The sequence below is a fragment of the Biomphalaria glabrata genome, chromosome 5 (assembly GCF_947242115.1).
Source record: "Biomphalaria glabrata chromosome 5, xgBioGlab47.1, whole genome shotgun sequence".
Classification (NCBI taxonomy): domain Eukaryota; kingdom Metazoa; phylum Mollusca; class Gastropoda; family Planorbidae; genus Biomphalaria; species Biomphalaria glabrata.
In genome coordinates this window covers 53,182,407-53,326,585 of record NC_074715.1, presented here as the reverse complement: position 1 = coordinate 53,326,585, position 144,179 = coordinate 53,182,407, and the positions used below count along the sequence as shown (strand labels likewise).

General features: G+C 38.0%; 5 protein-coding genes across 10 annotated transcripts in view; 3 read left to right on the top strand and 2 right to left on the bottom strand.

The window, feature by feature from the left end:
• The window catches only part of LOC106058078 (multiple epidermal growth factor-like domains protein 11), a 122,823-nt gene extending 45,576 nt beyond the window's left edge, over window positions 1-77,247 (bottom strand). For all 4 annotated transcript variants that reach the window (XM_056028992.1, XM_056028993.1, XM_056028990.1 and 1 more), the window contains exon 1: window positions 77,044-77,247. The gene's annotated coding sequence lies outside the window, so the exon portion shown is untranslated. The remainder of the gene's footprint in view (window positions 1-77,043) is intronic.
• Window positions 6,119-31,697, top strand: LOC106079288 (neurensin-1-like). Its single transcript, XM_056028997.1, has 4 exons — window positions 6,119-6,524; window positions 28,176-28,321; window positions 28,851-29,032; window positions 31,080-31,697. Exons 2-4 carry the CDS (start codon window positions 28,216-28,218, stop codon window positions 31,506-31,508), a joined length of 717 nt encoding a protein of 238 aa, XP_055884972.1. The 5' UTR covers window positions 6,119-6,524; window positions 28,176-28,215; the 3' UTR covers window positions 31,509-31,697.
• LOC129926253 (protein eva-1-like) lies at window positions 39,722-50,109 on the top strand. 2 transcript variants are annotated; one of them, XM_056029000.1, is made up of 5 exons: window positions 39,722-40,171; window positions 41,257-41,437; window positions 44,862-44,971; window positions 46,975-47,116; window positions 47,772-50,109. In XM_056029000.1, exons 1-5 carry the CDS (start codon window positions 40,084-40,086, stop codon window positions 47,881-47,883), a joined length of 633 nt encoding a protein of 210 aa, XP_055884975.1. In that variant the 5' UTR covers window positions 39,722-40,083; the 3' UTR covers window positions 47,884-50,109. The 2 variants fall into 2 exon arrangements, with proteins under 2 accessions (XP_055884975.1, XP_055884973.1); XM_056028998.1 differs by having other exon boundaries at window positions 39,727-40,171; window positions 46,972-47,116.
• Window positions 77,248-86,528: 9,281 nt separating the features above from the next.
• Window positions 86,529-92,886, top strand: LOC106051814 (D-galactoside-specific lectin-like). The gene is made up of 5 exons (XM_056028250.1): window positions 86,529-86,809; window positions 87,241-87,343; window positions 88,503-88,674; window positions 89,815-89,924; window positions 92,024-92,886. Exons 2-5 carry the CDS (start codon window positions 87,253-87,255, stop codon window positions 92,080-92,082), a joined length of 432 nt encoding a protein of 143 aa, XP_055884225.1. The 5' UTR covers window positions 86,529-86,809; window positions 87,241-87,252; the 3' UTR covers window positions 92,083-92,886.
• Window positions 92,887-99,059: 6,173 nt separating this feature from the next.
• Window positions 99,060-143,857, bottom strand: LOC106051815 (amiloride-sensitive sodium channel subunit beta-like). Of its 2 annotated transcripts, none has more exons than XM_056031214.1 (16): window positions 143,736-143,857; window positions 127,498-127,709; window positions 122,918-123,032; window positions 121,803-121,897; window positions 119,433-119,514; window positions 118,120-118,220; window positions 117,172-117,249; window positions 116,339-116,436; window positions 113,164-113,327; window positions 111,582-111,668; window positions 108,908-109,034; window positions 105,673-105,748; window positions 103,050-103,107; window positions 102,025-102,101; window positions 100,491-100,566; window positions 99,060-99,412 (listed from the first exon to the last, which is right to left on the bottom strand). In XM_056031214.1, exons 2-16 carry the CDS (start codon window positions 127,665-127,667, stop codon window positions 99,281-99,283), a joined length of 1,536 nt encoding a protein of 511 aa, XP_055887189.1. In that variant the 5' UTR covers window positions 127,668-127,709; window positions 143,736-143,857; the 3' UTR covers window positions 99,060-99,280. The 2 variants fall into 2 exon arrangements, with proteins under 2 accessions (XP_055887189.1, XP_055887188.1); XM_056031213.1 differs by lacking the exon at window positions 143,736-143,857 and adding an exon at window positions 143,430-143,654.
• Between the last annotated feature and the right edge of the window lie 322 nt (window positions 143,858-144,179).

Genomic DNA, 144,179 nt, shown 5'->3' with positions numbered 1-144,179 from the left:
ATATTTGGATGGCTGCCTGGTCGTGCGGTTTGCGCGCTGGACTGTCGTTCGGATTTATCGACGGTCGAGGGTTCAAACCCTGCCCGCTCCTATCCCCCGTCGTCCTGCGGGAGGTTTGGACTAGGAAGTAACTATCTTTAACTCTGAAGGAACATCCGAAACATGTAAAACATTTTACACTTTTATATTTGTGTCACGTCATGAGAATGTGCTATTTCCTTAATTCTTTCTCTCCTAACTGACGATACCAACGTTAATTCCACCAGAATGTGGTAAATAATTACGGAGATTAAGAGTTAAAACCTTTTTTCTGTTGTTTCTCTTAGTTTCATACGTTGCACGCTGTTACAGCTTTCCTATTATATAACTCTATCTACTTATAACTCGATAGAAACTACCCTAGGTCTCGATACGTCTCTAGGTGTCCCTGGTTCAGCCGTAGTTAACGAAATAAAACAATGAAACCACTAGATCAAACACATAAACTTTAATCAGCTTTACTGCATATCACACACGCTGGTCTCTGTCTGACAACAAAACGCACTTCCAGTCATTCGCGCAGGTTGTAAAAATAGATTATACATACATACATACATTCATCCGTGACATCTCGCCCCACCTAAAATTATAATCAATTTCAATACAAAATCAATACATAAAAAAACACGATTATAAAACAAGTATAAAACATTAAAACACAATACAACAAAAATGTTAATTCGATAGACACACAAAGGCAAGATACCCAAGGATGCCTAAGGATGCGCACATTTTGAGATTTTTAAGAACTAGGGAGTTTAATGTGGAAAAGGCTCCAGAGATGTTATTTCATTCTCTAGCCTGGCGTAAACTGCACAACATTGACCGAAATCTTAGAAGGCTACAAGCTTCCTGAAGTGCTAGAGAGATATTATCCAGGAGGCTGGCACTACTGTGACAAAGATGGTCGCCCATTGTATATCATTAAACTTGGGCAGATGGATGTGAAAGGGCTCATGAGATCTGTTGGGGAAGAAGCTATTCTTAGACATGTTTTGTCTATTAATGAAGAAGGCCTACGAAGAGCGGAAGAAGCCACTCAAAAGAAGGGGGGGGGATATCCAGTTAGTGCCTGCACCTTCATTGTTGACTTAGAAGGGCTTAGTATGAGGCAGTTGTGGCGCCCAAGTATTCGTGCTCTACTGAGCATCATTGAGACAGTTCAGGCTAACTATCCAGAGACTATGGGCAGACTTCTCATTGTTCGTGCTTCGAGGGTGTTTCCTGTGTTGTGGACACTTGTCAGTCCATTCATAGATGAAAACACACTTCCGGTCATTCGCGCAGATTGTAAAAATAGATTATACATACACACACACATTCATCCGTGACACACGCCAACTTTTAAATGAAGTCAACTAAATGTTTCTTCTCACATTCAAATAATGTATTTATTACTTGTAATTGAACCTACATTTTTGCTTTCGTGACCAAGTGCATTTCATTGAGATTTACAAATGAACAAAAAAAAATTTCTTCAACGGTTATAGGAAAATAACGTTCTCATTTTACAGATTTTGCTATTCGATAGTTTTCAATCTAATTCGGAAGGTAGGCTGCCTGGTCGTGCGATATGTGCACTGGACTGTCATTCGACGGCCATGGGTTCATACCCTGCCCGCTGCCATCCCTCAATAGTCTTACGGGAGGTTTAGACTAGGAAGTAGATTATCTTTTTAGAACATCCTAAACCTTTTACAAACATAAACACTGACTGAAAACCATAAAATAGAAAAACAATTGAAATGATCATAAACACAATTATGTCCTTGGCGGCATGTTCATATTTTTACGTATTTCTGAATCTTCTGGCTAAATGTGTTAGTAAGCACACAAATAAAAACACTGCAAAGAAATTGAAGACTCAACTTTCAGCTTTATATAACTTTATTGAATAATAACTATAACAATTCGTCACTGTAACATGTAGCGTATACGTCTTACATCGACTGTATTGACTGTAACGGCTCAAGTCCACTCTCTTCTACTGTCTCGCACAGTAGACAACAGTAACGACGACTGTACTGACTCTTTTCACATCCATTCTCTGGTTTATATACAGTCCCTAATCGCTTGTCCATTGTTGCAAAAACACTGCTAGTATCCTCTGGAACAACACGTGAGGAAACATCACATCCTGTCGTTTATACATGTCGATTCCAGAGAACACCTGCTGCAGTGTCATCTCGCCGAGGTCACACGTAGTGACCTCTAACTGTCACTGTTCATTTGTAACACTGCTCCCTCCGTAGATCAGTTCGTCCCCTGGAACAACACGTGAGGCCACGTCACATCCTGTCTTTGTTTACACACATAGATTCCAGAGAACACTCGGTGCTGTGTCATCTCGCCGGGGTCACACATAGTGACCTCTACCTGTCACTGTTCATTCGTAACAACATATTAAAAAATGTTAATCATATTAAAATAATTAAATGAACAGAAATCATCATAAAATTAACACCAATATATTGGCCCCTCCCTTGTTCTATTATGTCAAAGCATCAGTACACAAAGAGGCGGTGATTTGTTTATCTGAAGTACAAGATCATTGATAGATAACACATTACGCATTATCAATAAATCTGGTTTAAGTTCAATCGTGGAGGGGGGGGGGCGCTCTTAAGGTCACGTGACGTCTTCCATGTTGCAAGCTCTATTCTAGAAGAGTCTTTAGAGTGCCCGCATATGTGCCGATGACACTGAGGAGTCAGGTGGGCTATCTAGTTAAAAGAAACAGCAACAAAAATTTGGTAATTGTTATATACATAAGTTGGTCATCTGCCTACAACAAGAACAGCATTAAACAATACTAGTCGACCGGCGGCGTAGCATACGCCGCTATTTTGCAGGGACGGCCATATGCCACAGCAACCTATCCGACAGCAGTGGGCATCCACACTTTCATAGGACCGGCACTAATTCTAAGTAATTAATTCAATACTTCCGTATGACAGAGTTTTCTACGCGGCTTATCCCATTGCAGCAGTGAACTATAAATTAATTCTTTGAACTGCTCACACTATCTTATCTTATCTTATATGATACAGACGTTACTTAAAAAAAATGATTACGTCCTACGTGTCATGCATTTAGTCATGCATATTAATTAACCAATGACCTAAATTCTGCCAAGTCACTGGTTTTCCTGGCTAGCTCAGGCAACCCATTCCATGCTCTAACAGCGCTAGGGAAGACGGAGCATTTGTATAAATTTGTCCTAGCATATGGGACGAGGAATGTACTTTTATCTTTGTGCCTTTCTCAGTGTTTTATTAAATTTTGTTATAATCATTTATAACACATGTTTTAACACATTTATATTCTTGGCGGCATCTTCATATATACTGTTTATCATATTAAAATAATTAAATGAACAAAAACATCATAAAATTAACACAAATCTTATCTTATATAATACAGACGTTACTTCAAAAAAGAAGATGATTACGTCCTACGCGTCATGCATTTAGTCATGCATATTAACCAATGACTTAAATTCTGCCAAGTCACTGGTTTTCCTGGCTAGCTCAGGCAACCCATTCCATGCTCTAATAGCACTAGGGAAGAAGGAGTATTTGTACAAATTTGTCCTAGCATATGGGACGAGGAATATATGGGTTCTCCTTCTACATGATCAGCAGCATTGGTCATATAAAACACAATGTAGCCGTTTTTATGACGCAAATCGTGTATTTCTCTTGGTAGCAATTCTTTGCATATTTGTTTATAACAAAGCATTTCTCTGTGCATTTGTTTTTTTTTTAAGAGAACAAAAATAAAATGTTCTTACAAAGCCAACAATGATCCAGATTATTCTAGTCTAGATTATATTATTACACAACTATTAATATTATGGTCTAGCTCTATTTCTTGATCTGCTATATTTACAATAAATAGATCTAGAGATAGAATAGTCTAGTTTTTATTTAAATTGAATATTAATTTTGAAATATTGTTAAATAATGTAGTTAGTATGAAAATTGTTTATAACTTGAATATTTACAAAAGCAGCTCTGGTCTAAGTAAAACTTCAAAGCATGAGAAATATTTTTGTTTATGAATAAATGTGTATATTTTTCACTTCCGTTTTAGACAAGTTTTTGTTGGTGAGCTTTCTAGACTTAGAAATATATAGGTTAGTCATGAACTAATTTATTTCAAACTGTTTTACGTATTGTTTTACTTTAAATAATGTGATGTTACTCTTACTGGACTTTAAATAGTTTCTGGTAGTGACTCCCGCCGGAGTGCCTAAGAGGTTACGAGAGTATTGTCATTGCATTGTGCGGGGATGAAAAAGAGCTCCCGCAGCGATCTTTCAACGTCCATGCGCCGTCCCGCAAGAGACCGTTGCGTAAATGGCGTGTCCCGCACGGTTAGCCTGGTAGGTTAAAGAAACATGGGGTCCCAGTGGTGCGGCCTTCAGCCGCGTCTCTAGCCCGCGAGTCCGGAGTGTCCGTGTCGACTGGAAGTGAACGCAAAATTGAACTCTAAGTTTAACCCCGAGTCTCACTCAGACAGGGTGGCGGGAAGGAGAAACTCGCCGCTCACTTCAGGCCAGTAGAAGGGAGCTCTTGTTCGCTTTTGCTGGCCTTAGAGTTCCAAGTGCGATACACAACTCTACAAGACAATTTCAGATGGTAGTGACAATTGAGAAACTGTAACGAAGTCCGTGATGCATAGAGAAATTTTATTTGAGATGTTTCAGGATTGGTGATTTTAGCAACCTAGCTCTCTCAGGGCGGGATATGGCAGGGGCCAGGTTCAAACAAGAGAAGTTTTCGAGAACACATCTCACGACCACATGGTCATTCATGCATACATTGAAGACGCAATGACCAGCAGTATAGCTAACGTCAAGTTGCATTAGTTCAATATATAATACTAGCCGGATTTGAGCCGCGGCTTTCAGGCCTTAGTTTAGGTATTGCTTCACTTGCAAAGTCGTTTCAGTTTTATGTCCTTCTTCAGCGCCTGTCTTCAATAAGGGCCTTCTTTTTGGGTGTCAGAGGCGTGTCCCGAAGCCTTTGTGAGAGCTCTGCAACTGCCTCTTTCCTCTATGCCACTGGCGGATCCAGGGGGGGGGGCGCCGGCAGGGGCGATCTCAAAAAGGGGGGAGCGGACGAAATATAGTAAAGAAATCACTATTTGTATACGAATTTATTAGTTATGTTTAAAATATATACTAATTATTTATATTTCGACCAATTTTTAGATTATAAAATCTATGAATATCAAGGTCGTCGCAGTTGGGTTAGCGTGCTCATCGGTAGACTTTGAAATCGAAGACAGTACCTATATATCTCCCGAGATTCATATAATGTATATGAACCAAGATTAATTAATCTTTTTCGTAAATCTTTCATGTCCAGTAATAATCCATAGTGATTGTACTGTAGCAGCTAAAAAGTTGCTAAAACAAAAACAAGAGGCAAGAGTTACGGTTTCTAAGGTCTAACAGAGTTTAACTCAGGGGTTCTCAACCTGTGGATCGCGACCCCCATTGGGGGTCGATTGACGATTTGCCAGGGGTCGCCTAAAACCATCGAAAATAGGGATTGTTATTGTCTACTCTTCTGTTGCTGTATGTGTGTGTTGGGGGGGGGGGGTCGCGGCAGAGTGAGGAAATATAAAAAGGGGTTTCCCGAGTTTAAATGGTTGAGAACCGCTGCTAACTGAATGAAAGTAGGGGCGTATTTAAAAGAAAGCCTGGCTTCCCATGTCAAGTCTTTCCTTCCCGCATCTCTCAAGTCTAATACTCGTGTATGTGACCTTGTCGGGCGTAGATTACAGGTTTTAGCACATAACATGATATTTAAGCTGGTAGTATCGATAAGTAAATGTTGTAGCAAAGGAGAAAAATACAGTAATCGCTTTTTCATTTAATTCAGTTCCAGCCGCAGTATCGATTCTAGAATAAAGTGTGGTTGAATAATTTAGTCAATTTTCTCACTTTAGTGATTCCTCGTCAGATAACTCTCTCCTTTTTTTTTTTCTCTCTCTCTCTCTCATCATTTTCTCTTCACTTCTCTCGCGCACGTGCCAGAGTCAGATGAGTGAGAGGGCCCTCTCTTTCGTGTCACGAGTCACGTTCAGGCAGATGGTTGTCAATACGATTTCTATGATTTGCACTCGTCCGGGCAAATACATTCTCTGGCTCCAATTCTAAACCCACCGCCAGCGCAAATCAGCGATGTCTGCCAAGGGGGGATTATTCCGTCAATGTGTAATTTTGTTATGACTTCATTGTGAAATCTAGGTCGTGTGTTTGTACGGGTGCCTGCCTGCCCTTGGATTGAGCGTGTGTAGTCCTTGTGACGCTGACTGCAATATCGCCTACCGGGTCACTTGTCGTCTGCTAAGGCGCGTGGGAGGAACCAGCTGGACAGACCGATACAAGGTCACTACTCGGACATTTATACTGGAAACCAAGCTATGATGGATTATAATCAACACATATTGATCTAATTAGCCATGACACGGTATGTAAATAAATGAAATAGACTATATCTACATATTTACATCTTTTCATAGCAAACTATTATTAATCGAGATCATAGACTTGTATATTATATGTAGACTGGAAACCGGAAATAAATTCTTATCCGCGATTGATCGATTCACAGACCTATCTATATATAGATTTTTATGTACGTAAACTCTTTGTTTCAGGCTCTAAGGGAAGTCGCCCCAATCAATCTTTTCTGTCTTAGAAAAGTAATGATCTTTAGTTTTCAAAGTTTAGAAATAATGCAAAATCATTTCTCGGATTTTCACGCAAATATATGAAATACAGCAATTTCTTGTTTGTTTCCATTGAGATGTTTCAAAAATACTAGATCAAAATAATTCATGTTGATTTAAATCATCTTATGTACATTGAACTAGATTGATTAACTATATCTTTCTAGATTATGTATCTAAAAATTGCAAAATAATAATTATGAGACGAGAATAGGCTACTCTTATTTGAATGATGAGATTCTATCAAAGGCTGGAGTTAGAAAGTTTTTAAATCCATCAGATTTCTTCAAGTTATACTTCACCGTGGATCTTGTCAATATGCTTGTCTTGTACACAAACAAATATGCTGCCCACTTCAGACCAACCAAACCAACAGTCTATAAAGGATTTGTATGATGTAACTGTAAATGAATTCTATACTTTTATGGGTTGCTCATGTATATGTCTATCGTTCGAGCGCCTTCTGTTTCCAAGTATTGGTGTAGGTCAGCGGTTCTCAACCTTTTAGGCTCGGCGACCCCTTTTTACAATCCCCCACTCTGCCGCGACCCCTCCCCCCCCCACGCACATACACACAGCAACAGAAGAATAGACAATAACAATCCATTTTTTCGATGGTCTTAGCCGACCCCTGGCAAATAGTCTATCGACCCCCAAGGGGGTCGCGACCCACAGGTTGAGAACCCCTGGTGTAGGTCATCACTTTACAAATGTTTATGGGCACGAAGCTTTATGACTAAAAAAAAAGATTTCTTCAGATCATGCCCATTTTAAAAGTATCTAATTTTGAAACGGAGAATCGTCCAGATAAATTAAGTAAAGTTCGTTTTTTTTTTGTATGAATAAGCTTTACCAGCCTCAGCAACATCTTTCCATTGACGAGAGAATGGTACAAAACCAGCCTCAGCAACATCTTTCCATTGACGAGAGAATGGTACAAAACCAGCCTCAGCAACATCTTTCCATTGACGAGAGAATGGTACAAAACCAGCCTCAGCAACATCTTTCCATTGACGAGAGAATGGTACAAAACCAGCCTCAGCAACATCTTTCCATTGATGAGAGAATGGTACAAAAACAAAGGGGGATGTGGTTTTCGGCAGTACATACGTGACAAACCAACCAAATGGGGGATGAAAACATGGGCCCTAGCTGACTCTCTTACAAGTTATACTTATGACTTTGAGATCTATGTTGGCAAAGACAACAGTCCATCTTCTCGTTTTGGTATGGCTTATGATGTTGTTATGCGTTTATCTAAAAGTATTATAAACCAGGGATTTGCTATATTTTTTTGATAATTTTTTACACTAGGTATCAACTTTTAAAAGATCTATTGTTAAAAGGTATATGTGCTTGTGGCACAATATAAAAAAAAAATAGAAAAGGATTCCCTAATGCTGCAAAAGATGTATAAAACATTTGAGAAGAATTCTAATAGAGGAGATATGCGATGGGTTAGGGATGATGAGATTTTGACTTCTCAATAGTGATGTATTTGAAATTAAATTGCTACTGTTACTTTGGAGCCCTGAGTTGTGAGGTTCCTTAATGTTCGTTGTGTCGTGTGGTGCAGTTTGAAGAGAGCCTGAATAGTAGTAGAGATCGTAACAATATTATAATGAGCCATAATCTTCAAATACAAAAACACAATTTAATAAAATACTCAGAAAGACACAACGATAAAGGCACATTCCTCGTCCCATATACTAGGACAAATTTGTACAAATGCTCCTTCTTCTTTATTTCTATTAGAACATGGAATGTGGTGCCTGAGCTAGCCAGGAAAACCAGTAACTTGGCAGAATTTAAGTCATTGGTTAACATGCATGACTAAATGCATGGCGCGTAGGACGTAATCATCTTCTTTTTTGAAGTAACGTCTGTATTATATAAGAAGAAGAAGATAAGAATGACGATATAAATCAATTAAGTGAATATATCCACAATGTTAATGTTGCAATAGAATCCGAAAGTACAACTAATTCCACAAAAGATTCTTGTCTCCCTGTCTACTAATAGATTTGTATTTATATAAAATTTTAGAAGAACAGGTAATCGAAAAAAAAAAAGCGCTTGTGTCTTCATTAACAATATGAGTTATGTTTGGCTTTCCTAGTAGGAACCTGAAGGATCTTTAAATAATCCCGCCAGTTGTTTTTTTTTTGCTTATAGTCACAAAAGAACTAACATTGTTGGTGGCAACAAACGTAGTCTCTTTGTATATAGTATAGACAGTGATAAAACAACAGGTGACGTAAAACTATTAAGAATCCAATTCAATAAAAAATTTACGTAGATGCCTGTTTACACTTTCTTAATACGGAACTCGTAAATAAATCCTAAAACCGTCTTTTTAAATAAATTAAACGTGATTTTTATTGACAATATGCACAGCTTTTAAGACCAAATTAGATACATTTAAAAATTTAATAAAATAACATAATATCGAAAGATTTATAGAGCATACACATGCATAGTATTAACTTAAATGTACTAGGACCGGGGTCGGCAACCTGCGGCTCGCGAGCCACATGCGGCTCTTTAGACTGGAAGCTGCGGCTCTTTAGTTCCTTACGCAAATTTTATTTTTATCGAAAAAAAAATCGTTCTTTATCTATCAACAATGAATTGGCACCGATTACATTTCTCAGCCACTTGTACTCGCTTTCCACCCCTCCCCTCCCCCGTGACACGCGTCGTCACTGTCGTCCTTCCGTTGGAAGCTCTCTATATTACGTTTTACTTGGCTTTCGACACAAGACTATTTGGCGTCTACTCCACGTGCTTTGGCTGTGAAGTGGAGTTTGTTGTTTCAAGTAAAAGAGTTAGAACTGAGTTATCTTCAAGGTCATATATTTGAAAACAATTTTGTCTGGTTTATTTTTAGAACAATAACTGGTAGCAAGGTCGTAGATTAAATTTATTACAAGTTAGTTTAAAATTAGGACAAGGTTGTGGAATTTCCATACGCTTCAACAATAGCTTAGAATTAGATAGTTCGATAAAGAAGAAAAGGGGAAGATAACTTTGGTAAATATATTGATATTAAAATTGTTTTGTTCATTTACCGCAATCATGGCATCTACAAAAAGAAAGAGAAGAACTACTGAAGAAGAGAATCGAGAATTTAATCTGGATTGGACAGAGTCTTTCGCTTTCATCTGCAACTCAGATGGCCTTCCGATTTGCCTCATTTGCCATGAAAAACTCGCACACAATAAGAAATCAAATTTAGAGAGACACTTCACTAAAAAACATACTCAGTTTGCTAGTAAATATCCAGCAGGCGAAGAACGAAAAAAAGCTGTTGACGAGCTCCAAAAACATAGACAGCAATCAAGTTTCATGTTAAGTAACTGGACTCAATCTACAAGTAATGTTAATCTGGCAAGCTTTGCGGTATCACTTGAAATTGCAAAAAAAGGCAAACCATTCACAGATGGTGAGTATGTCAAAGATTGCTTCATACAAGCATCTGAAGAACTGTTTCGTGATTTCAAAAACAAACCAGAAATATTGAAAAGAATCAAAGATTTGCCACTATCCGCTAAAACAGTACAAGATAGAATAGCTAAAATGTCTTCAAATGTAACACATATGCAGGTGGAAGATATTCAACTTTCTTCTGCCTTATCACTTGCCATAGATGAGTCTTGCGACATAAAAGACACCGCACAAGTTGCCCTTTTTGTTAGGTATATGTCTTCCCAAGGTCCAAAAGAAGAACTTCTAGGATTATTACCGCTCTCGGGACAAACTAGAGGGGAAGATATAGCAAATGCCGTGCAAACATGCCTTAAAGACAATAAGATTGATTTAAATAAAATTGTTTCAATTGCAACTGATGGAGCCAGCAGTATGACAGGAAAAAATAAAGGAGCTACTACGATTCTTCGGAGCAAAATAAACCATGAAATTCTTACGTTTCACTGCATTATACACCAAGAAGCGCTTTGTGCCCAAACATTTCCAGCCGAAGTTGTTGAGGTCATGAATTTGGTAATCAAGATTGTTAACAGCATCTTGTCAAAAGCACTCTATCATCGTCAGTTTAAAGAATTCTTAAACGAAATGGAGACTCAGTATTCCGACCTTCTTCTTCACAATAAAGTGCGATGGCTTTCCAAAGGTAAAGTGTTGAAACGTTTTGCTGTGTGCTTGAATGAAATAAATACTTTCCTAAATGATAAAGGCATTAATCACCCTGAATTAGAGAACGACAAATGGTTGCAAACATTTTACTTTATGGTTGATATTACATAGAAATTAAATGAGCTGAATCTAAAACTGCAAGGAAAGGGAAACCCAGCCTATGTTTTGGTGGAAGAATTAGTTTGTTTTGAAGGAAAATTGACTGTTTTTGTAGAAGACATTCAGAGTAGTAAATTACTTCATTTTCCATTTCTAAAGCAATATCGCGATAAAACCAATGCAACTGTTGACACAAATTATTTCAGCACAGTTATTAAAAAAATTAAAGATGAATTTGCTGACAGATTTCAACAATTCAAAACAAACAAAACCACTCTAGCATTCATAGTTAATCCTCTCAACACAAATTGTAACGAGATCCACATTGAGCCATTTGAAATTGATGCTGGATCTCTAGAAATGCAGTTGATTGATTTGAAAGGTAAAGCTTTGTGGAGTGGAAAATTTACAGAAATGAAAAGCAAGTTGGAAGAGTTGGAGGTCCAGAAATGCATGTATGTAGCACAAAAAAAGTGGACAGCTTTAAAAGAAATGCCGAAAGTTGAGTCACTTATATTCGACACATGGAATAGTCTTCCAGATTGCTACAGTGAAGTGAAGAAGCTGGCATTTGGAGTGCTGACTATCTTTGGATCTACATATTCGTGCGAGCAAGCGTTCTCTTGCATGAATATAATTAAAAGCAAAGTAAGAAGCCAACTAACAAATGAAAATTTAGAGTCTTGTTTGAAACTAAAAACAACAAGTTATGAGCCAAATTTATCCAAACTCTCTAGAACCATGCAAAGCCAATTTTCCCATTGAATTTGTTCGCTCAAATGTATGTAATTGCTTTCCTATTTTAAATAAAATTTACATTGTTTAGTAAAGTTTAAGTTTTCTATTTGAATAACCATGCAAAGCCATCGCACCCATTGAATTTGTTCTTTCAAATGTATGTAATTGTGTTTTTTTTAATATTGTATTTGAAGTACAAGTTACATTGTTTAGTAAAGTTTAAGTTTTCTATTTGAATAACCATGCAAAGCCATCGCACCCATTGAATTTGTTCTTTCAAATGTATGTAATTGTGTTTTTTTTAATATTGTATTTGAAGTACAAGTTACATTGTTTAGTAAAGTTTAAGTTTTCTATTTGAATAACCATGCAAAGCCATCGCACCCATTGAATTTGTTCTTTCAAATGTATGTAATTGTGTTTTTTTTAATATTGTATTTGAAGTACAAGTTACATTGTTTAGTAAAGTTTAAGTTTTCTATTTGAATAACCATGCAAAGCCATCGCACCCATTGAATTTGTTCTTTCAAATGTATGTAATTGTGTTTTTTTTAATATTGTATTTGAAGTACAAGTTACATTGTTTAGTAAAGTTTAAGTTTTCTTTTTGAATAACCATGCAAAGCCATCGCACCCATTGAATTTGTTCTTTCAAATGTATGTAATTGTGTTTTTTTTAATATTGTATTTGAAGTACAAGTTACATTGTTTAGTAAAGTTTAAGTTTTCTTTTTGAATAACCATGCAAAGCCATCGCACCCATTGAATTTGTTCTTTCAAATGTATGTAATTGTGTTTTTTTTAATATTGTATTTGAAGTACAAGTTACATTGTTTAGTAAAGTTTAAGTTTTCTTTTTGAATAACCATGCAAAGCCATCGCACCCGTTGAATTTGTTCTTTCAAATGTATGTAATTGTGTTTTTTTTAATATTGTATTTGAAGTACAAGTTACATTGTTTAGTAAAGTTTAAGTTTTCTATTTGAATAACCATGCAAAGCCATCGCACCCGTTGAATTTGTTCTTTCAAATGTATGTAATTGTGTTTTTTTTAATATTGTATTTGAAGTACAAGTTACATTGTTTAGTAAAGTTTAAGTTTTCTATTTGAATAACCATGCAAAGCCATCGCACCCGTTGAATTTGTTCTTTCAAATGTATGTAATTGTGTTTTTTTTAATATTGTATTTGAAGTACAAGTTACATTGTTTAGTAAAGTTTAAGTTTTCTATTTGAATAACCATGCAAAGACATCGCACCCGTTGATTTATTTCGTTCGCTAAATTGTTTGTTATTGATGTACATGTTGGTGTTGTGAGTAAATGTTTGATTGTTAATTTTATATTTAAATAGTAAGTTATTACCCGATAAAGCAATATACATATATATATATAATGTGACAAACACAATTTTTATGTGAATAAATAACTACTTTTCTTATGAATGAAAAAATATATTTGTTTTTTTTTTTATTTTAAACAAATTTATGCGAGTACCATTTATAAATGGCAAGAAAAAAAAATGTGCGGCTCTTTAAAAGCTTTGAAAATTTGTAAATTTTAATTTTTGGCTCTTCAGACTCAAAAGGTTGCCGACCCCTGTACTAGGATACAGGTCTTAAATACCACTTGATGATGACTAAGTAATGTCCAGTAAAAAAAAAAATCGTCGTTCTGTCACTCGACTCGACTCTGACATATACTCTTATTTCTTTTGTGTTTCATTATTCAATTACCCTCCAACCTTTTTTAAACTATAAACTTGACTGTGATAATCTTACTCATAAATACATTAAAGGTGGATCACCTTATATACCACTCTACTGAATATTCAAAATAACTCTGAAGGCTCCTAATAGGGCTGGCAGAATGCTCTCAGATTGATATAGTCAGAGCATGAGTACATTTATGCATTACGACAAGCAGAATTAAACGTAACTAAAGACTCGATGGCAGCACTTAAAATATTGTAAGAAAACAATCAAATTGGTGTCAAGATCTGGTCATTTGTATCGGCCTCAAGTTCAATATCTTCGTTTTTCTATCAAACCCATAAGCCTAAGAACGATCGCGGTGGCTGAATGTTAAAGTGCTTGGCTACCTAACACAGGGAGCGCCCTTGAGTCCACCCTGCTCTGATGGGCTCCAGACAATTAGTAATAGGCGGTTGACCGTTGTGCTGGCCACATGACACCCTAGTCAACCGTGGGTCACAGAAACAGATGACCCTTTCATCATCTGCCCCATAGATCGCGGGTCCCTGAGAGGGAAACTTCAAGTTAATCCTATGTATAAATGATGGCTGTTAATACAAGCGTAGATCTAAGTGTGTGGAGACATCAACTTTACGTCTGCTCTCTTCCAACTAACCCTACAGTATGATCTGCATTAACCAAACATTGGCCTGGCTGTTTATTTTTTACCCTTCCACTCAATCGATATGAAACCAAAAGTGCAATGCTTCTTGAAATAAAAGGCGTAATCGATTCTCCCGTTTTCCATCCCTAATGTCAAGCCCTTATTGCGGTATCGTTCATTTAGTGGTATCGTCTTTTGTAGGGTATAGTCGTTACTATGGCATATTTTGTGGAATCGACATCCTCATTTTATTGGTTACTCTGATGTCGGTCCGAAACCCCCAGTTTCCCGCCTTCATTGACCGTAAAAAGCTATTAGCTTTATTTGTAGGCCAGAAATGGAGGTGTTTTTTTTTTGTGGAATTTGCGTGTAGCTTTATTGACCTTGACCTACATTTTTTAAAGCTGTGTCGATGACCTCGTAAAAAGATACACGAAAATTAAAAGCTAAATAAAATGCTAAATGTCGCTAATTAGATCATTAGCAACAAACTAACCTCATGTGGACAGCTATTAGGCATGTGATTTTAGATGAGGCCCCAAGCTAATTGAGCTATAGAGCCCTTTACAAGTACAGATATGCTAATACCATGCTAAATATAACTTTCAAATGACTAGAGGGTATGATATAAAATTAAGAAGTATACATAAAGTTGTTAGTGAAATAATACCACCAACAGGAGAAAGGGCAAAGACGAGCAACTGGTGCTGTCACGCTGTTTGGACAAGTGTCTTTTGCTTTCTCCAAACTCTTAAGTTTTTTTTTTTCCTTTACTCGTAATCCTTGTACGGGGCGAGAGCGACTTGTATTTTAGTTTTTAGTTTTTTGCTACGTCACAAAGTCCGGTGACATTTATTGGTCATTCTTTGTCATGAAGTTGGTTGAAACGGACGGTGTGTTGGACCGTAAAAGATTATTAGTCTGTGTAAATAAGTACTAGTTCCTAGGACTTATTATTCGGTAGGATTTTCTTGAGTTGAGGGGTCCCAAGCAGAGGATGCATATTCTATTATTGACCTAACGGTGATAAATAATATTTTAGTTTCATGTTCTTATTTGATTCGATAAAAATTTCTTTTAATAAACACTGATGCTTTGTTTGATTTTTAAATAGTTATTAGTGGTTACATCAGAAACAGGCACATGCATCCCATAACTGGAGGAACCAGCCATGACAGACTGGCTGGCTGCTTTAAAAAATCTCAAAATGTAATATCCCAACCTTTTCAGGGATTCGAACCCGAGATCCTTCGGTTCGGAAGCTAGTCGCTCTACCACTCAGCCACCATGCCCTACATGTGAAAGAAAGAAACGTCTTTGAAAAACAAAACAAAACTTTATCAGGAGTTATCTGCAATGTTATTTGTTACCTCCCCATGTCATACACGTTGAACATGTAGAACAGGGGAGGATGGGGTGTAAAGGTCAAAGTGCAGCGAGGTTCGACCTGTAAAGTGACGTCAGAGAAAAAAAAAAAAAGGAAGCTGATTTCTTAATATTGTAGCAACATTTTTTTTAATAACAAGATTAAAGACTAATTGAATCTAACAATGTTTATTTAGCGTCTTGCAAATCATCTTATCTTGTAGATTACAGACGTTACTTCAAAAGAGAATATAATTACGTCCCACGCATTTTATCTGTCAGTCAAGTCAGGCATGCTAATCAGGAACTTAAACTCTGCTAAGTCGTTGGCTTTCCTGGCTGATTCAGGCAACCCTGCCCATGCTTTAACGGCGCTAGGGAAGAAGAAGCTCTTGTACGATATGAAATCAGAAAGTCTCTCCCGTGACTTTGTCTCTTTCTGACTCTCTCTGTCTGTCTCTCTCTCTTTCTCTCTCTCCCTCTTTCTGTTTTCTCTCCCTCTTGCATACCCTGCGCACATATTAGCCAGACGGTGGCTAGACCTAACGTAACGGCTGTAATACATTTTTATTCATTCACTAGCATACCACTTTATTTTAAATCATAAAACTCATAAACACAGATGTACCCAACAATCACGATAGACAACTTTTCAAATATAAAACAACCTAATGCTTGGGGTTTGTCCTTCATCCTCAAACAACTGTACCCCGCAGTTGTATTCCTACAGAGTCATTTCCCTCCAAAATCTAAATGTTGTACCAGAGCTAAGTACAGACCAATCTAAATGTTGTACCAGAGCCAAGTACAGACCAATATAACTGGGGAATTTTATCGATACTTGATGCAATGTCGCTTGTTGCTTCCAGGCGCTAGTTCACCCAATTAATGAATCTATAGGCAGCTTTATAGATCTACTTTCATGTCAATAGTAGCATTTTTTTTTTTTACATTCAAGATCAATGTCTTGACGATTGGTAGCGATACATAATCTCACGGGCACTTGTATATTTTTTTTCTGCCTTCCTTTCTATGGCTTTTTTATTCATTGTATGCATTTCTATTTAACATAGCATCGCTAGGGTGTTGATGGGAATAAGCTTACACCATTTTGACTAAATGCTTGGCGCTTGAATTTTTGTAGGGACCTGTGATATTTTGTATTTAATTCAAGTGAAGAAAACCTATTATATCAATGTAAGAAAACCCTAGTTTTCAATTTGTGTATAATTTATTTAATAATAATTATTAAATTAATTAATTTAAAAAAGCGCTGTTTACATAATGTTGGTTCTAGTCGCTATGAGAAAAGTACAGACGAGACGAATTGTCATAGAAAGCCTGAATACTGACCTGTGACGTGACAACCTGTGGTCAGTGGAGACCAATATCTGTTGCTTTGTCACAGGTCTATACGATTCTGATAAAGCAGAACATCCTGCCAATATGTGTTCTATTAAATCACCCGCGTTTCCTCACAATAGGCATTTGTCAACTTCATCGAGTCTTAGGATATGTTTTTTTTAATCATTTTTTGGTCTTCATAAATCGATCCTGTATTGCCGTTACAAAGCCTTGTTTCAGGGTACAGAAACCATGCCATGCGATAGACCTTGGAATTTTTGGTGGAGTTCTATTTTTTTTTTCCATTGACGAATCTCTGCCCTGTATCACCTAAACCAGCAGTTCTCAACCTTTTAGTCTCGGCGACCCCTTTTGACAATCCCCCACTCTGCCGCGACTCCCCCCCCCACCCCCCGCACACACACACAGCAATAGAAGAGTAGGTAATAACAATCCATTTTTCGAGGGTCTTAGGCGACCCCTGGCAAATCGCCAATCGACACCCAAAGGGTTTCGCGACTCACAGGTTGATAACCCCAGACCTAAACCATTATTAACATAAGTATTTTTAAGGTTTGCTGTAGTTGCCTCAGAGTCGTATTTTTCAAAGGAAGGAGATTAGTTCATTGAACATCGCATGAACGTCTTCAGGCCTTCCTGAACGATTGAGCTTGGAAAAATACGCCACAGCTTCCGGCGGCCATCTTTATCATTTTAATTATTATTATTATTGAATTGAATGAATCATCATTCTATGGCACTGACAGGGTCGAGCTTCGTTAAAGGGAAACAGAATTCATTGTAATTCTTTTTAACAGTGTCCACTGAGAAATTTTTTATTGCTCTGCAGTAATACTGTCATTTGTTAGTCAGGGCCGGACTTCAAACTATGCGGTTGCAGTGGGCCCCTCACTTTCATAGGCCCCGCGCTATTTTTTTTTGTAAATTATTAAGTAAAAAAAAAAAAAAGGCCTTGTCTTCGAGTCCGAAGATTAATGGGGAATGCAGTATTTTCTGTGGATACGCAGGCCCAGCTGTGACCTACATATTTTGCCACATCCAGGGCGAGAAAATAGTCCTGGAAAGCTGAAATTAAAAAATCTGAAAAATAGACAAAATAGTCATTTTGGAGTGCCAATCCTACGGGCGATTAAAAAAAAACATTGTCAGCTTTCATTTAATAAAAATTGTATAGCAAAGACGTATGTATCTTCTAATACTAAATCTTGACATTATGTTTATCTCTACCTTGACTGGGCCCCGCGTAATCAGTTTCGCATATGGCCCCGCAATTGTTAGGGCCGGCCCTGTTGTTAGTTAGTAAGGATTCTCTTAAGAAAGCATAGGGCCTTGAATGTCTGCGAAGTCAGTTGTGATTATCTCCCTTTGCTGATACAAGAACAGTGTGTATTGTGTATAGTCGCTTCATGTCTGAGCTTAGACAGGGGCAAAGAGGGAGAGAGAGAGAGCTGAAGTTGAGCGTCAACAGGAAGACACACATAGAGCGTCTCCAACAAAACATTGACTAGATTTGAAATGATCAATAAGGATTAGGCATAATACGTTGTGGTAGAATTGAAAGACTCAGGAAAGACATTGGAGACCAAAACAAAAGACCTTGCAGAAGACAGGCACAGCTGGGAAAAAAAAATAGAGTTTAAATAGTCTTCAGGCAGACAACGGCTTTGCATCATTCGAGGCAAAATATGCAGTTTTCTTATTTGTCTAACACTTTAACTACTACAATCATCCTCAATCTTTGGGGTTTGCATATGTCTAACACTTTAACTACTACAATCATCCTCAATCTTTGGAGCTTGCAGGTGTGTCTTAACACTTTAACTACTCCAATCATCCTCAATCTTTGGAGTTTGCATATGTGTCTAACACTTTAACTACTGCAATCATCCTCAATCTTTGGAGTTTGCATATGTGTCTAACACTTTAACTACTGCAATCATCCTCAATCTTTGGAGTTTGCATATGTGTCTAACACTTTAACTAGGCCTACTCCAATCATCCTCAATCTTTGGAGTTTGCAGGTGTGTCTAACACTTTAACTACTAAAATCCTCCTCAATCTTTGGAGCTTGCATATGTGTCTAACACTTTAACTAGGCCTACTCCAATCATCCTCTATCTTTGGAGTTTGCATATGTGTCTAACACTTTAACTACTCCAATCATCCTCAATCTTTGGAGTTTGCATATGTGTCTAACACTTTAATTACTCCAATCATCCTCACTCTTTGGAGTCGAAGTCAACGCCTTGAAGAAACCGAGACGCATTAGCCTGAATACATTAGATTTACATCGTCTGACCAACACTCTTAAAGTCTGACAAACTTATACATTCAAACACCGCCCTCTTCCGTCAATGTTTGCAAGCAAGGGAAGATAACTCCATCATTGTCTAGGGATGATATAAAAACCTTGTAGCTGTGACAATCACAGCCAGCGGCTAGCTAGACAAAGGTTTATGTATACAAGACACGCCAGAGTGTGTTGTGCTGGTTAGACTAGTTTACAAAAGAGAGAAAGAGAGAGAGAGAAGATGGCATGGTAAAAAGACATAAAGTGACAAGGCGTGAGGTGAGGATATTGAGACCTTTTTTGTAACCATGGTAACGCTGAGGCCAATGATAAATCAACAATATTCTTAGAAGGAAGATTTTTTTGTTATTGGTGTTAAGATGAAACATTCCAACAGATGGTTTTCAATTTAAGATGAAACAGATAATGTCATTGTTGTAAAGTTAAGATGAATCATTCTAACAAATGATGTCATTGTAAAGTTAAGATGAATCATTCCAACAAATGATGTCATTGTAAAGTTAAGATGAATCATTCCAACAAATGATGTCATTGTAAAGTTAAGATGAATCATTCCAACAAATGATGTCATTGTAAAGTTAAGATGAATCATTCCAACAAATGATGTCATTGTAAAGTTAAGATGAATCATTCCAACAAATGATGTCATTGTAAAGTTAAGATGAAACATTCGATCCACTAGATGATGTCAATCCGAAAACATTGTGTCTTTGCTTCTGTAAATACTTGCCACGGTTCCAACAAGGGCTGCCACCTTAAACGCAGTGGCTAAAAAGTTTAATTTCAACCTTTTGATTATTTCAAGTAATGTTAGAAAATAGTTCATTTTTTGGTCTCATTAAGTTAGTCTTTTCCTAGAAATCATTCAAAACGTAATGCTGTGAAACACTTCAATGAGACCATTTTACACCGACTTGAACACAATAAACTTTACTCTACTTTTGTATTTGTCTTATCTTATCTTATCTTATATAATACAGACGTTACTTCAAAAAAAGAAGATGATTACGTCCTACGCGTCATGCATTCAGTCATGCATATTAACCAATGACTTAAATTCTGCCAAGTCACTGGTTTTCCTGGCTAGCTCAGGCAACCCATTCCATGCTCTAATAGCGCTAGGGAAGAAGGAGTTTTTGTACAAATTTGTCCTAGCATATGGGACGAGGAATGTGCCTTTATCTTTGTGTCTTTCTTTCCCTTGGTTGCAAGGGCCGTCTCTTTCCTTATATGCCAAAATCGTCTTAAACTGCGACCGCTTTAGGAGGTGCGGTGGCTGAGTGGGAAAGCACTTGAATTCAGCACCGGGGGTCACCGGGTTCGAATCCTGGTGAATCCGGGATCTTTGGACGCCTCTGGATCCACCCAGCTCTAATGACATTAGTTAGGGAAAAGTAAAAGCGGTTGTTCATTGTGCTGGCCACATGAGGCCCTCATTAACAGTGGGACACAGAAACAGACGAAGTTAACATCATCTGCCCCATAGATCGTCAGGTCTGAAAGGGGAACTTTACTTTGCCTTTTCTGTTTTAACTATTACACACTTCATCTTAACGTTTTCATGTTTAAATTATGTAGATTTAGTTTTCTTAGAAATACTTGAGATATTCTTTCAGAATTTAAAAACACTACATCCTATCCCAAACCTCGTGGGGGGGGGGGGAGGGGGGCGGTGGACAGGGTTCGAACCATTGAAATTACAAACCAGAGCGCATGCCACGCGACATTTGTCATCTATCTTTATTAATTCACTCAAACTATCTTCATGTATTAACTCTTTCTCTCCGTAATTATTTTCCTTGTTCCAACGGAATTATTCATTTGACTCATTTGTATTTCACTCTCCTGTTAGTAAAAACTTCAATACCTTATTTGTTTGTTATCAGAAAATGTTACACTTGATATCGCGCTATGTTTGTTTGTAAAATGTTTTACTTATTTCGGATGTTCCTTCAGAGTTGAAGATAATTACTTCCTAGTCCAAACCTCCCGCAGGACGACGGGGGATGGGAGGGGGCAGTGTTTGAACCCGGGACCATCGATAAATCTGAACGACAGTCCAGCGCGCAAACCGCTATAGGGGAATGCATGCTATTTTTCCGCAACAAAGATTAAAGTTTGTAAATCCAAAAATCAATTTTGTTGAATGGGGTCAAATCAACATTGGCATCGTCAATGGACCTCCTTCACCAATCGTAAAACAAACAACATTTAGCCACGTGGTGCTCTATCTCTTCTATATAATTTACGATCTCTTGTTTAATTCATGATGGTTGTCACGTGACAGTTTTTTTTTTTCGTTGTTTTATCAATAAGATCACGTGACTAAATGTTGTTTGTTTACGATTGGTGAATGAGGTCCATTAGGAGAAAATCAGTTAATTTCTAGATTCATTCCATATATATACAAACAACGCAAGTTGTTGACCCCATCCATTCAAACCCATTTCGTCTCTATTAGTATCAAATCTGTAACAACCATTATCTCTGAACCTATCATTATTAATCTTTTACAAAATGTTGTTATTTTCTTCTAGTCTTATTTCATTTCATACTAAACTACTACTTCGGCTTCATCCCGCTTCCAATGTCATCCCAAAACATTCACGGACTCCATTTCACAATTCATCTAGTTGTGACCTATTTTAGGTGACCTGGCTTCTTTCACATCTCTCACTTATCGATCTGCAGACTTCCAAGTTTTCAGACACTTTAAATGTGTCTCTTTTTGTCTTGTTCGGCGCTAATGTTGCTGCATAGATGTTTTGTGCTTTAATATCAAGCAAAATTATTGTATTAGATACTTTAAAAAAGCCAAGTAATTATCAAACACCAATTCATTTCTTTTTTTAAACCGACCACTGGCAGACAACGGTTATATCTGTGCTGGATGTGGCAAAATATGTCGGTTACAGCTAGGACTGCGTGGCCACATAAAACACTGCATTCTTTAATGAACTGAAAGACTAGCCATATCGCTATGGTTCTTACATATTGTCTATGTCATTGACTGTGCAAAAGTTAAGAAAGTGCAACTAATTTACAAAATCCTTGACGACAATGAATCCAACATTTATCGAGCAAATACAGCGTGACGTTTATTAGTAGGCATAGTGTTCGTAAGCAGTATGGCAGTCCTGAGGAGACTGACCAACAACAATAACAGGAATTTGGATTTACTTGCGAACTTGACAAAATATGATGTTTGTTAACATTAGTCCAATTTCCATGTATAGATACACACATCACTTTTGTTCACACACACACATATGTATATACATACACTTTGACAGCTTTCTAACTTCAATATAATATAATAATATAGCTATATCACTAAGTCCACTACTTGACTTCACATAAACATTTTTCATCATTACAACTGCTTGCTTGAACTTCTTAATTGAACTTAGCAAACTTGCTACCACAACTTGCTACCACAACTTGCTGCACCAACTTGCTACCACAACTTGATACCACAACTTGATACCACAACTCGATACCACAACTTGCTACAACTCGCTACAAGAAATTGCTACAACAACTTGCTACCACAACTTGCTACCACAACTTGCTACCACAACTCACTACCACAACTTGCTACACCAACTTGATACCACAACTCGCTACAACAACTCGCTACAACAACTTGCTACACCAACTCGTTACCACAACTCACTACCACAACTTGCTACACCAACTCTCTACAACAACATGCTACCACAACTTGCTACCACAACTTGCTACCTCACCTCGCTACCACAACTTGCTACCACAAACTTGATTCGACTTCTGTATTTAACTAGCTTCCCTAACTGACTAACTAAACTCTCGACCTCCCCTACCATCTAACTTCCGGTCATACCTAACTCGTTCACTATTTTTCACCTGGCCCCAGGCGGTTTCGGAACGAAACAAATGGTGGTCACATACAAAGGTCACGGGATACACATTAGAGGCTGAAAGAAAACCCACTGCCGAGGACAGACGTAGACGGCTAAAAAAAAATAAATCTTTAGTCCAGTACCCGAAAGTTACCATCAAGGTCTATACGGACTGATCTACGAGAGAAGTGCAAGGCAGAATGAATTCGGGCTCTGGAGCGGTAGTCAGTTTCCTGGTGCAACAGAAGCGGCAACCTGGTAGGCACATATGCAGGCGAAAACATCTACATTGCGGAAATGAAAGGAATCAAAAGTACCATACAGCACACTGAACACCGTAATGAGGAAGTAACCGCAGCCAATGTGATCCTCTTTACAGACTCACTTTCCTGCCTGCAAGCTCAGAGACGTGGTCTATCCATCTGGTAAAAACAATGACTAACCGCCTATGCTTTCCCAAACTAATGTCAGTATTCACAGTTCCCTTATCGGATCAAGTTGGTTCTTTAAACCAGCGGTTCTCAACCTTTTAAGCTCGGCGACCCCTTTTTACAATCTCCCACTCTACCACGACCCCCCCCCCCCTTTTTACAGACACACACAGCAATAGAAGAATAGACAATAACAATCCTTATTTTTGATGGTCTTAGGCGACCCCTGGCAAATCGTCAATCGCGACCCACAGGTTGAGAACAATCGGTTAGGACCATTACACAATAACACATTTCACAATTAGTCATTAAGTTATTGGTAATTTTTTGGGTGTTTGATAACAAATAAGGGAATTAATTTCTATATTCTGGAGTGATATAGTTGTAAGTGCGAGTATTTCCCCATAGTTAAGCTTGTTTTTTTGTTTTTGTTTTTTCCACAAAAATGTGCTAAAATGTATTAATGGCTCTCATGTCAACATTTAAACCTGGCACATTTATTTTGTCATTAGAGATGCCACATTTCTCGTCTGCTGAAAGAATGGCTCAGAACATCCGGTAAAACACAAGTATAGCGGAAGTTGACAGAGAAGCCGAGTATTGATTAGCTGGTCTGGAAGCAGCGTTTGATTCTTTTGTTCATTATAATTTTTACAGCTTTTTTTTTTTTGTTTCGTTTTGTGGAAAGGGGAAAAACAAACAACAGGATTTTTTTATTTCCTCAGATTTTTTTTTCTTATGTGAAGAAAAAAATAATTGTAATTATATAACTACGCAATTCTGTTCTCGCTTACGCAATTCCTAGTCGTACACTTTCTTAGATCAATTTTTTTTTTTTTAATTTGTTGAAATGTGTTCCCGCAATATTTTCATTCAAAACGTTTAGAGTCATTTGTTTCCGCATCACCACACAGGGTCACGTAATTACAGGCACACCACCTAGAGTCCGCCCACATTCCTATCTATAATAGTCGCCACAAACAATTCTATATTTAGGGTCGACACATGTTAGAGCCCTAGTCTTCTTCTCAAAGACAAACCAAAGACCTTAATCTAAATTACACCTGTCTCTCTCTAACAATACAAGAAGGCGACATTAATACATTACATAAAAATAGCTTTATGATAATCACAAAATCTTAAAAACTCATACGCTTCGGTTCCTTTAAGGTAATATGTTTCTTATAGTCTTTTTAAAACAAAATTCATACTAGACTAGTACATTATACATACATATTTTACATGGTTAAGTCCAATTATAATGGGTAGTTTATCATATATTGTTTACACACTTTCAGTTTGGATTGCGAAGTATGGCGAGCATGATTTTAAACTAGACCACTTAAGCGCTTGGCTTCCGAACCTGGGGTCCTTGGTTCGAATCTCGATGAAGAGTGAAGTTTTGAATTTTGCATTTTTTTTAGGGCCCCCCTGAGTCCACCCAACTCTATTGGGTACCTGACTTTATTTGAGGAAAGTAAAGGCGGTTGGTCGTTGTGCTGGCCACATGACACCCCGCTCGTTTTTCGTTGGTCAAAAATCATCTGCCCTATAGATCGCAAGGTCTAAAAGGGGAACATATAAAAAAATAGTGGTGTCGATTTATTTTTCAGCAGAGTAAGTAAAAAATTATCATGCTAGTCAGTTTTAAGATAAAATAATTAATTCTGTACCTACCGAATTTATTTTTTTAAAAATACAAGCCGCATTTAGTGGTGAAATAATATTTTTCATATCTCTTCTAGTTTTCGAGATCTGAGTGTGACAGACGGACAGACGGACATTTTGCTTAAACCTAATAGCGGCTTTTCCCCCTTACGGTGCCGCTAATAAAAAAATAAAAATGCCTTTTGGTGTATCAGGGTGACAGGAAATGGAGGAAAAAAATAGACCGCCAATTTCCCGGTCTAGTTGTAGGCCCTGATCAAAGTAAGTAGGCCTACTTTTCTTAGAAAACTGACTGATATATATCTACATTTTTTTCTTAACCAATTATCATTTGAATGAACTTTCATAAGTAAATACAAAGTTAAGCTCTTGCGTAATCGACTATTCATTGAGATCGTTCATAGTGTTTTAATAGCGGATGTACACAACACTCTCATGTGTGCTGAGTCCAAATGAGAAAGAATCAAAATCGAATCCACACTGAAGTGGGCGATACCGTGAGGCCTACTCGCTTTGTTGTTCTGCGTGTTAACTCTTAGAGAACTGACTTTTGCCATTCTCCAGTCGATTTTACGTAGGTGGACCATTCGAGAAAAAAGCAGTAGTGTCCCTTTGTGTGCAGAGTGATCGAACGTCGTGCCTAAGGGGGATGAATAATAATTATCCGGCTTCTAGTCTCTGGGACTATAAAAAGGTCATTGTGAGTCGGTATTTCACAATGAGTGAGTGACTTAGACCAGGATGCTATGCTGGTTTGAAAAGAAGACACTGAGACTCTGGTGATAAGTGATAACTTTTAAGTTTAATTAGTGTTGTAATATAAAAACCACAGTCAGACCTTGCGATCTATATTGGGCAAATGATGTAAAGGTCATCTGTTTCACTGGTTACGGCTAACGAGGGTGTCATGTGGCCAGTACAACGTCCGAACGCCTTTACTTTCCCTAACTAATGTAATGTACACATTAGAGTTGGGTGGACTCAGGGGCGCCCTAAAAATGCAAAAATTCAAAACCCCATGTCATGATTATTGTATGATAAAAACAATTATAAAATCTTCTTCGTGTTAATCAAGGAAATGTTTCATCGGTCTCCTTCAGTCGTGAAACTACTATGGTTCATCTCGAAGCGCTATGAAAGCCTGGGCATTGTCTATGGTCGGAACGAAGTCGCCCACACAGCAGTCCCCCCCCCCTCTCCGCGCAGCTGATGTGACCAAAGGAACGGAATATCCAATACAGTTTAGGATCAGTAGCGCCGCAGGCTCTGCCAGGCTGTAGCACGGTGTGCCACAATCTGCCTAAGGGTCACCAGCTACGAATTTTTTCTCAGGGTAGTCTCCCGAAGCCTTTCCCATGTATGGGTATTGCCGCAATGCAGCGGAGGTTTGGATTCAGAGTTTTCCTTCTCCTAGATGAGTAGCCAGCTAAGGCTAACTAGCCCCTCCTGCCCGAAGCTTACTGGTTTAGGAAATTTAGACTGTTTGAAATTATGAGATATATTTAGAATGTTTATGTGTGTTTTCTTGAGTGCTATTTTTAGCCTCTGGAAATTCCCATCTCTTGTGTCAGAATCTGTGTTTAAAAGTAAACATTTGGGTATCCACTACGGTTACCTTGACAATGTATTAGATTATAACATTTCAACCTTCTACTACATACAGGCGTTGCCTCAGAGAGGAGTAGAATGTAGAGGCTGTAGAAAACCAAAATATACATTTCACCAGACTCACTCAGAATGTACATGCGAAACGTTTATAATGATAATATAATAATAATCTTTATTGTCCGTAAATAAAATTTATCTTACAATTTGTGCATTACACCAAACAAAACATTATAACTATAAAAAAACAAAATGTACATTCACACCAGACTCCTCATAATTGACATGTGAAAAAATTATATCGGATAGTCTCCCTATAATGATTTGATTGCCTGGGGGATAAAAGAGTTTTTGTGTCTGTTTGTCTTGGATATCGGTGTCTTGTATCTCTTTTGTGATGGTAAAATCACAAAATCCTGACCCAAAGGGTGATTTCTTATTTCAAGAATCTTTTTTAGCTTTTTAGCTATCTTATATCAGATAGTTGAATTTTATTTCATGATTTGATTTCCAGGGGGACAAAAGAGTATTTGTGTCTGTTAGTGTCTGTTTGTCTTTGCGCTCGGTGTTTTGTATCTCTTTTGTGATGGTACTGAGTTTGATCCTTCTGGTTCTAGCAGGTTGAGGACAAATAATCCTTTTTCTTCGTGGCCTCTCCCCCCTCCCTTTTGTTAGGCTTTGTCCTCATTTTGCCTCCTTTCGGAAGCATTGTCCTCCTATTTGTCCTCTTTTAGTCATACAGGTGTTTAATAGCCGCACATATAGATTTTCAGTTGCTTAGTGACATAGCTGGCCTATTTTTCTTTTAGGCCTTAAAGGATTTTGTCCGATGCTTCCCGCCAACCCTGGGAAGGTACTGAGCTTTGTCCGGGAGGTAGGGTTGGCTACGAGGATCTGATTTATGAATTGTGAACATATAATATTTACATATGATTTTTGCCAAATTATTAAATTGTTACTACCTTTACTATTTTAACTGTGAATAGACCTTGTTTTTAATGATTTAACTGTATAGAATTTCGCCCTTGTTATATAAAGGGAGAGTGATCCTTAAAGGATTACCGGCACGATGTGCCTAAACTCAAAACTCAAACTCAAACGGATGCTTCTTTGCTCTCTTTTAGTTTATCAGATTCATAGAAAGTAAGTTAAGCTCCCAGTTCAGACCTTGTGGTCTATAGGTCAGATGATCTGTTTCTGTGGCCAACGGTTAACGAGAGTGTCATGTGGCCAGCACAACGACCAACCGCCTTTACTCTCAAGCAGTCTCTTTTAGAGGATAGCTGCTGCAAGCTTTCTTTTCTCTATGCCAGTGTGTGTGTGTGTGGGGGGGGGGGAATGGCGCCTGTATCATTAATTAATGTTGCAGCTCTGTTCTTATTATCATGAATGTTTTTTGTATATGTTCTTGCAGGTTTACGCATCACTAGCCGCGACTTTAAAGTTTTGAACCAATGGCGGAGTATGCAGAGGGGTACCCGGAGCCGGTGGACGTGTCAAGCTCAGACGGACCTGCAGAGGAGAATCATGAGGTGGGGGCAAGCAAGAGAGGTAGCAAAGGTAACATTGTAGGAATGTAATAGTAAAATCTTCGAAACCAGTCTGATTGTGCTTTGCTTCTTAATTTTTTTAAAAATCTATTTACTCCAGACATATTACTTTAGTTGTGTGAAATATATCCTCCGACCATGAGGCATATTTAACTAAATCTTCATTTAGTTTTAAAATGTAATTGTCCACTTTATTTAAAGATGGCCTCCTTTTAACATAGTGACCCATTTTCACTGTTACGAGTTGTATAATTTCTTCGATTTATGCACATGTATTTAACATGTCTTTAACTTTGTAGATATTTCCCCTACACAACGTTTTTAAAAGAGTTTTTAAAAAATGCATATTACTTCTTTCAAAATGGTTAATTCTCAATGTGCGAAACAGATAAATACGCCCTGTAGGTAAAAGAAATTGTTAAATTTATCCCTCAGTTTCTCACGTGACAGACTTAATTCTGCCGTTCACCTTTGACACCATGATTTAGTTTTCAACTATCACGTGACATGATGTTTATGTGTATACTCTCTTTCCCAAGACGCTGACAGTAAACCAAAGAGAAAGAGAAGCTGCCCGATGTACTTCGGGGTCAAGTCCTACCTGCATCAGTTCTACGAGGACCACACCTTCAAGGACCCTTCTGTTTATGAAGATGACGACCACCAGTATCTGCTACAGCCCCACCAGCGACGTCGAAGGTGTACACCGATTTGGTGGAAAGTAGGTGTCAAGGTTATTTGTTTAAAAAAAAAAAAACTAGAAAAAAAAAAACAGGACTTCCTGAATCAGCCATTAATACCAATGGCTTGTTTAGGATAAAGCCTAGTCCATAGTGCTTTCAGGGCCGGCCTTAGATAATTAGAGGGCATAGACAGTGAATTAGGTGGCCCAAAATGAAATAGAAAGAGTCCTGTGCTAGCGCCCCCCCCCCCCCCCCCAAGAAAAAAAAAAACTTGACTCGTGACTTCGTCTTGTAATGGCGAAATGTCTTGACTCTAAATCCAACCCAAACTGTCGTGTCTGAGACACCTTTTTGCTCTTTGTAAAAATGTTTGTTTGTAAAATGTTTTACTTGTTTCGGATGTTCCTTCAGAGTTGAAGATAGTTTACTTCCTAGTCCAAACCTCCCGCAGGACGACGGGGGATGGGATCGGGCAGGGTTTGAACCCGGGACCATCGATAAGTCCGAACGACAGTCCAGCGTGCAAACCGCACGACCAGGCAGCCTATGGCCTGATCGAAATCGATGGAACACTGCTCGTCTTTTCTGGATGATCACACGATCATATCCGATGTGACTGGCCTGAGTACACAAATCATTCATTCGTCACGGTTCATCTCTCGCCTAGCGTTGGCCGGTGTGACGTGTGTCGGCTGATTCCATATGCACGATTGCCTCTATCCGCGTTGCCACCACAGTTATCACAATATGAGATATAATAGTGTTTATATAATTATATAAACCATCATATTATATCATCAGGACTCTCTGGGTTCAGTTAGAGTTACAAAAGTATACAGATAATAAACCAATTAGGCTTATACAATAGCACAGAATATTTTTAAAGTAAAGTACTTAGGATATACAGTGAAAATGTTAACAATAGATGATTGAATAGAACTATCAAATAATGAAATTGTACATTAACTGATATTTAAACATTTTAACATCTTAGTCACATTTTTTATTTGTTTCTTAAAATTGCTTAGAGTTTTTTCCCTTTGTACTTGTTGGCTCCTTTTTGATACATTGAAGCTGGTATTTTAAATATAAACTTTTAAACGTGAATCTTTATGCCAAAGTTTGTTGAAATAAGCCTATCATTTTATCAAATATTTTGTTGAAATCGGGTATCGTACCTATGATTTAGACACCGTGTAAGATGCGTTAGATTGTGTATATGTACTGTTCTAGTATTTTTTGATTACAGAGAGTTAAACTGTCTAGGACTAAATTGAAATTAATTTTTCTGTTTATTTATGTTATAAAATTATGTAATTCGACGAGTGAATATATACCATAATATTAAAGAAAGAAAGAACAATTGAACAAAAATAAATATATAATTATATTTGATAGAGCACTTTCACATTGTTTATAAATTTTTTAAATTATTATTATTAAAAATCTCAACCCATTAGAATGTTAATAAAATGTTGTTTTGAGAATTTAAGAGTTACCTTTCTTTAATAGAGTTCCTACCACATTAATAACATTTACACTGATTAGTTATTTTGTTAGGACACCAGAAATATAATTTAAGAAGGACAAAAATACGATGATTTAAGTCAAATGATTGTTTGAAATATTATTTCTTCTGGTCAACACATTTTTTTTCTCTTACAAGAACCCGTTTGGGCTAGGGCGAAATGAACCCCTTTCGCGCACTGCCCATACGCCGGTACGCCTGGAAGCGTGGTCGAGAGGCTTAGTGCGCTTGAACCTGGTTTGTCTTGGCTACCTAGAAGGTGGCTCGAGGTTCGACACCCGACTCGGGCAGAGTCTGAGCGCCTAAAACGCACGGAAAACCAACTCTTAGATACCCCCTCCTGCCCACTGGTCCACAAATGAGATTGGACCAAAGCGCTCTGAGCGTGCTATAAGCATGAAAGTAGCGCTATATAAAAGCTATAATAATAATAATAATTGTCTTGCTCAGTTGGTGTGCTTTGCTTAAGAGGGAAAACTTTAAACAAAATTTTACAATTTTAATGAGAACTTTAATTAATTTTTATTTAATTGACTAATTCAACGTCTATGTTTCAGCTGTTCATGTGGATAGGCGTGGCCTTGTTACTTTTTGGCGTCATCGGCATTCTGATTGGCTACCTCGTTCCACCCCGGCACGTGCTGATAGGTGACAGCGACACCGGTCAAGCCTACATCGACCAACAGGCACAGGAATACAACACAACCCTGGACATGTGCAAGCTGATTGGCCTGATCTTCTTCTGCGTCGGCGGCCTGACCTTGGCCATGGCCTTACTCTTCCCGTCGTTCCTGACACGCTACTGCGAGGACGAGCCCATCTCGGGCGACGGGCCCGCCATCAAGGTGCCCTTACAGCCCGAAGCCAGCGAGAAGGGCGCCCTCAATCCGTTCCAGATGATCATTCCGGCTTCGTCCAAGATCAAGGAGGTTCAACCGTCAAAGAAAAGCGAGCAGCAAATGTTGACACAGAATACCACAAAGTAGCAGCCTAGAAAAACACCTAGATTGTCACGTATAACTAGAAGACTGCACTCGCGTTTAGCCCCTACGCTTATTGCTAAATAAACTAACAGAACAATGTTGCCAACTCAAAGTATATCACTGACAAAAAATTGTGTGTTAATCTTTAGATGTTGGATTCAAAGCATTAAAGTTCAACTTTACACAAACTTGGGCGTGGCTTGTTTTGTTTTGTTAGCAAACGTCAACTTGGGAACTAGATTAACAGGGTACGTAATCCATGAATTACACATATTCCTGGATAATTTGCAGTTACCGCCCATGCACTAAAAAAAAATAGTAACAAGTACAGTGCTTTTAGTTACAAACTGCGTTGTTTTTTTCAATGGACATTTAGCCTATAGTTAAGAAATACTGCAACAGAACAATCACATTAAAAAGACACTATTACCCTTGGTTTCTACTTGTACGTATCGCTCAACACAAGTAAACATTTAAAAACCCCGCCAAAAAAAAAATGTCTAAATCGTTTATAGCCATCCTTCTTTTCTAAAGTGCTACATTTGATGAAGTACCTGCTGGTGTTGCCAATGCAATAACCGAGCTACCAAATAGTAGTATATAAACATGAACTAAAAAAAACGCAGGGAATTTTAGTTTAAATTATATCAGTAGCCCATTTAATTTTGAGCCTCGGTAAGACAAAAGATTAAAAAAGGGAACCAAATACTTAAGCACAAAAGATAATTAACATATTTCTGATTTCATAGTAGTGCAAAGACTCTTTCCGTTGGTGAAGCATATGATCATGAAACGGACTTCTTGAATCAGACATTGATACCAATGGCTTGTTTTAAGATAAAGCCTCGACTATAGTGTACATGCTATCAGGGCCGGCCTTAGATAATTGGAGGCCATAGACAAAGTGAATTAGGTGGCTCAAAATGAAATAGAGAGTCCTGTGCTAGCACACCCCCCCCCTTAAATACCAATGAGAGCCCCTAGGCGGCTGCCTAGTTTGCCTATGCTTAGGGCGGCCCTGGTGTAATGAACAACTAGCTTAATACATGGCCACGGGAAGGATGTAATATTCTTTAAAAAAAAAGAAAACTTATTAATGAGACAGAAGAAGACAAAAAAAAAAAACTGATGAGAGTAGGTCTACACAGTAAGAATGGCTGAAGTGCTCCTTATCAATTCTAATTGCCCTAATTATCTTGATTTTCGGACAGTAACGTCTGTAATTTGTAAGATAATGCCGTATATCTATGAGGACAAATCTCTAATTGGGAGATTCACCAAAACCTGTAAGACATAATAGATTACAGAGGCTTTGCCTCGACTTCTTTTAGTCACTTAGGTTATTAGTAGAGTCTGGTTTTAATTTTTTTTTTTTTTTAATTCTCAATTTTTTAGCTGGTGAGCGATAATGTGGTAGGAATTAATGTGATAATTTTTAATGTGGTAGGGATTGTACAACCATTGTTAGTCCAGATCATCTGAAACACTTTGCCTCCCCCCCCCCCCAACCCATCCCTTTTTTTTCAAGCACAACGTATTTCTGTGTAATGAACACCTAACGACAAGAGTTTGATCTCATCTGAAATACAAAAACCAGGGCCGACCTTAAGGCATAGGCAAACTAGGCAGTCGCCTAGGGCCTCAGATTGGTTGGGTACGCGCACAGCGTGATAGTAAATGTTATTGTTTTGTCAGGCCCGTCTCGTTATTCTAATACAGTAACCCACATTGCTGACATGTGGGAAGAATGCGCTAATTAACAGGGGGGGGATAATTGAATTCCTTTTAGGCCTAAATATATAGACGATCTAACATGAATCAGAGACAGGGTTACTGTAGCGATCGGAGCCCATGACGACCTGCTAACTATTGTAAAAAGACGAAAGCTTAAAACCTTTGGCCACATTACAAGATCTACGGGGCTCGCAAAGACCTTCCTTCAGGGAACAGTGCCAGGTAAAGAAGAAGAGGCAGACAGAAAAAGCGATGGGAGAACAACATGAAAGAATGGACGGGCCTGCCATTGAGAGAGGTTCTAAACAAGGCAAAAAAAAAGGGAGGAATGGAGAAAGACGTCGACAAATCTTGCCTGCTCCCCCAACGGTCCAACAGACTAAGGGATAGGTAAAGGTTTAACATGAATAAATTCAGCATTTAAACAGTCAAGAAAGTGTTTGTTAGTGTCTACTAGCCTACTATTACACACAGGACAAAGATAAGAAAATTGCGAAATAAGGATCAAATCTGAAGCACAGCAGAACTCTACGGCTCTATGTCTCTAGCCTAGCTCTAAATCTTTATTATTATTCAGGGTCTATCTACCAACATTAAGTTCTATTTGTTAAACTACATATGTAAGAAGACCTTATTTTTTTTATACACAGAAAGACATATAAATGTTATCTAAGATAGTGAGGGTGACTCGTCCATAAGACACTTTAGTGGTACAGGCGCTATATGAATGCAAGTTATTAGTTGATTAAGAGATATATATATATATATATTAGACCGTTTATAATTCATTGCTTATTGTTATGAATATTATATGCTGTATCGGTTATCGTTCTTATGTGTACATGTGCTTCTAACTCGTCCGTAAGAATGTGTTCACAAAATGTGTGTTGTGTAGTCATTCAGTGTATTAAAGCCATTCTAAGCGGACATGGTTTTCGACTCTGTTATCATTATGTTCATAACACGCATTTTGGGTCTTTTTTAGCGGCCCCCGAAAAGGGGAAAGACTGTCAGTCCGTCCATCCGTCCCGTTTAGATCTCGTAATCTAGAAAAGATAGTGAAAATCCGACATCATATTTTAGACCATTCAAAATTCTGATGCAACGGCTACTTTTGTTTTTTGTTTTCTGAAAGCGATAAATCTAATTTTTAAAATCAATGACGCAAGCAGTTTTTTTCATTAAAAAAACACCATTTTTACAACTATTCACTATTAATAGTAACAAACACCGGAGTCTATTTACGATTTCTCTGAAAGCATTTATGCGAATGGTTTTAGATTTTTGGACAAAAAGAAAATTGTTTGACAATTGTATTGCTAAGTTATATAAGTTCTGTCATACTAACTACTACATTTACAAAAATAATGTTTACTTTTTTTTTTAAAGAGAAAGAATCTATTTAGTATGCATATAAGTGGAACATTATTTAAAACAACAATTAATAAGTATTTTTTCAAATTATCACGTGAACTGCGGTGTTATATTACAATATCGGAAAACTTAACGAAAGGAAATTTTTTTTTTTTATTGAAATGTTTTTTTATTTCCTTGAGGCTTTGAATAAGAGATTGACCCTTTACAAAACAATGAGATATTCATTATAAGACATCAGTAAGGCCAGGTTCACATTGAACTTCACATTTTGTTTGTAAAATGTTTTACATGTTTCGGATGTTCCTTCAGAGTTGAAGATAATTACTTCCTAGTCCAAACCTCCCTCAGGACGACGGGGGATGGGAGCGGGCAGGGTTTGAACCCTCGACCATCGATAAATCTGAACGACAGTCCAGCGCGCAAACCGCACGTCTAGGCAGCCAATTCACTTTCACCTATCCATGGTCTGCTGGACATCTAATTCAGCTTATATCACCACTTCAATTTTTCCTTTCCATTGTTCGAGATACCAAACATAATAATTAATTACTTACAGTAAATTAATTAATGACTCATACAAACTTTTGAACAGACAGACAGACGGACAAAGTTGATGTCCGGTTTGTAAAAGAGTAGCTGTGGCACCCGAACGGCTCTAGATCTAAAATATCATATTATCCGGTTTTCAATATATATTCTAGTTCTTGCGATTTCAAAGGGACAGACGGTCGGACAGACAGAAAACACAAAACTAATAGCGGCTTTCCCCCTATCGGGGAACGCTAAAAAAAGCGCTATAAAAGCCAGAAAAAAAAAAGAATTTCAGAAGCCACTGGGGTTGCCACTGGTAAAAATTTTAGAAACACTGAATCAGCTATTACGTTGCGTCAGCCATGTAAAAAAATCAGTTGTTAGGGATTTTAAAACCACAATAAAGAACAAGATTTTTGTCCATTTCTATTCCAATGTATTTAACAAATATGTGAACCATTCAAAGTGCACACTTAAAAAAAAAAAAGTAAAGCTTCCCTTTCAGACCTTGTGGTCTATAGGGCAGATGATGTAAATGTCATCTATTTCTGTGGCCTACGGTTAACGAGGGTGGCCAGCACAACGACCAACCGCCTTTACTTTTCCCCAACTATTGTCAGGTACCCATTAGAGCTGGGTGGACTCAGAGGCGCCCGAAGATCGGAAATAAAAAAATCCCAGTCTTCACCAGGATTCGAACCCCGGTCTCTTGTTCGGAAGCCAAGCGCTTTACCGCTCAGCCTCTTAACATTTCTTTCTAAATACTTAGATATACTTTCTAGGCATATTAAAACGAATCAAAAGTAATATGACTTTCCTACATGGAAGACTCTAATACACCAATTAGTTCAGAGGCGTCAGTACACGAGGCCCTTGATGAATGCCCTATTTGTATGTAGAAATGACGGTGACAAGGCATTCTCTTTATTGCGGGGCCCTTCTAAGGTGCGGGACCTGGTATCAGGGCCTACCTTAGGTATAAGCAAACTAAGCAACATAGAACTTTTGTACATTACTTTGAGTAGAAATGGTGAAACTTGTCCTAACGTTATTTTTGGAGTACATTATGGTTTTAATAAAATGCATAATTTTATTATTATTAATTTTTTTTTGCTGTATATTTGTATTTCTTCTATTTTATTCGGAGCCTCCCAATTTCCTCTGAACTAGAGCCTCCAATTATCTGAGGCCTTAAAGCCGGATATAACACTTCCTAACATATTATCACGGTGAGTTATGAAGGCGTGGCTACAAAATCGCACTCATTACAATCTTGGTTTTCTCTGAAGCTGAAGTTGGATGTGTGGCAAAATGATTTTCTTGCCCTATTTATGGAGAGTGGTGTGTCAGCGGGCAGAAGGCTTTAAACCTTATTCGATCTGCGGGGCCATTTTAACTTTCGAAACGCGTGTCGCGGGCCACGTCAACAAAAAAGTACGAAAAATGAAATCAAAATTCACCTGAAGCTATCTGAAACTATTGGATCTAGATCTAGTACTTACATTAATTAATGGGATAGTTAAAGTCTATCATTTTTTACGCGTCTTAATACTTTCATTTCTCTACTTAAAATGTGAGCGACATTTTAGCTACTTTTACCACCAACTTATTTTCTTGTCTCTTTTCGGTAAATATTCTCATCGGTCCTCCAATCTCTAGGCGTAGTTTAACCAATCTTTAAGACGCGGCTCAAACCAAGAAGGCCGCCATATTTGTTTTATAATGCCGCTGTATATGTTGTTGTTTGTGAAACAGCCAGACTTTCTTTAAAAAAAAAACAAATATGATGGCTTATTATCATGTTCCACAAAAAAAGATCCGTTCACTTTTCCTGGTAGATTCTACATTCAGAGTTCCACTTCATAAACTCATAATCACATACTCGTTCAAAGGTCATGGTACCAATCCATCACAGAAAAGTGAGGGCCCTAACGAAGGTAAAGATACATTTACAACTATTTTTAAAGGGGGAGGATTTTCTACTTTTTTTGTGCCGACGTTTTGGCGTTCCGGATGGATCCACATCGCGGACCGGTTCTGGCCCGTGGGCCGTACTTTGGGCATCACTGCTTTAAACAATTGTAATTTGTTTTTTTTTTTTTATGATGACGTCTTGTAACTTCTTTTCTATTTATTTCTGGAAGCGAGAGTGATTGTTCTTTGTTTCTATTTTAAAATTTAAATTGGATGCCAAACATGCACATTTTATTGTTGAAACATTTCTTTTTTTTTTCATGCTTTATCAATTTCTTCTTTGGGCCATGAAATATTATGGACAAAGACAATATCTCTGTGAAGAAAAAAAAAAGACTTGATGCGGAGTTGACTTCTGAATAGTAGGACTGTCAATAGAACTGCAATTCAAACGTGATGCGACAGAAGTGCTAGATTTGATTTTGATTTTTGATTTGAGGCACATCGGCACAATTTAGGCCATGTTGTGCCTGACAGAAGTTCTAGACAGAAGACATGATTATATTATATAAGATAAGATAAGAGACTCACAACAAACTCAGGCAGATTGTGGCGGCCTTCAGGTGGCGGCCCACATCTCAGGGTCTGACAAGGCGTGGTAGCACGACCATGTCCAGACTTAGGATTGGCCACACCTACATCATGCACTCTTTTGTGCTGAAGAGAGACGAGCCCCCACTTTGTGAGTACTGTGACTCTCGCCTCACCGTGGAACATATCCTCGTTAATTGCCCCAGAAACCAGGATGTCAGGGAGAAATATTTTAGAGCCACTAACTTAAAAACACTATTCGATAATGTCGACCCTGGGAAGGTACTGGGCTTTATCCGGGAAGTGGGGTTGTCTACGAAGATCTGATTTATGAATTTGTGAACATGTATTATTTACATTAGATTTTTACCAAATTATTAAATTTTTACTACCTTTACTATTTTAACTGTGAATAGACCTTGATTTTAATGATATGACTGTATAGAATTTAGCCCTTGTTATGTAGAGAGAGAGTAGTCCTTAAGGGACTGCAGGCACGACATGGCCTAAATTGTGCCGATGTGCCTAAAATCAAAATCAAATCAGAATACACGAAGGACAAAGTGCAAAAGCTGAAAAATGAGATGGACACTTTTGGGTTTCTTCTTGAACCAAGACACCTGTTAGAGGCGCTGGATGACGTCACACGGATGAAAAACTCTGTTACTGGTTTCTGCTTGTATAATAAACTACAGGCAAATCGCCTGTTCAAAGACGTCATTGATTCACGAGCGCTTTTTCATCAACAAACCAGTACTACGTCACCAATTGAGGAAGCTGGCTTCATATGGTAATGGTGTGTGCTCAAACCTTGCAACCTCCATCCGAATGTTGCTAACTCAGGTCACTTCCATTGCGTCATGTGATAGATAAAACAAAAATTCCAAGTTAGTCAAAAACTCAAGAGAGCAATGACGCAAGAAAGACTTAGCAGCATGGCTGTAATGTCAGTGAAGTAAAACAAAAATACTAGACAACATTATCTAGATGATGTAATAGATGCCTTGACCACACAGAAAGCACGACGTGAAGCGATTTGAATTCAGGCTTGTGCATTATCTCGCCAATAAACAACGGTATGGTTTATTAAAAGAGTTTAAATGATTAATTTTCTTAATTTTACTGATATACTGTGCCTAATTGAATTTAGAATTATCTATTTATTAAGTACATTATTTCATGTCATAATGTTAAATAACAAACTGCTGGGGCATCTAAAGAGGCCAACCGCTATCCCCCTCTCCCCCCCCCCATCCCTTGCAGCGCCTCTGACATCGGTCATTTGTCGGTCAAGCAGTGGGGAAACCCGTAGTATTTCAAAAAAAAAACATGGACTATTTTTTCCAATACTATTTTTTTTTGGAAATTAGTGCTATAACCGAGATCAAGCGTCAAGTAGACCTGTGACTTAACAAATCTGTGATGTTTGGTCTCGGTACAAGCTGACCCGCGAAAAGTCAACAGACCACTGTACCTGTGATTTCATGTGAATATTTGTTTGTTTTATTGCGTAAAAAATAATTACACCTTCTCTCCAGCTTGTACGAAATCGTAACAAATTTTATAACACCTTCGCCCCCCCCTCCCACTCCCTTTAAAAAAAAAAAGTAAAATCCCCCTTTCAGACCTTTCAAGCTACGGGGCCGATGATGTTAAGGCCATCTTTTTTTTATGGCCAACGGTTAACGAGCAGGGTGTCAATGTGGCCAGCACGACGACCAACCTTTACATTCCCCAACTCAAGTCAGGTACCCACTAGAGGACTCACGGGCGCCCTAAAAATCCCGAAATTCAAAAATCCCTTCACCGAGATACGAACCCAGGACCCCAAGGTTAGGAAGCCAAGCGCTTAACCACTGAGCCACCGCGCCCCTCCCCTACCTTTCAGCCTTCCGTAATATCCGTGCATTTCCCTGGTGTAGAGATAAAAAAAAAATACCCGGAACTGTTTTTTTTTATAAATATAAAAAAAAAACGGAATTTTTACATTTTACGTGTCATACCAAAAACAAAAAAAAAAACAAATCAAACTTTTAACGGCTTTACCCCACACCTACCACTGTCAGAATGTTTAAAAAGTGGAATAAAAATGATGCAGTGCAAAGATTTTTTATTACCTATGACTAATAGACTAAAGTGCGATATATATAAAGACACGTAATGCTACATGAGGTAGATTGTTTATACAACGTGTAAAATTACTTCATATTATTTACCTACCATGTTATTTAATAAGACCTTAATTTATAGAGACAGATAGAAAGATAGATTAGCGTTCAACATATCTATTGATTGTTGTTGTTAAAAATATACGATATTGTGCATTTATTATTGCGGTATTAGATCTACGAGAGTAATTTAAATAACTGCCACTATTCTTGTAAGCGTGTAGCAATTTTCTGTACTCAGCTTCTACCGACTTCATTGTGCCATGGCTAAACACATTACGTATTGGATTAAGGTTATAGCTGCGGTGTCCCTGTGTGTAGGGTCTGTCGTATTAGTGCCCATTACATCAGGCAAGTTCAAACAATGTTATTCACATTTTAAAAATATATTTAAAACAAAAGCCTGTTTGTGGTGTATGGACTGAAGTCTGTTTTCTGTCTCAAACTGTTTTCTACCAAGTGTTTTCTTATAATCAGTATAATTAATGTAATCTATTTTATTGATTTTATCTATTTTAAAACGTTTATTAAGGAAATTAATAATTAATTTCCCTGTTCAAAACTAATCGGAGGGGGGGGGCGGTGGCTGAGTGGCTAAGCGCTTGGCTTCCAAACCTAGGTTCGAATCTTGGTGAAGACTAGGATTTTGAATTTCGGTATTTTTAGGGCGGCACTGAGTCCACCCAACTCAAAGGAGTACCTGACTTTAGTTGGGGGAAATTAAATGCGGTTGGTTGTTGTGCTGGCCACATGACACCCCGCGCTTTAACCGTTGGTCAAAAAAAAAAAGATGACCTTAACATCATTTGCCCCATAGATCAAAAGGTCTGAAAGGGGAAACTTATTCTTTTGTTTGTTTGTTTGTTTGTAATATGCTTTACATGTTTCGGATGTTCCTCCAGAATTGAAGATAGTTTACTTCCCAGTCCAAACCTCCCTCAGGACGACGGGGGATGGGACCTGGCAGGGTTGGAACCCGGGACCATCGATAAATCCAAACGACAGTCCAGCGCGCAAACCGCACGACCAGGCAGCCATTTACTACATAACTAATCGTTCATTTAAGTATAGTGCAATCTTCCATAATATCATAACAGGATGACCTGTGCAGTGTTTTTTTTAAACTATCAATGAATACGAACATTGTTTTAAAAAGTGGTTATAACAACTTATCCTGGTGATCTTGGGGCGCCTTTGAGTCCAACCAGCTCTAATGGGTACCTGACATTCGTTGGGGAAAAGTAAAGGCGGTTGGTCGTTGTGCTGGCCACATGACACCCTCGTTAACCATAGGCCACAGAAAACAGATGACCATTACATCATCTGCCCTATAGACCACAAGGTCTGAAAGGGGAAATTTACTTTTTGTATAGAATAACTTCTGAATTTATTTTTTTTTTTAAAAAGCTCGGTTCTTATCAATTTTGATATTCCAGAAACATCCGATACACAGACAGCTTACGCCTGTGAAGGAAAAAAGATGACGCTGACCTGTGGGTCAGAACAAAAGATTCAAATACTTAGTGTCATGTATGGTTATCCTGCTGGTCAGACATGTCCATCTGATGATCATCCGTTCATATGTCAGTCACACAATAAAGAAAAAGTTGTTAGCATGTAAGTTGTTTATTTAAAATATATATAGAGAGGTTTAGTGATAGTCGGCAGCCAGATAGAAACTCCAAAATAAAATCAACAGCTATGTGTTGTATTAAGCCGTTTAAGACTACTTAGTCACTATGGTCAACATTGGGCCTAAAAAGAGATTTTGATGGGCGCAATCCACATTTCACTACCTAGCGTAGACTGGATGATATATTTTGATATTTTAAGTTTTTGGCACTTCGGCACTTCTTCTTCTTCTTCTAGCCAGCTTTATTGCTGCTGAGCTGTGAGCTCTTTTGCAGACTGTGCCAAGGAAAAAAAGTGTGCTGTTTTCTTCAGTTGTTCGGCACTGCCGTACAGGGTGTTGGTTATGTTGGGCTGTAGTGGAAGTAGGGTCTGCCTAAGGTGGGTTAGTGAGGGGCATTCAAAGAGGAAAACTTCGGCACAATATAGGCCATGTCTTGCCCACAGACTGGATGTCTAACAATGTTTCACAAAACCTACTCGGACGCAATTTCGCCCTCACTGGCATAGTCGCGACAGTTTGAGAGGTCTCAAAAAGATTACGGAACAAAAACTTGAGGCCCAAAGATAAGTTATTACCGAAAAAAGGTCAGAAGACCAAGAGAAAATTTAAGTAATCCCTGGCGGACGAAGGCTTTGTCCGCATCAGATTTGCCAAAATATATATGTCGCGGCTGGATTTGTGTAGTCTTGTGAAATACCGGTTTCATCCTAAATACTCTGTTAAGTATTCTGTAGGGAGACTAAGGCCTCCTATGTCGTTGTCCATTCACTATTATTTACATGTTTATTTTCCTATAATTTTTAGGCGGGGTGATTGTAACTAAGTTATTTATTTTCTGCGTGTGTTCAGCGTGTCAGAAGGTCATGTCCGGTGTGTGTATAGTACTTCATCAGTGTGACGTGAGACGTGCTGGTTTCATTCAGTGTTTACTGTAGTCTAATCTTGTTAAATAAATTCACTGTTTACTGTTTACTAATCTTGTCGAATAAAGCCATGGTATTGGTATAGTAGTGTTTGTTGTTTCATTACACACAGACTTCACACAGACATGTACTTTGAATCGTTTTAACATGGTTTAAATCAGTGATGCCCAAAATACGGCCCGCGGGCCAGATTCGGCCCGCGACCTGGTTCCATCCGGCCCGCCGAAAAGTCGACATAAAGTGCAGAAATGTATCTTTACCTACACTATGGCCCTCACTTTTGATCTGATTGGTTGCTATCATGTCAATTGTTCTTTTATGAAATGGGACTCTGTATGTAAAATCTACCAGAAAAGGTGAACTTCTCTTTTTTTTTTTTGTTTCGGAACATGATAATACGCTTACATATTTGTTTTATACAAAAAGTTTAGCTATTTAAACTAACACCATAAAGTCGGCATTATGAAACAAATATTCCGGCATTCTTGTTAAAAAAAAAAGGGATAAACTTCAAATGTGCTATAGATGAATGTAAGTACTAGATACACTGGTTTCTAATCAAATAGTTTCAGGTCAATTTCATTTCTTTTTTTACCTTTTTTTGTGGCCCGCGACGCGAGTGTCAGAAATAAAATGGCCCGCAGGTCGAATTAGGTTGGGCATCACTGGTTTAAATTAGTGCTGCCTAACCTAATTCAATCTGCGGGACATTTTAATTTCCAACACCAGTGTCGCGGGCCACATGATGGAAAAGATATAACAACTTAATGAAATGTTGTAAAATGTTTTACATGTTTCGGATGTGCCTTCAGAGTTGAAGATAGTTTACTTCCTAGTCCAAACCTCCCGCAGGACGACGGGAGATGGGAGCGGGCAGGGTTTGAACCCGAGACCATCGATTAATCCGAACGACAGTCAAGCGCACAAACCGCACGACCAAGCAGCCTGACCAAATGGACCGGAAACTATTTTATTTCAAACCCGAAGATCTAGTACTTACATTGAAGTATTGGGATATTTGATTTTTTCTCTTTACACTTTTAGAAATGACGTAAGTTCTATTTATATTTTCATGTTCTAGTTTTGTTTTTGTTTTTTCTTCAAACAAACAAACAAACATGTTGGCTAACAATGGTATCATGTTCTACAAAAAAAAGTAAAGATACTGGAATTTCTATATTTTGTGCCGACGTTTCGGCAAGCCGGATGAAAGAACGTCGCGGGCCGGATCTGACCCGCGGGCCGAAATTCTGGACATCACAGGTTTAAATCATTTACATACTAAATCTATCTATATTTATTCATACAGACATATATTCAATTGAAAATTGTTGGATGAAGGTTGGTTGTTAATTTTAATTTTTCAAAAAATGTAATATCCATGGACCTCATTCACCAATCGTAAACAAACGACATTTAGTCACGTGATTCTATATATCGTCTATACAAATTATGTAATCCTTAGTGGCTGTCACGTGATACGTATTTTTCATTGTTTTATCAATATTATGACGTGGCTAAATGTGTTTATTTACGATTGGTGAATGAGGTCCATTGGCGAGTGCGATATAAGGTTCATATAACTGACTGGAACAGCTTTATACATTATCAGAAGGATTATTCTCAATAACGATTTGAAAGTCACGAGTGCTCTGTCAGTAACTAGATGCTGTCTCTCGTAAGTCTCTTGCTTAACTTGCTTCTGTTCTACATCAGTTCGTAAGTCCTTTATTGTAAGGTTATAAATGTTGTCGCGTTCATAATCTGCCTAGAGATTAGAGATGTGCGCCGAGTAAATCTACTGAAGGTAATCATAAACAATATCTGTTTAGATACTTATGCATGGACTAATTCTTATTTATTTTCCTAAACCATAGAATATCTATTTAAACACTTCAATAAAGTAAATGTCATGGTTATAGGAGTGTGTTTGCTATACAAGAGGCAGAGAGAGACGGAGAGCGGAGAGAGAGACAGAGAGGGAGAGAGAGAGAGGGAGACGGAGAGAGAGAGAGGGAGAGAGGAAGAGATGGAGTAGGAGAGAGAAAGGGAGAAAGAGAAGGAGAGAGAGGTATAGAAAGAGAGAGAGAGAGAGAAAGAGAGAGAGAGGGAGGGAGAGAGAAGAAGAAGAGAGAAATAGAGACGGAGAGAGAGAAAGAGAGCGAGGGGGGAGTGTGGGAGACAGAAAGAGAGAGAGAGAGGGGGGAGTGTGCGAATGAGAAAGAGAGAGAGAGAGTGGGGAGTGTGGGAAAGAGAGAGAAAGAGAGAGAGGGATTGAGAGAGAAGACAGAAACAGACGGAGAGAGAGAAAGAAAGAGAGGGGGGAGTGTGGGAGAGAGAGAGAGAAAGAGAGAGCTTTCCGACACATGGCGAAAGACGGGGAAATATGTACCAAGTTAATGAAACTTTGGTCATTTCCATATTAAAACGAATTATTTCTCCACTCATATACTACTATATTAATCTGTTGTTACGTTATTTTTAGATGCAATGGACTGTCGAAGTGTGATATAACAGTGGATAGCAACGCCTTCGAAAATCCGTGTCGGAACCCTGTCTGGAAACTTGCTACAGTACACTACAAGTGTTTAGAGAGTAAGACAAGCCCTTTCAATGTACTCTTTTGTAGTTAGTACACTTTTTAGCCGAAACAGAAGGAAGAGACGCAGAGGCAGTTTGTACATTTTGATGAGTTTTACGTGGATTAAATACAGAACGTTCTGAGCGCGTGACACAGGGGCGTAGCTAGGTTGTGAAGAGGAGAGGGGAGAGTTTGAAAATCCCCCCTGTCCCCCATTTGGCCCGGGGGGGGGGTGTCAAATGAGTGTTTTTTTTTACTTTACATATTGAATATTACGCAAAATGCAGGGGCCCCCAAAGAGGTCAAGCCCCCGGGCCCCCAAATGATGGCAAATTCCTAGCTACGCCCCTGGCGTGACATTGCAGTACTAAATGTTGTTATAGTGTCAAACATGTATATAGATGAACTACCACATTTAGGATGGGATTTTATGTAGAAAGGGAGTCAACCATTGTACAAAAAAAAAAATAAAGATTTTGTTCAGAGTTGTCTAGACCTTTATCACACCATCTGACGGCTGCATGGTCCTGTGGAATGTGATCTGGAATGTCGTTTGATGATCCCGATCGTTCCAGGTTCGAACCATGTCCACCGCCATCCCCCCGCCGTCTAGCGGGAGTTTGGAATAGAAAATTAAAATTATTTTTTTTACAGATCTATGGGACAGATGATGTTAAGGTCATCTGTTAGAAGGAGATAGGAATATAGGGTCCAATAATCTTCAAATCTGAAGGAATATGCGACACAAACAGGTTGCGACGTTACTGGTCAATGCTCAGGCTTTCTGTAACGATAGGGCTCGGATTAGCTGTCGCCCATCGCCATTGTTACCAAGTTCAGAATTTTCTAAAGGTTTTTTTCTTACCCTGCTTTTTCCAAAATATTCCCAGATTTAGCAGACATGTAACAAGCTAGAGACACGCTTGTGTGTAACAAAAAAATGAGACCAAAAAAAAAAGCCTTTTCACTTGTGTGTAGTGTAGGTCTAAAGATTTAAACACAAATAGTGTGTAGCTCTTAAGATTTATACTTTTGTGGTGCATGCATAGATACTTAAGTACACACAAATCAAGTGTGTTGACCCAGTCAATGTATTCAAAGCTGTACAGCGTCCGCTATAGTAGTTGAAACATTGCTGTTCTTTGTAAATCTAAAATGTCTAATACAATATTTATTTATTTATAGATAGACAGACAGACAGACAGACAGACAGATAGATAGATAGATAGATAGATAGATAGATAGATAGATAGATAGATAGACAGACAGACAGACAGACAGACAGACAGACAGACAGAAATACAGACAGACAGAAAGATAGATAGATAGGTAGATAGATAGATAGACAGACAGACAGACAGACAGATAGATAGATAGATAGATAGATAGATAGATAGATAGATAGATAGACAGATAGATAGATAGATAGATAGATAGATAGATAGATAGATAGATAGATAGATAGATAGATAGATAGATAGACAGACAGACAGACAGAAGACAGACAGAAATACAGATAGATAGATAGATAGATAGATAGATAGATAGATAGATAGATAGATATAGATAGATAGATAGATAGATAGATAGATAGATAGACAGACAGACAGACAGACAGAAATACAGACAGACAGAAAGATAGATAGATAGATAGATAGATAGATAGATAGATAGATAGATAGATAGATAGATAGATAGACAAACAGACAGACAGATAAATAGATAGACAGACAGACAGACAGATAAATAGATAGATAGATAGACAGACAGAATGATAGATAGATAGAAAGATAGATAGATAGAAAGATAGATAGATAGATAATATAATATAATATAATATAATATAATATAATATAATATAATATAATATAATATAATATAATATAATATAATATAATATAATATAATATAATATAATATAGATAGATAGATAGATAATATAATATAATATCATATTAGTCTGTTCGGTTTATCAGTAACATGCTTATATCTTGAAATACATGTATTGCAATAGCAGTCAACGCTGTCTTTGCCAGTGAAGGGATGGCGATGACTCTAAAATGCAACCGGAACGAAAGGATCAAGGTTGTGTCTGGGACCTACAGCAGATTCCCTAGCGACCCAAATAATGTTGATGTCACTGAAATCATTTCAAAAAGGTAACACTGTGCGATACAGCAGTTTAGACTTTAGACTAAGACTAAGACTAAGACTGCTTTATTGATCCTTACTGAAATTTGTTGTGATTACAAGGACTCGTTTCTCATATAAATACAACAGACAACATAAAGAGTTCATTCAGCGACTACAAACAAGTGTCTTGGTGCATTTCATGTTCCCTGATCAATGAGTGGCGGTGATAGAGTCTGACCGAGTGAGGTACGAACGAGTTTTTGTACCGCTCCGTTCTTGTTTTGATTGACAGCAGTCGCCCACTTCGCGACGACCTAGTGTAGTTCTGATGGAGCGGGTGGCCTTTGTCTTCCAAGATTTTTTCGATTTTTCTTAGGCACGTTTGTTCGAAAAGTTCCTTTAAATGTGGTAATGTTGTGAGTGTAATTTTTGATGCTTTTTTAATGATGTTTTCTAGACGTTGCAACAGTTTAGATGAGGCGTTGCCTTGCCAACAAGTTATTCCGTATGTTAGCAGATTTTGTACAGTCGCGCCGTAAAATGTCTCAGTGTCAGTGTTCAGTACCTATAAAGATTTGTCTCGTTTGGAGCTACAGACCAACGTCTGGGGCTACATCCAACAGTATTGCAACCTATTGAGATTGTTTCTGGGTTAAAATGTCTACTCTTTTCCTTTTGCAGGTGTAACAATCAAAGATCTTGCACGTGGGAAGTCCGGAAATCTCAGATACGGAAACAAAGTTTTAAGGAGCAAATACTAGCAGAAGTCAGCTATCGTTGTTTGATTTATTAGAGTTCCTTTCTACTAGGCAGCAGTATGGTGCTTTCAGATACCAATTAGATTAACTTGGAAATCAATGTTAGACTAAAATACCTATATCTATTGATTAGTTAATCACATCGGCACAAATCGAAGTCAAAATAATTGCTTAAGCTTACTTATAATACTGGGATTTTCACAAATTTTAGGTTTCCGTTAACTCTTTCTCTCCTAACTGACGATACCAACGTTGATTCCACCAGAATGTGGTTAATAATGACGGAGAGAAAGAGTTAAAATGTAGGCAAATCCATATATATCAATATTGGTTTATCCGGATTTTACATTTATTTTTACCATATAATCATTAGAGTGCACCCTTTTAGCAGTGTAAAAATTCAATGATTAATAAAATGGCAACACAAAGACGAATAACGCGATTAATGGGAAGAACTAACATTTCCACAAACGTTTTCATGAAAATAACTCAAGAATTCTGCGCCTCTTACAACCCAGTAACATCAAGCTTGACAATGGAAACTGTATTTCTAATAATTTTGTGGACTTAGCATTACAGAGAATTTCTCATCTACCATATAGAGTAGAGTAAAAAAAGGCATTTTGAATGGCTCTTTATATCGACAGATGTTTTTAATATTTGAAACCTATTTTAGTGCGTGGTCGATTTATTGCACGTTTTTTTCAAAAGCATATCTTTATTTTAAAAAAAATGTAGACAAATATATAGTCTATGTTTTTGTGCCAAATTGGTGACGATTTTATATTTATCATTGTGTTTACAGTAAAAGGCTTATTTTTCCTTTCTGTATATACATAAAATAGTATATATAATAATTATTATTTTTATTATTATGTCTCAACTCATTTACAAAAACAAGACTTAATGGGGGTAGTCTATAATGGGTCGTACTTAAACAAAGGACTACTTTAAAGTGTATTAACTACTTGGACAAGCGTTAACTGTGACGATCTCAATGGCTTGAATGACGTCACGTCCACCGTCTATGACATACATGAAATAGTATATATTATTATTATTTTGTCTCAACTCATTTACAAAACCAAGACTTAATGGGGGTAGTCTATAATTGGTCGCACTTAAACAAAGGACTACTTTAAAGTGTATTAACTACTATGACAATATTAATGTTTTGAATCTCACCACGGTCTACCCTCTCTGTCAACAATTTTCATTCATGCCTGGCATCAGGGGCGGACTGGCTATATGGGCATTTGGGCAAATGCCCGGTGGGCCGGTACCCAAATGGGCCGGTAGGGCCACCGAAATGCCTGATCGAAGTCACTATGGCACATATCAAGTTGTTAAAGGTTTTATAATATCCTTATTATGTTATTATTATTATTTTTATAAAAGGCCCTCTGAGCGTCGTGTTTAAACAAAAAAGTCTTTCACAGACATTACAGTGTAATACTCTTTTAATCAAACACATTTTCCGAAAATAAAATGTAGAATGTAGACAGTGCTACTAGTAGGCTTCATCTTTTTAGGGCCTTCATAATTGCTGATTTAAAAAGACGCTATATTGCTTATTAAGATATAGAGTTCACTGTAAGCATGCATATCGATACATTATCAAACTTAACAATGATTTTTAAGGACCGATACACCTAGACATGATAGGGAATTTGTGGGCCGAATTTTATAGAAATGCCCGGGCCGATTTTGACACCCAGTCCGCCCCTGCCTGGCATCATTCAGATCTAGGTCAGTGTTTCCCTAAACCTTGTTCCGCGGAACCCCAGTGTTCCATGGAGGCCTAGTAAAATGTTTTTTTTTGTAAAATGTTTGACATTGTTTCGGATGTTCCTTCAGAGCTGAAGATAGTTTACTTCCTAGTCCAAACCTCCCGCAGGACGACGGGGGATGGGAGCGGGCAGGGTTTGAACCCTCGACAAATCCGAACGACAGTTCAGCGCGCAAACCGCACGACCGGACAGCCATCCTAGCGTTCTGCGTGGCCTAAATATATATGCCAAGAACTACTGGGATAATTAACTAGTAGGCCAAAACGCGAATTAACCTCTGTAAAAAAAAATAAGCAAAGTGTTCCTCTAAATACTTAGAATGTGCGAAGGCGCGAAGTGTTCCGCTAAGGAAACGGTATGGGAAACACTGGACTAACACAATACGCTCCAAGTGTTCAATTAAACACTGTCACAGTGGAAACCTTTTTTTCATTTAAATATTTTTTTGTCTACAAAAGTTGAATAAATTTTGAAAAAATAAAAAAAATTACTTTTGATGTGTTAAATGCTGTTTTTGTTGATTGTTTGAAAGTTTACATGCACAGAATAAGATGGAGTTAATAACAAACTTTTTTTTTTTCAATCAGCCTAATGCAGACCTGAGCTCCGCCATTAGCCGGTCCCAATCCCGGTCGAGAAAACAATCTCCGGCGTGTGATGATTCTGTTTAATCAACAACTAACCCTATTGCGTCGCGAATAGCGTTACAACAATATTATTTCAATGGTGACTTCGTGACAAAATTAAAAAGCGATTTCGTTTCAATTCATAATACGCCATCGTTAAATATTACTTGTAATTGATGGTAATATTTTCATAATGGAACATCGTATGACAAAGGTTCTCGCACAAAAGGACGTTTAGAAAAGAAAATGTATTGTCGATTTGGTTTTAAACAGAAATTGAACAAATCCCAGTGTCTTATTTGTAACGAAGATAAGAAGAAGTCGAATAACGAAGATAAGAAGAAGTCGAATAACGAAGATAAGAAGAAGTGGAATAACGAAGATAAGAAGTCGAATAACGAAGATAAGAAGAAGTGGAATAACGAAGATAAGAAGAAGTGGAATAACGAAGATAAGAAGTCGAATAACGAAGATAAGAAGAAGTCGAATAACGAAGATAAGAAGAAGTGGAATAACGTAGATAAGAAGAAGTGGAATAACGAAGATAAGAAGAAGTGGAATAACGAAGATAAGAAGTCGAATAACGAAGATAAGAAGAAATGGAATAACGAAGATAAGAAGAAGTGGAATAACGAAGATAAGAAGAAGTCGAATAACGAAGATAAGAAGAAGTCGAATAACGAAGATAAGAAGAAGTCGAATCAATGCAGTCGAAATAAGTGGGAGTGGGTCATTTTTATATTCAACATCCGAGCTTTGTCGACAGGATATCAAGTACTTTAAGGTAAAGACAGGTGTAGCTGTCATTCATTGTGAATATTAGTAACAAAGACACTAGCGCCCCCAGGCTCTGTCAGACTGTAGCACAGTGTGCGGCAATCTGCGTAAGGGTCACCAGCTCCTGATTTTTTCCTCAGGGTTGTCTCCCGAAGCCTTTCCCATGTTTGCGTATTGCCGCAAGGCAGCGGGTGTTTGGATTCAGAGTTTCCCTTCTCCTAGATGGGTAGCCAACCAAGGCTAACGAGCCCCTCTTGCCCGAAACCGGAGACATATCAGAAAGTATTCAACACATTACTAGCTGTCAGGGTTGTGTTAAGGCCTTAGCTCGTTTGCCCGGGCCCCTGACATTCAACCAGGCACCTTCGTGCTTGCAATAAATAAGTGACTCACTGTTGACAATGTAAATATTTAATGATATGAATTTAAGTTATGATGAACATTCTAATATTGTGGATCTATTAATTAAACAATAAATTCTACACCTTGCTGTCCCACAACGTACACACTAATGTTCGAAACCACAACACAACACACTGCTGTCTCTAGTCACCAGCGTAGACTTCCAATCCCATACTAACTCCCTGTAGAGACATAAATAAAGACAAACTAAAAAGGTCTAGTATACTATGGCATCGAAAACAACTGCGAAACGCAGTCATGCCTTAGATACTCACCCTAAACAGGGGAACACAGAAGAATCTCAAAGAAAACGTTTCACCAGCATAATAACAAAAAAAACGCTCCATCAGCTTACAAGCAAGGCAACAAAAAGAAAGTGCGTTCAATAATTGTGCACTTAATACACATTGGTGCTAGAATGCCATAATCTACGCACCGACACTAGCGATGCAGTAAAAAACAAATTTTTCTTTAATGTTAGTTAAAGAAATCTGGATCAAGTGTTAGCAGTCATATTCCGCCATATCCGCAGAAATAAGAGAGTGATCTTTCCTTTACTTCTTGCTCGTCCAAACTGTTTAGGGAAGCGATTTGTCTGTATCGCGTTTTTCACAATATCTAATAATAATTTTTTTTGCGAAACATGGTTTCTCAGATTTTTAGTCATGAAGTCTAAACAAAGGAGTAGACTGGATGCAGAAGATGACAGTAGCTGTGACCCGAGAATCCCTAATCTGGTAAAACAGAAACAAACTCAAGACAGTCGTAACAATGTTGTAACAATGTAGTTTGTTATTATCCTGATCACTGCCCCTGCTCCGTCTTGCTTGTCTAATATTTGTCTGTAACATGTTTGTTTGTAAAATGTTTTACATGTTTCGTATGTTCCTTTAGAGTGGAAGATAGTTTACTTCCTAGTCCAAACCTCCCGCAGGACGACGGGGGATGGCGCGGGCAGGGTTTGATCCTGGGACCACCGATAAATCTAAACGACAGTCCAGCGCGCAAACCGCACGACCAGGCAGCTATATTATGAAACCTTTTAACAATTTAATGCGTGCCATTGTGGCATTTATGAAGCTTTTAGGCCCATTTGAGTACCGGCCTACCGGGCATTAGCCAGTCCGCCCCCGAAAGAAAATATAAGTATTTGTTAACAAACATGTCGATTCTGTTAAGAGGCTGCTTCAAGATTTGTTTCGTTAAACGTGAGCTGGTCCTTATCTTCCTCTTTTATATATACCTAGATGTATTTATCAATCTGTGACAGCAGCTGTGTATCAAGGGTTGGCCTCTTTATTCACACAATAAGTCGCACATCGAAAAGATCTTCTCGTCAGACGTAAAATGCCACAGAGGTCTATAATATAAATCAGAAAGTAAGGCGTATGTATGTATGTATGTTCCTAATAGAAGTCAAAACCCTTTAACCAATCTTGATAAAATTTGGCATAAATGTTCCTTGGGTACGAACTGGAACCGTGACGTATGAATAGTAGCCCTAAATAAAGTCCCCTATGGGATTCAAACCCCACCAGTTGGGTATCTACGCCGTTTATGATACGCGGCCTCTCAGCAGCGTGATGAACATAAGTGGCGCCCGGTGCCCTGTTTTCAAAAACAACAAATACTCAAACACTTTTTTCTATGTTCTCAAGAGAAGACGTGGTGACTGATTGCTGAAGCACTTAGTTTCCGGAACAAGGCTGGCTCAGGTTCGAATCCCTGTGTGGAGAGGGATTTTTAAATTTCGGGATCTTTAGGGCGCCTTAGTCCAACCAGCTCTAATGGGTACCTGACATTAGTATGGGAGAAGTAAAGGAGGATGGTCGTTAAGATGGTCACATGACAACCTCATTTAGCCGTGGGCCACAGTAACAGATGACCTTTGCATCATCTGCGATTTAGATCTAATGTTCTGAAAGGGGAATAATTTACTTTTTTTACTTATTCAAGAGTATAATACAAATAACAAATATGTGCAACATATTCCGAATAATGAGCCACACATTCATGTGAAAATATTAAATATCTAAAATCTAAACCATATAACAATAGGGCTATCAAAGCTATCGTAGGTTATAACATGGTTTTTACAATCCTTGTAATTATTCCAATTTATACTTGTTTCCAGACCTACGTAATTACATGTTTTTATGATCTCATTTATCTATCTCATAATTTTCACCACAAAGGTGCTATGTCAGTTCGCGTAACCAGATCATTTCACATTTCCCAGTCATCAGCTGTTCTTAGCAAGATATCAAGAGAGGGGTCGGTCCATTCGTATATGTTATTCATCCAGCTTTTCTTTGGTCGACCCTTTCTTCGTGCTTCATGCACTGGGAAGAGAATACGTCCATCTGGTCAGGGCCGGCCTTACAAAATGCGGGGCCCAAATTAATGGATGCTTTCAAGGCCCCTCTTCTATTTTTTTAACAATAACAACTAGTACTATTAATTAGATCATTACATCATCATTTGCGATACAACATACATAGGAAGTGCGCTATGAAGGGGGCTCGAGGTTCGACACCCGACTCGGGCAGTGTTGCGTTTACTGAGCGTCTAAAGGCAGCACGAAAAAAACCTTCTCCTAGATACCCCCTCCCCACACTGGATTCACAAATGAGATTGGACCAAAGCGCACTGAGCATGCTATAAGCATGAAAGTAGCGCTACATAAAAGCCATAATTTATTATTTATTTATTTGTATAGGAAGCAGCTCAAATGTAATAATACTAGCTAGTAGCTTAATTAAAGTTATGCCATTCGTACGATACACTAAATATGTTAATCCTATAGGTTCTACATCTTTAAAAGCCTGTGATTAGAGCTAGTAATATGCTAAATTTAAACTACAGAGCCCCTGAAAGGCGAGGGGCCCAACTTGTAACTATAGGTCAAATCGGCCTAAAGCCGGCCCTGCATCTGGCAAAGTTTCATTTAAAATAAGATCCACGTAATGGAAACCTTTTGATTTTATTCTTCCCTGTATGATAGCCCCAGTCCATTAGACTTCTAAGCAAAAAGTTGTGATACTTGATTGACGCGCTCATAGTCAGAGTTTTATAGTTGGTAGCTTGCTATTTGTGTGGTGGATTTACACACTCCCACAGCCATAAGTACATACTCACAAGGACATATTCACAAAGTCATACATGTGCAGCACACACTCAGACACACACACACACTCAAAAGCGCATAGTCACACGCTCACACTTTTGCACACACACAAGCACACAGCACACTTTCTCAGCAAAGATAAAAAAACATACACACTTACACCAGGGCGTCATTGGAGGTAACTCTGGATATCTTGTCCAAATAACCGTCGCAGACGTATAACTTACTCATGTTACAGAACGTTTGAATAAAACAGCGGTTCTCAACCTTTTTAGCTCGGCAACACCTTTTTACAATTCCCTACACTGCGGCGACCCCTCCCCCTACAAACAGCTAATCTATTTTCGATCATAAGCATATAGTGACTGGACTGATCTTTCTGTTATAAAATGGAAATCTCTTAAAAGTATCTGATATGCATTACTTAAACTTTATGTTTAATCACTAAATAGTTTGAAATGGTATTCTTGAAATAAATATTTCTTCTTACATTACACATAAATGAATTTTTTTATCTTTCCTACATGCATCTAATTACTTTTTAATTTTATAGTCATCCTATGCATGGCTGCCTGGTCGTGCGGTTTGGTGAAACATTTTACACGTCAGTTCGATCACTATCAATCTCGAATCAAGCTGAAACTTTGCACAGTTTGTTCTTTGTGAATGACAACACACGAATCCCTTAAACAATTAACCACTTAATTAACCAATTCATCCTAGGGGTGAGCAAATTATGAACCGAGGCCCACATCCGGCCCGCCGGAGTGTTTTATGCGGCTCGCGGCACCTACTGAAATCATGTGTGCCCCCACATTGTACATGTAAAAATGCAACAATTTTTAAAATAAATAATTTTAAATATCTATAAAAATTATTGAAACTTCTGATTCTTTTTCCTTTATGATGAAAGTTCAAGCGCCTCTCGACCACGCTTCCCACAAAAGACAAACAAGGAGCGCATTGAAGAAAGTTTGACAATCACTGACAAAGTAGCTCAGCGCATAGTGAATGTAAGTTTTAACTTTAGCATGCAACAACCTTTCATTTAGTGGTCATCGCGAAGAGTGTCGTTTTTTTTGGTGACACAAGTAACAACGACAATATCTTAGCAATAAATAAATTCTTAAGAAAACAAAAAAACACAACCCTTTACCTCGACCCACAGATTCAAAACGAGATACTAGACCTGTTCGGCAAAGCGCTTTTAGCAAAACTTGGGAAGCGTGGTCGAGAGGCCAAGTGAACTAGGCTTGGCTACCTAGAAGGGGGATCGAGGTTCGACACCCGACTCGGGCAGAGTTGTGTTTACTGAGCGCCTAAAGGCAGCACGGAAAACCAACTCCTAGATACCCCCTCCCCCCACAGGTCCACAAATGAGATTGGACCAAAGGCGCTCTGAGCATGCTATAATAATAATGATAAAAAATTAAAAAAAAAAACACCTAAGGGAGATCCAATCTGCGCCATTTTTCCCTTCATGGTTGACCTCACTCAATAGATTTAAAAATTTATTAAATTTGCATTATTTTCTGAAATTGTTTTGTGAACCCCGATGACGCTATACCCAAAGAAATTGAAATCAAAGTCATTTGTAAGTTTTCACATTTGCGAGAACTAGAAGTCTGCAGGATTGGCATACGATGCCAGGGCAATATGAGCGAACAGTGCAATAACCTCAGAGGCGCATACGATGCCAGGGCAATATGAGCGAACAGTGCAATAACCTCAGAGGCGCATACGATGCCAGGGCAATATGAGCGAACAGTGCAATAACCTCAGAGGCGCAGCTAGGGATTTGTGGGCCCTGGAGGCTTGACTTCTTTAGGGGCCTCTGAATTTTGACACTCGACATCCTGACATTAGATAAAGGCCTAATATTTAATATTTAATGTATTCAAGCCAAAGCAAGATATAACATCGTCATAAAGTCCTATTTGTAAAATGTTTTACATGTTTCGGATGTTCCTTCAAAGTTGAGGATAGTCTACTTTCTAGGCCAAACCTCCCGCAAGATAACGCGGGGGGAGGGGAGGGATGGGAGCGGGAGATGTGAGACTGGTACTATTGAGACGACCAAGCTTAAATCCAGCGCTCATACTTTAGAGTGCGGCCATCCATTTATTCCACGCTATTAATAGATATATACAACAGAATAATGATGTCGGTCCGTTGTTCTTTGTTTATGCTGTTATCTATATTATAAAGTAGAATGTGAGGTGTATGTATGTATGTTACTTATAGACATCAAAACCGCTTGACCAATCTTGATAAAACTTGGCAGGAATGTTTCTTGGGTACCAACTTAGACTTTAGTGTATGTATTGTAGCCCTAAAACAAACGTAAGACCCTAAAAAAAAAATAATGTTGTCCGACTCTATTACAGCTATAGTATTTTATGGATCTAGGCCATGTCTACAATGTTGACATGAGAAAAGATAGAAAGGATTTAGACCTAGATCTAATTTTAAGAAATACACTTTGCGCAGATAGTTTTTTACTTTGACACATGAAAATACAAAAGAAGATCCATTGATTTCATTATATAATAAAATTAACCTTCAATTTTGTGTTTCAAAAGCATTTTTTACTTTAATTAGTTCCTTATATCTGTGATTACAGATTTCCTGACGAACATTCTTTCATTAGACAATTCCGTAATGAATCGCGTACTAAATATTAATTCGTTAAATTGTTTACTTTATAATCCCATCCCTAGATCTAAAACTCTAATTCAACACTAAGATGATAAAACTTCTCTTCGCACAGATAGTTTTATACTTTAACACTTACCATATTAATTAAAGTCCATTCATTTCATATTTTGATCAAATAAACATTCAAATTTGGTTTTCTAAAGCTACATTCGTTTACGAAAGCTGCGAAGCCGAGTTGAGATAGGCCTAGATCTATATTCATTCATGAATCGCGTACTAAAAATTATTTCGTTTAATTGTTCACTTTATAATCCCATTCATTTAACAAAGCTATCGCTCTTTTCGTTTTTAATTAATAGATAAGAATGTATCGACTTCGGGTAAACCCATGTTCGCAATTTTATCATTAGCTAACTTTAACATACATCTAAATCCAATCCGCTACATTAGTAAACACAAACTTAGACCCGCAGGCCGCGGGTAATGCCAGGCTAGTAGATTTATATTTAAGAAGAACCAGTAGGATCAGCTGATATTTAATTTTAAAAAATTAAGCAGCTGTTGTGGGATTTTTTACATTTGATTAAAGATCCCTTTTATTCTTAAATATTTGCAAACTACATTTAAACTAAAAATAAAAATAGCAGCAGTGATGTCCCTTAGAATTTAGAGAAGAAAAACTATTTGAAGTATCAGGTCACTTCGCCTTCCTCGGTCGAGCTGTCAGGGAAGAGTGTGAGTTGGATATACGTGGAGCTAAATTTAGGAACGTTTTTTGTAATGAGGACAATTAGTTATTGGGGAAAACGAATAACAAACTGAGGAGTTGCTCATGTGTGCTGTTGGTTCTAAATGTCATTCATTATACATGGCGACTGTAATAGAAACTCTCATAACTGGAAATAAAAGTCGGAAAGAATAAAAACAAAGTTATCGATATAAATATTTTATATGGCTGAGTGGTAAAGCGCTTGGCTTTCGAACCGAGGGTTCGAATCCAGGCGAAGACTGGGATTTTTAATTCTGGGATCTTTGGGCGCATCTGAGTTCACCCAGCTCTAATGGGTACCTGACATTAGTTGGAGAACGTAAAGGCGGTTGGTCGTTGTGCTGACCACATGACACCCTTGTTGACCGTGTGCCACAGAAACAGATGACCTTCACATCATCTGCCCTATAGATCGGAAGTTAAGAGAGGGGAACTTTTTAATATTACTTAATTAATGAGACATTTAGACAAAGTTAGTTTTTGAATTTATAGCTTTGCTGGTTGACACGTGAAATGCCTAGGACGTAATTATCTTCTGTTTTTTTAAGTAACGTCTGTAATATATAAGATAAGATAAGATAACACAGCTGAGATAATATCATACATCTCTCTTTTAGAACAACTCGACTTCATGTCACTCGACTCTGGTCTCTCGGACTTGCCCCCCCCCCCTATTTCACTTTTCACTCAACCCAATACCAATGGACTTACTCGTAGTTCTTCTCATCTTATATAATACAGACGTTACTTCCAAAAAAAAGAAGATGATTACGTCCTACGCGTCATGCATTCAGTCATGCATGTTAACCAATGACTTAAATTTCTGCCAAGTCACCGGTTTTCCTGGCTAGCTCAGGCAACCCATTCCATGCTCTAATAGCACTAGGGGAAGAGGGAACAGTGGTTACAGTAGAATGAATTCATTCTATAAAATAAATAATCAGTAATAATTAGTAATAAAACACACCCACAGGCTCACACCATAACAAAGATTAAACTATTTTCTTAGGATACTTTTAAAGAGAATTGTAACGTAATTGAAAAGAGCAACTAGAACAGGGGTTCACAACCTGTGGTTCGCGACCCCCCTTGGGGGTCGGTTGACGATTTGCCAGGGGCTCGACTAAGACCATCCAAAATATGGATTGTATTTATCTACTCTTCTATTGCTGTATGTGCGTGTAGGGGGGAGGGGGGTCGCGGCAGAGTGGTTGGGGGGGTGTAAAAAGGGGTCGCCGAGAATAAAAGGTTGAGAACCGCTGAACTAGAAGAATTACATTTTGGTCACCCGAATAATAGACAAGATTTAACCAGGTCAGTTTCTCTGGTGCTACCGGTATTTTTTTCAGAAAAGTTGCTTAACTCTTTCTCTCCTAAATTATTTTTTCACCTTCCTACAATTCTTAATTTGCTCATTATTATTTTTTCTACCCTGTTATGATTAAGCTTAAAAAACTTTTTCGCATGTTATCAAGGAAATGTTTTATTTGGTATAGAGTTAAAGGGAATGCATGCTCTTTTTATATAACACAAAGTCAAGTTTATACAATCAAACATTAATTTTATTTAATGAGGTCAAATCAAAGATGTTATTGTTAAAAGTGGGAAGCGTGGTCGAGAGGTCAAGTGAACTTGGCTTGGCTTGGCTACCTAGAAGGGGGCTCGAGGTTCGACACCCGACTCGGGCAGAGCCTAAAGGCAGCAAGGAAAACCAACTCCTAGATACCCCCTCTCCCCCCCCCCCTCCCACTGGTCCACAAATGAGATTGGACCAAAAGCGCTCTGAGCATGCTATAAGCATGAAAGTAGCGCTATATAAAAGCTATAATAATAATAATAATTAGGAAACAAAGAGTTAAAAGGTTAGTCACGTGATTCAGGTCCCGTATGTAATATCTGGGGGATGGATTGGGTTAATTAAATGTGTGAAGTTTACTAATTTGTCTCTTTATAAAATACGATGAGTTTAGTGTCGTGTAATACACTGGATGGCTGCCTGGTGGTGCGGTTTGCGCGCTGGACTGTCGTTTGGATTTATCGATGGTCCCGGGTTCAAACCCTGCCCGCTTCCATCCACTGTCGTCTTACGGGAGGTTTGGACTAGGAAGTAAAATACCTTCAACTCTGAAGGAACATCCGGAATGTAAAGCATTTTACAAACAAACATTTTACAAACAAACATTTTACAAACAAACATTTTACAAACAAACATTTTACAAACAAACATTTTACAAACAAATATTTTACAAATAAACATTTTACAAACCAACGAACCGGGACGACAGTGTCATTTACAGACTAGCCTGGTACATTTTACAAATAAACATTTTACAAACAAACATTTTACAAACAAACATTTTACAAATAAACATTTTACAAACAAACATTTTACAAACAAACATTTTACAAATAAACATTTTACAAACAAACATTTTACAAATAGACATTTTACAAACAAACATTTTACAAACAAACATTTTACAAACAAACATTTTACAAATAGACATTTTACAAACAAACATTTTACAAACAAACATTTTACAAACAAACATTTTACAAATAAACATTTTACAAATAAACATTTTACAAACAAACATTTTACAAACAAACATTTTACAAACAAACATTTTACAAACAAACCTTTTACAAACATTTTACAAATAAACATTTTACAAACAAACGAACCGGGACGACAGTGTCATTTACAGACTAGCCTGGTACATTTTACAAATAAACATTTTACAAACAAACATTTTACAAACAAACATTTTACAAACAAACATTTTACAAACAAACATTTTACAAATAAACATTTTACAAACAAACATTTTACAAACAAACATTTTACAAATAGACATTTTACAAACAAACATTTTACAAACAAACATTTTACAAAAAAACATTTTACAAACAAACATTTTACAAACAAACATTTTACAAACAAACGAACCGGGACGACAGTGTCATTTACAGACTAGCCTGGTACATTTTACAAATAAACATTTTACAAACAAACATTTTACAAACAAACATTTTACAAATAGACATTTTACAAACAAACATTTTACAAACAAACATTTTACAAACAAACATTTTACAAACAAACATTTTACAAACAAACATTTTACAAACAGACATTTTACAAACAAACATTTTACAAACAAACGAACCGGGACGACAGTGTCATTTACAGACTAGCCTGGTACAATCAATTCAAACATAATTATTTCTGTCTTTAGCTAACAAATAAAATAATTACTTCTTGTAAACGAAATAATTATCTTTTTTTTTTTAAATCCTGCTTTTTAAGTTGGTTGTCTTTCCTTTTAATGAACTTGACTATTTTTAGACATAGATTTAGAAATGGAAATGCCATTTCTGGTTCATTTACCATTGTTCAGCTAAAATAAATCGGTCAAGTCCCCTTAAAGGGAAACTCCGATTTTTTTATTTTTTTATTTCAATTAAATTTGAGTTATTGATATATTTAAATTCTGCGTAAATAGTAAACATCTCTACATTTTTTTTTTATTTAAATGCTTAGAGACATTTATATTTGATAAATTGGACAATAAATTTTTGACATCTCAAAAAACAATTTGTTTTTAGGTTAGGCATACGTCACTTCCCATAACAATACTGAATGAGAAACTAGATTTAACCAATCGTAACGCTTCATTCTTACAGCAGCTACTAGGCTGATAGGCTTAGTGACGGCTTAGTCCAGAGCTATGGTACAGTTATATATACCGGTATATTGACAATTGACAGATCTAAAAGCATTAACATAACCGACTCGAGAAAAAAAGTAACATTTTCATCAAAGCCCCTCCCTGTCCCAAGAAGAAAATAGATCGCAGGTCTGACTGAGTCTAACAAACTGGTCAGTGTAAGGCTAGTCGAGACTACGTGTAGTCGGTCATGACAAGACAACCAAGAGATATTGTTTGTTGTGTGTTGAGTGGTCAAGCGAGAAGATACACACTGCCGTGGTTAGTCAAGCATATAAACCTAATTTTAACACACATTTTTTTCTTTGCATACAAGATCTAGATCTAACTGCACAGACGAAGATATATTTCTTTTACGAGAATGTAAACGTCACTGTATGGTTTTAGTTATACACTAAGCCTATAGATTGAATTAATAGGTATTTGTGACGTCACATAGAAACCCGGTGAAAGTCTGACTGTTTTGGATGCGCAAGACAAATTACGTCAGAAAAGCTACAATTACCAAGTTATTATTGGACATTAAATAAAAAGAACAATATAATCATTATCTGTAAATCAAAACACATATTGTATCAAAAATTGTCAAAAAAAAAATCGGAGTTTCCCTTTGACAATAAAAAAATATTTTTAAATTCTTTAACAGAACGTTATCGCGTAAGTCTAATTTTAATACCACTAAAAAAACAACAGGATATTTAAACTGCTAGACTAGAAATAGTTCACGACCTAGAATTGTCTTTCTTAGTTTCTGCGATTGTATTGCCATAAGTGGAAAGCAAGTGGATCTGAAGAAGAACGCTACTAGTACATCCTCTTATCTTCTTATCTTATATAATACAGACGTTACTTCAAAAAAGAAGATGATTACGTCCTACGCGTCATGCATTTAGTCATGCATATTAACCAATGACTTCATCTCAATCTGAAATACTTCTTTATATCCACTTGAAAGGTGCAGATGTTACTTAACCTATACTGTGATGTACTTGTGTTCAGGCTGTCTTGAGGTCAACTCTAGATGACTGATGAGTTTCAATCAATTACTCTGCAAGCGTTTGAGTTTTATTGTTCGGGTGTTTTCAATGTAGTTGATCAACAGTACAGAATAAACAAGACGATGGATTTAACGAGTAAAGAGATGTGGTCAACACTGATGAACAGTTCACAATATATTTATTCCAATAAAAGGCCACAGTAAAAGTCTCTGTCAAAATAAACACGTCTTTACCCTACACGATTTTATCGCTAACTGATTTTCCAGTCTCTAACCCAAAATATCCCAAACGTCACTAGTCCCGTTCAATATGCGTCTTCTATGGTGCGTCGCTAAATAACTAATACTATAAACAAGGTAACTAACAATACCTAGAATCGCCCACATTTGCCTAGCGTTTTGAGCTCTAGTGGTGTTACCTACTGTGTGCACTTTTAATTATCGTCCATTGTAAATATAAGACTTAACTAATTCCAAGACTGCTTTATTGATCCTTATGGAAATTTGTCGTGATTACAAGGACTCATTTCTCATAAACATACAACACAACAGAAACATACACATAATTGTAATAAGGCTAGTCTTCGAATCCGAAGATTAGTAAGGAATGCAGTAAATCCCGAGGCTGCGCAGTCCCACATGTGACCTACATATTTTGCCACATCCAGGGCAAGCATAGATTTTCTTTTCGCCGTCTGCGTTTGTCCTCGGCAGCAGATTTTCTTTTGGTCTCAAATACACATAAACAGGACTCTTATTTGTTATAAGTTCTTATTAGTAACGTAAGTCTATTGTGGCGTTACTAGACCACCTAGACCAGGGGTTCTCAACCTGTGGGTCGCGACCCCCTTGGGCTTCGATTGACGATTTTTCAGGGGTCGCCTATGACCATCGAAAATGTAGATTGTTATTGTCTACTTTTCTGTTGCTGTATGTGTGTGGGGGGGAGGGGGAGTCGCGGCAGAGTTAGGGATTGTAAAAAGGGGTCGCCGAGCATAAAAGGTTGAGAACCGCTGACCTAGACAAATACAAAATTAGTCATAATTATATGCAGGGGCGGACTAGGTATCAAAATCGGACTTGACATTTCCATGCGACCCGACTACCAATGGCAATACGATAATGATGTTATGTATTTGTCCTTAAAATATTTTTTACATGCTTTGTTGTATGTCTCCATGTGGGTAGTATGTAATTTTATGCATACAAGCAAAACCTAAATTATTTTGAACTATTTTAAATTAACAACCGACGAGTACAAAAGTGATTTCATAGGGTAATAAACTGATGTTATCAATAGCTTATTATGCACGACTGTACGCCAAAAGAAGTACTTTTTTCGTTGAGCAGGAATGTGGTCAGAGCAACAGAGATGCCTCCCGAAAACACTCCAGCTTGCTTTCACTGACATACAAAAGAGGACTTATCAGCTGTGGGTGTCTGAACAGGACAGCTGGAGATTTAATACAAAGGACGCGGATTATACTTTCGAGACCAAAGATAGAAGCGGACGACGGGAAAGAGAACCCCAACCGACCACAGGTAGACAATGGCTATGTCTGCGTACGATGTAGCAAAATATGTAGGTCGCAGCTAGGGCTTTGTAGCCATGTGAAATAACTTTATAAGACACTTTTCCTTCAACAAGGGACTCGACGACAAACCTTATTAGTAATAACATGGTAGAAGAATGGAGAAAGAGACGGAAATTAAGACGAAGAAGGATTCGCATTTAACCCATACCGTGCTGATCTGTTTTACAATGAGTGAATACAACATGTAATTACAATTCTGATGTTTAGAGGCTAAACTACCAATCGCGTTTTAAGGGTTAAAGACCGCATCACAATCGAAGAGAATCGTGACATGATTACTACAGCAATGGGACCCCACGATGACCTGCTAACTATTGTAAAAAAAAACTAAAGCTCCATGGCCATATTACAAGGTCTTCGGGGCTCACAAAGACGCTTCTACAGGGAACAGTACCTGGAAAAAAGAAGAAGAGGCACACAGAGAAAGCGATGGGAGAATGGACTACCATTGAAATAAATTCTATTCAAGGCAAAAGACAGAGGAATGGAGAAAGACGGTCAGCAGATCTTGTGTGGCGCCCAGACGATCCAAGAGACTAAAGAAAAGGTTAATGTGATAGTGTGATTATAAATTTTATTGGTTAGAATAGATTAATATTAGAAGGCATAGATAGGCTCCCTTGACATGCTCTTTCTTAGTCTTGTTACAACGAGAGTAAATCCAAGCTCATTGACCAAATCTACGACATAGATTTAGTTTTATATCTTTGTGTTAGCTTCAAATACACAAATAGACACATAGCAATCCATACAATAAATTTAAATTAGGAGCTGTCCAAACCCGTGGTCAAAATTAAAGCCTATGTTGATAATACCACCGTTTTCCCCCACCTCAGAAAAAGATATAGCTAAAATTATAGAGAAATTACATTATTTGGGAGGGATAGCAGGTCCAAAATAAATACAAATAAATCCTCCATTTTGGGACTTGGTAGATAAGAACCCCCCCCCCCCCCCCAAACAAAACATAACAATGATACCATTATCAGAATAGTCATTTTCAAAACCACAATATAGAACATAAAACATAAAACACCCATGCAAGATGAAAGAGAAAGGGAGGTTTACAAGACATTCACGTAAACATCAAAACGCTTAGAATAAAATTTGTAGGAAAAGTAGTTTGGTCTCCCCAAGAGCTTCAATTGAGGGCATGGAATGGGTTGCCTGAGCTAGCCAGGAAAACCAGTGACTTGGGCAGAATTTAAGACATTGGTTAATATGCATGACTAAATTCAAGACGCGTAGGACATAATCATCTTCTTTTTTTTTTTTAAGTAACGTCTGTATTATATAAGATAATTTAGTATTATATTACTTTGGCATGACATTAAGCTCTTCAAAATTGACACTGGCAACTGGGAAGAGGTGGCACTGGACAGATCCACATGGAGAGAGAGCATAAAGGAAGGATCACAGATTGCAGATGTCATACACAACAGAAGCAGAAAGAAGGGTGAAAATGCAACGGCGCCTGGTGATTATGTATGCCCAACCTGAGATCGCAGCTGTGTATCGAGGATTGGCCTCTTTAGTCACACAAGAAGTTGCAAAGGGAAAAGATCGTCTCTCGAGACGTAAAATGCCACAGACAGACTTTGGCATTAGGTATAACAAAACTGTTTCCCATGCAAAACAACACACCCCATCATTTCCGTAAACATACACACAGCCAGCCTAAGGATCACTCTTAACACTTACTTAACAACGAAAACTTAGCACATCGCGACCCAGCGAGTGTCCTCTTCGAACAGGGGTTCTCAACCTGTGGGTCGCGACCCCCCTTTGGGGGTCGATTGACGATTTGCCAGGGGTCGCCTAAGACCATCAAAAATAAGGATTGTTTTTGTCTTTTCTTCTATTGCTGTGTGTGTCTGGGGGGGGGGGGGTCGCGGCGGAGTGGGAGACTGTAAAAAAGGGGTCGCCGAGCTTAAAAGGTTGAGAACCGCTGTCTTAAAACAACAAACTAAAAACACATTCACGCATTTACGCAACAAACATAAAGCACCTGAAGTGACGGAATTGGGCCTACTCACACCATTAAAAAGAAAACCTCCATTTGCTGTTACGTTGAAGTATTAATGTAAAATGTGTACTCTAGAATAGGAGAACCCAGAGAAACATCTGTGCAGTGATTGTAAGATTGTTGAAAAAGTAAATTAAAAAACTCTAGAAGATATTATTAACGCAAACAGTCAGACCAGTGCTAGTACTGCTATTTGTTTTACAGTGTTTGTAAAATGTTTTACATGTGTCGGATGTTCCTTCAGAGTTGAAGATAGTTTACTTCCTAGTCCAAACATCCCGCAGGACGACGGGGGATGGGAGCGGGCAGGATTTGAACCCTCGACCATCGATAAATCCGAACGACAGTCCAGTGCGCAAACCGCACGACCAGGCAGTACCTAAAGCCATTAATAACAAGATTACAAAGACAGTTTCTGTGGAAACACAAACTCAAAATCGGCCCCCGAAATGGTCCACCCAGGCAGGTAAAAAGGCAGGTTTCAATATTTTCAGAAAGAATATCAGAATGAAATTCTATCAAAGGCAAATGACAGAGTAAAATGGAGAAAGAAGGTTGACATATCATGAGTGGTGCCCCAACAGTACATCAGACCAAAGGATAGGTGAAAGTGAATGTGAAGTTAGATGTGAACCTCGCCTAACTGATGTCTCATAATGAGTATCTAATTGATCGAATTGTTTTTAGTAAAGGGTCAATCTCTTATATCCACACTATGATCGGTTTTGGAGTTTAAGCGATAATATTAAAAACTACTTATTAACTGTTGTTTTACATTATCTTCCACTTATATTCATACTAAATAGATTTTTTTCTCTTTACAAAAAAAGTACCCATTTTAATTTTTTTGTAAATGTGTAGTTAGTACGACAGAACTTACAGAACTTAGCAATACAATAAAAAATATTTTTTTTGACCAAAAATCTAAAACCATGTGCGTAAATGTGTTTAAAAAATGGTAAATGGTTATTTCCCTTACTAAAAAGCCTCTCGTGTATGTATCTATTAATAGTGATTAGTTGTATAAATATTTTTATGAAAAAAACTGCTTGCATAATTGATTTTAAAAAATTAGATTTTTGATTTCTGAAAAGAAAAAAATAGCCGTTGCATCAGAAATTTGAATTGTCTAAAAATATTATGATGTCGGATTTTCACTATCTTTTCTAGTTTACGAAATCTAAACGGGACTCACGGACAGACGGACGGACGGACAGACGGTTGGACGGACAGACGGATGGACGGACAGACGGATGGACGGACGGACGAACAGACATTCCACACAAATAGCGTCTTTTCCACTTTCAGAGGCCGCTAAAAAACTAACAGACATCAATTAAATTATTTTAGCAGAATATAGAAACCTTTTTTGGAATTCCTACTTCACAAATTGTTTACCATAATAGAATCTACATTGAAGTTACATTAGATCATATTTTTAAGAAGATTATTGAACACAAAGTAGATAAATAATAACAGTAACTAAATAAATGGAAACTATAACAAAGAAACATGTGTATAAGTTATAAAGAAATATAAGTCCCATAAGGAAGATACAACAATGCTGTATCCATTTAATAAATTATCTAGCAATAATTATCTACTAATTAACCATAAGTATATCAATAATAAAATTTCAATGGTTTTAATAATGACAATGATTCGTTGAGATTCTGTAACTTATAACTATACTAACTAGTTACAAAACTAAATTATATAGTTTCTTTTTAGCATCTGTCAGTCAATAGGACTCCGTTGGTGACCAGAATCCAGATCACTTAGTTGGGAATGAGAATGCATACAGTTGTGCCCCTTGAAATTGACCAAGGGTAAAAACAATTTAAAAAGTAGTATGCACCCACGTAGGCGCCACCCTGTGACAGTGAAGAGACTAAATCAAGAGTTGATCTACAAGGAGAAGTGAGGCTGGATGGAAGAAATAAAAGATTCTTCACTATTCTAAACACAAAACCACAAAAAACACAAAACCACAAAAACCACAAAACCACAAAAAAAACACAAAACCACAGAAAACCACAAAAAACCACAAAAAACACAATACCACAGAAAACCACAAAAAACCACAAAAAACACAAAACCACAGAAAACCACAAAAAAAAACAAAAAACACAAAACCACAAAAAACACAAAAAACACAAAACCACAAAAAAACACAAAAACCAAAAAAAAAAAAAAAACAAACACAAAACCACAAAAACCACAAAAAAACACAAAAACACAAAAAACAAAAAACACAAAACCACAAAAAACACAAAAAACACAAAACCACAAAAAACACAAAAACCAAAAAAAAAAAACAAACACAAAACCACAAAAACCACAAAAAAAACACAAAAACACAAAAAACAAAAAACACAAAACCACAAAAAACACACAAAAAAAACACAAAAACCACACTGAAATGGAGCATAGGGCCAGCAAACGGAAGCAAAACAAGATATCAGGAAGCGAACACGTGAGAACCCAAGACTACGAAACTAAGAATAACTCTAAAAAATATAAACATTTATAATTGTATTTACATATTGTGTCCTTCTTTTGTTCAAACATTGATCATGTGACGACATCTAACTTCATGATATCTCAACAAACTATGGTATAAAGATTCACGCTTAAAAGTTGATATTTATAATGATACTAAGTTTTATATAGCGCCTCTTTCATGCTTATAGCATAGCAATCTCATTAGTGGACCAGTTGGGGGGGGGAGGAGGAGGTATCTGGGAAAAGGCTTTCCGTGCTGTCTATAGGCACTCAGCAAACACAACTCTGCTCGAGTCGGGTGTCGAACCTCGAGCCCCTTTATGAGCAACCAAGACAAGCCAGGTTCGAGTGTGCTTAGCCTCTTGACCACGCTTCCCACATTTATGTACATTTGATGATATGAATAATAATCGCAATAAAAAAATAAACGAATGTTGCAACACTTATTCTTCACCATCATTGTCCATAGTGTACAAGCGTGTGTGGTCTACAGGCGCCTGCTCTTTCTTCCCTAGCGCTATTAATATCTAGCCAGGAAAACCCAGTGACTTGGCATAATTTAGGTCATTGGTTAATATGCCTGACTGAATGCATGACGCGTTCGACGTAATCATCTTCTTTTTTGAAGTAACGTCTGTATTATATAAGATAAGAAGAAGATAAGAGGAGGGTCTCAGACTGATATGGTACTCACATCTAGTCACATGGCGTCCCCTACGCTCCCCGGAGACGCCTCTGCGGTTAAAGGTGGAAGGATGAATAATTTATTTATAAATAATTTATAGATAAGCGGCATTACTGGAAAGAAAATCAAGACACCCCTTCCTGATACCTGCATTGTATAGATGTGTATAAGTAACAAAACATTTCAAGCCACATGTTTTTTTTTTATATCTAAATAAACATAAATAAACTTTCATAAACTCGCATAAAAGCTCGCTAGTGTTTTGTTCTATTTTAAGATATTTCCTTGTTACGCGAAGAGATAATTTCCCCCTGCGTCAGCGCGAGTATATGTAGCGTGACCTTTTTGTTATCATCTGCAGGGATGGGGATGGGAGGGTGTCTGAAAAAAGCATTGTAAAGATCCCCTTTCAGACCTTGCGATCTATAGGGCAGAGGATGTTAGGGTCATCTGTTTCTTTGGCCAACAGTTAACCAGCTAGGTTTATTTTTCCCAACTCTCCAGGTACCCGTAAGGCTTGGGTGGACTTAGAGGCGCCCTAGGAATACAGAAATTCTAAATCCCAGTCTTAGCCGAGGCTCGATCCCAGGACCTCAGGTTCGGAAGCCAAGCGCTTAACCACTGGGCCCCAAGAGAAAGTATTGACTGCGATGTACTAACTTTCAATATGTGTATGATTCTTAGAAATTTACACTCTCTACACAAGAAATTGTGCTCGGATTCCAACATGTACATGTTCTGTCGATATTTAACAATGTGATTTGACGTTAACAGTCCCTTTTCTTTTTTGAAATCAGGGGTTCTCAGCCTGTGGGTCGTGACCCCCTTGGGGGTCGATACACCATTAGCCAGGGGTCGCCTACGACCATCGAAAATATGGATTGGTATTGTTTATTCTTCTATTGCCGTATGTGTGTGTTTGTGGGGGGGGGGGGTCGCGGCAGAGTGGGGTATTGTAAAAAGGGGTCGCCGAGCTTAAAAGGTTGAGATCCGCTGTTTTAAATAATGGAGACCGCTTAAATGGACAAAGAAAAGTGCATTTTTTTTTATCGCCATCTGATTACAAATAAACAACTTTGCTAAAACTAAACGAAGTAACATGTCTCGTTCCTGTTCAAAGATAAACCCTCTCGGTATTGTTTGATCTGGAGTTTTTCTATCCTTTCCCTAGACCAGCGGTTCTCAACCTTTTAACCCCGGCGACCCCTTTTTTCAATCCCCCACTCTGCCGCGACCCCACACACACATACAGCAATAGAAGAATAGACAAAAACAATCCATATTTTTCGATGGTCTTAGCCAACCCCTGGAAAATCGTCATTCGTCACACAGGTTGAGAACCCCTGCCCTAGACCTTTTAAATGCTCGTCGTGAGTTGATCTATACTAAATAATTTGGATTTCCATAAGGTCAAGATTTCTTTACATGTCTAGACATAGATCTAGTATTTCTTAGGCCAAGACGGGAACGATGCTTGTTTATACTTAGATATTTTTTGAAATGTGTTTTGGTTATTATTGGAAATAGCAAAGGTGAAAAATGTCTGGAGAAACAGCTATTTTTACAAAGCTTATATCAACTGGCTCTGCCTGTCTGGTAAAAATGTTTCTTCACGATATTTCTCCCACACCCATTATCGGGTCAAGTTGAAAGTGCACAATTATTCTTTGTCATCAATTAATCTACAAGTTTACTCTTGAAGTACGGAGTACCTCAAGGATCAGTTCTAGGCCCAGTACTGTTCACTATGTACACATATCCACTCAGCGGTGTCATACGGCCAACCGGCATCTTATACCATTTCTTTGCCGATGACTCACAGTTATACGATTCCTCACTACCCTCAGAGGTGTCGCATCTGGCAGAGAAAATCAGTAGTACCGTTGCAAGGGTGAGCGATTGGATGGTTGAGAATAAGCTCAAGATGAACGAAGATAAGACAGAAATAATTAAGATTGACACTCGGAACAACGTCTCAAAAGTTGACGGCACAGATTCTCTTTTTATCACGAACTGCCAGCTTCCTTATGTCAATGTAGTGCGGAATCTTGAAGTTTTCTTCGACTCAACACTATCTTTCGACCCACACATAAGTCAGCTCTGCAAGGGTCTTTATCTGCAGCTGCGTAGATTTGGCCAGATCCGACCATATTTAACAACGGAGTCAACAAAAACGCTAGCTGGGACATTCGTACTCTCCCGCCTTGACTACTGTAACGCCGTGCTAGCAGGTATACATGATGACAAAATAGCCAAGCTGCAACGTATTCGCCACACTTTGTCATCAGTGTATATATAACAATGAGATGCCCTTGTACCTTAGCGAACTGATTACTTCACATGTCCCCCTCAGAGCCCTGCGCTCAATGGACTCAACGCTTTTAGTAGTGCCACGTTTCTCCCTCAAAAGCTACGGTCTGCGGGCTTTTCCAGTGCACGGACCAAAAGTATGGAACTCACTCCCCATTGATCTCAGACAGACAACATGCTATACCACTTTTAAGAAGAACATTAAGACCTACTTGTTTAAAACTTTTTTTAGATTAGTTTGTCATTTTAGCTGTCGTGTTTGTGTTTGTAATGTTATTACAGCGCCTTGAGCCTACATTTTGTTTGTTAACAGCGCTTTATAAATAAATATATTATTATTAAACTATTATTAATTAATTATTTTGTTTGCTACTAACTACGGAAATAAATCCTTCAGTATTCAGAGATACGGTTAAATATGTAGAAACATTTTTATAGCCTTAGTAACTGAACACGTTGATTGTCTCACAACCCATTCTCAGATCAAGTTGAAACTTTCAAAAATTGTTTTTCTACCCGACGAGACAGGAATCAATTAAAGAATTAACTGATTAATCAATTAATTATTGGCAATTAATTATTTAGTTTGATATCAAATAAAGGAGGTAAGATTCATCTCATTTCTTTGAAACGAGCCGTAGTCGCTTCGCAACTGAAGACGACATTTAGGATATTACAATATTTTTTTCTAATGAAAATATATATATATGTATGTGTGTGTGTGTGTGTGTGTGCGTGCGTGCGTGTGTGTGTATAATTTATGCTAAACTCTCCAATAGCTCTCTATTTCTCCAATGTTCCGGATCTATTCTATGTTATTCTTTTTGAGATTAAATGGAATAACGTAGGCGACCTGATCAGCAGTTAATGACAATCAACATTGTACAAATCCTTTTCTTTTTTTTTTTTTTTTTAATACAAAGCTTATCTAAAAACACTAGATGATTGAGGATTCTATTGAAACGCCAGACTAACATTAGTATTGTATCCGTATATTTACGTAGAAGACCTCGTTTGTAAGTCTTCTCTCTAGCTCACGCGATCGTCTCTACTGAGTAGCGACCAAACAATAATACTCCCTGCTTTTATTTTGCAGTGAGTCACCTTCAAGGCGTAACAAACTGTTAGACAAGGTCAAGGTCAAGGTCAAAGTAGTCTGTGTCAAGCAGACGATCCCGCTGACGTTATTGCCACGATGTATGACCATAGTAATTGCCGGAAATTCTTAGATACAGCATTAAGTCTCCTTCCCCCCCCCTTTTTTTTTTATCCTGATAGAAATGACGTTGTTGTACGTTTCCTGTTTTTTCTTTGTATGTGCATATAGAATTCAGCGGTTCTCAACCTTTTATGCTCAGCGACCCCTTTTTACAATCCCCAGCTCTGCCGCAACCCCCCCCCCCCCAACAGCAATAGAAGAATAGACAATAGCAATCCATATTTTCGATGGTCTTAGGCGACCCCTTCCAAATCGTCAATCGACCCCCCCCCCAAGGGGGTCGCGAACCACAGGTTGAGAACCCCTGTTATAGATCTATGTTTTTTTTATTGTTTATATATATTCTTATATTTAAAAAAAAAGAACTGTTATGATATACAGATATATAAAAAAAGAACTGATATGGTTTATGGCTTAAGATAGTTTCTCTATGAAGAAAAACCTAGCCGATCCTTTTTTTTCTAGATTAATGTAACAACCCGATTCCATAGACATTTACCATGATTAAGGTTTGTGGCTGAGGAGTAAAGCTCTGAACCTGGCGCTTCAGGTTCAAATTCAGTCGAAAACTGCAATATAGTATCTCTAATGTATACTATTCATACTGTTACAAATGACCAGTGACAGGAAGAGGTTAACATGTGACCCCGACGAGATAACACAGCAGCGGGTGTTCCCTGGAATGTACATGTATAAACAGAGACAGGATGTGACGTGTCCTTACATGTTATTCCAAAAGGTACTAGCAATGTCCAGTGACAGATAGAGGTCACAACTTGTGACCCCGGCAAGATGACACTACAGCCAATGTTTTCTGGAATCTACATGTATAAACAAAGACAGGATGTGACGTTTCCTCACGTGTTATTCCAGAGGATACTAGCCGTGTTTGTGCAACTTTGGACAAGCGATTAGGGACTCTATATAAGCCAGAGAGTTAATGTGAAAGTCGGTCGTATGGAGTCGTGAGTGAGTCGTGACAGTTGATACAGACTATGTAAGACGTGTGCGGCTCTAGTGGAAGTGAAATGTGTACGACTCGATGCAAGTTAACTAGGGTAGAGTTAACTGGAGTGGACTACTGTCGTTAAAGTCTATACAGCGAACTACAGTGGACTTGAGCCGTTACAGTCGATACAGTCGATGTAAGACGTGTGCGGCTCTGATTCGGTAGACTTGAGTACGACTTGGTTCAGCTTTGGGAGACCTGTAGCGATACTGGGAAGTGTGTCGTTGGTCTGTTCTGTGGAATACGGCTCTATGCAAGTTGAGAAGAGATGAATTGCAACGAAGTGAAGAGATGCAGTGCAACGAAGTATAGCTAACTGTAAACTGACAGATATTGTACAGTCTTCTACGCTACATGTTACAGTAATGTTAGAGTTAATAGTCAATAAAGTTATATGAAACTGAAAGTTTAGTCGTCAAGTTCTTTACAGTGTTTCTATTTGTGTGCCTACTAGTACATTTAGCCAGAAGATTCAGAAATACGTAACAATACCGTTATAACCCAAGTGGCGGACTGAAAGGGTTAATGTGTGTGCGGCCTACTGACACACATGATTCAGGCCAATCACACAGGTCAAGGGCATTACTGCTAATTCACGCAATATGACCAATGTTATGGTCATGTGACCAAAAAGCCTTTACAGACGAGAGACAAGTGTGTTAGAAAGGACAGTAGAGTCCAGGACAGCAAGGCAGTAAGGACTGCTACGAAGTGAGTCCTCGAAAATGTAGCTGTACGAGCTGTACGAGCTAGAGAGACTTGTAGTGATTAGTTAGGCAGTTCTGTTGTGTAGCAAAGCATTTGAAGTTAGTGTAGCCAATTGTGTTTATTGGCTGTTGTTGATGTAATTGTAAATAAACTGCCACTTTGTTACTTGAGACTCTTGTTGTCAAGTTGATGTTTTAGATGTGTTGTTGGGTAGTGTTTGCAGAAGGCCTGATAGAGAAGAACGTAACAATACGCTGAGGAATTTAAGTGGGTTGGTGGTTGTGCTGGTCACATGACGCCCTTGTTAACCGGACATACAAACGTATAGATGTGCTTTACATCATCTGCCCAAATGAATATGATTAGTAAATGTTTGGTCTTCTTTGTCGTTGAAGTATGCCTGCAGAAAGTTAAGTCTTAGCGGATATCGATCTCAAAAACAACTAAAATTGTAAACATTTCAAAACGCTTGTTACATGACGCATTACGGTGAAAAAAAAAAGTTATTGATTCATGTCTTGTCAGGTTTAATGGATAAGTGTGCAAAGTTTTAACTTGATCCGAGAATGGGAAATGGGAGAAAAAATATGTTGAAACGTTTTACCAGACAGACAGACGGACAGACAGAGAGATTGAGTAGATATAAGCTTTGTAAAAATGAGAAATAATGTTTACCCCTCCTCATGCCCCCCCCCCCCAATCATAGACACACCTGAAAAAATCCTGGTTACGACGGTGTATAAAAAAAAAACCCAATAAATCAGGATATTAAATTTTCAGAAGACACATTTTTCAAGTCCTTAAAATGATTCTAAATCTGCTTCATTTTAATACCGGAATCCCAAATAGAGCTGAAATTACGAAAAAAAAAAAACACACAAAAACTTAAAATAATCTCGAAGTTACTTGAAATGAAATATTGAGTCGTAGAAACGTCACTTGACCTGGTACCGCTCACACTTGTCAAACGTCTTGAGTTCAAGAGGTGTCACATTGTAGCAGGACTAGAATTGACTTCCTTACCATTTGTTGTTTATTATGGTTTTTAATTTAAAATCCACTGACCTATATATATTAAATCTAGTCTGGAAAACGGAACCAAATTCTTATCCGCCATTGATCAACTCACAGACCTATATATTTATAGATTGCAATGTATTAATCACAGACCTATATATATATATGTATATATAGATTGTAATCTATTAATCACAGAACTATGTATTGACGCAAATTCATTAAAAAAAAGGGCATTTCCTGTTAGTTTATATTAAGATAATGTTTCGAAATTCTAGATCGAAATAATTTACGTCTATTAATTTTTGTCATCTTAAGATACACTTAAATAGATTGATTTTGTTTTTACGTATCTGAAAAGTGCAAAATAATAATTATGAGACGAGAGAGTGCTCTTATTTTCGATGTTTAATTACTAGATCTATGTTACATAGGTTAGGGTTGAAAAACAACTTTAATTCTTATGATTACTTTACAAAACAACTCCTTGTTTCATCTTTTAAAATTGTTTTTCCCCATTTTTGTAGTGTTAAAATATCTCCATGTCCAGTCTAGATATAATATATATAGGTCTGTGATTAAAACGAATTGCGTCATGTTGTCATGGTGCTATTTAAAGAGCACCCAAACATTTGCGCACCAACTTGTGACCAAGACAATAAAAAACATAGATAGGACGATGTTGGGACACGGTTACTGGGTGGTCAACCGTGACACACGGTCAAGAGTTGGGTATCGAGAGTGAGGGGACTTGGGGGAAGTGACGAGGGTGAGAAGAGAGGAAGTCAGCGAGTGAAGTATGAGATCTGTATATAACGTTTGCCGTGTATATATGTTATGTTGAAATGTTCACAATTAAAAAGGCACTTAAAACGTAAAGGGACTTGTTTCTTCACAGACGATATGTGCCATAATGCTAAGTGTATGTGTCACGAGCAGATGAAACTATTAACCCTTAAAACGCGTGCTGTAGTTTAGCCTCTAAAAACATCAGAATTGTGTATGCACTCATTGTAAAACAATTCAGCACTCTAAGGGTTAATCATACACCAAACAGACTCATATATATAGTATATTATGAGGACTTTAACCTTGATTAACAATTAATAATATGTTAATAATAATCTCGTATAATTACTCTATTTGTAATCCTCCTCTTCTTTTTCCCCTTTCCACACGCATTCGCACCATTCCACACTCACTCTATGCTGCGCACGTAACAAGTATGGTCCTAAGGAACTCACCAATTATCTGGTCGCAGGACTTTCTCTGAATATCGCAGCCTTCATGGGAAAACACAATAAAGTATTTTAATCCGATATAGTGAAATAGTGATCCCGTCAAAGAATGAACTTGAATAATAATCCCATGAATTCACATACTATTTAATAACTTATCAAATAATCTCGATTCCTCTCAGTTCTATCCGAAATATATTTCTTCTTCTACACAGTTCAAGTGTGTGTCTACACGAGCTATTCACACACACACACAGGAAACAAGACATAACCAATATCACGTGATAATGCTGACCTATCCATATGTGGCCAGTGTAAACAAAACAAAAAAAGTTATCATGTGTACTAATAATTAAATCAGGGGGACGTAGCAGGTTTACAATATTATGTTTGTAGCGTCTTATAAATAACAGACATTCCTTCTTAACAGAAGATAATAACGTATCAAGGGTATCCATGTGCCAATCTAGCCTTGCACGCTAGTTCCCCATTCAGAACTTGTTATTCTATAAGGCAGATGGTGTACAGGTCACCTGCTTCTGCGAACGAGGACATCATGTGGTCAGCACAACGACCAATCGCCTTTCTTTTCTCCGTCATGTTGATCATTAGAGATGGGTGGATGCGCCGAAATTGAAAGTCAGTCTTCGGCTGGATTCGAACCCTGGACTTTCCGGTTCTGAAGCCAAACGCTTTACCACTCAGCCACCGAGCCTCCTCTGTTGAATCAATGTTTTTTTTTTTTTTTTTTTTTTTCAGATTCAGGTGATTCAAAGACCGCGTCACAAACCAAGAAATTAGAGATAGGATTACAACAGGGATTGGATCCCATGACGACCTGCTAACTATCGTAAAAAAAAAAACGCAAGCTTACAATCCCTGGCCATATTACAAGATCTTCGGAGTTCGCAAAGAACCTTTCATCAGGGAACAGTACCAGGTAAAAGACGAAGAGGCAGACAGGGTTAGAGAGAGCAACATAAAAAAAATGGAGGGGGCCTGACATTCAAAGAGGTTCTAAGGCAAAAGATAGAGAGGAATGGAGAAAGACGGTCGACGAGTCTTGCATGGTGTCCCAACTAGCCAATAGACTTTTATAAATTATTTCTAGCATAGTGTAAGAGATAAGTTATTCGCGGAGGACGCAAAAGTAATGGCACTAGAGGAGCTTCAGTCACTAATGTCCCGCTTCTCTCAGACCCCGCAAAGAGTATGGGCTAACTATTATCAAGTATTTTTAAACGTGGTGGGGCCAACTGATACATTATCATCCTTCATCTTTATTGATTGAGGGGCGCAGAACACTGGGATTTTAAAATTCGGGATTTTTAGGGTGTCCCTGAGCAGTAGCGGCCTTAGGGGGTGGTAAATTGGGCAACCCCCCCAGGCCCCGCGCCTGAAAGGGAAACCCGGCGATAGGAGATAAACTTGATCACTACACATTTTTCTAATAAAATCCGATGTTTAAATTAAAAAAAAAACTCTTTGGATAGGTTTTTTCCGCCTAAGTGTTTTATAGGGTACTGTGCATAGACGTCGTGCGGCCATGGGAGTATTTTGTAAACTTTTTAAACTTGAAAGAAAAATCTTTATTGCAGGACAATTGCAATACAGTATATAATGCACTTAAGCGGCCAATAGTATGCCAACAGTACCTATGTACTGTTCTATGATTTGTAACAAGATAAGGCCCACAGCTTAGAGGCGGGAATTGTTATAACAATTGTTGGAGACGGATTAGCCCGTCAGCTTGATGTGGTACGGTATATTTAGTTTACCCTTACAGCACAGGGCCCAACACAAGACATTTGCCCAGGGCCCGCGGGCTGCTAAGCCGCCCCTGCCCATGAGTCAACGCAACTCTAATGGGTACCCGACTTTAAGAGGGAAGTAAAAGGGTGGTCGTGGTGCTGGCCACATGACACCCTGCTCGCTAACCAGTGGCCATTGAAGCAGATAAACTTAACATCATCTACCCCTTAGCGCGCTCAGCTTCTGAGCTTGAGGTACTGGGTCCGAGTCTCTTTGAAGTCTGGAATTTTGAAATTAGGGATTTTTTAGGGCGCCCTCTGAGTGCACCCAACTCTATGAATTTAATTGGAGAAAGTAAAGGCGGTTGGTCGTTGTGCTGGCCACATGACACCCTACTCGCTAACCGTTGGCCATTGAAGCAGATAAACTTATCATCTGCCCCTTAGCGCGCTCAGCTTCTGAGCTTGAGGTACTGGGTCCGAGTCTCTGTGAAGTCTGGAATTTTGAAATTCGGGGTTTTTAGGGCGCCCCCTGAGTGCACCCAACCCTATGACTTTAGTTGGAGAAAGTAAAGGCGGTTGATCGTTGTGCTGGCTCCACGATCATCATCTACCCCCCCCCCCCCCCGTGGATCGCAAAGGTCTAAAAGGGGAACAATCCTTACTCTCTTTAATCTCCATGACCGGAAGGAATTTCCAGACGTTGTTCAGGATTCTCTGGCTCTGCCAGGCGAGATAGTTGAACAAAAACATCTTCATAATTCAACACAGTAAACTGACCTTGACAAACGAATGCGTCTGCCTCAAAGTACTCTGACATCTTACCTCATTCTAGAACTTTTCCCGCAGGCGGGAAAGCGATTATCACATGTTTTTGGTGTGTGTGTGTATGTATGTGTGTGTGTGCGTGACTTTATTTTTACCATCTGCCGATTATTCACTTCGAAAAAAAAAAGAAAACAGCGATAAAAAAAAGTTACATCTTCTTGTGTGATGAGTAATGAAAAGTCTAGACGGGGGTGTGGACACGGGAAGGGGGGGGGAGGGTGGACCTGGAGAAAGCATTCACTGTGATGTAACAACTTTACAATCTGTTGTGTTATTATTTTTATTTTTACTGTATAAAAAGCTTACACTCCTTACATTTACATAAGCTGACCTCATGTCCCAGGATGTAAATATTTACACAACATGATTAGACACCAATATTTTTCTTTCTTCTAGATGACAAAGTCGGGGCTTCGTGACGGAGTTGCAACAATTTTATTTTTTGTTTCACCACAAAGCACAATGGCTACAAAGGCAGCCGAAATTATAAATAGATCTAATAACAATCCACACGTAATCCAGATGAAAATCTATGGCCATATAACAAGATCTTCGAGGCTCGCAAATACCTTCCTTCAGGGAACAGTGGCAGGGAAAAGAAGAGGCAGACAGAGAAAGCGAATGGACGGGCCTGCCATTGAAAAATAAGGAAAAAGATAGAGAGGAATGGAGAAAGATGGTCGACGACTCTTGGATGGTGCCCCAACGATGTAATTGACTAAGGGGTAGGTAAAGAGATAAACTATATATATATATTATAAACTATATATTGTTACGTATTTCTGAATCTTCTGGCTAAATGTACTAGTAGGCACACAAATAAAAACACTGCAAAGAACTTGACGACTCAGCTTTCAGTTTCATATAACTTTAATGACTATTAACTCTAACAATTCGTCACTGTAACATGTGAAGACTGTACAATATCTTTCAGTTTACAGTTAGCTATACTTCGTTGCAATTCATCTCTTCACTTCGTTGCAATTCATCTCTTCTCAACTTTGCATCGGGCCGTATTCCACAGAACAGACCAACGACACACTTCCCAGTGTCGGTCCAGGTCTCCCAAAGCTGAACCAAGTCGTACTCAAGTCTACCGAATCAGAGCCGCACACGTCTTACATCGACTGTATCGACTGTAACGGCTCAAGTCCACTGTAGTTTGCTGCATAGACTTAAACGACAGTAGTCCACTCCAGTTAACTCTACCCTAGTTAACTTACATCGAGTCGTACACATCTCTCTTCTACTGCTTCGCACAGTAGACAACAGTAACGACAACAGTACCTACGACTTCATACGACTGACTTTCACATTAACTCTCTGGCTTATATAGAGTCCCTAATCGCTTGTCCAAAGTTGCACAAACACGGCTAGTATCGTCTGGAACAACACGTGAGGAAACGTCACATCCTGTCTTTGTTTATACATGTAGATTCCAGAAAACACCTGCTGCAGTGTCATATTGCCGGGATCCCAAGTAGTGACCTCTATCTGTCACTGGACATTGCAAGTACCTTCTGGAATAACATGTAAGGACACGTCACATCCTGTCTTTGTTTATACATGTACATTCCAGAGAACACCCGCTCCTGTGTTATCTCGCCGGGGTCACACGTTAACCTCTTCCTGTCACTTTGTAACAATATATACATAAAGTTCGTCCATCGTGTTTCGATGATGCCCACTTTTGTCATCCAGGGGGCAGAGGACTTCATGTGGCTGGTGAGACCTATGTGAGCCCCGAATGTTCAGCTGCAAATTGTGCAGGTTATTCCAGCTGGAGCTAGTGTCACTGGCCTTGCTTTTCTTCTCTGGCGCTTTTCTTCCGCCAGCGCTGTTCCCTTTTCATCAGAAATAATTATAACAATAATAATGAATAACAATACCGCAACTATGAGATCACGTGATTCACAAACAGTGCAATTGTAATCTAGCACCTAATTACAATCCAAGCTATCAACAGAGCAACACACAATATGAGTATAATAATGTCTTTAATGTAATAAAGTTATATATTAAAATAACAATATAGAATTGTATATTTCGTAAGATTAGTTGGATTTAACTTATGAAAAATGGCAGAATTAACTTAACGAATACACTGAAGCTTTAAAAAAAATATTCTTACAGATCTAGAATTTAACAGTTGAGCAAATGTTTTAACATTGGGACTGAAATAATATGCGTTCTTTCATTTCTAATGCCTCCATTGTAAATGTACCGGTTTCTCTTAAATCATCTAAGTACCCCACACAGTCAGACTGTCTTTCTAACCGATGCGAAAACAATCCTCTCAAACCTGGAAAACTCTGATTCCTCCTATACAAAACGACTCAGGACAGCACTTATAAAGCTCAACAACAACAACAAAAAAACTGTTATTCAATGGATACCAGCACATATACAACTAGAAGGAAATGAGAAGGCTGACACACTCACCAAGAGTGGGAGAACTAACTTACAATTAAACAATGCACTCTATCCAGAAGAAATGAAGAAATTAATAGTAAATAAAACAAGGTTACAAGGACAGACGGACAGACAGGCCGCACAAATCTAATAGCGTCTTTTCCCCTTTCGGGGGCCGCTAATAAATGAGAAATGGACAAGTTCTCATTCGAATCACAAGAAAGATGACGCCTATTATAAGCTATCCTGACAAGATCAACGTCTAATCTTTCGACTCAGGACACAACAGAATGAGACAACATACGTACCAAAAGCTCAAAATTGGAACCAGTGAAATCTGCCAATGTGGAGTTTCACCAGAGAATGCTGACCATGTCCTTGAAACCTGTTTTCTTTACCAAGAGGCCCGTACAAGATACTGGCCCCAAAACACCCCAATAGAAAGAAAACTATATGGAGAGCTCCCTGATTTGGAAACCACTGCGCAGTTTATCTCATATATTGGTCTAGTCGTCTGAACGCTCCAACATAACAATGAGAACGAGGAAGAAGAAGAAGATGTTTTTAAGTTTAACTTCAGGATCATTTCATCCACTGGTCACTTCATCCCCTGGTCATTTCATCCACTGGTCATTTTATCCGCTGGTCATTTCATCCTCTAATCCATGAAATAACACTTTAATTAACGACCAAAATGTATGTGTGCTTGTATGTGTCGAGGGGGAAAGGAACTTTGTAAGACGTGTCGTTCCAATAGGCTCACATATCAAAAGTCTATGTCAGAGAGCATTACAATTCTCAAAGAGAAATAAAAACAAACAGTAGAATCCAGAATGAAAGAAAGTGAGAGAAAGAGAGAGAGATAAAGAGAGAGAGACAAAGACAGAGAGAAAGATAGAGGGAAGGAAAGAGACAAGAAGAGAGAGAAAGAGAAAGAGAGAATGAGAGAGAGAGAGAAAGAGAGAGAGAAAGAGAAAGAGAGAGAAAGAAAGAAAGAGAGAGAGAAAGAAGGAAAGAGACAAGGAGAGAAAGAGAAAGAAAGAATGAGAGAGAGATAGAAAGAGAAAGAGAAAGAGAGAGAAAGAAAGAAAGAGAGAGAGAAAGAAAGAAAGAGAAAGAGAGAGAAAGAGAGAGCGAGAGAGAAGTATAGTGTGTGTGTGAGAGAGAGAGACAAAGAGAGAAAAAGAGAGAAAAAGATAGAGAGAAAGATAGAGAGAAGGAAAGAGACAAGAAGAGAGAGAAAGAGAAAGAGAGAATGAGAGAGAGAGAAAGAGAGAGAGAGAAAGAGAAAGAGAGAGAAAGAAGGAAAGAGAGAGAAAGATAGAATGAGAGAGAGAGAAAGTGAGAGCGAGAGAGAAGTATAGAGTGTGTGTGTGTGAGAGAGAAAGAGAAAGAGAAAGAGAGAGAAAGAAGGAAAGAGAAAGAGAGAGAAAGAAGGAAAGAGAAAGAGAGAGAAAGAGAGAATGAGAGAGAGAAAGAGAGAGCGAGAGAGAAGTATAGAGTGTGTGCGTGAGAGAGAGAGAGAGAGAAAGAGAAAGAGAGAGAAAGAAGGAAAGAGAATGAGAGAGAAGTATAGTGTGTGTGTGTGTGAGAGAGAGAGAGAGAGAGAGAGAGAGAGGTTGAAGGAAAGAAAAATAACGAAACACGTACTAGTCATGTCGGACTGAGGAAACACTTTCAAGTGTCGCCTATTAATTACAAAACACAAAATGGAAAGGGATGTTCTGCCTTAACTCTTTCTCTCCTAACTGACGATACCAGCGTTGATTCCAACAGAATGTGGTAAATAATTACGGAGTGAAAGAGTTAAATAATCAAGATATTGCCCCGGGAACAAATCAACGGCCGTAGCCGGTGTGTAACCCTAGTACAACTATAAATTTGCATACATTTGCATACATTTGCATACATCCTATCATCTGTTCTAACAGTGTCTATAATACGAGCATTACTATATCCCAATCTAGGATACGAAATTAAAAAAAAAAAAAAATTCTTTTACCGTGCGCAATACTTCTAGGAAACAAGAACGTATGCTAGGAGCTGACAACAGTCTTACACGAGTTGTTATTGTCAAAATGTTCTTCTTTTGTTTTTAAAGGCACAGACAGTGGCGTAGCTAGGGTGGGGGGGGAGAGGAGGGTGACACTACGAAAATCCCCCCGGGCCCCCTAATGAGTGTTTATTTACATTAAAAAATTAAATATTACGCAATAGGCTGGGGGTCCCAAAAGACCAAAGAGGTCAAGTCCCAGGGCCTCCAAACGATCGGAAATTCCTAGCTGCGCCTCTGGGCACAGATAAATGCCCTTGTTAACCTAAAAGCACAGAGTAATGCCCTTGTTAACCTAAAAGCACAGAGTAATGCCCTTGTTAACCTAAAGGCACAGATTAATGCCCTTGTTAACCTAAAGGCACAGATTAATGTCCTAGTTAACCTAAAGCACACATTAATGCCCTTGTTAACCTGAAGGCACAGATTATTGCCCTTGTTAACCTAAGGCACAGATTAATGCCCTAGTTAACCTAAGGCACAGATTAATGCTCTTGTTAACCTGAAGTCACAGATTATTGCCCTTGTTAACCTGAAGGCACAGATTAATGCCCTTGTTAACCTAAAGGCAAAGATTAATGCCCTTGTTAACCTGAAGGCACAGATTAATGCCCTTGTTAACCTAAAGGCAAAGATTAATGCCCTTGTTAACCTGAAGCACAGATTAATGCCCTTGTTAACCTGAAGGCACAGATTCATGCCCTTGTTAACCTGAAGGCACAGATTAATGCCCTTGTTAACCTGAAGGCACAGATTAATGCCCTTGTTAACCTAAAGGAAAAGAGTAATGCCCTTGTTAACCTGAAGCACAGATTAATGCCCTTGTTAACCTGAAGGCACAGATTAATGCCCTTGTTAACCTAAAGGCAAAGATTAATGACCTTGTTAACCTAAAGGCACAGATCAATGCCCTTGTTACCCCTAATGCACAGATCAATGCCCTTGTTAACCTAAAGGCACAGATCAATGCCCTTGTTACCTAAAGACACAGAGTAATGCCCTTGTTAATCTAAAGACACATATTAATGCCCTTGTTAACCTAAAGACACAGAGTAATGGCCTTGTTAACCCAAAGGCACAGATCAATGCCCTTGTTAACCTAAAGTCACAGATTAATAGCTTGTGCTATGGTCCAATCTATCTTGTGGATTTGTAGGGGAAAAGGGGGGGGGGGACTGGAACAAGGAGCTAATGAGCTGCAACTAAGCTTGAGTTGAGATTCAAACTCCAGACCCAAGTTGTTGGATAGTCAAGAGGTTTTTTACCCCCCCCCTCTCCCGCCCCAGCCACACATAAAGGCTGTTGTTAACTGTTCTGGCCACATGATACCTTCGTAAAATATTCATCCTCGCTTTAGCCCAAAGGTTTATTTGTCATTACATGTATAGCCTAAACCTGCCGTGTTCACTTATTTATCTTAGTTTGTACCGTCTTCTGACAGGCCAAGTGGTCGGACGGATGGCACAACGTTTGTGTACAAGACAAATCTAGACCAGGGTAAGAAGGGCATAAGAAGAGAGAGAGACAGAGAATAAGAGAGAAAGAGAGAGAGAAAAAGAGAAAGAAAAAGAGAAAATAAGAGAGAGAGAGAGAGAGAAAGAGAGAGAGAGAAAGATGGAAAGAGAATGAGAGACTGAAAGTGAGAGAGAGAAAGAGAAAGAGAGAGAGAAAAAGAGAGAGAGAAAGAAAAAACGAGAGCATGCTGAAGACAAGCATTATGAGAGAAAGAGAGAAAGACAGAGAGAAAGAGAGAGAGAGAGAGAGAGAAAGAAAGAGAGAAAGAAAGAGAAAGAGCTAAAAAAAGAGAGAGAAAGAAAGACAGAAAGTGAGAGAGAAAGAGAGAGAGAGAAAGAAAGAGAAAGAGATAAAAAAGAGCATTTAAATAAACCATTATTTATTTATAAACCCTCCAGGTTTCAAACACGACCACAGCTGTGTATGCCACAGAGAACCACCCGCATTGTGCTCATCGATTCTTTACACCCATTTATTCTTATCTTCTTCTTATGAACTACAGACGTTACTTCAAAAAAAAATATGATTACGTCCTGCGCGTCATGCATCTAGTCATGCATGTTAACCAATGACTTAAATCCACAGGTTTTCCTGGCTAGCTCAGGCAACCCCATTCCATGCTCTAATAGCACTAGGGAAGAAAGAGCCTTTGTACAAATTAGTCCTAGCATTATGGAGCGCTACACCCATCTATTCGCTACACCAGTCTACTCGCTACACCAGTCTATTCGCTACACCAGTCTATTCGCTACACCAGTCTATTCGCTACACCAGTCTATTCACTACACCCATCCATTTGCTTCAAGCCACGCGCCTCTCAAAACGAAAGTTAAAATTTTTTCATTACGCGGGACAAGTCATTGAAACATCCTTCCGGAGAAAGGAAGTGAGTAGTGTGAGCGGTGCATATCATGTTTCTCTGTATCTCCTTCAGTTGCGTAGGAGGGGGAGAGAATGGACGTGCAAGGTCATGGGAGATTTTTTTTTTTTTTAATCTTTAAAAAAATGTCTTCTTCGAATTGTGGGTTGGGGGATCTTGGAATCATGTGCTGAGTCCTCTTTCAAGATGTATAAATATTGCGCTTAAAACTTGTAGAAATCAAGTTTGCCAAGTGGTGCTTCAGTAAAGTTTCTGATACATTGTAGAGAGAACTGCTCTATTATTTTTTCACCTAGAGATAGAAATTTTGTGACTTTTTGCTTAATCCTTAAGGTAGGCCCAAGATTGTACTTAATAGTAGTATATATATATATATTCTCTGCAATATAAAGTAATCTCAATCTATTTAACAGTGTAGAGTCTAGACAAGCTGGGAAGAAAAATGCCTTTAATAATAATAAGGCTTGTCTTCGAGTCCAAAGATTAATGAGGGATGCAGTATTTCTCTTGGTTACTCAGCCCCAGCTGTGACCTACATGTTTAGCCACATTCAGGGCAAGCAAAAACGTTGTCCGCCGGTGGTCGATTAAGATTTTCTTTTTTGCCGTCTGCGTCTGTTCTCGGCAGTGGATTGTCTTTCGGTCTATAGTACAAATAATAAAATACATGTTTCTTTTTATATTTATAGTTTATTATATTATACTACAGTATAGGAGAGTAGATGTGTATAGTATTGCTAATTAAATATTCTATTATTTCCATAGGGTCTTTAGAAAATGTTTTACCAGACCAACATGGTGTTTTTATTGGCTACCACATCCCTGATGCTGTTTTTCGATGGATGCAAAGGCGAAGATTTCAATAGCTGTAAGTATAGAACTATTCGCTTCAATGTATTCTTAATCCCTGTAGGTGTTTTCTAGATCTACTGAGTGTTTTAGTGTCTTGGACATAGGAGACTTTATCTTTGCATGGCTGTAGCTTATCCTTTGCTTATCATATCAATGAGAATAGAATAGAATAGAAAAGAATAGGATAGATTAAAATAGAATACAAAAGTATACAAAAATTAGAATAGAATAAAAAATAGGATAGAATAGAATAATAATACTAAGGCTAGTCATCGTGTCCGAAGATCAGTGAGGTATGCAGTATTTCCCGTGGCTGCGCAGCCCCAACTGCGACCTACATATTTTGCCTCATTCAGGGCAAAGCCTAACAATTGTCCGCAGGTGGTCGATTTAGACTTTCCTTTCGCCGTCTGCGCCTGTCCTCGGACGCGTATGAGAATAGAATACAAAAACATAGAATAGAAAAAAAAAGAATACAAAAAAATAGAATACAAAAAAAATAGAATAAAATGCAAAAGAATACCCCCCAAAAAATAGACTAGAAAAGATAGAATAGAATAGAATAGATAGAATAGAATAGATAGAATGGGATGAAATACAAAAGAATAGAATAGAATAGAATACAAAAGAATAGAATAGAATAGAATAGAATAGAATAGAATAGAATAGAACAGAATAGAATAGAATAAAAAAAACAATAGAATATAATAAAATACGAAAACAATAGAATACAATGCAAAACAATAGAATAGAAATAGAATAGAATAGAATAGAATAGAATAAAAAACAACAGAATAAAATAGAATAGAATAGAATAGAGTTGGCATTTGCCTATAGATAACTACCACATTTTATGAGAGTGAACTTTTAATGTCTAGAACCTATGAAGTAGCATTACTAGGCCATAACTAAGTCAAGCAACTTTTCTCCAATGTTTATTTAGTCATTTCGTAACATTCAAGTACATGTATATAGATGGGTGAAGGAAGCTTGCTTGGTTGAGTAATATGGGCTTTGAACTGTGGCCACGACTGTCCAAAGTTGAAATCATGTCCACTGTCAAATTTGTCGAACTGCTGGAGATAATAGCTAGTAGTCCCCATTTCTTCTCTAGTACTATTACAGAAATGAATATGCAAAAGTAATTTTTTACTTTTTTGTTATATCTATGCCAGACAGCAGAATAGCCTGTGAGGGAACAAACATGACTCTGTCCTGTCTAAAAGACCAAGATATTAAACTGACGTCTGCTAAGTACGGCCTCATCACAGATCAAGTCCCTTGCCCTGACAAAGCATTCGAAAGTATATTCTGCCAATATACAGCAACCTCTGAGATATCTAAATGGTAAATATATCAAGTATCACCTTTCATTATTAGAACCATTTCTAGCAGCCCCGATAGGGAAAAGCCGATATTAGTTTTGTGCCGTCTATCGCTTTAATAAATAAATGGGTCAGAGGCGTAGCGAGCAAAACGTGTTCCCGGGGCAAAGTACATTATTTGCCGCCCCCCCCCCCCACCTACTTCCATGAACATCACATAGAAATATATGAGTGTGGCGCCCGGGTCATCATGCCCTCCCCCCCCCCCACTACGCCTCTGAAATGGCTTTTGGTGATTGTAGCATCGCAGTATCTTACTTCTGAAAGTAAACTCATTTGTTTTTTTAAATGTGATAAGCTAATTGTTAATCTGTTGATACGCATTCATAATTTAAACGAAAACAAGATATATAGCTTTTAGTGATATCACTATTAAGTTTTGCAGTAGAGCCGGCGTTAGGCATAGGCAAACTAGGCAGCCGCCTAGGGCCTCCTTTTAGTAAGGGTCTCCTTTTAGTAAGGGCCTCATTCCAATAAGGGCCTCCTTTTAGTAAGGGCCTCCTTTCAATAAGGGTCTCCTTTTAGTAAGGGCCTCATTCTAATAAGGGCCTCCTTTTAGTAAGGGCCTCCTTTCAATAAGGGCCTCCTTTCAATAAGGGCCTCCTTTTAGAAAGGGCCTCCTTTCAGTAAGGGCCTCCTATAAGTAAGGGCCTCGAGGATGGCTCAATGAACATAAAAACATTGCAAAGCAGGGATCCGAACCCTACGGCTCTATGTCTACTATCCTAGCCCTAATGTTTATTCAACGAATATTAAAATCTAGCCTACTAGTTAGACTACATATGTTAGAAGATCATTGTTTCTTTCTTTTGGTGAAATGCCGAGGCTTTAATTCTAAGCTAGTGATCACGAATCGTACATGAAGCACATTTCTACCATTGGGGCTATAGGAATTGAACTTATTTGTTCATTTTGATCTTGACACAGGAAAGGTTTTTGACTCGATGCATACTTTTCTGTCTTAAATTTTTGTGTTTCTATTTCACTTTGGACCATATATATATATATATATATATATATATATATATATATATATATATTATAATCATTCATGTCCACATACAAATGTTCGCATTAATAGTTGATGTCTATTTATCTACAGGTGTAATGGAAAACAGACCTGTGAGATAAAGGTAGACAGTAGCACCATAGTAGACCCTTGCCCAGCTGGTGTTACGAAACATTTAATTGTTGACTATCTGTGTTTAAACAGTGAGTGAAATTTATTTATTCAAAGTAGCCTGAGCCTAAATTGTATCATTTTTCAAAGATATAATTAAGGGGAAGTTAACTATAGTTTAAAGTCGGACTTATTCTAAAAGAAAAAATTAGTTTATTTTAATACCTTTATATTTACTGATTAATAGTGTTCATTCAGACTTATTATTCTCTAATCATGTCTCTACCAGGGCATCTCATTCGGGCATTCTAGTTATTAATTTGTCTAATGTTTATTATTCAAAGTGTCCCTTTCAGACATCGCTATCTATAGGGCAGATGATGTTCAAGTCATCTTTGACCAACGGTTAACGGACAGGGGTGTCAAGTGGCCAGCACAACGCCCAACTGGCCACAAGACACCCTCGTTAACTGTGGGCCACAGAAACAGATGGCCTTTACATCATTTGCCCTAGAGATCGCAAGGTCGGAAAGGGGGAAAGTCTATTAACACGTTAAAGAATCGATTCCTTACTATTTAAATATTAATTATTACTTCTAATTGACAATCCTCTCAACGAAGACCGAACGAAAACTTAAATAGACCGATGGCGGGCAACGGCTTTGTCTGCACGAGTTGCGGGGAAAAAATGTAGGTCGCAAACTCGGTTTGCGTGGTCATGTGAAACAGTGCAAGCAATCTTATTTGAGCAATCAAAGCCGTTGCCATTCTTGTGTCAACGAATTCGATGCCGACGCTGCCTAGTTGGGTCTGACAATCCATCTCTAGAAAGCAAACCATTTTACAATACTGTCAATACTTCGATGTATTTAAACCATTTTAAGTACCTGGGTACAGTAGTTTCCAATGATATTGAGATATATGTCTGTAAATGTGAAGTTCTTCTCTTTAGATAAGCTTATTTAAAAAGAAATACCAGCAAAGTGTTTTTATATTTTGCCAGTTGATACTCTAATATCTTTTGTCTAAAAAAAAGGGATAAAAAAAAGTGTTTTTATATTTTGCTAGTTGATACTTTAATATCTCTTGTCTAAAAAAAAGGATTAAAAAAAAGTGTTTTTATATTTTGCTAGTTGATACTTTAATATCTCTTGTCTAAAAAAAGGGTAAAAAAAAGTGTTTTTATATTTTGCTAATTTATACTTTAATATCTCTTGTCTAAAAAAAAGGATAAAAAAAAGTGTTTTTATATTTTGCTAATTTATACTTTAATATCTCTTGTCTAAAAAAAAAAGGATAAAAAAAAAGTGTTTTTATATTTTGCTAGTTGATACTTTAATATCTCTTGTCTAAAAAAAAAGGATAAAAAAAAAAGTGTTTTTATATTTTGCTAGTTAATACTTTAATATCTCTTGTCTAAAAAAAAAAGCGTAAAAAAAAGTGTTTTTATATTTTGCTAGTTGATACTTTAATATCTCTTGTCTAAAAAAAAAAGCGTAAAAAAAAGTGTTTTTATATTTTGCTAGTTGATACTTTAATATCTCTTGTCTAAAAAAAAAAGCGTAAAAAAAAGTGTTTTATATTTTGCTAGTTGATACTTTAATATCTCTTGTCTAAAAAAAAAAGCGTAAAAAAAAGTGTTTTTATATTTTGCTAGTTGATACTTTAATATCTCTTGTCTAAAAAAAAAGCGTAAAAAAAAGTGTTTTTATATTTTGCTAGTTGATACTTTAATATCTCTTGTCTAAAAAAAAAAGCGTAAAAAAAAGTGTTTTTATATTTTGCTAGTTGATACTTTAATATCTCTTGTCTAAAAAAAAAAGCGTAAAAAAAAGTGTTTTTATATTTTGCTAGTTGATACTTTAATATCTCTTGTCTAAAAAAAAAAGCGTAAAAAAAAGTGTTTTTATATTTTGCTAGTTGATACTTTAATATCTCTTGTCTAAAAAAAAAAGCGTAAAAAAAAGTGTTTTTATATTTTGCTAGTTGATACTTTAATATCTCTTGTCTAAAAAAAAAAGCGTAAAAAAAAGTGTTTTTATATTTTGCTAGTTGATACTTTAATATCTCTTGTCTAAAAAAAAGGGATAAAAAAAAGTGTTTTTATATTTTGCTAGTTGATACTTTAATATCTCTTGTCTAAAAAAAAAAAGGATAAAAAAAAGTGTTTTTATTGTTTCTTTCCCTTTAGGTCACCGAAGAGAGAAAAGGTCAATGAAAAAGAAAACAAAGAGACCAAGAAAGATGTAATTCGAGTAGCTATCCCATAATTTTATTTTGTTGAAATATGTATCAAGGTTGTTGAATCACTGTATAAATTAGTACACCACTTACATTTGCTCAAGTTTTAATGGCTGTCTTCAAGTGGATTATTGAAATTTAGAAACATTGACACGGATCAAACCATAGACTTATTTATACTACTCTAGACTGGACATGGACATTTTGTAACACTACAAAATAAAATGTCGTGAAAATTTTTTAGAAAGTTGGATCAAGGCGTTGTTTTGTAAAGTAGTTATAAGAAGTAGAATGTTGTCTTTTTTCAACCCTAACCTATGTAACATATAATTTAATTTTCAGATCTAGATCTAGTAATTGAACATCAATAATAAGAGTACTCTCGTCTCATAATTATTATTTTGCAATTTTTATATACATAATCTAGAAAGATCTAGGTAATCAATCTATTTAAATGTACATAAGATAATTTAAATCAACATGAATTATTTTGATCTAGGATTTTTGAAACATTATCTCAATGTAAAAATGTTTTACATTTTTCGGATGTTCCTTCAGAGTTGAAGATAGTTTACTTCCTAGTCCAAACCTCCCGCAGGACGACGGGGGATGGGAGCGGGCAGGATTTGAACCCTCGACCATCGATAAATCCGTACGACAGTCCAGCGCGCAAACCTCACGACCAGGCAGCTGTTTGGAAACAAACAGGAAAAGGATTTGTTTCATATATTTGCGTGAATATCCGAGAAAGGATTTTGCATTATTTCTAAACTTTGAAAACTAAAAAGTTTTACTTTTCTAAGACAGAAAAGATTGATTCCCCTTAGAGCTAAAAAAGAGTTTACGTACATACGAATCTACATTTATATATATAGGTCTGTGAATCGATCAGTCGCGTATAAGAATTTATTTCCAGTTTCCAGTCTAGTATAATATATAAATCTACTAGACATAATTTACCTCCGGCCCGCGGGTCTTAATTTGCGTATCACTGTCGATAAAGTCACTGAGAGTGTTTTGGAAACAATGAAACGAAATAATAATGCTATAAGAAAGCGAATGCGTGAATTAAAAAATAGTATTAATGGAGCCATCACTAATTTGTATGTTCATGTGAAAAATTACAAAATTATGATTTCTTAAATGAGAGTTAATTTAGATCTAGCATCTCTGCGCATGCGTGACCTCTCCGTCTTTCATCATTTAGACACAGCATTTAAACATGGCCTAGATCGATAAAATACTATAGCTGTCATAGAGTTGGTCTTTTTTTTTTTTTTTTTTTTTGAGGGTCTTAATTTTGTTTTAGGGCTACAATACATACACTACGGTCTAAGTTAGTACCCAAAGAACATTCCTGCCAAGTTTTATCAAGATTGGTCAAACGGCTTTAATTTCGATTCGTCACATACATACATAGGCCTACATATATACATACATACGCCTTACTTTCTACTTTATAAAGTAGATGGTTCAAACTAAAAGAAATTTCTCAAAATGGGGGTTCAATTGAGTAAATATTAATATGAATAGCATAATAATAGTAATCTGTTTCAGTGGATATTAAGATGTGTAATTTATTTTTTGTATGATAACGTTTATTTGATGCATCTGTATATTGATATGAAAAAAAAAGAAACTATTTATGTGTACATATATATATTCATTAAAATATATTTCAAGACTATCTTACGTGTTTGATTTCCTGAGTGAAAGAGCGCAGGAGTGGCAATCAGGGGCGTAGTGAGGGAAACGTGCGCCCGGGGCGAGAAACTATATTGGTGCTCTACCCTCTTGACTTTTCCATGAACGTGACATAGAAATATAGGCTTATAAATAAAAAGCATTTAATAATAATATGAACCTTAGAATGTATTACCTAAGTAAAATATCTACATTCATTTTTATTTTTTGTCGCCTGTCTGAATTAGGCTTGGGGGGGGGGGGGTTGCGCCCGGGGCCTCATGCTCCCTTTTCCACCCCCCCCCCCTCACCACGCCTTTGGTGACAATGTTGTACCCAGTATTTAGGAGTGTCACACTTGTCTTCTAAAATCACAATTACAGAGATCATACAGGGTGATTTAAGAAAAACGCATCAAAATCATGGCGCTGTATTCAAATAAACAAGTTAATTGATACCTAGTTCGCGTTGTATATATGTTTCCATTTCATGCTTTACAAATGCATACTGTAATCACTGAACACATACAGACAACATTTTCCAAAACCAGGAGGTCCAAAATTGAAATTCCCCCCGGGCCCCCACTTGAGGGTGGTCCGCAAATGAGTGTCCAAAATTTGTTTTTACATGAAATATTATGCCATTATCTCATGTCGTGATGTCAATTGTAGTGTGTGTGTGTGTGTGTGTATGTGTGTGTTTCTATGGTGATGGTGGGAAGAGGTTAGCGATTGGTTGTGAATGATGCAACATAGGTGGCATTGTCCTCACGTGATCTTAGGAGAGACAACTCCAGAACGTGAGACTGAAAGGTTGTGTTATTGTAGTGAGCTAAATTTTGTTAAAAATATATCATTACTAAAGTCTACTACATTTATTTCATTTTTCACAAATTTATTTTGTCTATGTTATAAATAAAATTATATTTAGTTTTTTCCACAAAAGGATGTTATTCCCATGACAACAATTTAACAATTTAACATTTTTATTAGTTTTTCCAAAAAAGCAAAAAATCGCTACAATGGCAGTCATTAAAAATAATAACAATATACAAACCACATACTCAACATAATCAAAATGAAAACAAAAGAAAAATAATAAGAATGTAACAAGTACATTACAGTATACATTATATCAATAATAAACAACCGGTATAACAACCGGTATAACAACCGGTATTATGGTATAACAACCGGTATAACAACCGGTATCTGGCTTGATATAATAAGACGAGCAATAGATCTAGTTACTAGACTTGCTAGAAATGTTTAATTGTTCATTTTAATGTTTGTAAGATGTTTTACATGTCTCGGATGTTATTCAGAGTTGAAGATAATGCTTTTATTTTAAAATTAAGTCACCCGATTATTTGCAGATTTTCTAAGTAATTGCATAAGCTACTGATAACCATTAAAAAACTTAGAAAAACAAATTGCGAAACTGAAAAAAAAAAAAGAAAAGAAAAAAAAAAGCATCAACATTGTATATAGTCCTTTAAAGACCAGAAGTGAATGCAAATTGTTTAAAATTAATACTGAAACTAAAAACTATTAGAAGGTTTCAAACAAGTAAATTATAAAATATAAGCAGAAAACATAACTCAACGGGCCAGCCTCTGCACATAATATTTACAAATAATTCAATGTACACACAATTTAGGTCATTCAGTCGATTTACTTAATGACCAAATATACATTGAAATAAAAGAAACGCTTTTAAAAAAGAATTTGTATGGCCAAAGTCTGCCCTTAACAAGAAACCTGGACAGGACCAGGCTTGTACACAATGCATCTTCCATGGTGCCTATTTCCTTTCGTTTAATAAGAGTTCCGGATTTTTTATTTTCAATCGTATCATTCATGGTTACAGCATGCCGAGCGAGCCATGTCCCAGTATCTGTTGTGAACTAGCGGGGCAGACGGTAGGTTTCTTTGCTGTCCATAGTTGCTCAGTAACAAAACTCTAGCCCCCCCCCCCCATGACTGGTATCAAGTGGTTTGTGACCCTCTGCCACTTATATAATTTGTTTTGCTTCTATATAAATTTAGTTAACTGAAATTCCTCCTGAAACAAGGGAAACAACTTTTATAAAACAAAGCTAAGTAAGGGGAAAGAACCGCGATTCAATTGCATTTATCTGAAAATTACAGTGCTTAGCTCCGTTACTGCTATATACTATATAAAACAAAATGAATTAATTAGAGCTAAATGACGCGGAATATAGTTAATTTTGTAATTGAATCGTGTATTGTTATCGACTACGACTAATTATGCAAAGTTTCAAAAGCGAAAGCGCGGTAAAAAATGTGTTAATGGGTATTAATAGGACTAGATCTATATATCTCTAGTACACATATAGATGTAACCACATCTCTCATTAAGTAGAGTTTATTTGCCTTATTTCAACATGAAGCAAAATAACTAATCTCCGACAAAGAATTAACTCATTGTTTAATTTCTTTGATTCATGTCTTGCCAGGTCTAATAAATAATCGTTCAAAGTTTTAACTCGATGCGAGAATTAGAAGTGGGAGAAAAAAAAACATGTTCAACCTTTTTACAACACAAACAGACAGAGTGAGTTGATATAAGCATAATAAATAACATGTCAAGTAACAGCAGGCTTACAGTAATTCTGTATAAATGCTACTAAGAGAATTTTTGTAACGTAAACCTTCTTTAAGATGGAGATTTAAAAAAATCCAAAACAACTTTTACATAAAAAAAAAAACAACAATAGACCTGCAAAAAGAACATATCGGAAGACCATTAGATAATATAGATTGTGTTTTAATTTTTTTTAACAAATCTAAATAAATTTATTTAAGTCCTAGCTTATAATTCTTGATGGAAAGAAAATAAGATCGACATAAAAGACTCGAACTCCAGATCTCTATGATTTCAATGACTCTCAAGGGAAATTAAAATTGTTTCGGTGTTTATATTTTCCCAAAGGCTGCAGCCTATTAGGACAAACCAAGCCATTGGACAAAGATACACCTTTTTAACACAATCGTCATCCCAACAGCAACAAATGTATGTGAAACATGGAAGTCATCTGTCGAAATTGAGAAAAGAGGCTTAAAAAATGGCTGAGACGGATTTTGGAAGTCAATTATAGAGATCGGATCTCAAACAATAAAATTAGAGCTGGGTGGACCCACCCTAATGATAGAGTCATCAGTTTGTTGTGGGACTACTGTATTAAATGAACATTTACGCAGAATTTCAGCACGATTGGTCAAACGGTTTTTGATTTGTTTTCGGTACAATCATCCATGCATACATTTCAATTTGCTTTATATATTAGATATAGTATAGTGAAATAAACATTATTATAAAAAGCTAGTCGATTCTTAAATGGATCTCATTCACCAATCGCAAGTAAACACATTTAGCCACGTCCTAATATTGACAAAACAATGAAAAATACGCATCACGTGACAGCCACTATGGATAGCATACTTTGTATAGAAGAAATAGAGAATCACGTGGCTAAATGTTGTTTGTTTACGAATGGCGAATGAGGTCCATTATAGTCAGCATTTCTTGCCTCAAACGGGAGGGAGAAAGAGGGAAGTGAGAGAGGTAAAGAAAAAGTGGGAACAGATTAAACGGAATCGAAAGAGAGAGAGAGAAAAAAACTCAAATATAAATTTTAAACGCTATGTTTTTTTGTACAACCCTAAAACTCATTGAACAAGAAAATAAAGATATGAACGTAGGTATAGCAGTTAGGAGATACTTTCAGGCTCGCCAGGAGAAGATAAGATTTATCTCAGAACTGAAACATGTTAGTTATAATGTGCTTGCACGGGAGTCTTCTATGCCAATAAACATTGAACTTAAAAATAGAACCCCCAAAAAAGGGGGAGAGAATAAAAGCACTACGCTAGACGGTAGTATCATAAAAAATATAATGAAACACTACCATTTTTAAGCTAATGGAATTCATTCATCAATTGTAAACAAACAACATTTAGTCACGTGATCTTATTGATAAAACAATGGAAAAAAAAACTGTCACGTGACAACCATCATGAATTAAACATGAGATCGTAAATTGTATAGAAGAGATAGAGCACCACGTAGCTAGATGTTGTTTGTTTACGGTTGGTGAATGAGGTCCATTAATAAGAAATGAAAGTAATAATAAGGCTTGCCTTCGAGTCCAAACATTAAAATGTTCAACAGAGTTTCTCTCACGCTGGGGAAGTCTGGACACTCCCCCCCCCCCCCCCCCCCCCAAAAAAAAAAAAAAAAGGTTTCTCTGGTTTGTTATTGTCTATCCCACTTTGTTTACATGTGTACATCTGGTCCTCAATGTCCTTACCCTTCTTCATTATTGGGGTCATTTCTGTAGGCCACCTCCTGCGCTTTCGGTGTTAATGAGGAATGCAGTATTTCCCGTGGCTACGTAGCCCAAGCTGTGACCTACATATTTTGCCACATCGGGGGCCAAGCATGGCTATTGTCCGCCCATGCTCGTTATATTGCTATGTACGGACAGAGAGAACGAAAGGGAGCGAGGGGTAGGGAGAGAGAGGGGGAGAGAGTTACTGAGAGGGAGAGAGAGGGAGATGGAGAGAGAGGGAGATAGAGAGAGGGGGAGAGAGAGGGGGACAAACATGGACAAGAGAGATATAAAGAGGGAGGGAGAGAGAGAGGGAGAGAGAGAGGGGGAGAGAGTTACTGAAAGGGAGAGAGAGGGAGAGAGAGAGGGGGAGAGAGAGGGGGAGAGAGTTACTGAAAGGGAGAGAAAGGGAGAGAGAGAGGGAGAGAGAGAGGGGGACAAACATGGACAAGAGAGATTTAAAGAGGGAGGGAGAGAGAGAGGGGGAGAGAGTTACTGGGAGGGAAAGGAAGGGAAGAGAGAGGGAGAGAGAGAGGGAAGGAGAAAGAGAGGGGAGAGCAATAGTGAGGGAGAGAGAGATTAAGAGGGAAAGGAGGGAGAGAGAGGGAGAGAAAAGAAACATAGAAAGAGAGGAAGAGATAGATGAAGAACGAAGGAGTAAATGGGACTAAGAGAGAGATAGAGAGAACAGGAGAGACAGAAAGAAAGAGTGACATACTAAATGGAGCATAGAGAGAAGAGTAGATAGAGCTGGAGGGGAAAAAGAGGGAAGTAGAGTGAGCTTTTTTTCAAAAAAGAGACAGTCACGGTGATTAAAAAAATAGAGATATTGTATTAATGAAATAAATATTGTAACTAAAAATTGAGCAATGAAATATGAAAATATATATACAATAAATTAAAGGTTCAGCTGTTTTGAGTTCAAGTATAAAATCATTCTACCAACAAAAAAAAAGCATATGTCACAAAATGTATTAAACTGTAAACCATCGTAGAAATGGTTAGTGTGTTTTAGAATAATGCTTTTAATTACAAAACAACGACCAAAAAACATAAACATTAATTTAAAAAAAAAACATGTTTCATAACCAAATCTAAAGCATAAACTATTTAATGATAATCACAGATAGATGCAGCACTCGGGTTTCTAAAACACTTCTGCAGACATTTTCATTTGCGTCTGCCACAAATGACGCAATGCACCAGCTGGAAGAGAACATCAAAAAGCTCAAAGATCGCCAAGATGGACAAACCAATCCACAGACCAATGGTTCCTCCAAAGTCTGACAATAGTTGGAAGAGCTTAAAAAAAAAAAAACAGTATATAAGATCCAGTTAGCTTTAAATAATCAGTAGCTAGTATCATTAACTTAATGTTGAGTAAAGTTACAAACAAGATTATATACCTATAACTTATTGAAAAACAGGGTTACCAGGCCCAGAGGACAAAATAAGTTCAAGGCATTATAGAAGAGGACAAAAAATAGTACAAGTCCTTAAGGAAGAGGACAAAAAAAAAGAGTATGGTTAAGCGCTTGGCTTCTCAGACTGGAGTCTATGGTTCGAATCTCGTAATGACAGGGATTTTGATTTCCATGATTATCAGGGCGCCCCTGAATCCACCAAACTGTAATGGGTGCATGACTTTAGTTGGGGAAAGTAAAAGCTGTTGGTCGTTGTTCTGGCCATATGACACTCTGCTCGTAAACCGTTGGCCAAAGAAACAGACGACCTTAACATCATCCGCCCTACGAATCACAAAGTCTGAACGGGGAAAGTGAAAGCCTATAGGGCGTGTGTCAAATCATGTGCACAAATGGCAATTAAATTGTATAATTTCAATTCTAATAGCCATTTGAAAGTTTGCTGCTGATGCTTGTAGACATCCATTCTAAAACATTAACAAACTTTAACTTTTTTATAAGGAGAGATTACATTTTTGACACTAAAACCTGTATGTCTTTATGTTTTAACAATGTCTTACGGGGCAATGTACAGCCGACGAATCTAATGGTACGCAAGATAAGTTGTAAATTTCAGAAAGAAAGCAAAAAAAAAAGCAACAATATTATCCGAAATAAATTAATAATAATAAGGCTTGTCTTCGAGTCCGAAGATCAATAAGGAATGCTGTATTTCGCATGGCTGCGCAGCCACAATTGTGACCTACATATTTTGCCACGTCCAGGGCAAGCATAACCATTGTCACCGAAATACATTTAAAACCTACAACTTTATGCCGCAAGAAACAATGTATATATTTGAGCTGCAAAACACTGGTCTAAATAGTGCAAGAAACTGTGTCATATGAAAGCACTGGCCTACATATGAAAGCACTGGCCTACATATGATTTATGTCTCCAATAGTCTCCATACATACCTCATAATTTGGTTGCTCTGCTCGTTTCTCGAAGTTTAAATCTTGAAAGTAAATATTTAATTTGACGAAATTTTCTCTGCAGAAATAAAAGAATTTTTTTAAAAAAGGTGATCATTTGGAATAAATAGACTTAACTCTTTCTCTCCTTAACTATTTACCACATTCTGTTGGATTTAACGTTGGTATCGTCAGTTAGGAGAGAAAGAGTTAAACGAATAAAACTAAAGAAAATGTGTATCAGTTTCCAGTTTTCTCAGTTAAGAGGGCAACTGTGATATATGTATTTAGCATGTTCTAGGCCAGTACCGACATTCTAGAGCAATCTATCAGTGGTACACTTTGCCAGTTTGAGAGTTTGTTTTTTTACGCCTTTGGGAAAAGTTATTAGCTGATTGGCCACTAAGTGAAAACTCTGATTTTCAAAAGAACAAATTGTTACAAAATATAATCATCTTAAAGTTGAATTAGGCTATTTTAAACCTTATTTAGATATCGCTTGCGATTGTATAGTTTACATAGAGTTGAAGCTAGGTGCTGAAATAAATGATACATACATATATTAAACATAAAGCACTGAAGCTTCTATATGCAATGTGTTTATGTTGTCCACTTGTCTTTGTGAGAGATATACAATAAGATAGAGCCTAACGGCTGTCTGTGTCGGCTCTATCGAAGTTGTTAGTGAATGGATGCTGCGAAGGTGGGGGAGGGGCTAGCTCGTGACCTTTGACCACTGGGGTGGTTATTTGCATACGGGCGAAATGACTATGGATCAGAAGAATGTTTTTTTGGACATTCCGATGGTCTAGAGGTGCGTTAGCGCTAGGCGGTGGTGAAGCCAGAATCACAGGTTCGAGCCTCGGTCGGCGCATGCCCTTATTTTCGTAGCATTTTAATTCACTCCTTTCTCTCTTAAAAACTTGGTCCCTGATTGTATAGTTCGAACACCGCATCATCGTAAATAACACCGCACTCGACACATAATTTATCTTTGTATTCAGTAAAAAGTTGAATAAATGTATGAATAGTTTGTGCATCTTCTTATGTAAGGGTAAACTCTAAGAATGTTTTCAGCTATACAAATGGAAAATACTTGACTATCTTATTTTGATGATTACGTCCTATGCATTTCATGTGTCAATCTAGTCATGTATGCTGATCAATGACTTAATCTCTGCTGAGTCGTTGGTTTTCCTTGCTGATTCAGGCAACCCTTTCCAGTCTCTACATTTATTCTAGCGTACAAAAGTATGAACGACGTGGCAACCAGATATTGGTCTAAGCTGCCCACAGGTTGTGACGTTGCAGGTCATTGTTCTATAACGACTGGTCTCGCTCATATACGTTTACCGCGGCCTTTGAACGACATCTCCAAATGTCTTCTCCACCTACTGTCAAGGGCTCTCTCTTCTCAGTTATGGCAGGCTTTGTGAAACTTGCAGCCAAATAAGTAAATACAATTAAGCTTTTTTTTTTTTTGAGTCTATAACAATGAGACATTGCAAAAAGATCTAGGAATGAAAAAAGTACTTACTGTAAATCTTCACTATTTAAACCCCACAGTTCGTCACATCGATCTGACTTGTTACAAACTTCTTTAATCAAAGAACGCTGAGAGAAAAAATACATTATATAAATGAAGTTATTTTGGAGGCTGTATAATTAGTGTGAAATAGACTTAGTAATGACTATGTAAATAAAAGCAAATATAACAGAAATGTATTGAAACATTTCAATAAGTTTAGCCTACAAGTGCTAAGAAGGTAATCATAGTAATAAAGTCTTCTTCTAAATGTATATACTGTTTGTATATTCGTCCTGTAAAACAAATACATGTCTTTATATCTATTTTTTTTTTTACTTTGGACTACTAATTTATTGATCTAGATCAGCGGTTCTAAACCTTTTAAGCTCGGCGACCCCTTTTTACACCCCCCCCCACCACTTAGGCGCGGACCCCCCTCCCCCGACACACACATACAGCAATAGAAGAGTAGGCAATAACAATCCATGTTTTCGATGGTCTTAAGCGACCCCTGGCAAATGGTCAATCGACCCCCATAGGGGGTCGCGTCCCACATGTTGAGAACCCCTGATCTAGATTACGATCTAATCGATTTATATCTAGTGATAAGGTAATGTCTTCGATTCTGAAAATTAAGGACGAGTGCAGTGTTTCACATGACCAGACAAGCCCAGTTGCGACCTGAATATTTTGCCACATCTAATGCTGAGAAGGCGTTGCCTATCGGGGGACAATTTAATTATTTTTTTTTCTGCGCCTGTTTTCGTCATGGGCTTTTCTTTAGGTCTCAAATGTGGGCCACGTGATTACCGTGAGATCTATCCAGCTGCCTCATTCATGGGCCATCTGTTACAAGATGCTTTCTCCTATCCCAGCGATGTAATTCTATGACATTGATTTAAGTGTATCTTAAAAAAAAAATCTAAATGATATATATCTAGATCTCATAAATTGAAATTTGAGACAGATATAGATCTAATTTTTTTAGACATCTGATAATTTCAATTTGATTAATCAAGAAAAATGTCTCTTACCGCCATTGCTTTACTAGGCCACTGCTTGGTAGAAATACTTTTGTCATAGATACTCTCACTTTGAAATAAAAAAATGCAAAACATTTGAAACAAATGTATAAATTAAATCAGCGGATATTATTAAAGATTTTCACGCATGATTTCTCTATTTTCATTTGATGTCGCACCGTACAGTTATGACGTAAATGTAGGCTTGGAGTCGATTTGGATAAGTGGTAAACGTCTGTGACCTAGAAATAGGATAGGTCATAAGACCAGTGACCTGTACTGTACTGGCAAGTTAGTCCAGTGGTACTTTGTGGTCCCCATTATATTATCTAGGCTAATAACTATAGCCTCTAGATGTACAAAATTACTGAGACAGACAAGTAATAATTCTGAGATTTCAGTTGCAACAAAAAAAAAAAGGAGTTTATTTACAAACAAAAGAAAAAGATCATGAAAAATATAAATGGCAATAAAGGCTCACCAAAAGAAAATGACATAATGAAACAAAACAAAGTAGCAAGACAGTTTCCGGTCAATATAATGAAAGGACCACCATCATAGAGGCACAATAATGTCTTATGCCGAAAAAACAAAAAGATGGGTTACAATAATATCATACATGCATGAACAATGAAATGACGTCATTCATGAGACACACTACTGTCTCGTATCTAAACAAAATATGTCTTTCAAAAAAAAAACATACAGGAGAGGATAAGAGACTAAGTAGACCTATACCATTTACATAAATCAATTTAGTACTAACAAATTGATAAAGTCTACTTAGCTCCACTGGCGGATCCAGGGGGGGGCGGTAGGGGCGATCGCCCCCCCCCACTCGGCCGACCCCCCCCCCCCCCCGAAGGGGGGGGGCGGACGAACTTTAGTATAGGATTCACACAATTTGTATACGAATTTATTACTTATGTTAAAAATATATACTAATTATTTATATTTCAACCTATTTTTAGATTATTTCGCCCCCCCTCTAGTATGTTGGCCGATTTGGTGGGGTCGGGAGGGGGCGATGGTATCAATCCCGCCCCTCCCCTTAACTTTCGAGTGGGGGGGGGCGGTCCAATTTATTTGTAGAAATCACAGCCTGCTAACAAAATCAATTAAATATCTATATCCTTGTAACTTGTTATTGATATTTTAACCGATCTTTATATTATGTCGTTCCCTGTTTGCCGATTGGTGGGTGGAGGGGACGAATACCTCTTCTGCCCTTCCCACCTAAACCCTTTGAGTGGGGGGGGGGGCGGTCCGTTTTTATTGAGAAATCATAGTTTGTGAACAAAATTAGTTGAATTAATATATAAATTTTATATTACGTCGGTCCCTTTCTGGTATTTTGGCCGATTCGGTGGGGTGAGGTGGGGGGGGGCGATTGCAAGTACTGCCCTCCCCACTCTAGCCCTCTGAGTGCTAGGGGGGGGGCGGTCCTAATTTTGTGGAGAATCATAGTTTGTGAATAAAATTAGTTGAATATCTATATAATATAAACTACGTATTGATATGTGACCCATTGTAAATATGTCGTACCATACTCTAATCTCAAATTGTATCATTAGAAAATTTAAATGAAAAAGGGTTGTACCAGGTGGGAGGGGCGATACATGCAATCGCATTTCCCCCATCGGACAAATCAATACTTTTTCTTTTTGTATTATAGTTAAGAAATTACAAAATTAAAAAAAATCTGCCACTAATATAATTTATATATACTATAAATTAAATTCTTATATCGAGTCGCCCCACCCCTATTCTTTAATGCAAAATGCAATCTTTAGCAGAAATTAGTAAAGGAGCGAGGATTAATCGTTTTCACTCTAGTTGTTTTGATTTCCGCCGAAGGTTGAGAAATGCTGCTTTTTTTATTCTCATATTTATATATATATATATATATATATATATATATATATATATACATATATATGTGTGTGCGTGTGTGTGTGCGTGTGTGTGTGTGTGTGCGCGCGCGCGCGCGCGCTGTATGCACGTTTATGCGTAGGGTTAGGGTTTACTGGGCGTTAGGGTTAGGGTTTGGAAAAAAATCGCCCCCCCCACTCCAAAGTTCTGGATCCGCTAGTGCTTAGCTCATTATCGAAATACTCTTCCCACAACAGTGGCACACTCCTCTTGAGTAACACAACAATAGTACAACACAAGTATGAGTTAAACAATATATAGATTTAATTCAAAATACACTGGTCAGTAGAAAGACTCAAGAGAGAGTGGCAATTGTAAACAATTGACAGGGACTTAAATCAAGTAATAAAGGGGACTAACTCTAATAAAAAAAAATAAAGGTAGCCACCCTTATTGTCCCTCTTGTCACAGCGTCTTTGAGTACCCCCCATTAGTTGGGGAAAGGTGGCTAGTTATTGTGCTTGCCCACATGACACCCTCGTTAACCGTGAGCCACATAAACAGATGGCCCTATCACCATCTGACCTATAGTCCTCATGGTTTAAAAGTGGAACTTTTCCTTTTTTTTCTTTTAATATGTAAGCCTACATTCATTGAACATTAATACAAAACGATTATGTGCAAACATCATACAAAATATTTTCAGTTTTTCTCAACTTGTAAAGATTTTAAAAGAAATGAATTAAAGGGAGTAGCAAGATACCTGCAAGGATTGTTACAGTTACATGTCGAGTCCTCATCTTTGTAGTTTTTTGTAACATTCAATCTGCATTTAGTTTCTGTTAAAGTAGCAGAAGTAAAACATTTTTAATAAGAGTTACATAACAATATATATTATTTACTTATATATATAAAGTAAAGTTCACCTTTCAGACCTTGTGGTCTATAGGGCAGATGATGTCAATGTCATCTGTTTCTGTGGCCTACGGTTAGCGAGGGTGTCATGTGGCCAGCACAACGACCAACCGCCTTTACCTTTCCCTAATTAATGTCAGGTACCCATTAGAGCTGGGTGGATTCAGAGGCGACCGAAGATCCCGAAATTAAAAATCCCAGTCTTCACCAGGATTCGAACCCCGGTCCCCGGTTCGGAAGTCAAGCGCTTTACCGCTCAGCCACCGCGCCTCCACTTATTTATATAATTACTATTATTTACGTCCGCCCACCTAATTTCCTCATCAATATATATCATTAGATCATTTGATTCTTATCCATTCCTAAATCTATAGCTCCTCCTTCGTGGAAGAAGATGAACACATTGCTCATTTCCTATGAACACGAAGATGACTGTAGGGTCCAATCCTTGCTTTAAGAAGCCGGCCGCATACGTGGCATGGGTGGGTTAGGTCAGTTGCGGATAGGCCTGCCTCTCCCAGCTTTTGTTGGTTCTGCTCTCTATCACGCTGGCCACTCTCCTTGCTTCGTATCTCGTGACTCCGACACTCACAGCTTCACGCCACGAGGAGCGATCGAGAGCTAGCGCTTCCCAGCCGTGAATGCCAATATCACACTCCTTGAAGGAGCTCTTAAGAATGTCTTTAACGCGCTTGTATTGACCCTCCTGGGAGCGCTTTCTTACACAAAGCTCCACCTAAAGAAGTCGTTTGAGAAGGTGAATGTTTGGCATGCGGACTACTTGTCCCGCCTAAGCTAAACGTTAGCTAAATCTAATTATTTGATATATATGACAATAGATCTGATAGTTAAATACATTTTCTCTTAGGTTTTACTTCCCTAGGCTTAGACAAGAGTAGGACACACACAAAGAAGTGCGGCTATTAACCTACAGGTAAAGGGGATTGTTTGTGGCAACAGGGCGTGTCCACCTACCAAGGAGTCATGACTGCCCGAGACGAATCGTTATAGACGGTCCCAACTCTGAACTGCGACCAGCAACCTGTGGGACGTTTAAAGTTTAGACCAATAGCTCGTTGCCAGGTCTCAGGTCTGGCGGGAGAGTTAATGTACTGGCACTAGAACAAGATCAGTTTTTCTTCTTTCCACATGATAGCAAGACGTGAAAACAAAATATAATGGTGCCAAAATAAACACAGACCATTTTATACTAGTATACTTAATACTAATGAAATTTAATAATAATAATAGATTTAGGAAAACAAGTATAGATATCTATATTAAAGCAATAGCTCAATAAATTAGGAAATAAAAAAAAAAAAAAAGAGATACATACAATAACTGTGACAGCTCATTAACATTTTGTTATAACTGTACTGGCGGAGTGATAGAGTTAATTAATTATTTTTGTGACCAACTGACACACGTAACATAAGCAATGTCACGAGCTGCATGGCAGTCAGCCGTGTTAATGGACAAGGGACGGTACTGGTATGAATGTGGCCCGTGATACGGTCATGTGATCAAAAGCCTTCGAGGATAACCAGACAGAGTGTGTAAGGCAGTTGAGTTCAGCACAGCGTGGAGACCGGGACTATGAGTCTACAATAAAGTTAATCCGGGGTGGAGTGAGTCCTTGAGTGAAGCAGTACGCGTCCAGGATGAATACGACCAGGGGTTCTCGACCTGTGGATCCTGACCTCTTTGGGGGTCGAATGACCATTTTCAAGGGGTCGCCTAACACCTTCAGACATTTTGGTATTTCGTCTATTTTTTGTTTTAATTTTTTTTCTTTCTTTGTTGGCCTCCTTCAGTCGTAGAACGACCATGGTTCATCTCAAAGCACACTTCCTCGTGTGGCTGTGGAGCCCTATTTTGGAGAGACACTCCCGTCCACACATAGCGCAGGTCAAGGTGGCTTTTGCTTCGGTGGTAGAGGAGCTGGCCATTTTCGCATTTTTACGTTTTTCTTCCTGAGCTGAGACCCATGTTCTTTCACTGTCCATAGCTTTCTTGGACACTGTCTCTCTCCATGTGGTGTGGTCTAGAGCTATGTCTTCCCAATGGTCAGTATTGATGTTCACTGATTTGAGGTCCCGTTTTATTACATCTATGTAGCGGAGTTAGGGGCGACCAGTTTTTCTTGAGCCAGTCGCGTTGTCCGTAGAGGATGACTTTCGGGATGCGATTGTCCTCCATCCGGCAAACATGTCCGAGCCAGCGCAAGCGACATTGTCTGAGGGCTGTAAAGATGCTGGGAATACCTGCTCGCGCAAAGAATCTTTTTCTTTCCATGTGATTTTCAAGATCCTACGGAGACATCTCTAATGGAATGAGTTCAGTTTTCTCTCTTGCTTTGCGTAGGTGGTCCATGATTCACTGCCATACAGTAGTGTACTCATAACGCATGCCTTATAGACTTCCATTTTGGTCACTGTAGTGAGCTTCTGGTTTTCCCAAACTCTTAGCCTGAGTCTAGCGAAGGTCGAGGCAGCCTTCCCTATGCTTTTTTTTAAATCTCCTTTTCTTTGGTCATACAATTTCTTAAGTGTTGTAACAAGCACATTTGTACCATAAATGGTATACACTAAAGATAAACTTTTTTTTTGTAATTAAGAACAAATATATTTTACACTTTATAAAATTACATAAAGGTTTTACTAAGTAAATACAGCATAGAAATCAGATATATACATTTTAAATATGATTATGATTTTATAACATTAGCTAAATCACAATCAGGGCCTACCTAGGTCAATGAACGAAATAAATTTTATGGTTGGGGGTCGCCGCTTAGTGGAGAATCGTATAAGGAGTCGCCAAGCTAAAAAGGTTGAGAATCGCTGAGATAGACAGCAGAGTTTAGTACGGCAGTACATAAATGTACTGTGTAACATTTGTAGTCAGATTATTGTGTTACCAATTGTGTAGTAATGGCTTTTATTTATTTATTAAACGACCATATTATTTTGGAACTCTTGTTGTCCCGTTCTTGGGTTAGATGTGTTCTGTTGCGCAGTGGTTACAGAAGGCCTGCTCAGGGGAGAAAATCGTAACAATATTAAATACTAGTAGATACTTACGCTCAGAACCTGAACAAGCTTTCAAAGTGGAGGAAACATTAAGCAATGAGTTCAGTCCCTTGAAGTCCTTGTCATAACATGAGCAGTTCTGGATGATAATTGACAACGCACACTTCTTCTGACACAGCTGGTAGAGGAGTGAATGAAAAAAATGAGATAAACTCCACAGAAAAGCTTGATCTTGAGGACAAGGGGAAATTTATGTGACTTGGGCGCCACAGGTCATCATCATTATCAAACTCCATTTGAGTGAGGGTTTGAGAGGTTCAAATCCTCTCTTGTAAAAGCCCTATACAGAAACCTTGCAGTATTGCGTAGTGCTTAAATGTCGCCATACAGGTCGAGAATTTTTGGTTTCCCAGACCTGTCGAGACGGAGATCAGGAAGTCTGGGGCAGTTAAACAGAATATGAGACACGGTTTCCTTTTCTTCCACGCAGTGGGGACACCGTGAGTCAAAATTTGGCCATAGCCATGAAAAATATGAGCCAACAGGACAGTGGTCTATCCTGCTCTGTGCTATAATAGCTTGCTTAGGCCTGGACAGCCTCCACCACAGGAAAGTGCGGTCAAGGGGGCACCACAGGTAAAAGTTTTTTGAAACGGTGTGCACTAATGTGAGGGAGGGTACCCCATTGTGTTTGGTTAAGTTACGATTATTATACGTTTGGGATTCAAATTATTCTATTTTCAAATTTTCAAGAGCTCGCAAAGACATTCCTTCTGGGAACAGTACCAGGAAAAAAGAAAAAAAACGCAGACAGAGAAAGTGAAGACAAAGCTAAAAAATGAGCGGGCTGAGAATGAAAGAGATTCTATCCAAATTTTTTTCTCTCATTCTCTCCACGTGCTAAGCTTGTTCGCTAGAAAGTGCTGTGGAGGCTCGCTGGAGGCAGATTCTGTCCATGTGCTAAGCTTGTTCGCTAGAACGTGTTGTGGAGGCTCGCTGGAGGCAGATTCTGTCCACGTGCTAAGCTTGTTCGATAGAACGTGTTGTGGAGGCTCACTGGAGGCAGATTCTGTCCACGTGCTAAGCTTGTTCGCTAGAACGTGTTGTGGAGGCTCGCTGGAGGCAGATTCTGTCCATGTGCTAAGCTTGTTCGCTAGAACGTGCTGTGGAGGCTCGCTGGAGGCAGATTCTGTCCATGTGCTAAGCTTGTTCGCTAGAACGTGCTGTGGAGGCTCGCTGGAGGCAGATTCTGTCCACGTGCTAAGCTTGTTCGCTAGAACGTGCTGTGGAGGCTCGCTGGAGGCAGATTCTGTCCACGTGCTAAGCTTGTTCGCTAGAACGTGTTGTGGAGGCTCGCTGGAGGCAGATTCTGTCCATGTGCTAAGCTTGTTCGCTAGAACGTGCTGTGGAGGCTCGCTGGAGGCAGATTCTGTCCATGTGCTAAGCTTGTTCGCTAGAACGTGTTGTGGAGGCTAGGTGGAGGCAGATTCTGTCCATGTGCTTCGCTTGTTCGCTAGAACGTGCTGTTGAGGCTCGCTGGAGGCAGATTCTGTCCCATCAGACTAACGTCTACCATAACAAACTTCTCCATGATGTTTGCCACGATGAAGCCAATACTAGACTTCATTCGCGAAAAAACAAGCTTTGCTTGGCTGTAAAGTCACTTAGAGTTACGTCTAAAATTTAAGAGCTCTATTTATACATAACACCAGCGTCACTCTTGTGACAAGACAGATAGAGACTAAGAAGAAGTGATGACCTTAGCACTGAAAGAAAAACATAACCAAATGTAAAATGACGGGCGTCACGTTTAGTCCTAAGAAGTGATAATTGAGATAAACTAAACCACTGTATCTACAAATACACAAACACTTAACCGAATAAAATTCCATACGCTAGGAGATTGATATAGAAGTTCTCTTTCCTCTCTAGTGCTATTGAGCATGGAACGGGTTTCTTGAATCAGACAGGAAAACAATGACTTAGGAGAGTTTAAGTCTTTATTTTACATGCACGACTAGACTGACACGTAAGAAGTTATTATCTTCTATTAAAAAGAAACGTCCGTAAATTATAAGATAAGACTGCCAACAACAACAATTTAAACCACCATTATAATTACCAGTAATTATACTGAGAAATTAAATTTTGTATTAGTGAATGTTGAGAAAAATGTAAGTTTTTTCCAGTCTTTCTAATAAACACATAACTATTGTACCAAGCTCTACTCTCTATCTCTAAAGTGAGATCGATCACAACAAATCCTTGCTTTTATTCGACCATGTTCCTGCTTCGACTAGACAGATTGTCTTTCGGTTGTCTTGATGGTCGTGGGTTCGAACCCTGCCCTCTGCCATCCCCCGTCAACCTGCGGGAGGTTTTGGACAATGAAGTAAATCATCTTCCACTCTGAAGGAGCATCCGAAACAGGTCAAACATTTTACAAACATTTTACAGCAGTATAGAAGACTCTAACAATTTAACGTCACTCAACCACTCACCCACCGCGACCCCCTCTAAACCGCATAGCTACCTATTAAGAGTCTCTATTTCGATAACTGCCTACAGGCCATACGGAAAACTTTACCTAGCGATCAACCCAGAAGTCATCAAAAGAGATTTGACCACAGTGCACTGAGCAGGCTATACAATGCAAGTTGCGGTATAAAAAAAAAAAATAATAGTTTTTCGTATTTTTAATTAGTTAAGATAATTAAGTACTTACACTTCTGGTATAACTATAGGTCCCAAAATCCTGGTCACCATTATTTGTGCATTTGTTGTAGGGATCGCCTAGACGTTCAATTTGTATCTGTAGGAAGCATTAATGTGTATTAAAGTAATTTTTTAACTCTAAAAGATGAACATTTTTATGTAGATATTTTATTCATTTGGCGATTTCAGCGATAGTACCTAATATTAAATACTAAAATAATAAAGGGGTAAAAATTAGTGGAAATGTACACCAACGTTCTGACGGGAAATGAACAAAAAATAAAGGTACATTTATAAGCATGTAATGATGGCTGCCTGGTCGTGCGGTTTGCGCGCTGGACTGTCGTTCGGATTTATCGACGGTCGAGGGTTCAAACCCTGCCCCCGTCGTCCTGCGGAAGGTTTGGACTAGGAAGTAAACTATCTTCAACTCTGAAGGAACATCCGAAACATGTAAAACATTTTACAATGAGCGTTTATTTGGTATGGTCAGTATGATAATCTCAGTAAAGTCCCAGCAAGTTGTACGAAATCGTCTGTAACATATTAATTGGTGCAATCAAATTTTATAATTGAAAAAAAAAAAAAAAAAAAAAAAAAAAAATCGTATATCGTATAAGTAACATGTAATGAAATGATAACGACTAGTATACCAATACCATGGCTTTATTCGACAAAATTAGACTACAGTAAACAGTGAATGAAACCAGCACGTCTAGCATACCACTGATGCAGTCTATACACACACACACACTGGACATGAAACACACACAATGGCCATGACCTTCAGACACGCTGGACGCACGCAGAAAATCAACTCAGTTACACTACATAACATAAAAACATTTTCGTTTGACGACATATATATATATATATATATATATATATATATATATATATATATATATATATATATATATATATATATATATATATATATATATATATATATATATATATATATATAAACTAGACCTTGACCTTGATACGGCGATATCAAACATGTTTAATTAACAATTAGCATTAAAAAGTACGTCCTTCAATCGTAATAGGATAACGGCCCCATTTGTCATTCAGCAGGATTACTGCCCCTTTCGTCATTCAGCAGGATGACTACCCCTTTCGTCATTCAGCAGGATTTCTGCCCCTTTAGTCATTCAGCAAGATGACTGCCCCTTTAGTCATTCAGCAGGATGACTGCCCCTTTAGTCATTCAGCAAGATGACTGCCCCTTTAGTCATTCAGCAGGATGACTGCCCCTTTCTTCATTCATGATATTGTAACATAGTGTATCATAGTATTCCTCATTCGTCTATGCAAGTTTAAATACTTTATCCTTCATTCTATTTGACAACGCGGCTCGTCCATTTATTCAAGTTTAAAGTTTAAAGTTATTGTAAAAAGTACATTGTGTAGCAGTCATTGACTACTTCAATGGCCTGCCAAGGTAAGAACCCGGTAAATTGAAGTCATTGAGTAGCTAATTCTGCAAAACAAACCTTGACATTCCTCAATACACCAATGTTGCGAACACATTCGCATGACTCACTTAAGTGAGTTGACATACTTTCGTTCAGCCAAACGCCACTGACCTGTTTAAGACTTATGATGGTTTGTGACCCTGCTGCGATGGGGATGCCCTCCTCTTCCACAAACGGGTAAGAGCCCTGAGGGTGAATGACGATCTGAGCGCCTTTACCTCCTGTTATACCGGGGAGGTACTCATCAAGTTCGAGGAACAACACCAACTCCAGTCCTGAGGAGACAGAAGAGAATTCTGGATTTCCATCCTTGGACTCACCAATGTTAAGTCTTGACATAGCAAAATATATCCAATCGCAAAAGTAAAACGAGTTTCCCCAAAATGAATGTGAAAAATAAATTAATTTAACACCGTCCACTCAAATTCTGGTGCATAGAGTTTATCTTGCTTAGTACTATCGAGAGAACTTACGTTTACACATATATAACTGAGATGGCTATTTACAGAGTTCGATAATGACGGTTTACCATTATATACATATATGTGTATAGCTCCTCTTTCGTGGTCGAAGATGAGCACATATCTCATTTCCTATGGACTCGAAGATGGCTGTAAAGTCCAATCCTCGCTTTGAAAAACATGTGTGGCATGGGTGGGTTAGGTCAGTTGCAGATAGGGCCTGCTTCTTCTCTCAACTTTTGTTGGTTAGGCGCTCTGGCCACTCTTCTCGCTTCAAATCTTGAGACTCCGAGACTCACAGCTTCTCGCCATGAGGAGCGATCGAGAGCTGGTGCCCAGGCACTGCCAAGCGACCACATGGTCTGGGCCGCCTACGTGTAGGTTTGTAGCTACGGCTGCCAGTGTATCCACACCATTAACCATTTACCATTAACCATTTACCATTAACCATTTACCATTAACCATTTACCATTAACCATTTACCATTAACCATTTACCATTAACCATTTACCATTTACCATTTACCCCAGTCATGTACGCTAAATGTGATTATCACTGATAATCAGCTGATAGTTTATGCATAGTTAACCTTTCATTGTATATGCACTGTTTATGGTTAGAGCGAATGTTTTCCCACGTGGTCGTGATGTCCCTTAAGAAATGAGTTGAAGCAGGGTTTTAGATAGGATTTGTGTGTGTGTGCGTAGTAAGTAATTTGTTGTTCAATGGACCTCATTCAGCAATCGTAAATAAACACATTTAGCCACGTCATAATATTGATAAAACAATGAAAACTACGTATCACGTGACAGCCACTATGGATTACATAATTTGTATAGAAATATAGAATCACGTGGCTAAATGTTGTTTGTTTACGATTGGTGAATGAGGTCCATTGTAATGCTTTGGGATATCCGATACAGTTTGGGATCAGTAGCACCGCACTCTCTAACCAAAATGTAGTGTGGTATGCCACAATCTGCCTAAAGGTCACCAGCTCCTGATTTTTCCTCAGGGTTGTCTTTTCCTGTGTTTGGGTATAGCCGCAAGGCAGCGGAGGTTTGGATTCAGAATTTTCCTTCTCCAAGATGGATAGCCAAGCAAGGCTAACCAGCCCCTCCTGCCCGAAGCTTACTGGTTTGGGTATAGCCGCAAGGCAGTGGAGGTTTGGATTCAGAGTTTTCCTTCTCATAGATGGGTAGCCAACCAAGGCTAACGAGCACCTGCTGTCCGAAGCTTACTGGTTTGGGTATAGCCGCAAGGCAGCGGATGTTTGGATTCAGAGTTTTCTTTCTCGTAGATGGGTAGCCAACCAAGGCTAACGAGCCCCACCTGCCCGAAGCTTACTGGTTTGGGTATAGCCGCAAGGCAGTGGAGGTTTGGATTCAGAGTTTTCCTTCTCCAAGATGGATAGCCAAGCAAGGCTAACGAGCCCCTCCTGCCCGAAGCTTACTGGTTGCTCGCCTTTGCCCCTTCTCCTGTCGGTGGTAACGGTTCCGCCAGGCTCAGTAACTGAGCCACACGTGAAGGGCAGAAGTCGGACTAGTTGTCAGAGACTGGTAGAGACGCCTGCCATTTGAAGCATTCTATAGGTAAAGATGGGCTTAAGACCATTACCAGTTCCGGCGTTAACAACCTTGCTTTAATTGTTCGCAAATGGTTTGTTTAGGGTCTGTCAGAGTTTATTCTAAAAAAAAACAAGCACTGGAATTTAGATTTAAAGGATTGTAGTGTAACTGAGTAGTTTTATTTTCTGCGTCAGTCAAGTCCATACTACTTCATCAGTTAAGTGAAATGTGTTTGTGCCTGTTCACTATTTACTGTAATCTTGTTAAATAAAGCCAAGAAATTGCTAATTCTAGAAGTGTTGTTTTTAGTACAACGATTATAAGAATGCACTGGAGTTTCGAACTCGAGAGATATACAAAAGAACAGAAGTCTCTTCATTCATAAAACTTAAAAGACCAAAATCTATTCACTATCTCCTCCACCAATTATAACTTTTTCAGACTTAATATTTAACACACTAGATTGAACAATTTTATTGGTTGAAAATATTGATCATTGTTATGGTGGGTCCGGAAAGTCCGGCCTGAGGACGTACTTTCCGGCTCCTCAAACGTCTGCCTTAAGAGCCTTGGAGAATCGGTTACATTGAACTAAATGACTAATGGTGGCGATCCGGACAACCGCAACAATCCTCATCCTCCTCTTCATCATCAAACTCCATTGAGGGATGGTCCGAGTCGCTCAAATCCTCTCTTGCGAAATCCCCGGACATAAAGCCTCTAGTTGTGTGCATCGCGCTCTACACCATTCGTCATAGAAGGCCCACTGGCCTGCAACGACGCAACCTGTGGGCAGTGGTGAGCAATAGCGCTTTGCCACATCACAGTTTCGTAAGACCTGGCAACAAGCTATTCGTCCCCACTGCCCACAGGTCGCAACGTCGCAGGTCAGAGTTGAGGCCTTCTATAACAAATTGTCTCGAGCTCAGGTATGTCATCATACAGGTCAAGAACGTTTGACTTCCCATAGCCGTCGGGACGGAATTCCGCAAGTCTGGGGCAGTCAAAAAGAATGTGAAACACGAGTTCATCTTCCTCCCAGCAGTTGGCGCTCCATGAGTCAAAATTCGGCCCCCAGGCATGGAAATTATTAAACACAAGTGATCTAGCTTTTTGTGTTTAGGTCTAAATATACATTTGTCAACAACATTTTTTTTTAGCTAGATCTATATATCTTTAGTTTGTTTTGGTTTTAGTCGAACTGTCATAAATCTATTACTTATAATGAAATTAGGGCAAAATGATAAAACGCATTACCTCCATCTGGTCCATTCTTCGATGCTGTATAATTTTTGTATTCTATAGTGTAACAATTGCCAAAACTAGAAGTTGTAGTCACTGTGAAGTTTTTGAAGCTAAATTAAAGAATACAGTCTAATGTTAGTCAACACGTTGTGGTCGAGAGGCTACCTAGAAGGGGGCTCGAGGTTCGACACCCGTCTCGGCCAGAGTTGCGTTTACTGAGTGCCTAAAGGCAGCACGGAAAACCAACTCTTAGATACCCCCTCCCCCCCCCCCCCCCCCACTGGTCCACAAATGATATTGGACCAAAGCGCTCTGAGCATGCTATAAGCATGAAAGTAGCGCAATATAAAAGGTATAATAATATAATGATATTAAAAAATAATTTATACTATTGTAGAGTAAAATCTATGAAGCATATCTTTTAAATCAAAGCTAATCTGGAACTTGTACACTCCATTAATTGTTTGTGTGTGTGTGTGGAGATTTTAAATGCTAATGAACCTAATTTTAAAAACAAAACATTAATTAAGTGGAAATCGGATGCGTGAATATATAGTTCTGTGATTAATTAATATCCCATTATAAAGAAAATCAGAGAAATGATTTTCCATTATTTCTAAACTTTGAAGACTAAAGATCATTACTTTTCTAAGACAGAAAAGACTGATTTGTCTAGATTTGGAGCGACTTCCCTTACAGCTTGAAAAAGAGTTTACGTACATAAAAATCTATATATATATATAGGTCTGTGAATCGATCAATCGCGGATAAGAATTTGTTTCCGGTTTTCAGTCTAGATATAATATATAAGTCTATGCGTAAAAGAATGACAAATTAAGACCTACTTGCGACACGGCTTACGTCCTATCGTACATTGTACTATTAGATCTTCCAGTGTATGTCCAACTTTTCTTTGCGTCTCTCTGTAATATGATAGATAATCATACTGAATTTAGTTAGGCATATAATAAGCATGAAAGATGCGAAATATAAAAGCGATTAAAACAAACTTTTATTATAAGCTTAAACAGAGAAGACTACGCTGGCTCGGTCATGTCACTCGCATGCCAGATGGAAGAATCCCTAAATACATCCTATACGCTGAGCTTGCAGAGGGAGCTAACCCTAGGACAGATACATACACATGCACGAACTGTGGCAATTTCTGACGTTCCAGAATTGGCTTGATCAGTCACTCCAGATTCTGCCCCATCTCAAGACGTAACCAAAGCCAGTGACTTATCTGGGAGAATCCATTGTCTTCCGAGACAGAAGGAGCCATAGTAAAATGAAGAATTGTTGAAATTATTTTAAAGGACACACACCTAGACTAGATAAGTACATTGTACCCTCACAAGAGAGATGTACAGTACTTACTAAGACTTACTCGAGGCACGATGCAGCTGTGAGAAGAAAGAAGTTCACCTTTCAGACCAGGCTATAGGCCAGATGATTTAAAGGTCATCTGTTTCTTTGTCCAATGGTTAACGAGCAGGATGTCATGTGACCAGCCCAACGACCAACCGCCGTTACTTCCCCCAACTAAAGTTAGGTACCCAATAGAGGTGGCGCCATAACAATCCTGAAATTCAAAACCACGGTCTTCATCGAGAGTCAAACAAAAAATATGGACTGATGCCCCAATTTCAGCAGACTGATCGAACTTTGTTTTTTGCTTACATCCACATCACACACTTAATCATTCACAGCCACAAACATACATACAAGTCACTCACACACACTTAAACTCACACATTCTCACACAAAAAGAAGGGAAAATATTTGTTACTCACACGTCCATCTGACTAAATAATTCCTGGAACTGCGACTCAGCTTTGGAGAATATGGAAGCATCTACTTCATCGTCTTCACTCTGTGTCACAGAATCATCTACCTAGAAAAAAAAATATAGTTCGTTGCAGAACTTTGCTGTATGTGAGAACGATACAACATACCATGAACTCGAGTCCCTTTTTAAATATAAGTTTAAAAATGGGTGTAAGGCAGTAGGCATAGAAACATAGAAACCATCTAATGTTTTTATTCGCTCATTTTTATTTATCCCAATCGAAAGTGAAAAACAAAATTGTCCATAATTACAATTACTTGTGATAATTAGTTTTTAGAATACTAAAGCAATTTACCCTTATTCCGGAGCTGGACATCAAAAAATGGAGCAGAAATTCTTTGCGATCATTCTATTTTTAGAACTTTTAAGAAAGAGTGAAATAAAATGTGAATCAGTTCAGCACGCTAAACGCACGACCAGGCATTGCTGTTAACCTTATAACAAACTAATAGCCTATTATTGATAAAGAGATTAATTACACATTACGGAATGACAACTACCGGATATGTACAATATGTCAGGCGATTTTAGATAATCTTTTGGCATTGATTTGTAATTAAAAGAAGCAAAAACAAAAAAGAACAGGTATCGAGCTTGTACTTCTGCACCGTCTAGTCAATGTCCCAGTACATTTACAAACAGAGCTATTGGCATTTTTATTTAAATAGAACTGGAATGAGGTATGATTTAGCACTCTTAAGATCTATATCTACTAGATCTAGATTTATAATCTAAATTTAGAATAATTTAGATGTAATTTAAATAAGATTTAAGTACAAAAAAAGTCTAGATAATCTACCAATAGACTGAAAGCAACATTAAATTTAGAAATAGTATATTAGTTCTAGTATTTTATAACATTGCAATATTATCAAATAAGCTGACGATGGTTTATAAGAGTTTTCTAGCATTTCATTTAAAGAATTCAATCCATATGACGTCAAAGGAAAAAAAATTCCATTATGCCACAATAGGCTAGTTAGACTAAAAATGTCTTTATTAACACGAGAGAGTTAACGAGGGTTCATAGACATTGATGCACCTAGTTCTAATACCATCTTATCTTACAAAATACGGAAAGTGTGAAAATCAGATATTAAAGACAAGTTGTGCAGTAAAATTTTTATAAATAAAATTCATTTGACGACTTTATTGAAGGGAGTAGACGTAACAACATTGTTTTTAAACCCTATTTCGGACGGGTTCAAAAATTAACTAGTACATTTCAAACGTAGAAAACAGGAAGTGAACTTTTACCGTGGGGTAATCATCGTAAAAATATTCCTGATCTTCATATTGTGAAGAGTTGTCTAGAAAGTCCAAGGCCGAGTCAAAGTCACTGAAACAAAGAAAAATGTTTCATGTTTGATTGTACAATCTCTAGGAAAGGAAGGTGAAAACATTGCAACATTAAAATGACCAATTCAAAGATGATATGTTTATGTACTGTCCAAGATGATTGATTTGCCTTCAACACATACAGTGTGATAAAATTTCCACCAGTGGTTGGAGGAAGTCACTAATTGCTTTCCGACCGGTTGGTCGTTGTCCTGGCCACATGATACCCTCGTTAACCGTAGGCCACAGAAACAGATGACTTTTATGTCATCTGCCCTATAACCTTGAGGTTTGAAAGGGGAACTTTACCTTTATGAAAATAGCTATATGTTTACACCATATGGTTTACACATAGACATAAATAAATATAGACTGGCCGAAGGAAGTTACTTCATGTAACTTGAAAACATGTATATCTATTGTATTCGGATTTCCGAATTATGAAAATTTTCATGATCTTCATTCTTAGAGATTTAAAAAAAACACTAGTGAAAATAATGTAATACTTATATAGGTTATGGCTGAAATAGATATGAATACTTAGCGTTTATACTGTTCATAAATGCTGTATAATAAAGTATACAAAATTGCAAGTCACAAATTTTCGTTTCATAAAACTCTTTAATCGGCCAGTCTATATTTATTTATGTCTATGGGTTTACACTTAGGGGACATTACTCGCAATTATTTTCTAAAAGTAAATTGGCAGAAGTCAGGATTTTCCACGAAACCATCACTATCATCCCCTGACCCTCGTAGAGGTGCTGTAACGGTTGTTTCGAGACCGAGTCCCTCAACTCTTCCCGGTCAGCAGCTGTCCTTGACATGATACATCGAGAGAGGCCTTTCTTGCATGTTGGTTGGGCGTCCCTTGCTTTGCGATCTTTCCACTGTATCAGGAAGGCTGATTTGACTGTGAGTCATGTCTTACAATATGACCAAACCAGCTCAGCTTTCGACTCTTCGCAGTTCTTACATTGTCGTTTGTTGTAAAATGTGTGACAACCTTCGGATGTTCCTTCAGAGTTGAAGATAATTTACTTCCTAGTCCAAACCTCCTTCAGGACGACGAGGAGTGTCAGCCGTCAGGGTTTGAACCCCAACCATCAAGACGTCCGAACGACTGTCCTGCGCGTACACCGCACGATAAGGCATCCACCTTGATGTTAGTCCGCAGTTTTCTGTTGAATTTACTCTCTAAGGCAGTGATTCCCAAAGTGGTCTATATAGACTCCCAGGGGTCTGCAAAGACTTCCAAGGGGACTACGAAAGTGAAAAAAATGAGATGTGTACGGGTGTTTATGACATTGAATATCACTTTGGTAGGTCGTGACTTTAGTTTTGAATTATTTCATACACACATGTGTGGTATGAACCTTACGAAATCCTTTTAATTTTTAATACACAAGTCAGGCTAGTGATAGTAATTATTTAGAAACTAAATCGTATGCTCTTAAGCAAGTAGTGTTGTATTTATATATGTATATAACATGGCTTATTCTGTCTCGGAAGGCGATTGATGCTCCCAGGTGAGTCACTGGTTTTTGGTTTCGTCTTGAAGCGGGCATAATCTGGTGTGGCTAATCAAGCCAATTCTGGAGCGGCAGATTTTACCACAGTTCGGCTAGCTGATAGGGCAGCTTTTTTTTTTTTCTATCTCTTGACTGATGCAGCTTTATTTCTTTTGCTTTCAGCGATAATCGTGCCAGCACGCACAGTCCGTCTCCATGCACTCTGTCTTGTCTATTGTCTCCCCCATTCTTTCTTTGATGCCTGTGCTTCTCAGGTATCGCTTGCAGACATCTCTATATGCTAGTCTTGTTATATATTTTATTTCGAAAACTACTATTTTCTTTAAAATTTTATGGTATGTGTAAATAAATGAAAAAAAAAATCTCAGCTCATTGGCCACATAGGAAAAACTCAAGGTCGGCCGTTATATATGTTATAAAAATGTTTCATTTTCGTAAAATTAATTTTGGCTTTTAAATCTAAAAAAAGAATTTCCGCTCTCGTTTCCTATAAATAGACACACGAACGTTTCCGAAATGAGCTCGGGAAACAAATCATTCCACCGAGTAAGGCTCGGTCACTTGGTTCTAAAAACTTAATTAGCAATAGAAGAGCAAGGGTATTTCATACTATTATTGCTATTTTCAGTACTTGAGTTCAGTAGAATCATTTACACCTTCGGTTAATAGCATTTTAATATCTCAGATTAGTGAAATCATCGACGCCATGATATATGATATGATATGTTACACCTGTTGTTAATCATAATATAAATACCTTATAGAATTATAATCGTTCGCGTCTACAATTTGCTTGTAGCTTGTGCTGACTTTCTCCACCAAATCCTGAATTTCAGCTGAAGCCAAGTCTTGCTGAAAAAAAAAAAAAAAAGTAAAACATAAAATAATTAAAAAGAAAAAAAAACTTTAAACGAAATGCAATTGTATCAATTAGTTTGTATCAGTCAAGTAATTACATTTGTATTAGATCTAGACTACAAATAATCAATCTGTCAGATTGTAAATATTTTTTCCAAATTGTTTCAGTTTACTGATGTTTCTTGCTTTTAGCTTTACCAATATGCTATGATCCTATCACTTGTCAGCACCAGTTGTGGAAAAGGGGTAAAGCACTTGGAACTGAAAGTCCCGTGTTCGAATCCTGGTGAAGACTATACGTTTACCACTTCGGGGGCCGATTTTGAGCTTGTATTTCACACAAACTGTCTTTGTAACCTTGTTTTTAATTGATTCTTATATCAGGTAATAGAAATAATTGCGAATAGTTTCCACTTGATCCGAAATAGGATGTGGGAGAAATAGCGTAAACAAACTTTTTTACTAGACAGACAGACAGACAGACAGAGTTGAAATAAGGCGTTGTAAAAACGAAACAAGGACTAATATAGAAAAGAAAAACATTGAGTATGTTTCCTCCAAAAGGGGTCCCGGGTTAGAATCCTGGTGAAGACTGGGATCTTTAATTTCGGGATCTTTGGGCGCCTCTGAGTCCAGTCCACTCAGCTCTAATGGGTACCGGACATTAGTCGGGAAAAAAGTAAAAGCGGTTGGTCGTTGTGCTGGTAACATGACACCCCCCGTTAATCCTTGGCCACAGAAACGGATGACCTTTACATCATCTGAAAGGGGAACTTTACTTTACTGAATGTTTCTGCATGCTGTTGTTTAAATGTCTTTAATACGGACTCACACTTTGCAACGTCCGGTCTGTTAAAAGTACCCGTGGCACCTCCGACGTTGAAACAGAAGATCAAAATTCAATACATATTCAGTACAGTAGTTACGCTGAGGTGGTCAATTGTAGTCAAACTGAATTTCCATTGGATTGGACCCATAAAAAATGATCTTATCTAATCTTCAAGTATAACTTACTTTTGAAAACCTCATAATGTTGGCGTTACATATGGTGACAGCGGGGAAGGGCAGGTTGCTGAATGACATGTCAATCTCGGCGTGCTTCTCGTACTGGAAAAATTTCGTGAACAAGCTGTGAACATAAACTGAACTAATGAATCTAATTCTAAACTGAACTAATGAATCTAATTCTAAACTGAACTAATGAATCTAATTCTAAACTGAACTAATGAATCTAATTCTAAACTGAACTAATGAATCTAATTCTAAACTGAACTAATGAATCTAATTCTAAACTGAGCTAATGAATCTTATTCTAAACTGAACTAATGAATCTTATTCTAAACTGAACTAATGAATCTTATTCTAAATTAAACTAATTAATTTTATTCTAAATTGAACTAATGAATCTTATTCTAAACTGAACTAATGAATCTAGTTCTAAACTGAACAATTGAATCTAATTCTAAACTGAACTAATGAATCTTATTCTAAACTGAGCTAATAAATCTAATTCTAAATTGAACTAATTCTAAAGTAAAATAATTATTCTTATTCTGAAATGAACTAATGAATGTTATTCTAATGTGAAGTAACGGATTTAATTCTTAAAAGAACTAATGAATCTAATTATTAAGTGATTTAATTAATCTTATTCTAAAATGAACTAATGAATCTTATTTTAAAATAAATAATAGCATCTAATTCTAAAATGAACTAAAGAATCTAATTCTGAAATGAGCTCATGAATCTAATTCGGAACTTCGAGCCAGGATGTTATTGTCTTCACTACTTAACAAACGAAAGTCTCATAGTTCATAGAAACTGCTCAGAGAAATTTATTTACTCAGATGGTACGATAGTTATTTCGGCTACTTTAGGCCAGTGGTGGCCAACATTTTCTCACCTTTAGGGCCATACAAATTTTCCCAAAACGCATGGCACGGGTTACATCGCCGCTTTATAATCTTTTGAGACAATTTAACAATAAATTAACAATTAAACATCTTTATTCGTTTCGACACAAAGCACAATAGCTTGTTGTCACTTTACAGGTCCTGACTAAACTGCCCATAGGTTGTGACGTCGCAGTTCAGGATTTCTATAACGACTGGTCTCGGCTCAACTAACGATATGAGACTTAGTCGTATTCAACTGCAGGCAGCCAACGATAGGCCTACATGTAGAAAAAAAAAATCGGTTATGGTATGATTTAAAACCATCTATTTTAGCAATGCCATGAAAAAGACTCTATTCCTGGCATACGACAAAGAGGAACGGAGACAAGTGGTCAGCAGATCCTGAATAGTGCCCTAACGGTTCAAAAGACTAAGAGAGGGAAAAGTGAATTAGTTTTAGCTAAACCGGAATTCAGATTCGTACATTAGAAACCATTGAAGCAAATGTTAGCTTTGTTTGAAATGTGCATATTACTATCAAATTAAATTTAGCGCTGTAACCAGTTTTTGACCTTCAAGGCTACTAGATCTATTTCTATATTTTCTTTATATATTTGAATTGAAACCAGCAACAGGCTTAGTATTTACGTATCGAAGTTGTTTTTCTGTTTATTTTTTCTCTCACACTAAACTATATATCTCTATTTTAACCTCTTTGAAGACTGTTCTTCAGAATAGAAAAGTTTGTATAGAGAGTTTTGAAAGAATGCACATTCTATTCAATCTATTGAGCAAGGACAAGTCCTGGCGTGTCATAGGAACCTGAGTTACGCTTCACGGCTTTTGAAAACTCTATGTTGATAACTGATTTAAAAATCAAGTTTCGACACGGTACACCACCGCGAGGAGGCGTCCCGATGTCACGTCCCCCCAGACTAACATGACACAGGTGAGCCACAATGTCCGCCACAGAGGCATTCCAGGTTAAAAAAAGCGGACACTAAACTCTTCGGAATCACCAAAACGAACTTACTGTTCATGACCATGTTATGAGCCTGCATTGCACACTGCCTTGTCGTGCGGTTTGCGCGCTGGACTGTCGTTCAGATTTATCGATGGTCCAGGGTTCAAACCCTGCCCGCTCCCATCACCCGTCGTCCTGCGGGAGGTTTGGACTAGGAAGTAAACTATCTTCAACTTTGAAGGAACATCCGAAAAATGTAAAACAAACAAACACTGTCATTAGGTGCGAAATTGTTTACCATGAGACACAATAGAGAAGAGAAGGAAAACAAGGACGCTTGAGGTGTTATTAGTTTGACTCTAGTTTCTTACTGATGATGAAATGTGTCAATTTAAAATCCTTTCGCTGAGGTTATTTGGCTAAGTTATAACAATTCTTCAATTCTTACAAAAGCCTATTCTAAGAAATATGCAGGTTTTATTTTTCTTCAATTGACCTCATTCACCAATCGTAAAAAAAAACAAAAAATAAACAATATTAGGATACATGTTTCCCTATCTCTTCTATACAAATTGCGACCTAATTTTACTCAACAATGGTTATCACGTGATATTTTTTTTTCGCTGTTTTATCGATATAATCACATGACCGTACGTTTTTGGTGAATGAGGTCCATTGGCTCCACACATTCTACGCAGCCAAAGATGAAAGATAAAAGCTAGTGAGAAGCACAAGTGAAAACGGGCAGGGTGGCAGCGGTAGGATTCGAACTCGAAACCAATATTAGTACAGTCCGAAGATTATACCATATGACTTTTCAGTCATCCATGTTTAAGGGTTACAAAAAGAGAAACTGGCAAATAAATGATTGACTTCAAGCAACTTGTAAAATGTTTGTTTTACATGTTTCGGATGTTGTTTAGAGTTGAAGATAATTTACTTCTTAGTCAAAACCTCCCGCAGAACGACGGAGAATGGCAGCGGGCCGGGTATGAACCCAGAATCATCGAGACGACTGAACGACACTCTAGCGCGCATACCCACGAACAGGCAGCCATCCAGTTGTTTTTTTTCTTAACTCTTAGTCTGCATGTACAGTAGAATATTGAATAACACCGACTCTCTCTCTCTCTCTCTCTCTCTCTCTCACACACACACACACACACACAAACAGTGAGGTCAATTTTAAGGTTCCTGAGAGACAAAACCAAAACCTAACTGTGAGGAGTTAAGGAGCTAGCTTAACAAACTGTGAGGCGTTAAGGTGTTGGCTTTAAAAAGTGTGAGGCATTTAGGAGATGGCTTAACAAACTGTGAGGCGTTAAGGTGTTGGCTTTAAAAAGTGTGAGGCATTTAGGAGATGGCTTAACAAACTGTGAGGCGTTAAGGTGTTGGCTTTAAAAAGTGTGAGGCATTTAGGAGATGGCTTAACAAACTGTGAGGCGTTAAGGTGTTGGCTTTAAAAAGTGTGAGGCATTTAGGAGATGGCTTAACAAACTGTGAGGCGTTAAGGTGTTGGCTTTAAAAAGTGTGAGGCATTTAGGAGATGGCTTAACAAACTGTGAGGCGTTAAGGTGTTGGCTTTAAAAAGTGTGAGGCATTTAGGAGATGGCTTAACAAACTGTGAGGCGTTAAGGTGTTGGCTTTAAAAAAGTGTGAGGCATTTAGGAGATGGCTTAACAAACTGTGAGGCGTTAAGGTGTTGGCTTTAAAAAGTGTGAGGCATTTAGGAGATGGCTTAACAAACTGTGAGGCGTTAAGGTGTTGGCTTTAAAAAGTGTGAGGCATTTAGGAGATGGCTTAACAAACTGTGAGGCGTTAAGGTGTTGGCTTTAAAAAGTGTGAGGCATTTAGGAGATGGCTTAACAAACTGTGAGGCGTTAAGGTGTTGGCTTTAAAAAGTGTGAGGCATTTAGGAGATGGCTTAACAAACTGTGAGGCGTTAAGGTGTTGGCTTTAAAAAAGTGTGAGGCATTTAGGAGATGGCTTAACAAACTGTGAGGCGTTAAGGTGTTGGCTTTAAAAAGTGTGAGGCATTTAGGAGATGGCTTAACAAACTGTGAGGCGTTAAGGTGTTGGCTTTAAAAAGTGTGAGGCATTTAGGAGATGGCTTAACAAACTGTGAGGCGTTAAGGTGTTGGCTTTAAAAAAGTGTGAGGCATTTAGGAGATGGCTTAACAAACTGTGAGGCGTTAAGGTGTTGGCTTTAAAAAAGTGTGAGGCATTTAGGAGATGGCTTAACAAACTGTGAGGCGCTCAGTAGATGGCTTAATAATAATAATAATAATAATAATTTTATTTATAAAGCGCTGTTAACAAACAAAATGTAGGCTCAAGGCGCTGTGATAACATTACAAACACAAACACCAGAGCTTAACTGACAAACTAATCCAAAAAAAAGTTTTAAGGCTTAATAGACTTTTGAGGTTTTTAGGAGATGGTTCAACAAACTAAGAGGCGTTTAGAAGATGGCTTAACAGACTGTGAGGCATGTATGAGATATGCCTCAGCAAATCGTAAGGCGCATGAGCGATGGCGTAATATTAGGGATGGCTTCCTGGTCGTGTGGTATGCGGACTGGGCTTTCATCTCTGTAACCCCAGGTTCAAACCCTGCCTGCTATCATTCTGAGGGAGTTTTCGGACTAGGTTGAAATAGTCTTTAATCCTGAAGGAACATCCGAAACACATAAAGGAAAACATAATAATTAGCCGTACAGATCTAACTGATCTTACCTGTAAAGATGATATATCATAGCCCCTATAGCTGCCAACAAGAGAAATGCCCATATTGCTTTGACTATTGGAGACTTGGAGTCCTTTATTATAGCCACTCCATTCAATGAGGCAATATCTGCGTATCTTGAGAATATTTTACGAAACTTCGGCTTCTTCACTTTGGTCATCTCTTCTTTAGGCGGTTTAGTAAACTCTTCAACAGGTGTCACCTGTACATACCAAAAATAAAAAAATATAATAGAACGATATATGGAAAAGAGAATACACTTCCCCTGTGGTCTATAGGGCAGATAATGTAAAGGTAATCTGATTCTACAGCCTACAGTAACGAGGATGTCATGGCACCAGCACAACGACCAACCGCCTTTACTTTTTCCCCAACTAATGTCAGGTACCCATTAGAGCTGGATGGACTCATATGCGCCCAAGGATCCTGAAATTAAAAACCAAGACTTCACCAGGATTCGAGCCCGGGACTCCCATATCAGAAGTCAAGCGCTTTACCGCTCAGCCACCGCGCTACGGAATAATATACAATATGCAAAAAATATGTAGCAGTTTTGTTGATTTATGCTTTTTAAATATTCTCAGTTCTTACGGAAAGATGATTAAATACCTCTAAAAGCTAGATCTTTGAAAATAAAAACTGTAGCAAACATGGAGGTTTATCCTTTTGAAATTAGAAATAGAACAGGTAAATGCTTATAAAAAGAATGCCTGAATAGCAAAAAGAAATGTGATGCCTGCAAGTAGTCTTCAATATGTATGCAAAAGTGTAAATGATAAAGTAAGATTGACCTTACGAAGGGGAAGACACAGGACCCGGTAAAACTGTTTTTTTACAGAACTTAAAAGTTAAATAATTTTGAAAGCTAAATTCATTTTGCAAAGACACAGAATAAACACTATCGATCTGAAGTATTTGAAGAATTAAAACAGATCCGTTACATTAGCTAGTATTCTAAAGTATGAGATAATACAAGCACAATACATCAACTAATTATTTACAACGAAAGGGCAATGCTAACTAAATGGCTAGATCTACTTTACTGAAATAGGAAACACAATTTACTATAGCCATGTCGATATTTGCTGGCATGCGTCTTAGTTGCTTATTTAAAGATCAACAACACATTGAACCGTGAATCTATGCAACTCTTTATTTCATTTCAACCACAGACAAGAGGTAATCCAAGACTTAGATCTACCGTGCAGGACCTCTTTACCGAGTCATTAGAATCGACTGATTAAAATTTTACCAGTATCGTGATGGAAACGTTACGAAAGTCACGTGACCAGGGCGACATTTGTATGTATTGGACACAAACTGCATTGCCACGTGACCATAAAGTTCACCATGGCTCACTTGGGGGCAGCTAATGATTTCAGATTGCGTTCCCTTCCCTTCGCGTATGCACAGGGCCGGACTTAGGCCACTGCCAACCTATGCTGTTGCAGTGGGCCCCGCACTTTCATAGACCCGGCGCTAATTCTAGGTGTAAATTATTACATTTAAAACATTATAAATTATATATAGTAACAGGTTTTGAGTGGCTTCCCTGTAATCTCTTGCATTTGCAAAAAAGACAAAAAAGTTTGTAAATCTCATGAAAACTCATAAAAATCTCCTGAAAATAGATAAAATTGTCATTTTGGGGTGCCAATCATACGCGCGATAAAAAAAAAACCGCATTTTCAACTTTCATTTAATAAAAATTTATTGTAAAGACGAATGTATTTTCTAATACAAAATCTTATGGTTGACATTATGCTTATCCCTACCCAGACGAGTCAAATTACAAAATAAGAACAAACTATATTTTGTTTTCTAGTAAAATAGTTTTATGGTAGCAGTAAATCAGCCAACAATGTTTATTGCTAAATACATATAGAAAATCATTTTTATTCGGCCGTTAATTATCAACATCCCAAATATTTTAAATTTATCTGCTGAAGTCAGTTAGCCATTTGTCGAGTGAACAATTTATCGTGTGAGCCATTTGTCGTGGTGAAGCTTTTGTCGTGTAAGCCATTTGTCATGTAAACTATTGGTCGTGTGAACCATTTGTCGAGTGAACCATTTGTTGGGTGAACCATTTGTCGGGTGAACCACTTCTTAAGTAGGCTATTTGTCCCGTTAATTATTTTGTAGGTTGAACTTATTATGGGTAAACCAGTTATCCGTGAACCGTTTGTCTATTCGGCATCTCATAAGTAATTTTAAACCATGAATGGCGAGTGATGGTGGGAATGAAATTACAGTCCACGAGAACTCTCTGGGATACACTGCTTTTGCATATGTATTAACTGGACAACTGGACACTGATTTGAACAACAAGCGAAATATTAAAAAAAAAAATAATCCTTTAAAAAAAAAAGCTTATGTAAGAGAAAGAACTCTGTACTTATAACTATTTGCAGAATTTATTTCCCTTTTTCAATTTCAAACAAAATAATTAATTACCAATAATTAATTGACAAATAGGTTAATTTTTGAATTGATTAATGTTTAGCTAAATACAATAAATAATTATTTTAAGTTTCAACCTGATTCGAGAATGGCTATGGGAGAAATAATGTTTACAAATATTTAAGGTTACACTTAAAGTATTAATTTCCTTTGTCGATATGAAACAAAATTATTAATAACCAGTAAAATAATTGACTAATTTTTTTTTTTTTATTGATTTGTGTATTTTATACGCCAATTAATAATTGTGAAATATTCCACTTGATCTGAGATTGGGTTTGGGCGAAATAACATGTTCAGTCTTTTTACCAGACAGACAGACAGAGTGAGCTGAAAGAAATTTTTCAAAACGTTTGAGAGCCCTCTTCAAAACGAAATAACTTAATTGTTATTCACAAATATCTACAGCCTTTAAATGTCATTAAAATTATATTCAAAAGACAAATTTACTCCATTTTTCTTGCTTTAAGCGACTTTAATTGTGTAACTTTGGTGCCTAAGGCCCAAGGATTCCTATGGTGACAAAGCTAAAATTGAATAGCACAAATTCTAAGGTTTCCTTAAAAAGCTTATGGCGTGCTCAGAGCATAATGGTTCACTCTCTTGTGAACCAGTTTGGCACTGGGGTATCCTCTGCTACAAGTTGCTAAATCAAATACAACACCGCTCTTCTAGGTAGCCAAGCGTCACACCATACATGATGTCTGCCTGGTCGTGCGATATGCACGCTGAACTATCGTTCGGTCGTCGCGATGGTCCCGGGTTCAAACGCTGCCCGCTGCCATCCCACATAATCCTGCGGGAGGTTTGTACTAGGAAGTAGATTATCTTAAACACTGAAGGAACAACGGAAGCATGTAAAACATCTGACAGTCCATCATCCTAGTCATAGTCCCTAGGTATATAGATGGTGGCTGAGGGGTAAAGCGCTTGGCTTCCAACCCGGAGGTCCCGGGTTTGAATCTTGGTGCAGACTGAGATTTTTAATTTCGACATCCTTGGGCGCCACTGAGTCCACCCAGCTCTGATTGGTACCTGACATTAGTTGGGGGGAAAAGTAAAGGCGGGTGGTCGTTGTGCTGGCCACGTGACACCCTCGTTAACAAAAGAAACAGATGACCTTGACATCATCTACTACAAAGTCTGAAAGGGGAACGTATTACTTTACTAGATGTGGCTAAAGGCTTAATAACACACATTTTGACATGCAAATGTAAGATTGATTGTTAGATATATCATATATGATGTGTATCATAAGAGATGATGTTAGATATATCATATATGATATGTATCATAAGAGATGATGTTAGATATATTATATATGATATGTATCATAAGAGATGATGTTAGATTTATCATATATGATATGTATCATAAGAGATGATGTTAGATATATCATATATGATATGTATCATAAGAGATGATGTTAGATATATCATATATGATATGTATCATAAGAGATGATGTTAGATATATTATATATGATATGTGTGATATTAGAGATGGTATTGGACGTGGTATTAGAAACGGTCTTAAATGTGGCGTTAGATTTACAGATTGTTTTATACATGGTATTAGAAACGGTCTTAAATGTGGCGTTAGATTTACAGATTGTTTTATACATGGTATTAGAAACGGTCTTAAATGTGGCGTTAGATCTACAGATTGTTTTATACATGGTATTACAAACGGTCTTAAATGTGGCGTTAGATTTACAGATTGTATTATACATGGTATTAGAAACAGGTGCTGTTGGTATAGACGTTTCCGTTCCTAAGATGGCTGCCTGGTCGTGCGGTTTGCGCGCTGGACTGTCGTTCGGATTTAGCGATGGTCCCGGGTTCAAATCCTGCCCGCTCCCATCCTCCGTCGTCCTGCGGGAGGTTTGAACTAGGAAGTAAACTATCTTCAACTCTGAAGGAGCATCCGAAACATGTCAAACATTTTACAAACAAACATAAGAGTGAATTCAGACACAATTCTGAAATAACTATCCTTGAAATGCCGATGAGCGCATTTAAAATAGAATTTTGAGAAGCCTTTAAAAACATTCCCAAAATAATTTCGAAATCGCTTTACAAAAAATCAACGTCTATTAAATCGTCACGATTAGAAAATAAATATTTAAGGGCGTTCCACAACTTTCAATGTACTGGAAGATTAAAATACTTTAAAATTTTATTTTACAGAAAGACAGAGTCGATCTAGTTGTTGGCGCAATAGCGCATCGGTATGACGCAGTGTATCAATGAATAGAGATGGTAAGGTAAATACGTAAACCATTTAACAGCTGTGACTTTATTGATAGCTCTCGGGGGCAATAACACGGCGATTTTAATATGCAAAGAACATTCAATTAATGAACAGAGTTTTATAGGTAGAAGTAAGGGGAAATCGAAGTCATGCATCAAATACATATTGCAACAATGTCACGTGGTTGTGGCTTTCAGCGCGTTAATAATTTCAATACAGCTGACTCAATAGGTGAACGTATGTGGAGAGAGAGAGAGGGAGAGAGGGTTAGAGGGAGAGAGAGGGAGGGAGGGAGAGAGAGAGAAAGGGAGGGAGGGAGACAGGGAGAGACGGAGGGAGGGGGAGAGAGAGGGAGATAGAGAGAGAGGGAAAGAGAGAGGGAGAGAGGGAGGGAGAGAGAGAGAGGGAAGAAGAGAGAGGGAGAGAGAGAGGGAGAGAGAGGGAGGGAGCGAGGGAGGGAGAGAGATGGAGAGAGGGAGAGAGAGAGATATTACCAAAATGTAATTCAAAAGTGTTTTTGTTTTCTCCAAGCCGCCGTTTTATAGATTAATGTCTGTAAATATGTAAATATGGATTGATTGGTGCTTTTGAGAAGGAAGCAATTACTTAAATGGGATCAAAGAGGTTAGACTTACAAGAGAGCTAAACAAAGTGAGATTCAGTGAGCATGGTTTGCGTGCTGTACGCATTACGTTGTTAGGTGCCAATGTTTCTCAAAGAATAGTCCTATAGGTCAAAATCTCTAGTAATGTTTTTTTTTTGGTCTCCCAAGGGTTAAATGCCAGTGCTTCGTCCGTTCAGTAATGACCACTGCTACGCAACTTCTGAACTGCTAATTGCTAGGATATAAGAACTGCTCACTGCTACGTCAATGGACCTCATTCACCAATCGTAAACAAACACCGTTTTGCCACCTGGTTCTCTATATCTTCTGTACAAATTACGCCATTCATAAAGGCTGTCACGTGATACGTAATTTTCATTGTTTTATCAATATTATCACGTGGCTAAATGTTGTTTGTTTACGATTGGTGAATGAGGTCCATTTAGTACTACCTACTGCTACGCCGATTCAGAACTAGCCAACTGCTACGTTCTTTCAGAAATCCCCACTGCTACGTTAGTTTAGCACTGTATATCGCTGCGTCACTGCAGAGCTGCCTATTGCTGAACTTGTTGGGAGTTTTATAGAAAGTTGTAGCCCATTCCCTCTCTCTCTCTCTCTGTACACTTAATGCAATTTATATCTATGGTCCCCAACATTCATAAGAATAGTGTTTTCCGTGACTGCGCAGTCTTAGCAGTGACCTAATTGTTTTCGCCACAAACAACATAGTCAATACCGTTGTCTGCCGATGTTCAATACAACTGGCTGAGTGGTCGTGCAGTTTGCACACTTGACTGTCGTTCAGACTTATCGATGGTCCTGGGTTCAAATCCTGCCCACCCCCTGTCGTCCTGCGGGAGGTTTGGACTAGGAAGTAAAAGATCTTCAACTCTCCAGGAACATCCGAAACATGTAAAGCAATTTACAAACATTTTACAATTTTTTTTCCCGATGTCAAAGCCTGTATTTTTTTCTTACCTTTTGATATCAAATGTTTAACCCGCGACTTCCAGAAGAAATCTCCAGTTGTACACTAAATTAAAGAGCCGATACTACTACCCTAAAGCATGTATGTAGGTCTTGTTCTGTAGCACCTACTGGTCACTACCTATTGGTCACTACCTACTGGTCACTATCTGCTGGCCACTACCTACTGGCCACTACCTACTGGTCACTACCTACTGGTCACTACCTACTGATCACTACCTACTGGCCACTACCTACTGGTCAATACCTACTAGTCACTACCTACTGGCCACTACCTACTGGTCACTACCTACTGGTCACTACCTACTGGCCACTACCTAGTGGCCGCTAACTATCGGTCACTACCTACTGGTCACTACCTACTGGCCACTACCTACTTGTCACTACCTACTGGTCACTACCTACTGGCCACTACCTACTGGTCACTACCTACTGCTGGTCATAAGTTCTTCCTATTCCTCCTCCAATTAACGGCAATATTCTGAGACCGATCGTAATAGAAGGCTTCAAATAGGCGACGCAACGAGCTATTGGTGTAAACTGCCCACAGGTTGTGACGTTTCAGGTCAGTGTTCAGGGCTTCTCTAACGACACGTCTCGGTGTCACCAACTACTGGAATAATTAACTAGTAGGCCACCACGTAAATTAATCTCTCTAAAAAAAAAAGAAACAAAGTTTTCCTCTAAATACTCACAATGTTCTTATACAAAAACAAAATCTAGTAAAATACTCAGAAAGACACAAAGATAAAGGCACATTCCTCATTCCTTATGCTAGGACAAATGTGTACAAATACTCCTTCTTCCCTAGTGCTATTAGAGCATGGAATGGGTTGCCTGAGCTAGCCAGGAAAACCAGTGACCTGGCTGAATTTAAGTCATTGTTTAACAAGTATGACTAGATGTATGACGCGTAGGACGTGATTCTTTTTTTTTATGTCACGTCTGTATATTATAAGATAAGATAAGATAATGTACGGAATACCCAGTGCCACGAAGATATCTGTAAGGTCTCTTGACACCATCTCATCGACATAGACCGCAAAACAGTAAAAGTAGATTTACATAAGCTATGTCATATCAACTATAATAGCCCTATAATATATTAAAAAGTAAAAGTAAAGGAGGCGCGGTGGCTGAGCGGTAAAACGCTTGGCTTCCGAACCGGGGACCGGGGTTCGAATCCTGGTGAAGACTTGGATTTTTAATTTCGCCCATCTTCGGGCGCCTCTGAGTCCACCCAGCTCTAATGGGGTACCTGACATTAGTTAGGGAAAAGTAAAGACGGTTGGTCGTTGTGCTGGCCACATGACACCCTCGTTAACCGTAGGCCACAGAAACAGATGACCACAAGGTCTGAAAGGGGAACTTTACTTTTTTTTACTATAATAAATTAGCAGATTACTCTACACAAGCTAATGGTTATTGGATGTAACAGCTTAAGATCAAAGCTCGATAAATGGAAACAAAACCGTTATTACTATTTTAAACAATAGCTAAAAGCCATTGTCTGCCCATTAACGCAGCAAAGGATCAGATACAATCAATAATAAGCTAATTGGAGTTTAGCATCAAGTTGACATGGAAGGCAATGACAAATAGATGAAGTCAATACTAAGACGAACAAGACTTTCAGTAATGTAATCAGAGAAATGTCACGTCAAGAACGTGATTACCTTTGTGCACAAAGCGTGACACCATAAAAGTGTTCCGTTGAGTATGTACGTCACATTGGCGTGTGTTAATTTTCGGTCTTACCGTTATTTGCAGTTTTACGTGGCCCCGTGGCTGCTGGCGCCCGTGCCTAAATGATAAATACAAAATGGGAATGCTTGCCGAAGCTAATGTCGAAAGAGGGATACATGATCTGGGAGGTATAAGAGAAAGAAAGAATAGGAGGAGAAAGAGAGAAATGTGGAGTGAGAGAGATGTTGGGAGAAGGGAAGTTGAAGGGAAAGAGAGGGAGAAAAAGAAAGAGAGAGAGAAAGAGAGTGTGTATAAGAGAAAGATAATAGGGATATGCGTCAATTAGCAGGCTGCCTAAAAGTCACGTCATTTAGCAGACTACCAACAAGTCACGTCATTTAGCAGACTACCAACAAGTCACGTCATTTAGCAGACTACCAACAAGTCACGTCATTTAGCAGACTACCAACAAGTCACGTCATTTAGCAGACTACCAACAAGTCACGTCAATTAGCAGACTACCAACAAGTCACGTCAATTAGCAGGCTGCCTAAAAGTCACGTCATTTAGCAGACTACCAACAAGTCACGTCATTTAGCAGACTACCAACAAGTCACGTCAATTAGCAGACTTCTAACAAGTCACGTCATTTAGCAGACTACCAACAAGTCACGTCATTTAGCAGACTTCTAACAAGTCACGTCATTTAGCAGACTTCTAACAAGTCACGTCATTTAGCAGATTACCAACAAGTCACGTCATTTAGCAGACTACCAACAAGTCACGTCATTTAGCAGACTACCAACAAGTCACGTCATTTAGCAGACTACCAACAAGTCACGTCATTTAGCAGACTTCTAACAAGTCACGTCATTTAGCAGACTTCTAACAAGTCACGTCATTTAGCAGACTTCTAACAAGTCACGTCATTTAGCAGACTTCTAACAAGTCACGTCATTTAGCAGACTTCTAACAAGTCACGTCATTTAGCAGACTTCTAACAAGTCACGTCATTTAGCAGACTACCAACAAGTCACGTCATTTAGCAGACTACCAACAAGTCACGTCATTTAGCAGACTACCAACAAGTCACGTCATTTAGCAGACTTCTAACAAGTCACGTCATTTAGCAGACTTCTAACAAGTCAAGTCATTTAGCAGACTACCAACAAGTCACGTCATTTAGCAGACTACCAACAAGTCACGTCATTTAGCAGACTACCAACAAGTCACGTCATTTAGCAGACTTCTAACAAGTCACGTCATTTAGCAGACTACCAACAAGTCACGTCATTTAGCAGACTACCAACAAGTCACGTCATTTAGCAGACTACCAACAAGTCACGTCATTTAGCAGACTACCAACAAGTCACGTCATTTAGCAGACTACCGCCTAGTCAGAGGGCACAAGGGCAGAGAAGAGAAATGGGTCAGAGTAAGAGAACGAAAGAGAAAGGAAGATGAACAGAGATATAAGAGAGTGAGCGAAAAGAGAGGGGGAAGGTCTGGAGAGAGAGAGAATACAACCGAACGACGAAAAAAAGAGAAATTGGCTGTGAGAGAAAAGAGGAAAAGAAAGAGAGAGAAAAAAGAGAGAGAGAAAAGGGAGGGAGAAAGGGAGAGAAAAAGAGTGAGAATGAGAGAGAAAAGAGAGATAGAGAAAGAGAGAGAGAGAAAGAAAGAGTGAGAGAGAAAGAAAGAGAGAGATAGAGAAAGAGAGAGAGAGAGAGAGTGAAAAAAAAGATAGTGAGAGAAAGAGAAAGAGAGAGTAAGAGGGGCGAAAGAGAGAGGAAGCGAGATAGAGTGTGTGCGTGAAAAAGAGAGAGAGAGAGGGGAGGGGTCTATTTAGTTTGTGTGAGTAGTAATGGCTGATAGAGTACCACCAACACTGAAGGGAAAGACCGTGTTTAGCACGTTACCCAATTGTCTCAAAATAAATACTTGCAATTTTTCAATTGTTATTTGCATTGATTATTCAAACAATTGACCCTATTGGGGATCGATCCACTCCACACCAAGAATCCAGTCACTAGTTCAATACTGAACGGTGTCGATTGATTACCTCTCTGGTTTATTTCATCTGACATTCAGCAGACTAGTACCTAGTCACGTCATTTAGCAGACTGTCAACAAGTCACGTCATTTAGCAGATTACCAACAAGTCACGTCATTTAGGAGACTACCAACAAGTCACGTCATTTAGCAGACTACCAACAAGTCACGTCATTTAGAAGACTACCAACAAGTCACGTCATTTAGCAGACTACCAACAAGTCACGTCATTTAGGAGACTACCAACAAGTCACGTCATTTAGCAGACTACCAACAAGTCACGTCATTTAGGAGACTACCAACAAGTCACGTCATTTAGCAGACTACCAACAATTCACGTCATTTAGAAGACTACCAACAAGTCACGTCATTTAGCAGACTACCAACAAGTCACGTCATTTAGCAGACTACCAACAAGTCACGTCATTTAGGAGACTACCAACAAGTCACGTCATTTAGCAGACTACCAACAATTCACGTCATTTAGAAGACTACCAACAAGTCACGTCATTTAGCAGACTACCAACAAGTCACGTCATTTAACAGACTTCCAACAATTCACGTCATTTAGCAGACTACCAACAATTCACGTCATTTAGAAGACTACCAACAAGTCACGTCATTTAGCAGACTACCAACAAGTCACGTCATTTAGCAGACTACCAACAAGTCACGTCATTTAGCAGACTACCAACAAGTCACGTCATTTAGAAGACTACCAACAAGTCACGTCATTTAGCAGACTACCAACAAGTCACGTCATGTAGCAGACTACCAACAAGTCACGTCATTTAGCAGACTACCAACAAGTCACGTCATTTAGCAGACTACCAACAAGTCACGTCCTTTAGCAGACTACCAACAAGTCACGTCATTTAGCAGACTACCAACAAGTCACGTCATTTAGCAGACTACCAACAAGTCACGTCATTTAGCAGACTACCAACAATTCACGTCATTTAGCAGACTACCAACAAGTCACGTCCTTTAGCAGACTACCAACAAGTCACGTCATTTAGCAGACTACCAACAATTTACGTCAATTTTATTTTTTTTAGTGTAAGCAAACTAGGCATACTGAACTGCCCCAAGATATTGCTATAAACAGTCGCGTTTAACCTTAAAGTATTACAAGCCTAGGAATTTTAACAATTTTCCTATAGAAATTATGCAGCAGAACTGTTTAGAATGTTGAACCTACACATTCCAGTTCTTCTTTACCGCATTTTTTTTTCTTTCAAAGATTTAACGGGTGGCTGGATATTTTGTAGGATGCGCTTGGTATGTCGTCACGGTAGTAGCTGTCCCGATTTCCTGCCCACCCGAATAATAATTATAATACTATAATACATGTAAAGCAAGAACCCAACGAAAGGACGTAATAATAGACAATGTTTCTATTTACAGTTATAAAATACACAGTGAGACATGGTCATCAGCTTATCAAGTCACAAGCAGTCTGAGTCTTAAGTTCTACGAGTCTATTCCTCGTGTTGAGCGGTGTGCTGGTGAGCACTGTCAGTGTCGGCACGCTAGCAAGGTTGTAGCAATAATGATGTTTATTTCTCAGTGAACATACGAAAGTTATTAAATGAAACAAATGAATTCGAATTTTGTTTTTTTAATTTAATAAATAAAAGCAGAACATGGGCGTCCCCACAGACCCTGGTCACTATCGTACTAATTCCTCTTTGTACGCTATAGTCATTACAAAAAAAGTATATATGTATATATAGTCATTATCGTAGTGATTCGCCTTTCTACGCTATAGTCATTATATTATATATTTTTTGTAAAATGTTTTACATGTTTCGGATGTTCCTTCAGAGTTGAAGATAGTTTACTTCCTAGTCCAAACCTCCCGCAGGACGACGGGGGATGGGAGCGGGCAGGGTTTGAATTGGGACCATAGATAAATCTGAACGACAGTCCAGTGCGCAAACCGCACGACCAGGCAGCCATCCCCATAATTTCCATATAGACCACTCTTTTTCAAAACAGATAATTTAGCTGTACAATGTATAAAAATGTACAGGTCTCTATCTTGATATCCTGCCTAGAACAGCTGCAGACCAGATAATGTGAAGGGATTTGTTTACACCATCTGTCACAGAACCCCCAAGACGAAAGTCTAGCCACAGATGAGATCATGGTAAAAACATTAACTCCTAGGACAGCACTATTACGCTCATATCTGCTGTTCTAAAGCTATATAGTAAGTTAACTGACTTTTCAAAAGATAATGTATACAACCTGGCATATTAAGAGGTTTAAGAAAACATTTTGATATTAATAACATGGAATAGTGCCAGCTGAAAGAAAGCAAGATGGACTAAATGAGTATTTGAAATAACTAGGGATGCACCGAATGGCATTTTGTTTTTATTCGTTGGAGCCAAATAGTAAAATAAGATATTTAGACATAGATTAGCACCGTACCTACGTGTCTAGTAAATAGCTTTATATTGAGCGTTTTGTAAAACTTCTTAATAGCCTTCCTATGTTATTTTTTATTTAACTTTTTTTTTCAAGTTTTTTAAAAACTCTATTACTCGTAGATGAATAAAAGTTGAGCAGCATGTATTAACAGATATTACAAACTAACATGTATAGTTTTAGTGTGAGATAATCTCCTAGACATACTAATTTTCAAGCTCCTAAATGTTGAATGCATTCTGGTTTGTATAGTGTGTAGATGTATGCGTGCATATATTTCAGACCATGAACTGGCCATCAGGCTCGTATTTTGTGGGCCACAAACCGCTTCCTCCCCTGGCGTTTGAGGCCTCATACATAGTGGCTAAGTACATATCGTAGGCCTAACGACGAGTTACTTGACACTCCCAAATTGTTAAGAATATCGTTTTGAAATAAAGACACATAACGCTGTAGTATGATGAGAAGTTGACACTTGTGGAAAAAGTAATTCAACACTAATATTTATTTACAGTTCAGTGAGTTTAGTATGCTGTCTTTGCAATATGTTGCGTTTAACTATTCTGGCTTTAAAAAATGGTCAATGTCTATCAATAAAGTCAGTGTCAAGGACTTAACAAATAAGGAGTTTGAGGTGTTTAGCTCTCCCTTTTAAATATAGTCCTGTTCAGTGTCTTTTACGATAATTTACACAAATCTGAGTCTTGCACTTTTACCAACATGAAAATTAGTTTCTGGCTTACTGGGCAATGAAATATCACGGTTTGTGTAGCAAAAGGTCACTCATGTAGGTGTTAGGTAGCAAAGCCTCATAATTGCGATTTGTCTCCAAGTAAGCATTTTTTGAAGTTCGAATATGGTCCAGTCCGTATTAGAGATTTTTCTCCTACTAAATAAACTCATTACCCGGTGACACATTTAGGGGTGTGGCTTGAAGTGTAACCCCCTTAATTAATATTTACTGCCTTGAAACAAACTCAGTTCCCTCGTAAGGTGTGACCTCTAGAGAGTGTCAATAGGCTGACATTAAACCTACGTCCCTCGTACTTATCTTATCTTATATAATACAGACGAAGAAGATGGTTACGTCCTACGCGTCATGCATTCAGTCATGCATAACTTTGACTTGTGGTCACCTGTCTATCAACGAGATCAGTGTAAGGGACTAAACAAATAAAAGGGGGGTGGGAGTTGCTCAACTCTACCTCTGGAGATATATCTACACAGCTAGGCAGATGTCTAGTCAGTGTGATATAGTCAAGAAATATCATATGTTAACATGTTAACTAACCCACTCAAAGGTCAATACAAACAAATTGAAAAATGTGCCAGCCATTTTTTGATAAATATGTAATGCGCATTTGTAATGTAAAGTTTCATTTCCTCGTAATAAAAGATGTTCGGTGCATATTCATATATTTTTAAACACATTATTTTGTTTTTAACTCTTTCTCTCCGTAATTATTTTCCTCGTAACGATAGCATTATTCATTTTGTTCATGAGTATTTCACTATCCTGTTATGAATAAATTTCAATAACGTTTTTGTTTGTTTTCAGAAAATGTTATATTTGGTATCGATATGTAGGAGAAGGCAGCCTTTTTTTACACAACACAAATTATAGTTTATAAATCCAAAAATCGATTTAGTTTAATGGCTAAAACCGAACATTGGCATCGTGAATTAGGAGAGAAAGAGTTAAATATAAACTTTAATACATTCCATAACGACGTCCACTTAAAAAATATTTATTGAAATAAAGGTACAAAATCTAGTTTTACTATCCAGCCAACTATCCTGCAGTGATATTCTTACGGTGCTGAATATCCGGCCGGGTAGTAAAAATGGCCGAATATTCGGCCGGAGCCGGAGCTACTTTCCGGACCGAGCATAGAAATAAGCAGCCAAACTTCCAAGACCCGTTGACAAGAGCAAACGTACATGAACTTGGTAGATATAAAAACATTACGAAATAGTCAGCAGTGGTGCCCTTATTACTTTTATCATGAATTAACTACATATACCATTTTACATATAAAGACAAAAATTTCATAAAGCGTGTTATTAGTAATTAGGCATTTATTTTTTTTTAAAGGGGGAAAGAGAGGATGTCAAACCGTGACCGCCGTGACTATGTCGAAGGTGCCGGTCAAACAGATATGTCTACTTAACAAAAACGTATGTTACATATCAGAATTTCGGTCTCAAAATGAAGAAAGATTACGGTGTTAAACAATACACAATATAATACAATACACACATTTTCTGTCTAAGCGATAATACAATACAATACACACATTTTCTGTCTAAGCGAAGGAAAGCTCTCGCAAGGTGGTCAAAGAAAGCGCTTCAGGGACACCCTCAAAGCTTCTCTGAAGGCGTTCAGCATAGACCCAGGCACCTGGGAGACAGAGGCACATGACAGAGTATCATGGCGTCGCGCTGTGAAAACTGGCGCACAGGCTGCTGAGGAAAAGAGAACAACGCTGGCAGAAGAAAAACGCCAAAGAAGAAAAGCAAGGCCAATGACACTAGCTCCAGTTGGAATAACCTGCCCAGTATGCAGCCGAACATTCCGGGCTCACATAGGTCTCACCAGCCACATGAGGAGGCATAAAACCCCAGTGCATAGCCCTCAGCCCCCTGGATGACAAAGTGGCCATCATCGAACCACGATGGACGAACTATATATATACACAAATTTACTCACATAAATAGCTTTTAAACAATTCGCCACTTTACGAATGCACCCCGCAGGCCGGATTTGCCTATACGCGAAGCTTGCTATAGCTTAAAACCCCCAAGAAATGTTTAGCTCATGCATACAACACCTGGACTTATAATGATATCAAACAGCTTAGAGCCATTTAAATTCTAATTATGCTTATGCACCCCCTAATCATCTATAGACTATCTCGGTGATGACTTAACTACCACCCGCGGGCCATATGCGGTCAATCTAAACCTCTGACGACAGTGTGTAATAAAAACCAAAGATATCTCCTTTATTCAATTCAATGATTTTGTATTTCTTCTTCTTCTTCTTCTTCTTCTTCTTCTTCTTCTTCTTCTTCTTCTTCTTCTTCTTCTTCTTCTACTTCTTCTTCTTCTTCTTCTTATTATTATTATTATCCTACTTATTATTATTCTTCTTTTTCTTCTTCTTCTTATAATTTTTCTTCTTCTTCTTATAATTTTTCTTCTTATTATTATAATTTTTCTTCTTCTTCTTATAATTTTTCTTCTTATTATTATAATTTTTCTTCTTCTTCTTATAATTTTTCTTCTTCTTCTTCTTCTTCTTAGTATTCTTATTATAGTAATGGTGCAGCACGTGACTCGTGTTTTGGAAATGTTGGCCCTATATAGTCCCAAAACAAAACAAAACAACAAACGTATGAGCCATTATAAATATCTAATATACCGTTAATGTTTTACCTTCATTTTAGGATTTTAAAAAATATGCAAATATATCCAGGAATTAATATCTGCAGTGAGGCTCTCGGGGTAAAAAATTAGTCTTAATTCCACTATAAAATCTCAAGCACCAAAGAGCTAGTTAAACCTAGTGGGGGTCAATGAGTGGCTCGGTACACAGCAGGCTAGCGAGAGAGGAGAGGGCGAGAGTGTTCGATGTCGGGAGACATTGCCCGTAACTGATTGGAAATTATCGATCTACACATACAATTAAAAATGTAAATTAATTCGTCACAGCTTTCATAAATTTGAAAAAAAAAGGTTTACCTTTTGTATCGAGTGGAAAGAGGAATTGTAGATAATCCTTTGATTGGCTCAGACGGTGTGAATTTCCGTTGAAATATGGTGGGTGTGAATCCAGGCGTGACGACATCGAGGTGTGCTACTATATGGAAAGGAGGGAGAAAGTACGAGATGGGGAGGGGTGGGGGGGGGGAAGCGGTGCCACCCAATTCTACGGAAGGTGTGTCGCGTAGCTGTAAGACTGAATAGAATAAAGCCAGTGATATCCAAACTGCGTCCCGCGGGTCATATCCGGCACCTCTAAACGTTTTTTCCCACAGTGGATAGCAAAGCCTAAGAGGCTTGATTCTATGGGGCTTTTTTTTTTTTTACAAAGCTTATCAGCTCACTCTGTCTGTCTGTCTGTCTGTCTGGTAAATAAAATATGTACACTTTATGTCTCCCTCACCCAATATGAAATCAAGTTTA

Excerpts from the sequence above, each read along its gene's own strand:
- LOC106079288 (XM_056028997.1), top strand. The coding sequence starts at position 28,216 with ATGGCGGAGTATGCAGAGGGGTACCCGGAGCCGGTGGACGTGTCAAGC. Across the intron at positions 28,322-28,850 it reads AAGCAAGAGAGGTAGCAAAG|ACGCTGACAGTAAACCAAAG; the intron begins GTAACATTGTAG and ends CTCTTTCCCAAG. Across the intron at positions 29,033-31,079 it reads GTACACCGATTTGGTGGAAA|CTGTTCATGTGGATAGGCGT; the intron begins GTAGGTGTCAAG and ends TCTATGTTTCAG.
- LOC129926253 (XM_056028998.1), top strand. The coding sequence starts at position 40,084 with ATGGCTAAACACATTACGTATTGGATTAAGGTTATAGCTGCGGTGTCC. Across the intron at positions 44,972-46,971 it reads ACACTACAAGTGTTTAGAGA|CAGTCAACGCTGTCTTTGCC; the intron begins GTAAGACAAGCC and ends GTATTGCAATAG. Across the intron at positions 47,117-47,771 it reads ACTGAAATCATTTCAAAAAG|GTGTAACAATCAAAGATCTT; the intron begins GTAACACTGTGC and ends TTCCTTTTGCAG.
- LOC106051814 (XM_056028250.1), top strand. The coding sequence starts at position 87,253 with ATGTTTTACCAGACCAACATGGTGTTTTTATTGGCTACCACATCCCTG. Across the intron at positions 87,344-88,502 it reads AGGCGAAGATTTCAATAGCT|ACAGCAGAATAGCCTGTGAG; the intron begins GTAAGTATAGAA and ends TATCTATGCCAG. Across the intron at positions 88,675-89,814 it reads ACCTCTGAGATATCTAAATG|GTGTAATGGAAAACAGACCT; the intron begins GTAAATATATCA and ends ATTTATCTACAG.
- LOC106051815 (XM_056031213.1), bottom strand. Across the intron at positions 118,221-119,432 it reads TTTACGATGATTACCCCACG|GTAGATGATTCTGTGACACA; the intron begins GTAAAAGTTCAC and ends TTTTTTTTCTAG. Across the intron at positions 105,749-108,907 it reads AGCTTGTTCAGGTTCTGAGC|AAACTAAATGCAGATTGAAT; the intron begins GTAAGTATCTAC and ends CTACTTTAACAG.